Source organism: Mesoplodon bidens, assembly GCF_964165515.1.
Source record: "Mesoplodon bidens genome assembly, chromosome: 20".
Classification (NCBI taxonomy): domain Eukaryota; kingdom Metazoa; phylum Chordata; class Mammalia; order Artiodactyla; family Ziphiidae; genus Mesoplodon; species Mesoplodon bidens.
Genome location: NC_138181.1, coordinates 23,902,620 through 24,012,424, shown reverse-complemented (window position 1 = coordinate 24,012,424; position 109,805 = coordinate 23,902,620). Strand labels below are relative to the sequence as shown.

General features: G+C 36.1%; 1 protein-coding gene across 3 annotated transcripts; it reads right to left on the bottom strand.

The window, feature by feature from the left end:
- Window positions 1–5,763: 5,763 nt before the first annotated feature.
- Window positions 5,764–99,293, bottom strand: MICU3 (mitochondrial calcium uptake family member 3). 3 transcript variants are annotated; one of them, XM_081220779.1, is made up of 15 exons: window positions 98,880–99,293; window positions 63,861–64,014; window positions 57,763–57,794; window positions 53,142–53,220; window positions 49,333–49,380; window positions 46,040–46,122; window positions 43,020–43,091; window positions 39,806–39,844; window positions 30,603–30,698; window positions 24,467–24,567; window positions 23,799–23,970; window positions 13,242–13,350; window positions 11,053–11,210; window positions 9,831–9,899; window positions 5,764–8,088 (listed from the first exon to the last, which is right to left on the bottom strand). In XM_081220779.1, exons 1-14 carry the CDS (start codon window positions 99,276–99,278, stop codon window positions 9,831–9,833), a joined length of 1,611 nt encoding a protein of 536 aa, XP_081076905.1. In that variant the 5' UTR covers window positions 99,279–99,293; the 3' UTR covers window positions 5,764–8,088. The 3 variants fall into 3 exon arrangements, with proteins under 3 accessions (XP_081076905.1, XP_081076906.1, XP_081076904.1); XM_081220778.1 differs by lacking the exon at window positions 5,764–8,088 and adding an exon at window positions 10,615–10,681 and having other exon boundaries at window positions 9,839–9,899; window positions 98,880–99,281; XM_081220780.1 differs by lacking the exons at window positions 57,763–57,794; window positions 98,880–99,293 and having other exon boundaries at window positions 63,861–63,992.
- Window positions 99,294–109,805: the final 10,512 nt, after the last annotated feature.

Below are 109,805 nucleotides of genomic sequence, written 5' to 3'. Positions count from 1 at the left end.
AGCAATGGAGGAAATGGCAAATAAGATCATATTCAAATACATAAAAATTTATGTATGTATATATACTAGTCAATTCTCCGTTATTCTAATGATTCTTTATATTACACTTCCCTGTTTAAATCATGTGTTACTTTGTCTTCTGACCGGATCCCAACTAATACAACTGGTAATTCTCATTGCCTTGACATGTGTTTTGTCTGATATTAACATAACCATGGCAGTTTCTTATTGTTAGTGTTTGCATTGTATTATTTTATCTATCACTTTACATGTAGCCTATCCATGTCTTTATATCTAAAGTACATCTTTTCTAGGTAGCAAATGATCTTCATAAAATAATTGAGCTATTAATTGGAATATTTAATGAACTTACATTTAATGTAATTATTAACTGGTTGAATTTATACAATTATTTTGCTATTTTTAAATTTATCATCCTAGTTTTGTTTCCCCCTTTCCTGCCTTACTTTGGGTCAGTATCTTTTTATTACTGCATTTTAATTCATCTATGTTTCCATGGGTTAAAATATGCATTGATTGAATGAATATTATGTCATTGCACTATACTGTAAGACTCTTAGAACAGGATACTTCCATTTATCCCTGTCCTTTATGATATTATTGAACATTTTAATGATAAACTCCACACTATATTGCTTTTTGCTTTAACCAGTTGATTACTTTTTTATATGTTTAAGATAAAAAATTTTATATTTGCTAGAAATTTACCATTTATGGCAAACTTCATTATTTTGAATAGATCAAAATTTCTGGCTGGTTTCATTTCCCAAGAGCCTGAAGAATTTATCTTTTCTCATAGTATGGGTCTGCTGGTTTCAGGCTGTCTGATATTTATCTAAAGTTGTCTTTATTTTGCTGTTATTTTTAAAGGGATATTTTGCTGAATATCGTATTCTAGGTTGCATTTCCTTGTTTTCTTTCCATACTTTAAAGATGTTACACCACTATCTTCTGCTCTCCATTGTTACTGATGAGAAGCCAGCAGTTATTCGTATCACTAACGCTGTGTGTAATGTATCTTTTGTCTCTGGATCCTTTCAAGATTAAAAAGAATTTTTTTGGCTTTTCAGCAATTTGGCTAGGATATGACCAGGTGTAGGTTTCTTTATTAGGGTTTGCTGAACTTCCTGAAACTATAGTTTATGTATTTCTTCAAATTTGGAAAAATTTTGGCCATTATCTCTTTGAATATTTTTGTGCTCCCCACCCCACCCTTCTCCTTCTCCTTTAGGATCTGTAATTACACTTATGGTTGACTGCTTTGTGTGGTCACTGATGCACTGTTTTTTGTTTTGTCTTTCCCCCCCTCAGTAACTTTCCCTCTTTGTGCATCAGTTTGGATAGTCTGTATTTCTCTGCCTTCAAGTTTACTGATCCTTTCTTACTGTCTCCCATCTTCTATTAAGTCCACACAATGAATTTTTATTTTAAATATTATATTTTCCAATCCTGGAATTTCCATTTGGTTATTTTTTATAGTTTTAATTTTTCTGTATATAATTTCCATTTCTTCTCTCATTATGTCCATCTTTTCCTTTAAACTTCTCAACATATTTATAAGAGCTTTTAAAGTTGGTATCTACTAAGTCAAACATTTGTTTCCATGGGTTGCTTTTTCCCCTGGTTAAGGGTCACATTTTCTTGCTTAGCATATATAAAACATGTCTGCTTTATAGTGGTTGTTGTGGATATTACGTTTCAGAAATAGGATTTTTGTTGTTTTCCTTTAAAGAGTACTGAATTTTGTTTTGGCAGGTAGTCACTATACTGGTAGATCCGCTTGTTCCAACTGAGGATTAATTTTAGGTTTTATTAGGGTCTAGAGTCACCCTTACTCCAGAGTAGTCTTATTCCTAAGGCATGTCTTTAATTCTTGGGTTGTTCAGTGAGGCCTTTACGCTCTGGCTGATTTGAACTCCGATGTCTCCCAGCCCCGTGTGACCTTAAGTGGCTGTTTTCTCATCTCATTTCTTCCATCTTCTGTTTTCTGTTTGGGCTTCACTTCCCTCTGCTGAAAGTGCTTACAGGCAGCAAGCCAGAGTGAATGTAGAGGTCACCACATGAGTGTCCTTTCTCTCAAGGACAAAAGCCTTGAAGTGTCTGTTGTGCAATGTTGTAGTTTATGATGGAACAATACCAGTTAGTCACGACTGGACTCAAAACTCTTGATTGAGGTTTTGATTTCAGCAATTAAATTTTCTTAGAAATTCTGCCTCATAAGTGTATCTGTGTAACTCCTATTGTTTAAAAAAAACTCGTAATTTCATAGTTTGTTTCATACATAGCTCTTAGGCATTCTGTCTTCGGTTCCAACAACTGCATTCTTTGGGGTCTAAATTTATTAGTTGATTCTCACTAATAGTGGCAGGCCTTATCTGGATTTGGTAGTCTTTGTTTAAGAAGTCAAGCTTGATTGCAATCAGGCATCTCTCTCTTTTTGTACATATGTGTCTCAGGATGCTTCAGGACCTCCTTCAGGATTTTAGCTTAGAGGAAGGGGTCTCAGATTCAGGCTCTCCACCTCGTTGTTGTTTCAAGGCTGAATATACTCAGATATGGTCAGTACAGAATTCTGACCTCAGGGAAATCCTATCCCTGCACAAAGCCTGCAGGCTCCCTGTCATTCTAGTTTCAAGCTCCTGTGAACTTTGTTGCTCTGGCCTGAGGTCCTCACCTATGTTCCTGATTATTTCCAGCAAGTCCAATTCAGGCTCCAAGCTACCTTAGTCTACCTGGTTATTTGGGGCTCGGCTCTTGGATTTTAAAAATTTCATTTTTACTTTTTTTTTGAAGGGAGAAATCCCTGGGAACCTGAAATGCTTCAGTGTATGCGTGATTGTGCAGGGGCGGGGGGTGTCTAGCTATTGTGGAGGAGAAGTTAACCTCTAAGTTTCTAAAACCTCAAGTATCAGGGAGCAAAAACACATGTATTAACATTATAATCAGAAAAATAACGAAAAAGGACAACAGGTATCTGTATCTGAATTACTAATGTACAATTCATGTGGTAATTAATCACTATGAGAAATTGAGTTATTAGTATAATCTATTCATCATTTTTGTGTTGCTTAATTTATTTCTCAAGTTCAAATACTAGTTAAAGGATACTTTCCATAGACTGAATCTTTGTAAATTTTAGAAAATTATATTTAAGTTGACAAATGAAGGCTGACATTTGGCCATGCTTTAATAGGCTGAACACCAAGCAAATCCTATTCCTTTATTTGTTCATTTTGCAGTAAGTCTTGACATCACCTTCTCCTCTTTCTTAAATTTGCTTACTTAGCAGGGCACAATGCAGTTTTGATGTGCAATCTGATTTCAAAAGAATCTTTGAGACAGCTAATCTTCTGTACACTCACTGTAATTAAATGTTACAGCACAAATGGTACATAAGATACTCACCTTCTTGAGAACCTCTGAGCACCAAAGAGCAATGAAATAAAAAAGTATAGATTTTCAGAGTGGTTTTTGTAGATTTTTCAGCTTGAACTTTTAACTCTTATAGCACCTAGAGCTTACAAGGAATAAAGCATTATATACCATAGATTACAAATATCTTTATTAGTTGTCTTTCTTTCTGTCCTAAACTCTCATTTTATCACAGTTTAAAATCTGCTAGAAGACAAATCTGCTTACCTTCAAGCTACTTGCTTCATCCTTGAAAATACGCAATAGAAAATGCCATACTTAATTAGGCTAATAATCAAGTCCAGTTCTTGGTCTCTTTGGTAAATGTCACCAAAATATGTCTTGTAGGAGAGTATGTCTGCTATCTTTAACTTTAAAATCCAATAACTGATATTCACTGACGTTCCTTTTTCAATTAATCTCTTCCTCATCTCTACCACCCAAGCTTAAACATGTGGTAGTTCCGTAAGTTCACAATCACCATTATACATTTATTTTTCTTAAAACTATCTCTATCTGCCTCAAGAAGAAGTAAGCTAACTGGATTTGGTGAATAATCCATCCAGCACATGCCTTCATGATTTACTCCCACTTTTCCCAGACTGAGGTCCTAAGTTTTAAAAATGTGCTTTTCTTGAAAAAGTAAACAAAGACATGGTAAAAATACTCAAACAGCTCAATAACAGCTCATTAAATATATGAACTTATGGCCCCCTTTATTAAATATACCCATGGCTCCATCTTCAAAGGGCCTCTGAACAAAACAGCAGCTAGGCTGTGGACTACCAGGCAGGAGAAATCTGACCAAAGAGAAAAAGACCTAGCAATACTGATAGTCAAAGCCCCTCATATGAAATTGCCCAGCCAGAAGGGCAATGAGTGGAAGCCATTGGCCAAAAGCTCACTCCATGCACACAGAGCTTCTAGTTTGTTTTAAAATATGAACATATAACAAAAGATTACCAGATATTTGAGAAAAACCTCTAATATGAGACACCTAAAACACAAACAGAAAAATGGGATGAGGCAATGAAGGGAGAAGAAAACTTCAAAGAAACTGAAATTAAATAATCAGAGACAATTAAAAGCTGCTGAATATACAAAACAAGAACAGGAGACAATAAAAAGGTAAATTCAGAGAAAAAAAATTTTCTTCCTATATATACATACCTATGATACAGGTTAATTTACAAATTAGGTACAGTAACTAATAATAAAATAGAACACTTGTAACAACATACTGTAATAATAGTTATGTGAATGTGGTCTCTCTCTCAAAATATCTTCTTGTATAAATCAAATGCCTTTTCTATCTTAACGGAGCATTTACTACACTCTGTGGCTGTAACTTTTGCAGTTTGAGGTGTGACAGTATAACTAGCATGAATTTCTTTTTCTTTCTTCACAATTTCAGAAATAGAAGATTCGTTCTTACCGTAGGTATTAGCAACCTCAGCATACTGTTTTCTTTTCCTTATTAAGTTGAAAACTTTTATCTTCTCACTTAAAGGAAGCACTTTACAGCTTCTCTTTAATACATCCAAATTACCAGCATCACTACTATTGCACTTTGGGTCCATTATTAAGTAAAATAAGGGTCACTTGAATGTAAACACTGTGATACCATGACAGTCCATCTGATAACCAAGACGGCTACTAAGTGACTACCGGATGGGATACACTGGGCAAAGGGATGATTCACAACCCAGGAAGGACACAGTGGGATTTCATCATGTTACTCAGAATGGTGAGCAATTTAAAACTTATGGATTTTTTATTTCTGGAATTTTCCATTTAATATTTTTGGACCCAGGTTGACCACGAGTAACTGAAACCACGGAAAGTGAAGCCATGGATAAAGGGGGACTACTGAAATGTATTTTGAAAATTGGTAAATTTCTAGGAGTTTTCTTAGTAAGATGATACCTACAAAATACCAACATTAGTGAAACGGGCTGCTGTAGTGTTGGTTTAATTATTTTAAACCATTTAAACAGTTAGTCTGTAAAGGAAAATTGATATTCCATTCACATGTAAACTTTCTGAAAGTTTTCCAGTACCAATGATAATATTTTATCAATATAATGTATGAATTCCTATTATACACTTTGAGAGGCTTTATGGCTCTATGATGTATTTACTTACAGAAGTGTTGATGAGATTAATTTCTTGGCATGTATTGCTATAGCAAAGGGCACAAAATCAATGGAGGTTTGGTAATCAACAAAGATTTTCAAAGTTTAAACGTGACATTTTTCAGAAAGACGTTAGTCCACAGATATACAGAAAAGCAAAGTACTAAATTTCTTGATTCAAGAGCAAGTATATTTATTTTATGATAACATAAGAATGTAAGACAGGTCACTTTACAGTTATATTTTATAATAAGAACAATAAACTGGAACTTAAATGAAATTCATAATAAGAAATGATTCTGAGAATTACCATAAACCTTTCATCATAAAGTTTTCTGTAAAGAGTATGATACTAAAATTTCATGTATAGCTTCATCTTTCCAAGGAGTAGTTTGTAGAAGGAAATACTGAGAATAGCATACATGTATTTAGTACATTACTATTTTCAAAGCACTTAAAAATTTTAAAATTGATGTAAACAACAGTCCACTGAGATATTTTTACCTCCCATTTTATAGATGATAAAGTTCAAGAGTGATAATATGTGGAGAATCACCATAATTTACTACTCTTTTCATTTTAATTGATCAGAATATTTTATTTATTTGCATGTTAATATTATGCTGCAGTCTTATAAGCAGATGAGTATCCATTCACTTTGATAAGCAATAAAGAATAAAGGTTGCATATGTAGTATTCCTTGGGAGAATGGCAGAATTATAAAGAATCTTAATGAGCTAATTCAGTTTTTAATATCTATTTATAGGACTGTTCTAAATAGCAATTTTTCCATATATGCAAGATAATTTAGTTTATAATCAAAGATAAAAGTAAGTTACATTTTTTCCATTATTTTAGATAGCAAATAATATTGAGAACATTCAGTGTAAGGTAAAATAGAGCTGGGGCACGTTAAGTGAGAAGGTAGATATTTTCATTTAGTTAATCAACTGAATCAACCTGCAAAGCAGGTGAAATTATACTATACGAAATCCTAAAACTGATGAATCACATATTTCTATATCAATGTAATAAATAATATCAGATAAAGAATGTAAAAAGTCTAAAAATGCATTGTCAATGCTAACAACATATTCTTGGAAATAACATTACTTTTATAAATAGGCTGATACAGAACTATCAATTTCACATTTAATAACTTAACCAAAACAAAGTCAGTATTTCCTATTTTCATATGTAAAAGCAAGATAACAGTTGGAGTGTGTGCAATTTATATTTAGTACATCTTAGAAGATAAATGAACCTATCTTCCACATACAGTATAATTTAAATTCATTTTTCTATTTTTGCATAGTAACTTTTTATAAACTACATTTTTTTAATTGAACAGATTTCCATTAAATCCTATCAAGTTATTTTCTCGAGGAGAAAATCTAATTTTGCTGTTTTTCAATAGAAAGTTTATCTTTTCTCTTTTAAGACATTTTGAAATAATGAATTATATTTAAAGTATTCATGATTACTGGCTGTTTGGCATTACTTTTACATGTGGTCCTTTCGCAAGAAACAAATATTAACTTCTACCTAATATATACTTCAGTCTGCTAAACCATTTTATATTAATCTTTTATAATACTCATTTTGACATTACAGACACATATAACAATATGTGATAAGTTACAGAGCCTCAAGATATTATTTTTACTACTGTTATTAACATGTACCATCTGCTATCAGGAGCTGCACCGTGTTTAAAACAATAATGACAATAACAGTGACTACTGCTATGAAAACTACCATTGTTTCTACCATTAATGTATGACTTTTTTTGAGAAAAAAAATCTACATTATAAATTACTGTGCACATAAAATAATATCAGACATTCTGTTGACTTTGGTAAATTAACAAAAACTTAAAAAAAACTTTATATGATTCAAACAATATATGTTAATTAAACAATTTTAAAAGTTAAAAGTACAGTGTAAACCATCATATTGTATAGTAGCTTAATTTCTATTTGTGTTTCAAAATTGTTTCAATGTAATTAAAAGCCTGGAGATCTATTAACAATTCTAAGGGCCCTAAGATAAATCTCAAGGAATATTCATTTTTTGATAATAAGTTCAGTCTAAAACCAAAAATATGTTGCTGTTCATTTTTAAGTGATCTAGATTCCAGGAGTCATACATTATTTTGAAATGAGACAAATTTCTAATAAAATTTTTTAAAAATTAAAATACATTCTTACATAGTCACTGGAAGAATCCGAAGGGAATGAAAAAGTGCAGAGAGTTCAGTAAATCAAGGCAAAAGCTCAACATGATAACACGTAACATTAGTAATTAGTAAGAAGATGCATGATAACATGTAACATTAGTAATTAGTAAGAAGATGCATCTTATATTCAAAAATTCAGTTAAAGAAAAAATTATAATTAGCATTTCACCTTTTCCTTCATTTACACAAGTTCTGATCTCAGACCTGCTTCCTCCCTCTGAAGTTTTTGCTTCTTGCACTTTCAAGTAGATAATAATCCTTTAAACTTTGCTTTAGAAGTACCTAATTAAAAAAATATATGTAATACATAAAAGTAACATTTTTTAGGATGAAATTCGGAGGTAACAGCATTAATCATTATAATAATGACAGGAAACAGTAAGGTACATGATAAAAACACGCAACAGAAAGTATAAGAATCAAAAACTTAATTATTAACTGTTTCCTTTAATTTAAAAGTTCAGTGTTTTGTTTAGTAACTTGTCTAATCCTCAGTCTTACAAAGTTCTAGAATCTAAGTAGTCATTTTTATCTATGGTTCTATATACTACTACACAGAATCAATAATGTCAATGTGACACTATTACAGGCTGGTTGGAAACACTATCTATATGAACATATAAATGGTATAGTCCTACTATTTTTTTAAATGTTTAGTTTAACTTCTTATAATAAAGGCAATATAAAGTTCCTCAAAATAGAGATTAGGAAGACCTGACTTTTTCTGTTAGCTCAATCACAACAGTTACCACCTTAGATAAGTAAATAAGCCTACTTACCACTAAACATTTTAGACCAGCAACTCCCTAAATGGGTTCCATAAAATATTAGGCTTCAAAGCTACTTTGCAAAATACCAAATACTGCTGTTTTCTTTTAGAGAGACAAATCAATAGTGGCATATTAAGATCTGTAAGTCCTAAGGAACCTATTTAACCATATCTATTATGATATTTCTCATACTTATTTCTAAACAGCTTTTGGTCTTTTAACTAATATACATTGACATCCTATGCATATGTACCACTTTGGTAATGCCACTATAGACAAATATAAATGTTTTAATCTTGAGAAAAATATCAAAAAAAATAGGTATTTGCAAGCATGTAAATGAATGAAAGCTTCACTGCAGAGACCTAATCAGAACCCACAACCAACCAAAATTTTATAGCTATAGTTGACTTTTAAAAGAAAGAAGAAAAACAAAAGAAGAAAAAAGGAAAAACAAATCTCTCATTTTGGAGGTCAGCAACAAGTCTGAGATACTTCTTTGGGTTGATACAAACTGAACAAATCTCCCGTATCTTCCTCAACTATTTCATTCCATGGTGATGGTGCAGTAAATAATAACTAAGATGGTTTTGTCATCACACAGAATGAGGCTCAAATTGCTCAAATCCTGGTTTGCAACTTACTAGCAAGTTATCTTGGGTAAATGACTCACCAAGTCTCTATTTTCTCTGCTGTTAAATGGGATATCTATCTGTAAGGATTAAATGAGATACTACATGTAGAAGAACACCTAGTATAGTGCCAGGCACCCAAAATAACTCTAAAAAAATTTAGTTGCTATTATTGTAGCAGATGTTTGGAATCATGATCCTAAAAAATAGTTACAAATATCCCTTAGATGCTAGTGATCCTAGATTATAAAAATGCAATCTGGATTCATTATATTGTATCTGCTCAGATACAAAACTACAGGTTAAACAGAAAATTTTTCAATCACAACATTCATGAGAATTTCAGTCAGATGAGTATTTATTCCAGTTCATTTTTAGATCACAACTTAATAGTGGCAAACTAATGCTTTGTTATAATAACTATTCTTAAACTGAATTATATGGTCTAAAATGAAATCATTAAAAGACTAATTCTTAACTTGAATTAGTGACCTAAACATTAAAAATAAATTATAATTCTATTTCTTTCAGCTATTACCTAAATGTTGTAAGAGAAAAATAAATTATGACCCTTCTTTTACTGTTACTGAACAAATTTAGACAAACCGAGGTGCTAACATACTTATCTGCTATGAAGTTCCTTCTTCAGACAGGATTTGAAAGTGGGATACTTCTGAACTGTTTTATAACCCTGTGGAACAGAGGATTAAAAGTGTGCAAATGTAAATAAAATGTTATGGGGTCACAGATATTCAATAAATAAGGCAAAAATAAAAATACATAAAATCTAAGAGAGAAATACAGTGTCAGGGGTTTATAGCATAGTTTTATATTGGGGTGGCCAAAAAGTTTGTTTGTGTTTTTCGTAACATCTTACAAGAAAAACATGAACGAACTTTTAGGCCAACCCAATATTTTAGTTTGATCTTGCTATTCTAAAATATTTGAGGAAAAAAATGATTTTCAACGCATGCCCTTTTAGGCATTTGTGCCATCACCGCAAATGTTAATAACTAACCACTAGGTGGCAGTTAAGTACATGGTATCTTTACCAAGACAGTTGGGATTTTAAGAATCCATTAAAAATCTTTAAAAACATTGTCTCAGATGAATCTTGATTTTTTTGTACATATATATATTTTTTCTTTTTAAATGTATAATGCTCAGGGGTACTGTTACCAAAGAGGGAAGATTGAATATTCTAGCTGTTAATCATAATTTTTTTTTCTTTTTCCATTTGTGGCACATCCAAATACATTAAATGTGTAAACATTTATTGATTTATGCTACATTTCATTTTTTAGAACACATTTTTGAGAAAAATCACTGAAATTTCTTGTAATTATTTTGCAGTATAAGATGTTAAAAAGAAAGAACAGTTCAACAGACAAAAAAACATTTTTTACCTCATTTTCCATATAAAAAGTACTGAATATGCAGTGACTTAAGAACCTCACGTTGCCTAGTGGAAATCTGCATCATATAAAATGAGAAATAGTGATATTTCTTTGTATACTAGCAAGTCTTAAACAGCCAGTGTGCAGACTGAATCAAAATATTTGGCAACATTTCCCCCCCACAAACTGGGATGAAGACATTAAACTAACTGAATATGAAAATAAGTTATTAAAATTCACACTGATTTTATATTTTAAAAAGCATCACCATTTATCCCTTCAAATTGTTTTTGAAAATAAGTAGGGCCTTGTGTTTTTTCTTTTCAAATATAACATTTCCTGTTTATATCCTTAAAAACTTATATAAATTATTTCTGAAACTTAGATGGACTTTTTTCTTTCAGTTTTTAAAAAGGATAGCAATAGGCTTGAAATTTATAGGTTTACCCGGAATCCTCTATGGAGTCTGTCTTTCATAATTCCAATGAATTCTTTATAGCTTAATTGATCATCTTTGTCAACATCAAAAATCTTAAAGACTGTGTTCACTAAATGTGGTGAAAATCTGAGGCCAGTGGCTACATAGACGGCACGTTTAAATTCATCTAGATAAATGACACAGAAAAGGAGTAAACCATTAACATTATTTTTATAATATGTGTTAATTACTAGCAAGGTTATAAAAGAAGATTTTTTTTCTAAACATGGGTCATGGTCTTATGTAACATATCACTTCTCATTAATCATGCCATCTTTTAGGGAACATAAAATTTTTTGCGGTTTTAATTAAAAGGGCCTACTATCAACCACAGATACTTTAGAGGTTATTAAGGCGAATAAGTTCTCATGAAACTTACAGTTCAGATGGGAGATGACACACCTGCCCAAATAATCAATACACAGGACCACACAAAAAGCAGCAACAAAGTGCTATGAGAATTTGGAAATGAGTGGTTGCTTGTGGGGTAGCGTGGAGTAGGGAAAGGAGAGAGAAGACAGCGATTAGGGAAGGCTGCTGCTTTGTATCTAAATTCAGCCCTGAAGGATAAAGGATTTCACCTTGTAGAGATGAGAGGAAATGGCAGATGATGACATGAAAGAACAAAGGTGGGGTGGGGCACAGGAGCACAAGACATGTTCAGAAAATGAGCAGCCTGGACACCCAGGAGCTGGGGAAGCTCTGCACGGGGACTTTGAGGTGAGGAACCTGTACGATCTTCAACAGGCAATTGGGGAACTGAAGAGTTTTCCATAGCAGGTGTGTCAGGGTTAATCTGTTTTAGGAAGATTATTCTGTGAGTTGTCCAGGAAACATCAGAGAGGAGAGTGGATAATGGCAGGAATACCACTGCGGTGGCTACAGCAATAGCTCTTTTTAAGAGGTGATAACCTGAATTAAGGTACTAGAAGTGGCAACAGAAAAAAAAAAAAAAAAAGAGACAGATCTATTCCTAGCACCTGCAAGAGTGATTTTTTTCATTTCGTTTCATTCAGTTCCACAAAGTAAAAGAGCAACTTTCCATTCTGAACCAGCTAAGCAGATACTGACTTTTTTTCTTTTTAAGGTTGATTGGTAGGTTTACCGTGGCAGTAAAACATTGGCCTGCTAAGACATTGGCCTGCTAAGGCAGGACTCCCAAAGGTTTTGGTTTTAAAACACTAAAATGTGTTAAGAAGATGCCTTATTTGAATATCTAGACCAGTCAAAGGGTGAAATATGAAAAATTTTCAGTTTTTAGGTTTCTTTTCCTCAACGAGTAAGTGAATGAAGCTATGTGAGGGATTCACTATCTGTGTTTTGGGGAAAGAGAATTATTAGCACTTAGAGGCTCCGGTTTGCCTTCTCCCTAGAATTTGGTAATAAAATAACAAGACTGTCCTCTGAGATTGAACTGGGGGATTAGCACTTATTAGATTATGGCAGACACGGGTAAAATCACCATAAAGACATAACCAGAAAGTCCTCATATGGCAAGAATATTTAAAAACAATATGGCCATGAGGGAAGAGAAGGTGGGCATAGCCACAGAATCCTGGGAAAAGGACTTGACTTGTTAGTCTACCTACAGGGAAAGAATGAGCTGGTCCTGAGGACAACAGCATTCAGAATTCTATGGCAGTTGTATTTTTTGGTAAATCAAGCAAAATTGACTGTCATTTTCATATATCATTCTTAAAACTTGGCTAATGTAAGTCCATAGCTAAGAGGTGGCTCTGTTGACAAAATTCAGGTTTCTGAGCCAGCAGAGAGTGTGGGTAAAATCAGTAATACAAAAAATAATATGAATATCACCCTGTGATGATGTTTGCGGCATGGCCAGCTAGCTCTTCTATAGGGAGACACATATCCCTCAAGGTTACCAAGCAGCCATGAGGTTTCTTCCTCTTTAAACCTTTACAAACGTCATTAGCTTTTCCCATAATATGCAGTGAAGGGCAATCATAAATTTAATACAAAAATGTAGCATGTTTTCCTAAACTTAGCTTAGGGGAAACAAATTTCCTGTTGAAGTATACACCAAACTTTCAGGCAAATTGATGACTAATATGATATATCTAGTTAATTTGTTGTCAAAGTCACTAGAAACAATGTAGGAATATGGTTTGCTTTTAGTTTTTGAAAGTTTGTTACTTACCTTGCCCTATAGAGCGACTTGCAAAATTATACATATTCAAGGCTATTGCAAAGTCTTCTAGGTTGTTCAAAAACTGGAAAAATGACCTGAATTCATCAAATGTAATGCCCTATATTGGGAAAATATAGGTAAATATATTTAGCATTGTCAAATTGATTTAAATAAATATCTATACTTACTAGAAATAAGTAGATTGAGCATCAGCGATATATCTTGTAAGTATATATTTCCAGGGTACCTTCTGAAACCTTCTTTCTCCAAATGAAATGTAAAATTCACTCAAATTTTTTCCACTGGGTAATGTTGCTATTATTAGCAATGACAGGTGAAAATATTTTTAAAACACTGTCATATCAGCACGAAGTTAAAGAAAAATGCTACAATAAACATAAATCTAAAAGTTTCCATTTTGAAAATTCTTACTTCAGGCCTGAATTTTTTTTTTTTTTGCGGTATGCGGGCCTCTCACTGTTGTGGCCTCTCCCGTTGCGGAGCACAGGCTCCGGATGCGCAGGCTCAGCGGCCATGGCTCACGGGCCCAGCCGCTCCGCGTCATATGGGATCCTCCCGGACCGGGGCACGAACCCGTATCCCCTGCATCGGCAGGCGGACTCTCAACCACTGCGCCACCAGGGAGGCCCAGGCCTGAATTTTTTAAACTTTAAAAGTAAGTATGATCATTAAGAAAAAAGAAGAAAAAAAAACCCCTCTAAAAACAGTTTCTCCTGTACATGTATTTCTCCTTAAATATATTTCAGCATTAGGTCATTCATGTCTTTATAATGACAATGCAAAATAAATATGTCTAATAAGCCAACAGTCATGTATTTTTACTTGTTCCTGCCACGGTAAGGCTGCCAGAACAACAGGAGGAAGTACAATGACTGTAGCCGAGCTCTGGGAGGCCCAACACAGGGCTTGGGGTAGGATCATGGAAAGGACTCTGGAATTTCATTTACATAAATTGAAATTATTGCCACTGCTATAACTTCAATTAAACAGGAAAGTTACTTGAAATAAGCACAATGTATCTCTGATAATACGAATTTGGATACAAAGGGCTGCATTTACTTGATGTGTTCTCCTCAGCAAGATGAACAAAATTGAGAGACAAAGTAAACAGAGAACAAGCAGAGGGCTGAGAGCTTAGGCTTCACAAATTCTGACCTTACTACTGGGGGTAGCAGGGGAAGGGAAGCTAACAAGGTGGCACTGGAAAGCTGGGCAAAGAACCAGAGAGTTTATTTTCATTTAAGCCAACTACTGATTAAGTGATTTATTATTAAAATAATATTATCAATTTGTTATTGAAATAATAATACCAAATTTTAATATACATTAGTTCCACTTCAATTATAACCCCTCTTTACTTTCAAGGAGAATCATCACTGTCATTTCTCTTCACTTTTTCTTTTTCTCTTTCCTTACATTCATTTATGGCCATTCCAACTCTGGATTCTGCTTTGTGATCTGATCCCCCCTGCCATGTTTTCCTGACAGGACTGTTTGACTCAATTAGGGAGACTGAGCCAGAAGGGGTTTGTCTTGATGTGAAGAGCTTGTTGCCAGGGAAACTGGCCACTGCTCTGGTTCTGTATCAGTTTGTGCTGGATCAGCTGTCCCAGCAACAATCTCTGTGTCAGGGTGACAGGTTAATGCTGGTAAAAGTGAAAAACAAGAGGATGGGGTATTTTAAAACAAAGTGTAAACAAAAATGTCAATACTTTTAGGGAGCTTAAAATTAAAAGCAAATCAAAGAATGACAGAATACAGTGTTCTCCATCTGAACCTTTGGATTTTTCAAAATGGGGATCTCATGTTTGGAAAGACAGGGCAAATTCAAAACCATACAATAATTGTTTTGTACAGATTAAACTCTTTGTGTTTGTAAATATGGAATTGTAAATTGAAAAACAGGGCATTCATTTTGATGGCGATTATTTAAAGCAATCCATTCTTAACAGAAGTGAGGGACAGACAGTCTGGGGAAGTGGCAGAGAGACAGGGGTATGGCCATTTCTTCTCCCTCCCCATTCTTATTCCCAGAATCACTTCTGTAATGAACCACTGGGACTTGAATGGAGTGTGTCCTAATCGTTAGAAGTAGAGTAAAAAGAAGTAGCTTACATTTTAACAAAAATAAAGTGATGATAATATCTGAAGCCTTTAAAGTATCAAAACTACATATATACTGAGAGTCCAGAAATAACCCCAGATATCTGTGGTCAACTGATTTTCAGTAAGGGTGCCTTGTTCTCAAATTGTCATGATATGTGATTTGACCTGTCTGGTGATTCCCTGAAGGACCAGCACAGAGGCTGACTTTTGTTTCACCCTTTTCCCCTTGCACTAGAATGGCTTTACTGGTGACAGTGACATCTATTAAAACACTTAAAGACATACACACTCTATGCCAGCCTGGAGCAAGGGACGACAGAGGAGACAAGTGGCAGACAGAATCCAAAAGCCTGGGAAGGAGAAGGCTGAAGAGAATGGTTACTGGGAGAATAGGGGCTCACAGGGCTATTGCATATACTTGGGAAATTGGATATGCCCAGGAACTGACACATGCTTTAACAGACCTGAGAGGACCCTAGGTTACCACCTCTGGCAGATATGTGAGCTCTGTGAAAGCAGGAGGTGAAGGTAAATAAAGGGGCTTAGGTAGCCTGGCTTAGTGTTGAAGGAATGCTCCAGCTCACAGCTTAACTGCAAAGACTGGGACAGTACTATATTTTTTTCTTCTTGGCTTCAGGCATTTAAGGAAATCTCTGTCAGTTCTCTGGCTAACCCCTAAGATAAAGGAACAGAGTCTTAAGTGACTGCACACGACAAGGAATACAGTCTTTTCTGTTTGTTTAGTGACTTATCCAAGCTATTTTGCAAATGGACAACTGTAGGGGAGAATGTGATTTCCAGAGTTACCATATAATATTCAAAATGACTAGTTTTTAGCAAAAAAATACAGTGCATACAAAGAATCAGGAAAATATGGCCCATTCACAGGAAGAAAAAAAAAAAAAGAAACAACAGAAGCCATCCCTAAAGAAGCCAAGACATTGGACCAAAGAAAAAATGATTTTAAATTAATTGTTGTAAATATGCTTAAAGAGCTAAAGGAAACCATGGACAAAGAACTAAAGGGAATCAGGAAAACCATGTATGAACAAAATGAGAATATCAATAAAGAGACAGAAAGTGTAAAAGGAACCAAATAAAAATTCTGGAGCTTAAAAGTACAATAGCTGAAATGAAAGCTGACTAGAGAAGTTCAACAATAGATTTGGGCAGACAGAAGAAAGAATCTATGAAATTAAAGAGAGGACAATTGAAATTATTCAGTCTGAGGCACAGAAAGAAACAAGAATGAAGAAAAGTGAACAGAGCCTAAGGGACCTGGGGACACTATCAAGTTCATATATACATTATGGGACTTCCAGAAGGAAAAGAGAGAAAGGAGTTGAAAGAATATTTAAAGAAATAATGGTTGAAAACACCAAATTTGAGGAAAGACGGGAGTCTACACATCTGAAAAGCTCAATGAAGTCCAAGTACGACAAACTCAAAAATGCCCACACCAAGACACATATTCAAAGTGTCAAAAGCCAAAGCCAAAGATACTTGAAAGCAGCAGAGGAGAAGCAGCTCTTCACATAGAAGGGATCCCCAATAAGATTAGCAGCTGATTTCTCATCAGAACTCACAGAGGCAAGAAGTAAGTGGGATACTTCAAGTGCTGAAAGAAAAAACCTGTCAACCAAGAATTTTGTATGTGGCAAAAGTATCCTTCAAAAATGAAGAAATTAAGACATTCTCAGATAAACAAAAGCTAAGGGAATTCATTACTAGCAGACCTGTCCTACAAGAAATGCTAAAGGGAGCCCCTCAGGCTGAAAAGACAAGAAACTAGATAGCAACTCAAAGCTATATAAAGAAATAAAGAATTCTGGTTAAGGTAAAGGTAAAGGTGATTACATAGATAACACTTCATACTCACTAGGATGGCTATAATTTATATATATAGCAATTCCACTCTAGGTATATACCCAAAAGAACTGAAAACTGGTATTCAAACAAAAAAATACATGTACACACATATTCATAGCAGCATTATTCACAATACCCAAAGGGTGGGAAAAGCTCACATGGCTATGGGCAGATGACTGGATAAACAAATAGTGGTATATACTTGCAATGGAACATTATTCAGCCATAACAAGGAATGAAGTACTGACAGATGCTACAATGTGGATGAACCTCAAAAACATTATGAAAGAAGGCAAACATGAAAAGTCACATATTGCCTGATTCTTTTTATATGAAATAGCCAGAACGGTTAAATCCACTGAGAGAAAAAGCAGACTGATGGTTACCAGAGGCTGGGGGGAAACACTTAATAGGTACAGGGTTTACTTCTGGTGTAATGAAAATGTTTTGGAAATAGACAGAGATAGTGGTTGTACAACATGTGTATATACTAAATGACACTGAATTGTTCAGCTTAAAATGGTTAATTTTATGTTACATGATTTTTACCTCGATAAAATTTGAAAAAATCAAAAGACTAGAATGAGGAAAAGATAAACTTGAAAAAGCCAAAAAAATCATCAAGACAAATTATCATCCAAATTAAAACGACCATTTAGAAAACATGTGCTTAAGAGGACCTCAGGAATATAAACTATGTTTATTCTCAACACAAAATTCATACTCATATCATAAATTAAGTGTGCTATTTAGATCAGTAACTGATCTAAATAGCAAATACATAACAACTTTTAGAAATATATAAACAACTTTGAAAGATTGAGGGAAGTGTACCATTGTGAAAAAAGCAGAAAATTCTAACTCTGAAATTTACTGGCTGAATGAATATATATATATTCATTAGAAATATATAAACAACTCTGAAAGATTGAGGGAAGTGTACCATTGTGTATATATAAACAACTTTGAAAGATTGAGGGAAGTATACCATTGTGAAAAAAGCAGAAAATTCAAACTCTGAAATTTACTGGCTGAATGACCTAATAAGGTAAGTCTCTTAAATCTTTCTGAACATCAGTGTCCTCAAAGCTTAATAATGATAATTTTATTACTTTCTTGTTAATATTTACATTACGTGGTTATGATGAGAAGCCCTCTTCCCTTCCCTTCTACAGTCTCTATCTACATTCTCTCCTAGATAAGTTCACCTGGTCCCATGGTATTTAACATTTTTTAAGTCATTTATCTTATATGGCAATATATTCACCTGTTCAAAATTCAAAAGGCACAAAAGAATATACAACACAAAATCTCCCTTTCTCCCACCCTTGTCACCTAGCTATGTAGTTCCTTTCCTTGGAGGAACCAATGTTTTTAGTTCTGTGGGTCCTTCTAGAATTAGCATAGGCTATCTTTTTAAACAAATGGTAGTATACTATATACAATGTTCTAAGTTGTGTTCTTTTTCATTTACTGCATCTTGGAGATCATTCTATATTAGTACATAAAGAACTTTCTTAGTCTTTTTCCATCTGCACCTTTTCCCATTCTATAGTTACATCATAATTTATTTAACCAGCAACTTACTGCAAGAGGTAGTTTCTGGTATTTAACCAGTATGTTACTGAAAGAGGCAGGTAGTTTCCAATCTTTTGCTACAATGCTATAATAAATAACTTTGTATATATCTACCATTTCATATGAGTGAATATATATGTAGATAAAAGTCACAGAAACAGAAAAGCTTTAAGTTCCACATCTTTAAATATTATCTATCAATTCATTTGACAGGGGTTCTAGGTGCTGCGGATATATGAGTGAATAAAAAAGATAAAGACACCAGCCTTCCTGGAGTTTATGTTCTAGTTAGGGGAGACAGACAACAAATAATAAAAATAAGTAAATATCAATACGATTATTTATCCAGATAAACAATGAAAAATAAAAAGTAAATTATATGGTATGTTAGAAGACGATAAAGCTATGGAAATAAAAACAGATTAAGGGAAGAAGGAATAGGGAATGCCAAGGGAAAGGGTTATAATTTATCCACTAGATTATTACTTACATAGTAAGTTACATATTATTTATATAATAGGTGAGTCTTCATATATTAGGTTGGAAGGGTAGGCCTCACTGAGAAATAACATAGTGAGCGACATACACAGCATATCTAAGAGAAGAGCATTCTGGGCAGAGAAAAGAACACACACAAAACCCCTGAGACAGCAGACTGCCTGGTATTTGAGAAACAGTAAAGTAGCCAGTGTGGCTGGAGCAGAGCGAGGGAGAACGGCAGGAAGTGAGGTCCGAGGTAATGAGGGAGCAGCCTGTGCAGGCCTTGGAGGCCACTGTAAGGAGAAAAATGGGGAGTTACTATAAGATCTGAATCATGGCACAAAGCACTTCCTTAAATGATGAATGGGGAGCGGATGGCAGGGAGGCAAAGCTGGAGGCAGAGAGGTGACTTAGGAGGCAACTGACCTGGGTGGTAGCACTGCAGGTGGCAAGGAGTGATCAAATTCTGACAGAAGCAGTGTCAGGAGGATCTGTGATGGATTGTACGTAGAATGAGAGGGAGAAGTCCAAAAATTTTGGCTAGAACGACTAGGAAGAATGGAGTTTCCATTAATTCAAGCAGGGAAGATGGCACATGGAGCAAGATTTTGGGGGGATGCTCAGGAGTTTAGTTTTGCAACTATTAAGCCTGAGATGCCTATTGGATACTATTGGAGATGCTGAGTAGGCAGTATGAAGTAAAAGACTGAAATTCAGGGGAGAAGTTTAAACTGGAGACACAATTTGGAAGTCTATACACCAAAAGTAGTCCTGATTGCACCCGTGAATGCTAGGGTCACATATCCAACTGCCTGCAGAATTTCTTCAAGTGGATACCTCATAGGAATCTCAAATTTAACTTGTCCAAAATAAAACCATTAATTCTTTCCTAATCCCAAGCTTGTAGTCCTGCTTAGCTCAGTAAACGGCAGCACTGTTTCACCATGTGGTTCAGGCCAAAACCTAGGAGTTCTTCATGATTCTTGTTCCATCATACTGCAGTCTAATCCAGCAACATGTTCTATCAGCTCTACTTTTCAAATGATCCAATATCTGACCACTCTTCCCTAGTTTCACCCTGGTCCAAACCATGCTCATCTCTTACCTATACTCCTATTAGAACAACATCCTAACTTGCTTTCTTCTTTCAAACCTGGGCCAACTGAAGTCTATTCTGTACACACCAGCCACGATGATCTTTTGAGATGTGAATCAGGTCATATCTGGCTCATGAGTTAGATCAGATTTGAGTGTCACAGTAGACAGCAAATACTCACTGAATAAATACTTGTTGAATGAACAAACAAGACACCTATGTTCTAAAACAAGATTGGCAAACTTTTTCTATAAAGGGTCAGAGAATAAATATTTTTATTTTTGCAGGTTATATGGTGCGTGTTGTAACTACTCAACTCTACTGTTATAGCACAAAAGGAGCCAGAGACAATCCATTAAGAGAATGAGCGTGGCTATGTTCCAATAAAACTTCATTTACAAAAATAGGAAGTAGGTAGTTTACTTACCACTGCTTTAAAGTTTAAATACTACAGTAGCTTACCATCACTCTTAGAATCACTATTAGAATAAAATCTAAACTCCTTATTTTGGCCTACACGGTGCTCTGAGACCTGACCCCTATCTATCTCTCCTCCATCTCCTACTATTTCCCCTTCACTGACTTTACCCTTTTGGCAATTTCTCAGATAAAGGAAGATTTTTCTGTCCCCAGGCCCTTAGTATTTGCTGTTTCCTCCGCCTGGAATGTTCTTCATCCAGATCTTGGCACAGGTCATTCCTCACAGCCTTTCCTCAAAAGCTACCTGATTGTCTATCTTCTTTTCTAGTCCTCTTCATAATATTTATCATTATCTGAAAAGATATCATTTACTATTTTTCCTTTACTTGTTTATTGTATCTCTCCACTAAGATGTGTTTCCATGAGAGAAGGATTTTGCTTATCTTGTCACTTTATCCATGGTGGCTACAATAAGGCCTAGTAAACAGCAGATGTTTAATATCTGTTAGATAAATGAATGGAAATGAAAGTATTTTAGAAATGTAAAGTGCTATTTAAGTACTACTACTTGTTATTCTTTTGAGAGAAGAGGGTGGCAGGTGAAAAGATGGTAAATACCGAAGTAGGGTGTGTTAGGAATATCACTGGCTTAAGAGTCTTGGGTTTGAATCCTTGGGCAACTATCTTAAGTACCTGAGAGCCTTAGCTTCCTCTTTTCTAAAAGAAATTTATCGGCTTCCCTGGTGGCGCAGTGGTTGAGAGTCCGCCTGCCGATGCAGGGGACACGGGTTCGTGCCCCGGTCTGGGAAGATCCCACATGCCGCGGAGCGGCTAGGCCCGTGAGCCATGGCCGCTGAGCCTGCGCGTCCGGAGCCTGTGCTCCGCAACGGGAGAGGCCACAACAGTGAGAGGCCCGCGTACCGCAAAAAAAAAAAGAAATTTATCAGTATCTGGAAGGTTGTTCTAATGATTGATGAGATAATGCAAAAAAAAAAAATCAGTGAGAATCAATGCTGGTTCACTTGCCATATTTTCCTTTTCTTACTGTAATGATTTGTTACATTTAAGATACCTCTATCAATTAGAAGTTTTCAGAAGCTGAATTTAACTTAAAAGAAAATTTTTTATTTTTTGGCTGTGCCACACGTCTTGCATGACCTTAGTTCCCTGACCAGGGATCGAACTCGGGCCACGGCTTGCATGACCTTAGTTCCCTGACCAGGGATCGAACTCGGGCCATGGCAGTGAAAGCACATAGTCCTAACCACTGGCCTGGCAGGGAATTCCCCTCCCCCAAACTTTTTATTTTGAAATAATTTTAAATGTAAAAAATCGGTGCAAAAACAGTACAAAGAGTTCCCTAAACACTTCACCCTGGAATTGATTTTTTTGAATTTCAGATTTTTATAAGTTTCCAGTGGATAAAAGAAAAAAAAGCATATTCTTCAAGGCCCTAAATAATACACTCGTAGCTTGACAAAATAGTACAATTTCTGATATTTATTTTTAGGGAAGTGTCTATGAATTGGAAAAAATTTACTTCAACATGTAAAACAGATAAAAGACCCCTAAGTGATTACATAAACTAAGTCAAATGCATCAAGTCCTTTTCTTCTCATTCCGTAGGGGACCTGCAGAATTGTTAGCACCGTCACAGTGTATCCACTTTAAACGAAGTCAAACTGTTTGCAAGTTTTTCTTGGATAGATTAACTTGATCCTTCTACAAACACAAATAGAAGGCAATATACCCAAAACATCCCATGCTTGAAGGGGTACTTGTAACACCAGTTCTATTTGGTTGCAGTGATGCACTCAAATACCACTAGATAATGCAACTGCTCAGAATTGCTGACAAAACATTTGCTACTAAACAAATAGACAATCAGTTGTCCCAGGTTCTTAACCATTCATGCCATCCAAACTCTTTGAAAAACCTCACTTCAACTACCGATAAGATCACTCACTTGTCAATAGCCGTCTTCTAATGACCTTTTATTAAGGGTATTATAGAAATGAATAAAGTGTGACTGAAATGATGTCACTATAAACTGTTTTATATGAGGTGATGTTTACATAGTAGTCAAAGCTTATAGCTCAGCAGAATTCTCTTGAAAAGTGATATCCATAATGTGAATAAAACAACTGTTAATAACCTTAAAGGTTTTCAGCATGTCTAAGAAAAATATGGATATCTACCCAGAATTTTATTTTTTTATTTTTTTTATTTTTTTTATTTTTTATTTATTTATTTTTTTTTGCGGTACGCGGGCCTCTCACTGTTGTGGCCTCTCCCGTTGCAGAGCACAGGCTCCGGACGCGCAGGCTCAGCGGTCATGGCTCACGGGCCCAGCTGCTCTGCGGCATGTGGGATCTTCCCAGACCGGGGCACGAACCCGTGTCCCCTGCATCGGCAGGCGGACTCTCAACCACTGCGCCACCAGGGAAGCCCCTATTTTTTTATTTTTTAAAAAAATTATTATTTATTTATTTTTGGCTGTGTTGGGTCTTTGTTGCTGTGCATGGGCTTTCTCTAATTGTGGAGAGTGGGGGCTACTCTTCGTTGTGGTGCGCGGGGTCTTCTCACCGCGGTGGTTTCTCTTGTTGTGGAGCACGGGCTCTAGGCACGCAGGCTTCAGTAGTTGTGGCTCATGGGCTCTAGAGCACAGGCTCAGTAGTTGTGGCACATGGGCTCAGTTGCTACGCAGCATGTGGAATCCTCCCAGACCAGGGCTTGAACCCGTGTCCCCTGCATTGGCAGGCGGATTCTTAACCACTGTGCCACCAGGGAAGTCCCAACCCAGAATTTTAAATTAATTCATTTTAAAGTTTAGCCAGAGTGCTTAAGACACAGAGGAAAGAAGGATGGAATATATCCAAAGAATCTATTAATCCACAGAGGAGCAAAAGAACTAACAGAAGCACAATATATTTTACAGACCTATACAATTACAAGATAATAATATATGTAACAAAATAAAAATGGGGGTTAGATACCTTTTCTTCAGGTATACTATAACGCACATTTTCCAAAAATACTGATGTATTTTCCACATTTGTGTATCGTAAAAGAATATGAGCAAAATCTTCTTCACTGATAGTATTCATCCCATTAGAGTAGGAAAGGAATTCTATTTCTAGAACTTCTGTTTGGAGGTTATCCATGAATCTATGACAAAAATACATAAACAATAAGATAAATGAAGAGTGATGGTAACAGATGGTACTTAGCCTCTCAGGACTTTGGCTTCTTCATCTGTAAAATGGGCATAACAAGAATATCTTGCAGGGTAGTGATGAGACTTAAAGGAGTTAATGTGCCCTGCCTTGTGTTTACTGCAGCAAACACTATATACATGCCTATTATTATTATTACTGCAGCTTACCGAGACTGAGGAATTGGTAATATTCCTTCTTCTGAATATATAGGAAATAATCAATCCAGATAGCTGGATATTTTTCATCATTCAGTGACTTCCTGTTACATTTATCAATAGAACTACCGGAACACAAGCACTGACGGGAGTGGATATTTGTTACAGAGTATCTTTAGTTAAGATGAAAGCAGCAAAGAGGTGAGTGTCACTGCACTAAATGATTCCTAAAGACCTTCCTGACTTTAGCATGTTAACATTTTTCAATACAAATATAAAAATTAAGCTCACCTATAAAAATCTTCAAAGTTGAGCTCAGCTTTTCCTTTCTTTCCAAAAAAGTGTACAAGAAGGGTAGTATCTGTTACTAAGTTTGTAATGTCATCAGCACGCTTTAAAAAAAAATCACAATTTAAAGGTTAGCTGCAATAAAACAAAACAGAATAGAGATATCCAATATCCCCCAAATAACACAAATACATTAACATTAGAATGAAAAGCAGAAGGATGTATTAATACATGCCATTATAGTTAAAAAGAAGTTCAAAATTTGAAAATAGAAATACATATGAAATTGATGTTTATCTTCAAAAAACTTAAAGTTATGATTATATTAAGAAGTCTTCAACCTCAAATTGTGCATATAGGGTATCTATAGTTTAAATGATCTAAAATAGTTAAAATCCTTTAGTGATCATCAAATATTTTATTTTTATTTACTTTGGATTTTCCTAATCAACCTGAAAAATTCATGCATTTAGGATGTCCAAAAGAGGTAAATTCCTCAGATTATTGAACATATAGGGCTGACAAAAGAATGGCTTCAAGCTTCACAAGATAGTTTCCTTGAACCATGATTCTTCCCTATTGTATTCTTATCCATGATACTTTAAATAGAAGATACTGTATTTTGAAACAGAAACTACAGTAATATTACCTTGGAATTTATATCATCTATAATTTTTTCCAAAGAAAAGTCTTACATTATTCTTTGAATGGATAAGAAATTAATTCCAGAGGATTTTCCCTTCCCCATTCAACTTGATAAACAAGTTCCAACAAATGTATTCTTAAAATAGCTTAATTATAGTCCTTATAAAATTTAATGGCCTGAGAAAATCTTCCCTCTTTAATGTAGCTTTATAGGTTTCCTTTTGCTTCCCTCCTTCCCATCCCATTCCCTTTCCTTCCCTCTTTCTCTTTCCTTCCTTCTTCACTTGGCCATTAACTCATACCTATCTTATAAACTCAGTTACAAAAATAATAAAATTCAAGTGATTATAACCTCTCCCCATGTATTATCCTGGGAAATGTAAGAAAAAGTAAGAGGTTAAATAATAAGTATCATTTTCTATATTTAAAAAATAGCTGCAAATGTCCATCTAAAGGTACATATTTGAAACTATTACTTCTTGACCAGAATCATGATACCACTCCATAGAAAACATAAGAAATAGAAAATATATACTTCTCTTCAAAGCATCAGTCGTCTTCCATGTTCCCTGATATAGTCTCATCTTACCCATGTTCCAAACACTAAATCTGGTAATCTTTTGATTCCTGATAGCCCCCTTCCCAATCTTTCATGAAGATAGCCATTTTTATCCTCCATAACATTTGTTGGGTCTTTATTTCCCTTCTCCCTAGACCAAATATTATTCTTCTCTTGTAACGACTAGAATGGAGTTATAGAAGACTACATCTTCTGATAGGCTTTTTCCCCTCCAACATGCCCTATTTTAATCCATGAAACTATTTTTCTAAAGTGATCTTTCTGCTACATGGATTACTCATGTCTCTGTTAAAGACTCTTTAAATCATGTAGGGTATCTTCTACTTTAAATTATCTAAAATTGTTGAGATTCTTTAGTAATCACCTATGTAGTCTATATTTGTAATTTAGTTTGGATTTTTCTAAATAATCTCTAGAATGTAACCTCCTAATAATTGATTTGGACGATCTGTACTACTTCTTATTTGAGTTTGCTGACAAGTTCCAAGTATTCTCAGGAGCTGGAATAACCGAGAAGTTCCCTGTAATATAACCAACACCTTTGACCTGATAGTGGTTTGATCTGATCACTTGGGGAAAAACGACACAGCCAGGAAGCCAGGTGTCACGTACTGTCTTTTAAATATACCTTCTTGAACAAGCTTATTATGAGTGTTGAGGAATATTAGTGGTGCCAGTCTTTCAAGGCCCCCTATGTGACAAATTAGTGTAATTTTTGAGTAGTGCTCAAAAGGCACTACTATTATACTTTCACCAGTAGCTTTAAATTGAGAAGGTAGACTGATGTAATGGAAGGAGGACAGGATTTAAAATCAGAAGACCTGAGTTCACTGACTTCTTTGATTGTCAGCTCCCTTATCTGTAAAATGGGAAAAACCCTATCTACAATAACCATTTTCAGGATAAGGTTAGAATATGAATGTAAATGAAAATATATACATGTTCTTATTGGTAGTCATAAGATGCTTTGGACAAAAGCATTAAGACCTTTGTGGGGGGAGAAGGTAGCTTGTTAATTATAGACATTCTTTTGTGATCGTGTATAATCAAACCTAATCAGTTTATTATCCAAGGAACAGCTTAATTTAGTAGGGGGAGGAAATATTTGAGAAGGCATGCCTAAATGGACCATGATAGTGGAGGCTCAAGCCAATCAGAGGTCAGCATGAAGAACTGGGGTGTCCATCTGGAAGCTACAGTGATGGAATGTGGAAGAGGGGCAAAGGGACTAAGAAGAGGAGCAGGGATAAGGTTTGAGAACAAGTTGCTACTTCACAAATGAGCAGTAGCGAGGTGAGCAAATAGGATGATGGACTCAAGAGTGAGATTTCTGGTTTGAATTGTGACTTTTTTCCTCATTAGTTAGGTGACCTTGGGGAAGTTAATCTCACTGAGGATACAGTTATCCTCAGGAACAACCACAGCACTTACCCTAAAGGGCTGTTGTGAGGATTAGATAACTCATGTTAGTCAGCACTATGACTGGCATGTTGTAAATGTTCAATAAGTGTTAGCTATTATTATCTATTTCTGACAAATCAGTATATTCCAAGGAGTTGAAAAGGGACAAGACAGAAAATAATGTTGGAGCTTAATGCAAAAAAATATTTTTACATGGTATACTCTTACTTCTTTTGTGTTATTGAAACTATACATATATGTTATATAGATCTAAAAAAAATGCCTTAAAATGAGAGGATACAGGAACACCAAAAGTTAGAGAACCCTGATAACATAACTATGGAGTGTTTTCCTCCAGTGTTGTCATGTTCCTTACCTCGAGACATAATACACTGAAATGAGGTGGCTTTGTTTTACTCAGGTTTTAAATAATGACCTCATTCGGCCAGTTTTTCTCATGCCCATTGAGCAGAGCAAATCTTCATTTACAGTCTTTCATCATCGAAATCTTATTAGACTTAGGTTGCTCTTATCCAGATAATCCAGACCCACAGAGGCATAATCAACAGTTTGACATTAGAGAGAAAAATTAGAAAATGGAAATGGTGAAAACCTGTTCCCCCCATTCAGTGAAACAGAGTACTGCGGGGAGTCATTGAAAACTATACCAGTGTCCTGGGTATCCTAACAGTGTTATATAACTTAAATCACAGGAGAGTTGAGACAAAAATAGAGACTTTATCCCTTTGATTCTTGTGCTCATTGTTAAAATAAAATGAATTCAGGTGTTTTCATTAACAAAGCGAGAAAAAGCCACAGAACCCCATGAGAGGCCATTGTCTAACTTTGTTTTGATTAAAAATTATTTTAAATGATTTCATCAAAAATGGAATAAACAATTTAAAAAACGTGCATAAAAATATATCAAGCTATTAAAGAGTTTTAAGAAATTCTTTCAATATATTTTTATTGATTACTATATGATAATAATCTTATCAAGCTCTACTCATGGGCTGGAGGAAATCGTCAAACTCTTGATGTGTTAGGACGGTTTTAAATAACCTACTGAAACTTATTAAGGGTTAGTAAAGTTTAAAGCAGATAAGAAAAAAATTTAAATTGCATCTGTAAAGCTCAAAACAGTTTTTGTAATTCTGGTACTCACAGACTGTATTCAATAGCTGCATGATAGACATATTGTACTATGAATTTATTATCTATTATTTTGGTTAGAAAGTGGTATCAGCTGTGGTATTCAAATGTTCATTATAACATGGTTTTACTACCACTGAAAAAAAATTTATGGTTAGAAATAGCTCTGGAATAAGAATATGAGAGGCTAATGTCAAATTTACCTACATTATGTAAAGAGAACTGCTTTATCTCAATATTTACATTTTAAATATAAGAGAAACAAAGAAAGACAAATAGATTTCTAAGCTTTCTTTCTGAACTAATTCGAATCCTGAAGTACTGACAGTATAAACAATTCAATGTTTCACTGGCATCAGTAGTAACCTATAAGGAATTATAATGAGTTGTAATTTAGCTACAGCTAATTCTCAATTATCTTCTCCAATGTGGGAGGGCAGTAACAGAGATGATCCCCCAATAATTATTTTACTTGGAAACACAATATAAGTTTTGTTTTCTTTTCTTCTTTTTCTTCGTACTCCTCTATCAAATTTATTTTCACGATGTTTGAGTCAATTCATTAATTGATTTAGCAGCTTATGATTATAGTGTGGATTGATTACAGGTAATGGTTTGCTAGTGAACTGGCTCTCTGGGAAAATAAAAAAAGCCTGATTTGTAGGGTTTGCCAATGTCTACGGTAGTAACACGCCTATCATGGTCAGTCTGAAGGTACCAACGGAATGGCATGGAATGCTGAGTTGGGAAGAGATGTGCAGAACTAGCTCGGGGAAGCTGTAAAATCCAGCTCCAGCACACATCAGACGGAGCAATAAACATCTTCAGAAGATCTTACGCAAATCTTATATAAGATCTTTGAGTATATGTAAGAGCTGCCTGGTCTTCTGATATTACCAAGATTTAAATTAAATTTCACGTATAATAAGCAGGTTGTGCCTAACTGTGAGAACTTCTAGCAGAGTTAAATGGGACTGAAGATCAGGTGGAGGCTGAGAGGTGGACAGCCTATGGTGGGAAGAGACAGCCGGACACGACTGCTAATTTGAAGCCGGGCACAGCAGGCTTGCAGGGACTCCAAGGACTAGTGGCCCCCATTGCGCTTACTTTTAGGCACTGACTACTATATGCCTACATAAATGGTCACAGAATTAAGCACTTCTAAAATATGTGTAAATGGACTATCTACTAGCACTTTATGCCTAAAAATAGCTAAAATTTAAAAGGTAATTTTTAAAGATTAATAATTGCTGGTCATAATTACATCATATTTATATATCACAGACAGACTATATATAGGGCAGAATGCTTTATTTGTTTTAGGACTTTAAAGTTGTGCACAAGTGACAAAATTAACATTTACAAGTGTTTGCCCTGCTCTGGAGGTGTCCACTGAATAACACTGTATATGTGGGTAACAGAATTCATTCCAGTTTACTTCTCTAGATATTTTTAAGTATAACTTTTAAAAGTCAAACTTTAGAAAAAGAAACGAGAAGCCAACTTTCAAGAGAAAAAGATAATGAAAAAATACAGCTCTTGGTATTTACGGAAAAGTCCTTTGTGGTAAGCCAGACAGCCATCTCTAATAAAGTTCTTAAAAATTCTTAATAGGGAACATAGAAAAGTATTTAATCTACAAGACACAGCCCGTCTTTTAAAATGACAAATCCCTATTAACAGTGCCATAATGAGAGTGGGGTGGTGGGAACAGTCCACCTGAGTGCAGCAAAAAGGTATGTGTCTCTATGGAATTCGAAAACAATAAAGAATGATATAATGGTCAGTCTACTTTTAATTTTCCACACACTGGCAATCCTAACCAACGTCAAGGTAAAATGTCCTCTCTTCCCTGACTGACTGCTGTTAGCACACCTCCCCCATGCCCACCCTTGGTAAGCCACTTGCTATTAATGTTAGGAAATTTGATTGTAAATCTACCATAACTCTAAAGCATTAGCTATCTTTTAACAAGTTAGAAGTTTCAGCATTTCATGTAACATTGCAAATTATAAGGTTAAAAGATTCAGTGAAACTATAAAATAGTATTTTCAAATTTCCTGAAAGTGACCTTTAAGTGAAAAAGAATAGTATTTCCTTTTAATTAAGTTGGAAAGTCATGTTTTCTACAAGAAGCAAGTGGATTTACCATGGACTATTACAGGTGACCTTGCCGCCCCTGCCAGCACAGTTGACATATTCAAATATACAGATTTATATATAGGAATTATTGCTTTACTGGAGAAAAAGAGAAAATATAAAATATATTTTTGGTTTCATCGCTGTGACTCGAAAATGAAATGAGGACTAGATTAACAAAATGGCAAATAGTACAAGGACCTGGTTGAGGTTTAATTATACCTCTGCGAGGTCTGAAAAGAGTGCTTGGCTTGTATTACGTCTCAGTGTATCCCAATAGCTTCTGGAGACAAGTTCCTCAGCATCTGTTTTAAGTACCTGTAGAAGTTTTAAGAAGCACAACTGAAATCTAAAGAATAGGCAGAAACAATGATAATTTATACAGTTTAAATCTCTTCTAGCCAACCTTGAAAAGAAAACACATTAGCTTACCTTTTTTGTTTTCTGCTGCACACAGCAGTATCATATTACATCACTGGTAAACCCAGGGCATTTTCAAAGGTGTAATGGTATATAACCACTATTTCTAAGTACAATGTGGCTTTGTCAATAAGAATCACATTCTTCACCCCTGCCCCATGCCCTTCTAATGAAACATACATAACTTCTAAGAAAGTGTGAAATAAAAATTTTATTCACATCTTGTGTGAAGTAAATTCATTTGGAGAAGATTTTGGTAATTTTATAGCAACCTATAAAAATTAAGCTTAATTTAAAAATGAATCATTGTTCGTTAGCATATATTATGTTAGTGCATCAAAGAATCAAAATGACCATATCCATACTTTAGAGAAACTAAATTTAAATTAATTGAAAACTTGTCCAAAAAAATATGCAAGTTTAAGGCAAACCACTCAAAGCTGATCAGGGATTTGGTGTCTATTGTAAATAGATCAGGAACTTTCTGATCTATTCCAAGGACAGAGCAATAGCTTCTACCTCGGTACAGGCCAGGCCAAAGCAGGCGATATCAGAATTAAGACGTGTCGTCTAATCTTTACAGGAAATGTAGAACTACAAGCTTAACTTGGGTCTCTATAAACAAAAATAATTAAATGTGGTTTCTTTCAGGATTTACCAGGGAAGATTTCACAGATTCTCAGGCTTGGTCTTCTTTGGGTTATTGTGAGAAGAAAATGCTGCACGATGAATTTAGGAGTGAGTGGCTGGTGATGAGAGAATTCTTATTTGTGTGTGCGTGTTAGTTTTCAAAAGTCCAGTGCCACTAATAAAATGATAAGCATCTGGGAATTATTTCAAAGATCTGTGTTTTAATTCATTATTATGAACTAGAAAACACTGCCTACTGCCCATATTTTAATAAACTCTTAATAAAATGTTAATAATAAAGTAGTATTAAGCAGGAATCACTTATATAACATAGATGTATTTATTACCATAAGTGTAAATGTGGCAATGTGGCAGAGAATCTACTCGTCACCCCCTTTAGTAACTAAATAAGCTGTAACCAAGTAAAATTAACTGAGTGTAGCACTAACACAGTTCATTTTCTTTTACACAGATATAGCAGAACCTCAATAAATGGTAACTAGATTAAATACTCTGTGAAGTTATCTAAATATTTTGAATGTGGATATATTTTTAAACTGTAACGTAGAAAGGCAGTATATAGTTAAGAAAAGGACTGTTAAACCAATCTAACTAGAAAATAAGGCTCACTACACTATTTTTAGGAGGGTAAGAGGAATCACTCGCTTGGTGAAGCCAGGCCTCTCCCCTACTTCCAACCCCTGGTCACCCTCACCCCTACCCCGCCCACACAGACTCTTATGACATTATTCATACTTACAACATATGAAGGGATAAAACTGGTTTGACAAACTATATTGACACGGACCTCTATAGGAAAAAATGTATGTTCTGAGCATAGAAAAGGGAGGGAGGGAGGGAGGAAGGAAAAGAGCAAGAGAGGGAGGAAGGAGGGAGCCATAGTGTGAAAAGTTCATGTACTGGAATCCTAACCCCCGAGGTGATGGTATTAGGAGGTGGGGCCTTTGGGAGGTGATTAGGTCATGAGGGCAGAGCCTTCAGGGATGGGATTAGTGCTCTTAGAAAAGGAGTCTGAGAGAGCTCCCTTGCCCCCTTCCACCATGTGAGGACACAGTGGGAAGGTGCCACCTATGAACCAGGAAGCAGGCCCTCATCAGCTGCCACAGTGAATCTGCTGGTTTGGTGATCTTGGACTTCCCAGCTCTCAGAACTATGAAAAATGATTATTCGTTATAAGCCACCCATTTTAAGGTATTTTTGTTATAGCAGCTCAAACAAAGACAGAAGGAAAGAAGGAAGGAAGTAAAATAAGGGAGAAAGGGAAGATAGAAGGAAGGAAGAAAAAGGAAGTTAGGGGAAAAAAGACCGATTTAGAGATGGGGCTCTATCACTGTGGTAAGCAGAACAGAGGCTCCCTGAAGTGGTCCATGTCCAGACAGGTAAGTACCCTATATAAAGTAAGGGTCTGAGAAAGGTTACACTCAGAGGTTAGGCAAACTAGGAAAAAAATCCCAAAATAGTAGCCCATAGAATCAGGCGGTAAACTGTCTTTGCTGTTAGTGATATTGAAAAACACAGAAAAATATAAACAAAAGAAAACTACATCTTTATAATCTGTCCCACTATGACAAGTGTGGACTGAGAAACCATAACCCGAAAATTGTAATTTAAAGTTACATGGGACTGCAGGTACCTGCAATGTATCACAGAAACAAACACACATACACAAGTCTTCCCAGGAAAAACACACCCTTAACCCAGCCCTTACAGAATCCACACAGATGCATTCCAACAAATACATGCTCATAATAGGAAATTACTAAATGCAAAAGAACGTAAGCCACCATAAGTAGGAACCAGCAGGAACAACAAACAATAGAACCAGAGCTGCAGCCTCCAGATATTGAAATTATTAGATATGGAATACAAAATAAGTTTAATAAGTTTCATATATGAAGTTGTATTTGACAGTACTTTTTAGGAAAAAGGGACTACCAAAAATTATTAGGCTGATTAGAAAAAAAAACCAAATAAAACTTCCAGAAATGAAAAATGAACTTCTGAAATTTAATATATTATATATAGCTAGAGAGAAAATCAGTGAACTTGAAGATAATATTAATAAACTATACAGAATGCAGTGTGAAAAGATTAAAAATATGGCAAATTAAAGAGGAGTTAAGAGACATTACAACATGAATATCTATCAAAGCTCTAGAAAGTAATATTAGAGAAAATGGGAAAGAGGCAATATTCAGAGACATATTGGCAGTGGGTATTCAAGAAATGATGAAAGCAAACAATCCTCATATTTAAGAAGCCCAATAAATTTCATGATAGATAAAAGCAAAAAGAGAGATAGACTGTAATAAAACTAGAATACCAAAGGCAAACAGAATCTTAAAAGCACCCAGAAAGAAAACAGATTGCCTACAAAAGAATAATAATTAGACCCAGAGTTCACTTTTCATTTTCATCAATAGAAGCCGGAAGACTGGGATGATACCACAATTTGCTGAGAATAAGTGTCAACCCATAATAATATATATAGTAAAATTCTTTCAAAATAACAGCATGTATACATATATCGAATCATTGTATTATACACCTAAAACTAATATAATGTTATATGCCAATTCTATCTCAATTAAAACAAACAAATGAATCCACAGAAACAGAAGAGGCTGGTAGTTGCCAGAGGCAGGTGGGAATGGTGGTGGTAGGGAAAGGGGTGAAGGCGGTAAAAAGGTGTGAACTACCAGTTATAAGATAGGTAAGTCTTGGAGATGTAATGTAAAGCATGGTGACTACAGTTAATAATACTGTGCTGTATGCTAGGAGTTGCTAAGAAAATAGGTCTTAAAGTTTTCATCACAAGAAAAAAAAATTGTAACTATGTGAGGGGATGGTATCAACTCAACTTATTGTGGTATTTTGTGGTAAGTACATATATCAAATTATGTTGTACACCATAAGCTGATACCATGTTATATGTCAATTATATCTCAATAAACTGGAAAAAAATAAAGGGAAAAAAAGAGATTTCCAGAGAGAGGGTTTTTTAAAAAATTTATTAGAAGATCATCACTTGAGGATATACTTTGTGAGTATAAGATTATGAGATTTAGGAAGGGGTGAGATTAAAGAGGGAAATACTGAGTAAAGAATAGCAAATATGTAAGTAATTCAAAACAAACATGAATGATACATATTTTAGAAGTCTAACTTGTGGGATTAAAAAAAGACAAGGGCAAACATTGTTCAATTTTAAGTACCCATGCCAGGAGAGGAAAGAACGGTATTAAAGAACTTTTAAACTCTATTTTTGAGAAAAAGAATAAAGATATGGCCTAATCTAAGACTTTATTATTTTAAGTATTCTTATTAAAATTTCAAAAATAACTACACAAAGAAAAGAAATATAGTGAACGTCTTCTAAACTCAAAATAAACCCAGGTAATGCCAGGGTTACCTCTTTTACCAGGTAACCCAGGTAAAAGAAAGTAAGAAAAGAGGAAAAAAAACAGTATATAGAATGGCTAAAATAAATCCAAATAAGTTAGTAATCACAGTAATGTAAATTGACTGAATTTTCCAATTAAAAAGCATCTATTATCAATCCAGATAAAAAGGATCCGATAAAATACACAAAATATACTTTTAAAAAAGACACATCCAAACTATAAGGAAAATGAGAGGTTGTAAATGATAAACCAGGCTTCTAGTAATGACAGACTAGAAAAAACACTGCCAATCTTCTCATTGAGAATAACTGAAAAATACTGGACAAAATATAATATAGATGTATCTTAAAGCATCTTAAAGACATTATTTGCCTTTTGTACTGTGTTGACTGGTACCAAAGCAATGGTGGGTAAAATTGCTGAAGCCTTAGTACAATGACAACACCAAAGACCAAAGTCATTACATTCTTCAGAAGTTGTCACATTCCTCAGTCATATACTCATATTTAAAAAAAAAGTTTCACTTAAGAATGTACTTGCTGAAGAATAAAACTCCTAATTGTTTTAATTTAATCTTTGAGCACACATCTTTTTAACATTTGGTGTGAAGGGAATCATGCATAAAGCACTTCTGTCTAATGAAGTACTGTGGTTGCCTTGAGAAAAAACATCTCTGCGGTGGTTTGTGCTGCAAGGTAGACTAGCCACTTTTTTCATGAACCATCATTTTTACTTGAAAGAACAACGGATACACAAACTATGGTTATTTAGACTTTGGTATGTGGCAGGCATCTTTTTGGAAGATGAACCAAGTGAGCCTGTTGCTTCAAGGGAAACAATTGATAGTATTTGTTGCCAAAACAATATACTGCAACAGATTGAAGACAGAAGCATCTGTGAGAAACCAGCGGTCTTCTACGAAGTCAGACATGAAAGAGATTTGCAAAGAATGTAAAATACCACTTTCCTCACAATATTTTTGACATTATTTTTCATAAAAAATGTTTATGGTAATGAGAGTTTTAAAAATTATTTTCAAATGTATTAATATTTATAAGTTTCTCAGTTTTAGTTTTTATATGGCAAAAATAGATGAATATAACAACATAAACAAAAGCTCTTTTGGATTCTCAATAATCTTCAACAATGTAAAGGGGTCCTGAGGCCAAAACATTTGAGCATTGCTGCTTATAGCAATAAAAGTGAATGAACTAGGACCAGATACAATAACGCAGATGAAGCTGCCAATCATGATGTTGAGTCAAAGAAGCAACACATAGAAAAACTCATTTAATATGATCCCATTTATATGAAGATCAAAAACGAGCAAAACTAAACTATATTGTTTAGGATACATAAGTAGGTCATAAAACCTCAAAGCAAAGCAAAGAAGTAATTGACATAAAAAGTCTTGATTGTGGTTATCTTTTGAAGGAGAAGAAGGGATTATGACTGGAGACATATGAAGGGGCTTCTTGGGGTACGGCAAAGGCAATGTTTTATTTCTTGATCTATATTATATAGTAAACTTTTATTGTTTTTTGTTTTGTTTTATATTTACGTTCTATCAGCAGTATATTTCTGAACTAAAATACATATTTAAAAAATCAGCAAGGGGCTTCCCTGGTGGCGCAGTGGTTGGGAGTCCACCTGCCAGTGCAGGGGACACAGGTTCGAGCCCTGGTCTGGGAGGATCCCACATGCTGTGGAGCAACTAAGCCCGTGTGCCACAACTACTGAGCCTGCGCTCTGGAGCCCGTGAGCCACAGCTGCTGAGCCCACTTGCCACAACTACTGAAGGCTGCGCACCAAGGGCTTGTGCTCTGCAACAGGAGAAGCCACCGCAATGGGAAGCCCATGCACTGCAACGAGGAGCGGTCCCCACTCGCTGCAACTAGAGAAAGCCCAGGCACAGCAACGAAGACCCAACGCAGACAAAAACAAAAACAAAAACAAAACAAAACAAAACAAATCAGGGAAAGCTTCATTATCACTAGAGGTAAAAACAGACAATAAAAAATACAAAATGGAAAATAACATGTTAATAAAAATAAACGTATATTTATTTTGACAATAAAATAGATTTTTAACACAAACACATTTCTAGAGATCTAGGGATAGTATATAATCAAAGATTTAACTTGCTAAGATGATTTAAGTAATCTATATTCTTATACAGGCAATAAGAAGGCTCTGAAATATATAAAATAAACAAAACCAGAATTATAAGTAGAAATTAACAAGTCTATCATTGTAATGTGTAATTTAACACACTATTTGACAGAACAGCAGAAAAAAACATTAGTAATGATAGAGATTTAAAACACATAATTAATATGTTTGGTTATATATATATTACAACCCTGTACCCGAAATCTAAGAATACACATTCTTTTCAAACACAGATCATTTATGAACATTGACATTGTTTTAGTCCATAAAACAAGTTCAACCCATGTCAAAAAATTATATAAAAATTGCCACATTTTTTGATTATAAAGAAATTTGGTTAATAAAGATAATCTTTAAAAAATTTGTAAAATATAAGGTATGTCAAAGTCAAATATACTTGACTTTTGCATTATTTATTCTTTTGAATGTTTTATATTTCTTTTCATTACTGTAGTAAGATAATCAAGAGCTGACTATATGAGAAATATGAAAAGAATCAGGGTTGTTTGGAAGAGAAAAGGCTGTAAGGTAACTATCTTCCAGGATACAAAAAAGTATGTTCAATCTTACACTGTAGCAAGGAATAATTTGACAGAATACAGGCAGAACCTACGGTAAGGATGATTAACTTTTGGAACAGGTTACTACAGAGGCCACAGAATCTCTGTCTCTATAGTAAAATCCAGAGGCCCTGCCTTTCCTGAAGGAACTTCTTCCTAAAGATAGAATCTTAGGTTATATTCAGCTCCACGAACTACACTCAGATTAGATCCTTTATCGCTCCAGTTGATCTACAATCTGGAAACTAGCAGAAAATTGCCAGTTAATTCATAACGTTATACTAATATATTTGTGAAAACATACATCAACGATATTTCATATAAATGTTCAGGCTGTCTGAATTTTTTTTTAATTTTAAATAAATCTTCCTAGTTTGCTTGCATTTTTTTGAAAATAATCATTCCTTTCTGAGCAAAAATTTTCCTATTATACGAAAAAAAGTCAGTTTATATAGCCAACTAAACTAAGGGAGTTGAAACATCATGTAATACATTTAAGACTGGGGATAAAAAAAATGACATCGAGTTATATCACTTTAAAATATGTATTTTATATTCTTAGATGAAAAACAAAGATGTCTTCAGTAAAATAAAATATATATATATATATATTATCACAACAAAACGTAAATTACAAGCATAATATAAACGAAATATGTAATTTAAATCTGGTTCTCAGTATTATTCTCTTAATGTCTAAGTGACTACAATTTGCATATGTAGCTTAAACTAGAGCTATATTAGTACCTATTTCCTTTTAACAATATTACTCTGAAATGTATTTTTTTAAAAACCATTTGTCACCTGTATGAAATTTATGAGTTTAAAAGAAAAATATAAATTGCCACAGTTGGAAAAATGGTTCATGCAATGACATATTAGATTAGAAAAATAAATTAAAAAGTCACAATTATTATTAACATTTATTAAGTTTCACAGGGCAAATGGCATTAGAATCTATGAGATTTTCATCTTACACATGCTTATATATTTTTGAAATAATTAACAGAAGAAACTTTAAAAATTTTTAAGAAAATGGTAGACTTTATTTCATGGAAAACAGTAGTGAATTTTGCAGAAAAAATTTAAAGTATCTCGTAAGGGATCAAAACAATTAGTCAGTCATAAGGTTCCCATGGACTTGGCTTGTTTTCCAACCCATTCTAGGTCCATTTCTTGTGACTTAGACAAGATATCTTAGGTTTACCTCATGCTGAATCAGCCTTCGGTGTATACTTAAATCTAGAACAGATTAGTTTTTATAGTTTGGAATTTTTATTAAATATACAATACAGGAGGCAACACACCTAGAGTTTACACTATAACTGGAACACTTTCAGCAGGACAATTCTGAGTCAGTCACCCTGAATTCAAGAGCTTCTCTCAGGTGGAATTTGTATAATTTGAGGGATCCTTCTAAGTGACTAAGGATCCTTGGGGAAATCAAATGGACTGTGCATGTTTACATTCAAAAGGGGCTATGGCCTACTCTTAGTTGTGTAGTAGCTGGGCTAACCAACAAGCTCTGACTTTCCAGGAGAAAGGAAAGAAGGAAAGCGTAGTGTAAGAAGAGTACAGTTGGAAGATCACTTGCAGCAACTCCCAACTTTTTCAGGAAAAGATGAGTCTGAAGATCATAATTCTTTTTGAGAAGTAACATGTGATAGAGTGATATATCAAACATATCAAGTGTCGTCTTATACCAGACTTTTGTATAGACCATAGGCAGAAGGCAGGCATCAAAGGTTTTAGAAAAAAATTTGGGAGAAATATGGAAAACTAAGAAAAGTTTATCCATTAATATCTTCTGTATTAGAATTAAGAAAAGACTGTATATCAGATGGACAGATCCAGTTCTTAAAATACCTGTGTCCTGCAAGAGCATAGCCTGAGAATCTGCTCCATAAATTGTATTTAACTCTTCAAATACCACTGAAAAATATAAAATTTCAATTATTCTACCAGAGTTTTTGGTTGTTTCACTCACCTTTCCCTTATTTTAATCTAAAGCTAAAGATATATAATTGCTCTGTTAGTTTTAGTCTTCTCATAAATCTAGGAAGGAAATAAAAATTTTTGGCCTGGTTGCACATTATTACATTCGATAAATTCCTAAACATGCTCAATAATAGATCTGGCTTTATACAGAAAAATAGCATTGTCAAGTAAAACAGGTGAGGACTATTTACATAAAGAACATTTAAAGTATTGTACATACACTATTAGTAGGAGAATGGTATCCATAAAGTTGAAGACGCTGACATAGAGCACAAAGGGCCAAATGAAGTGTCACATTTCAGAATGAACCCAAGTACAGCAAAAGAAAAAAAGAAAAAGATGACAAAATAATCAATTAGGAAGGGCAAATCATTATGCTACATTCTATACAGAGCATAAACACAGTACAAGTGGGATAAATGTTAAAGATGAGTAGCAAAGTTTTTTAAATCTCATATAATTAAACATTAAATGAACTTGTGCTCATTTCAACCACTTTCATTTTAACTTTTTGATAGAACTACTGCTTTGAGTAAAACATGTTCCTCCAAAGTATGCAGTTTTATTGAGACATGCTTCAGTGATTCCATGTGGGATAAGGGGGAAATCCAGATGCAGCAGCATGGTGGTGGGAATGGTATGAGACCTACAGTGGCATCTTGTTCTCCTCCTGTTTAGTGCCATGACCTCAGGCAAGTTAACAAACCTCTCTAAGATGGTTTTCTCATCTGTAAAAAGGTATGATACTTACCTCAGAGAAGTATAATGAGGACTAAATGAGAGTAACGTTTATAATGGATGCAGTACAGAGCTTAGCACGTGATAAGTGTCCCAAGAAATTTTATGCTCATTCCCCTCTTTCTTTCTGAAGCATAGTTAATTTTGGTTTGTAAATATTTTACAATTTAGTCTTGCTCAAGTCTTGATTTGGGTATGTAATATTCAGTTTAAAGTAGCTGTATCATTCTACTTATTAAAAGAGAATTTCGTGTTTCACAATTAGATAATCTTTTTGAGTATTTATTATATTTCATACGCTGTTAAGTGGCTACATGTTTTAGCTCATTTAACCCCCATAACAATCACATGTGCTTATTACTCCTATTCTCGTACAAATGAAGAAACTGTGGCACAGAGAAATTTAAGGACCTGGTTCAAGGTCCCCCAGGTAATGAATGGCAGAGCTAACAGTCAAACCCTGAAAACCAGGCTCCTGAGCCTGTGCCACACTGTCTCCCTAATGTAATCTATGTATTTTCACTATAAGCTAAATTTCAATTGCTTCAAAACTCAAAAATCTCATCAGTTCAGTTATGCATTATTTAAAATGTGACAACTATTAACAATAAGTTACCACTAATGATTGTTAGTGTTAAACACAGTAACAAATATTTGGAGAGAGCTATATTGTCCTAGAGTGTCGTTTAGTTCAGAGGTTGTACTAAAGATTATTTCTGAATTGTTTTAAGAAATAGTTCTGAGAGATAAATTCTGTAAATGAGATTTCAGGAGCCACTAATTGTAAGTTATGTAAGATAAACACCTCTGAGGTACCCATGTAGATCAGTGCCTTTAGCAAGTATTCCTTTACACATAAATAAGTTATATACTACTTATGTTATTTTTATCTGTTCTTTAAATGAAGTCACCCTCCCCATATATTTGCTACAGAATGCTTCATTGATCTACGTATATTCATGTAAACTAATACAATTTACGGTATGCTGATATAAGTTAGATTTCATAATTCAGATAGACTTTCCCTAAGTAATCCAACTTAATGAAGTTTTACTATATCACTATTATTTGCATTAAATCATCAGCATTAAATTTACTTTACCTGGGCTGCAGTGACGCTTTTGTGCTGACACTGTAGCTTTTCCCAATGTGGGTTGTCTGCTATTATTATTCCCTTTCCTCTCTCCCTTTGTTACTCGACTTAGGTATTTTAGTAAATGTTAATGATTAGAATGGGATTGTAACTTTACTGGAAGATCCATTAAGTCCTTTCTGGAATTAGTATAAATAAACAGTTAAATTTGTACCCATTGAAGTACTATCTACTTTATCACTGACGTTTACCAAAAGATTCATTAACATAATTCAACCTCCTTAATGATATTTTATTAACAACTTGCCTATCCAGTCAATTGGGGGTAATCCATCAAAATTAAAATAACTGTTTACTCTTTTAGTATATTCTCTATAGACAGTGTCTTCTATTGATATAAGTGTCTTCCATAATTAAGTCTACTGGGGGTGATTCAACAAATACTGATAAATGTATCATAGTCAAATATCCTAAGAAATAATATGTATTCATAATCCTGATCATCTGCTTTTATTAGTATAAATACATACTTCATAAATCTACTGGGACTGAATGTGACACCCATCTGCTACAGATAACCCATGTTTTAAAAAAACCTAATACATATCCTTATAACAATGAGAATAATAAAAAATGTTGCAGTTCTTTGAACTTAATTATTTGAATTCCAGATAGACCAATTAAACTATTTCACAGGGCCATGAATTTGCAAATTAAGCAATTATCATTTACATGCCAACAAAATTCACCATGTTTCTGCTATCTAAGTACCAGAGGAAGAAATACGCTACGGTGGGTAAAAAGGCAAGTTTTGGAGCTGGCCAGCCACGGGTTCAAATCTTGGTTTTGCCATTTAATAGCTATGGAATTTTGGACAAGATACTTAACCTTTCCAACTGTCAGTTTTCTCATCTATAATTACAGATAATAAGGGAACTGCTGGGTAGAGTAAATGAGAAAACGCATGCAAAGCACCTAGTATAGTGTCTGATACTAAGGTCTCAGTATCTGCGTGTTATTTTTATTATGTGAACCTGGGTTGTTGTCAGGCTGAAATACTTGGGACAAGCAAAAAAGAAAACTAGTAGGAAAATGGAGGGAAATGTTGCTTAACTATACCTTCAGAATAAGATGAAAATATTACTCTTACCAGAAGAAGAATCTATAATATATATTTCTATGAATGCAAAAACACATATTATTTCCTTGTTTTTGCTTCAACATTCATATTGTTATAGCACCACTAAATTTACTCACAGGTATAATTAAATCTTTGCAATTCACCTTTAAATTTTTACATGCATAATGATCTGTATTAATCTATTATATGAGATACCCTTCAAATCTCATGGATAACAACAATACAGATGAAAATGATTTAATGAATGTGATTATGGATACAGATGTTTAATATCAATACTTGATATAAATATTGATATCAAAGCATATAAATACTGAAGCAATTTTTCTACATAAGAACTTTAGAAAGTTTTCAAGAAAGGGACAGGTCCAAAGTTACAGGCTTTAATTATTGTTTCTCAACATGAATAAAATAATTCTTGCCTAGAAAACCCCCCCTGAAACTACTATAAATTATTCTTACCAGCATTGCACGCTTTTCTTCATCTCCTTTAGTTTCTCTCTTTTCATTTTTTTTCCTGAATATTTCTTGAAGCTGAAAAAAAAACAATCAAAAATCAAATATCCAACAAGAGTTTCTGGGTACCTACCTAACATCCTCTGCTAGGTATATTCTAAAAAGAAAGAAAATAGTTAGCTTCATATACCAAGATCATTAAGACTAGTATAAATATATTTTCTGATATCAATGTTTTTCCTGAGAAAAAGGCAACCCAGTACCAAGGGATCTATTAGATAGTTTTACTTTATCTCTAAGACAAAGATGTGGAGCCTGTGGCATATACATAAAAAGAGATGAAGCCTACTGAGGGATAAAGGACATTGAACCAGAACTCAGGGGTCTGGGCTTGAGCCCATCTTCTGTCATACACTAATTTTATAATGGGGGACAGGTCATTCAACTCTCGCTGGGCTCCAATTTGCTCATATATGAAATGCAGATGGGCTAGACGACCTCTAAGGTCTCTTTCAGGTAACTGAGCATTGTGGTAGGAGCATGGGCTCTCCATGTATAAGCCCTTGAGCAACTTAGTCTAATTATTTAAGGCTTGTTTTCCATATCAGGAACATGAAGATAATCTCTTACAGAATCTCCTAGGGCAGCATTTTTTTCCAGCTTTACTGAGGTATAATCGATAGGTCTTATAAAACTAATGTTGTACAGAGTAAATATTATAAGTAATTACTTAGCACATTGCCTGTCACACAGTAACTTCTCAATAAATGTTAGCTACCATTATACAAGGCATTATTTCCTCTTTAAAATCCTATTTTACAAATGGAAGCCTAATCCTATCTCTATGTCAGTTTTCTGACAAGGTCATTCATTGCTCTTGTCTGTGTAATTTGAACAGCTGTCTCAACTCTTTACTTCATTTTGTATGGCTATGGTTGAAAGTCAAAATGTGTTACCTCCCAAGATATGAAATAACAATTAAAATATACAGTACAAAATGTAAATGATTTTATTAACACATAAATTTATTTCCACACTTTTTCTTAGTGAAAAGAGTTTTTTATTTTTTGCAAGGTATTAATAATCACTTCATAAACAGGCAGGAGGACTGCAGATTTTAGACCTCTACATAGAACTCTGCCCAACTCCACCTCTACTTCCAAACTCTTTGCTGTTTACAAACAAACAACAAACAAAAAACTATTAGCACACAGCCACTGCAGAGTAGACCACCACTTTAAAGCAAGGGCAACTTTTTTAAGAGTGCACAGTGGAAATAAATAGAAACTCTGCATGAATGTTTTTACCTCCCATCTCCACAAACAGACAAGATTCCGAAAGACAGGCAACTTCCAATGAACCGAGTTCCAAAAGTTAATCTTTAAGACAGTGGGGTGGAACCTGGCACTGCTGTCATAGAAAGTTTGTTGAAAATTATTTAGATTACTAGGCCCATTGTGAAAGTCCTAAAATACAGTTGTACACGATCATGACAGAACTATCGTAAACTAAGCCTGTCCGTTTTAGGGTGTTACGTGCATCTCCCGATCTACTGCAATGAAACTGAAACCTCTCGCCTCCCCAGTATCCTGAAAAGCCCTGCAGTTAGGGACCCTTTGTGGTTCCAGCTCCAGTGACTTGCTCAGGCACTGTACTCAGGCAAGGGCCACATGGGTATTAGATTAAGCCTTTTGACAGATCGCAATAATTAGTTAGCTTGCTTCCTTTTTAATGGCTAATTAGCTTTTGATGAGGATTTCTCTCTCTTCTCTTTCCTACCATGGAAAAGAATGACTGCATAGTTTCTCTTCTATGTGCCAGCCTCTGAAGAAAATACTAAGCTATTTAAGAGGTTTTCCAAGGGATTTTTATTGGCTTGTTACAGAGGAAAAATAGAAAATTAAATGGCTATTTATGTTATTTTTCCCTTCTCTTTTCACCAGGAGAGTAGAGGTAAATATTGAGTTAAACACAAATGCTAAGGGTAGAGGTTATTACTGGAAGGAGTAAACTAATGTTAATCTCTGTTTTGGAGAAAAACAGAACAGGCATTTGGTCACAGAAGCAGATAAAGGACACAGGGGTAAAAAGCAATGGAAAAATTCTGGAAGGAGGGGGTGGTAAGATGAGAGAGCAGCTGATGATGCTGCCAGACCAGCACCAACACGGGACCAGTCGGCTGAGAAAGGCTGAAGGACAAATACCAAGAACACTCTTACCCTCCACTGGAGATCAGCCCCTGGTCAAAGACAGGAGAAGGGAGTAGGAAATTGGGCTAAGACTGGAATACAAGGCAGCAATGAGTGGAAGAGAAAAGGAAAAAGAAAAATCATAAATCCTTTAATGAGAAGGAAGGGAAGTTCCTGTGGCAAAGAGCTGTCTGTGATTGGGTGGCTGATATGATAGAGACTGAGCATGCATAACACCTCAGGATTGCTTGTCACCCACCCAGTGGAAAACATTTGACACATTTCAAAATTCCAGAAGATGTGTAAACAACTATAAGCATCTTTATACACTGAATATAATTTATCTTTTTATAGTGTAAAAATCGTTCAAAATAGGGACTTCCCTGGTGGTCCAGTGGTAAAGAATCCGCCTTGCAAGGCAGGCGATGTGGGTTCGATCCCTGGTGGAGGAACTAAGATCCCACATGCCGCAGGGCAACTAAGCCCACACACCACAACTACTGAGCTCGGAGGCCTCAACTAGAGAGCCCGCGTGCCACAAACTACAGAGCCCACATGCTCTGGAGCCCGTGACACAATTAGCGAAGAGAAAACCCACACGCCACAACTAGAGAGAAGCCCGTGCGCCACAATGAAATATGCTGCGTGAAGTAACAAAGACCCAATACAGCCAAAAAAAAAATCATTCAAAATAAAGTACATGAGTATATACTTTATTAAAGTGAAAGCATAAAATTTTCACTTTTTTCTACAACAGTATTCTAAATAATGCAAAACATAAAAATATAAGTAAGCAATATTTAATTATTGATAAAATGTAGCTTGTAATATACATACCACCAAAAACTCCTTTTTATCCACCATCTCATTGCCATCGGTGTCAAACATGTTGAAAGCTATTCTAAAACCTGCATGTGGCTCTGCCAGAAAAGAACAGGAAAAGTATTTGTGAAATGAAAAAATGTTTTTAAAGTAAAAAAATCCACATTAGTTGTAAACAATTATTCACATTCTATACAGAAATACTTTCTTTAACCAAGAAATTAAAAGCAACATGTTATTATTTAGTTAAATATAATAAAAGCTACATGTAAGTATATGTATTTCTGCTTCATAAATTAGCACACTTAGTAACACAATTGATAATACACTTTAAGTCTACTTGTGTGATACCTGTTGCATAGCACTGACAGTAAAATTTGACTACCTTCCTTCCAAAGATAAATATTTCTTTCTTATCCAAAGTCTGTCAGTATATCAGCTCATCACATTTGAAGTATTTATAATATGTCAGCTACTTAGAGCAGAAGGAAAAATAAGAATATGACACAATGGATCAGTCTAAAATCTTGGGAAAATTATAATGGAAATAACCTGTGAAAAAATGTCAAGCATGAGAGATTACATATTTGGGTTTGAACTTCTAGAGGCTTCAAATACAGAAATATAAAATAAAGAGAGCTTGAATAATTAATTCTCCCCAAAATACAAGGAACAACTCCTTTTCTGAGAAAATCAGACTTTCACACATTACGAACTGCCTTAATTGTGTGAACCCTATAATGAGATTCAATCCTTCTTCTCTTTTCACTTCTAAAGCATAAAGAAGAAAACTTGGACAGAAGAAAACTTGAACGTATCCTTCAAAGAGGAGCTCAGTGTACATGCCTTTTTCAAAACATTTGACCTCTTTTAAGATGACTGGCAAAAAGTTTAAAAAGGACCTCTCACAGATACACTTGCCACCACCTGTTGTGAAACCGTGAACCCGGCAAAAGCAAAGCACACAGCCCTACTTTCTTAACCGGTAATAGCTGTCTCTGAAAATAATGGAAATGAAAGCCAGTCTTTTATGGCAGTTCACTTTTTTGCATGTATTTTAGGAATCTAGACTTATTTTCATTATCATTCGCTTGAGAAAGAAATAAAAAGTTACACCACCTCTGATAACCAAGATTTAAGCTTTAAAAATATCTGAAGACACATAGAAAGAAGTCCTCACCAGCATTACTTGGAAGGGAATATTAAGTTAAAGTAATAAAAAGTAAAGGGGAGAAAACTATGGACAGGTAACATAGATTATCTAGCCCACTTCCTGCCAGCCCTCTTTTCACATTTTTCTTGGTTCTAATCTAAACGACACCCATAACTTTTCAATTCAAACTCTTAGTAGTTTCTAAGATGGGTCCTGAACTCCAAATGAAGATTCACAGCGTCCAAAGATCCTACCCTTTCTGTAGTAAGCAAAAACCACTATCTGTATTTTTTTCCAACATGCTTAAACCAACCCTGTTCCAGCTCAACAAGTGGCTTTCCTCACCAGTTTTGTTTTACTCGGACCCATCACTCTGCTGGTCCAGGTACTTATAACTTCTAATTTTGCATCTAAAGTTGTTCTGCTAACAAGATAACTTTAAAACAAGTCTCTGAGACACTCCTTGGCACCCACTCCTCTAATTTCCACAGTGGCATTCATCACTGACTGGACTGGAATCATCAGAATGGCTTTCCACTCTGGGACAACCTCAGGCTGTCCTATAACTAACTGCACAATACTTGCTTTTCTTCAGCACCAACATTTTAAATGACTTTGAGCCAGGAGGAAAAAAGCAAGAAAAATATACACAATTTTTGAAATACATATGTGTGCGAGCACACACACACACACACCCCAAATTTCCTGCAACAGAACTCCAACATAACAGCATCCATTACTAAATTCAGAAATAACACAGTGGCTGTGAAATTTCTAATTACAGAAGTATAGGAATTTTAAGATTGGTTTCTAATGACACAATTTTATTGATGTTCTTGTTTCCACACATCTCCATAAATCCCCACAATTGGAAATTCCACTAGCCACATTCTTTTATTCACTCCTTTTTTCATTCATTTGCCAATTACTTTCTGAGAGGCTACCATGTGAAAAGATAAAATCTTTGCCATCTTGGACCTTGCATTCAACTGTGGGGAGAGACAAAAACATGTAAACCAGTAAACAAACACTTTCGAATAGTTTAAGTACTATGAAGAAAATAAAACAATGTAAAGGGGTAAAAGGGGAGAGATGGAAGAGGGAGCTATTTTAGGGAGGATGGTCAAGTAAGGCTTCTCTAAGTCTTCATATTTCAAAGGAAACCTGAATGATTTTTACTATCCTGAGGATCTTTAGTAAAAGCACTGATGGTAGAGGGAGCAGAAAGTACGAATTCCTGAGGTGAGAATTCAGGGAATAAAAAGGTCAGGTGGCTGGAGCACTGTGAACTATAGCATATAAGTTCCTCCATTAAATGCAACGAAATTTAACTGAACACCTTAGTAAACCCTTCATATACTTCATAAGAATTGCTGTATATGAGAGGAAGATAATAATAAAGCTGTTGTAGGATGTATGATGGGTCTTCTTATAGACTTACTAGTTAAAGGACCCATTCTTTCACACTAGTCTTGCAGAAAATGTGATTTGAATGAATGAGTGTAGCAGGAAATTTACAAATCACTACACATCCTGACCTTTAGGCTCCCATGTAGATCCAACCACAAGGATTGATATAGGATATTAAATGTATAATTTATGAGCATTTTATTACTACACCGTAAGCCATAATAATATTTATGGTTTTGACACTTGATAGTGCTATACTTAGCATTTTCCACTGGCATTTAGACATGAATTTTGCAAAACAGCATGGATAGACCTAAACTGATTTTCAATAGTAAGAGAATATAAGGATTTATTGGGACTTCCCTGGTGGTGCAGTGGTTAAGAATCTGCCTGCCAATGCAGGGGTCACAGGTTCGAGCCCTGGTCTGCGATGATCCCACATGCCACGGAGCAACTAAGACCGTGCACCACAACTACTGAGCCTGCGCTCTAGAGCTCGTGAGCCACCACTACTGAAGCCCATGTGCCTAGAGCCCGTGCTCCACAACGAGAGAAGCCACCGCAATAAGCCCGCACACTGCAACAAAGAGTAGCCCCTGCTCACCACAACTAGAGAAAGCCCACGTGCAGCAACGAAGACCCAATGCAGCAAAAAATTAATTAATTTAAAAAAAAGATTTATTTCCCAAGATTATGCTTGAGAAAGAAAACTGTACCCAGAAACAGATTTAATGAGTAAACTTACTTGTTAAAATACATAAAAGAAAAAGATATTCTGTGTAAGAAATCACACCTAGAAGAAAAATAGTATTAGTTATGCTATATATAAAATATTACTTTCTCTTCATATTTATCAAGTAAAATATTATTCTTATAATAGCAGTAATATTTATAAAGAACTTAGAGTTTTAAAGAAGATGCTAAATATTGTTTTAAACGAGACTAAACTATTACTACAAAATCAGGGTGAAAGAAACAATAAATAAATTTTACATTGTTTCATATGCCTCTGTAGAAACCCATACAAAAATCACATTAATGCTTCCAGATATACTGGCATAAAAGCAAAATTATCAATAATGTTTACATATAGCTATAAATTTTAAATGTGTCGCTAGCTTTCAAGGTATGAATCTAACATAAAATAAAAACGTTGGAAATGGTTAACACTGTAAAGTGCTTAATAATTTCTTAGTAACCCTTGAATAAAACATTTATTCTTGCTTAGAGATTTGACTTCTTATTGCATTCAAAAAACACAACTCTATAGTTATTACTTTTCTGCTTTCAAGTTATCACTCATTATTCTTGATAAGCTTCATGCTTCTATTAAATGTAATCTAAGAAGTTTCCATGTTTACAGAAAGCTTACACTTTCTGTATATTGCATCCTGAGTTCTCTGTAATCTCATAAACTTTAAAAGGAGTTTGTTTGGACTACATAAAAACATACATTCTGTTACTCGAATTCTTGCTTTTGGATTATAACACCCAAAACTAGAATTAATGGCTTAATTGTTTTTCCAAGTGTATCCTGAGAAAATGAAAATCAGAAATAAGACAATAACACTTATCCAGATACCAGACAGTCCTCACGTTTGGTAAAAGCGTATAAAAATCCTTAAGATAATCAGATCGTGAACTTTAAAACTCCACTTTACCTGATGTTCTTTGAGGCTACCCCCTTTGTTACAGAACAAAGGAAGAGGAGTCACTGTCAGGCAGTTTGTCAGAAGATGTGAAGGGACCGAGCTAGGAGGCCCTGAAAGCATTCCCGTCTTTTGTTTATACTAGAATATTGTGACCTATAGACATAGTTCTGGTTGATTGCCATGAATGTTATGGGAGAAAGATTCTGGAATGGTCAACGTATATAAAGATACAATACCTAGATTCCATAGGGATCCCTCAAAAAAAAAAAAAAAAGATCTGGAAATGGGCTCTGTATCTCCATAACCCCGTCTCACTGACTGTTGTTCTGACTTGGTGGAATGCACAAGAGGTGCTGGTTAGTATAAAGAAGTTTAATATCTGCTCTACATCTTTTACTTGATAATCAACTCAAGATTCCCCTCACTGAAGGATTACAAAACAGTGAGAGTCCTGATGATGATTATCACGGTAGGCACTTGTCTGAAGTACTAAGTGGTTTTTGAGGTGGTATAATCCACAGGGAAGAAAAACAAAGTGAGAAACTCATGATATAATTTAATAAAAATGGTCATGGACATATATACACGACCAAATGTAAAATAGATAGCTAGTGGGAAGCAGCCGCATAGCACAGGGAGATCAGCTTGGTGCTCTGTGACCACCTAGAGGGGTGGGGTAGGGAGGCTGGGAGGGAGGGAGACACAAGAGGGAGGGGATATGGGGATATATGTATATGTATAGCTGATTTACTTTGTTATAAAGCAGAAACTAACACACCATTGTAAAGCAATTATACTCCAGTAAAGATGTAAAAAAAAAAAAAAGGTCAGGGAGAAGGGAAAATATTACTAAGCATGAACTGTAGATTCATAATGTTTTTAATTACAAAAATGGAAAACCATTAGATTAACCTTTCAATTTATTTTAAGGCCACCCAGGGTCAAAAATAAAATAATAATAAATGCTAAGCATATAGTAATGTTTCGATCCTTAGAAAAAGAGGCTAAGAAAGATGACAACTAGGTTTCTCTTGAAAATTCAATTTTAAAAAATTCTAAGGGAAGTTCCTTAAAAGCATTACACTGTTTAGTTCCTATATCATGATACATTACAGTTAGCTATTATAACTAAGTCTATGTAATTCATGTTTTCATAAATGCTGTATACCAATTAAATTTTTGTAAAACTGCCTAACATTTTCTTGCTGGGTTATATTTTAAGCAGACAAAATTCATTTGTAAATTAGTTTTCAATAGTTCTAAAAACTTCGCTTTACAGTTCCTCTTCCACCTAATCTCTTTATAAAAAAGCAAGATTCTCTGTAATTCTCTACTTTACCTAACCCTATGGTTCTAAAACTTCTTGGGTACACGGATTACCTTGATAATCCCATCACTATGACATAGATCTGCACTGTTCTACAGTGTAGCCATTGGCCACAAGGGGCTATTTAAATTTAAAATAATTAAAAGTAGATGAAATTAAAAATTCAGTTCCTCAGATACAGTGGCCCCATTTCAGGTAATTAATAGCCACATTTGGCTTGTGGCTACCATATGGACATCCCCATCACTGCAGATAGTTCTACTGGGTAGTACTGAATAGATCATCTCCCCCCGAAAAAAAATATGCAAATATGCATACAATTTATGTAGGATTAGGACCTGCCTAAACCTATGGCTTCCAAATTTAACCCTCCTCCTAACTAAAAAGAATTTCCTTCTTCCATGCATTTATCTTTCTTGGATTATATTTGATCCAATTGCATTTTCCCATGAGAGGTATTAAAGAAATATTTTTTACATTCACCAATTTCCCTCATTATTCCGAGCTTTGAATTTTCGAATTTTCCTGATCCTATCATTCCACCCTAAGATTTGAATGGCAATCTTTAAGACAACTTCCAGAAAAACATTTCTAAGAACTTTAAAGACACCATGGCCCAGATTTCACAAAGATTTAAAAACCCTAGTTATGAAAAGCCTACAGTTAAAGACAAGGTGTCTCCCCCTTCCAGAGTCCATGAGAACCAGGTGGAAGCAATCTGAATTTCTAATTCTACTTAGGCAAAAATATATGGATTATAGCTAATCTTTTATCTTCACATTAAAGTAAATATATTATTTTCAAACCAATATTGGTTGAAATTGATGAAAAAAGGTAAGTTTAGATAATTGCTTTATATTGTTATTTTGTATACTCGTATTTGAATATGAAAAAATATATTTCTAAGAAACATTCCTTTTTAAGATTAAAGAGAGTTTATTAATTAGTTTCTGCTATAAACATTTATAAAAAGTACAATGTAAAAGAAAATTGCAATAAAAGCTATATAATTTGATTGCAAGGATATGTATGAATTAACGAGTTAATGTATATATAGATATGGGTAATATGGTAAGTTGAAATAGGTGGATTTTGCAGTGAGTGTCGTTTTTAAAAGAAACATGTTCAAATCGTGCAACCAAAAGATATATCCAATACGCTTTTCATATTGATTAAATTTAAGAAAATCTGCAATTCCCTGGAAGTAAAAGGAAAGAAGAAAAATAGACATTTGGAAATCAGTATTTTTGAAAAATGCTTTCTGTGGGTAAATATAACATATACTTCTCAATATGGTTAAAAAGGTTTTTTTTTTAACTATAAAAGTTCACTTTGTTGTGAAAAGTATGGAAGATATGAATAGTGTATACAAAAAGTAACAAAAAAAACACCCTTAATCCCACTGCCAAGAAACAATCATTATTAATATTTTGGTGTTTTTCTTTTCCATTTTTTTTCCATGTACATAGACACATATGTAATTATAAAGTTATTTAAGCATGAGGAAAATATGTATAAAGAGTATAAACAATATAGTATCAATAGTAAAGTACGTAAATACTATAGTTAACTTACCTCTTTCTTTAAGATTTCGAAATAGCTTTGATGATCCTTTCCAAACTGGTGGTGTTTCTGATAGCATTTGATTTAATTCCTATGACATAAGGTATCATAATGCTGATTAACTGGTAAACCACTTACTTATAAAACAGACCAAAATATTTAAATGCCTACGCAAAAAAATTCTCTGCTTAGAAGACGTGAGACACGACTGTATTTATACTATTTTATCTGTGGTTCATTCAACCATAAAACCCAATATTTGCCCACAGTCCAAATGTAAAAATAAGTGATAAAGATGCTACATTAAATTCAATTAGAGCTACCAAAAATTTGCAATAAACTTAATAACTGGAGAAATACATATATATATATGATAATCTAATTAAGATAAAACAGTGAATTTAAGTTCTGGAGCCAGTTAGAAAAGGATGGTTCCGTGGAAGCCACAGGAAAAGGTGGACTTCCTAATACAGGTCACATATGATCACTGGGCTTCACATACTGTTTTCTGTAGCCCTCTTGGATTTAGGGGATTTTGTGGTAGATGAAGTAACTGGGCAACAGATTATGCTGGGAAAGAATGAAGAGTATTTTAATAGTGACTCAAAGAATGATGACATCAGATGAAGTGGGATGACAGGGTGTTGAGTTATTGTGTCCACTGCTGCAATTTTTTTTTCTAATTTTAACTTAAATATTCAGTAAAGAATACACACTTCAATTGCTGGTTAGCCAGCTTTTTTTTTTTTTTTAATCAAGCTGAGGGGGGACTATTTTGGAAAATTTAAACATTTGATTCATTGCTCAGATACTAGAACGATTTTGTATTTATTACACACACTGTGTTAAAAATAAGTGAAAATTATAATTAGGTTAACTGTGAAAAAATTATTAAAGGATTTGGTGAGATAACTTGAAATAATTTGAAATTAAAAAATTAGTCTGCTAAGTAACATACTGAAAAAACAATGGAAATGACTTCTTTTCCAGCTCTGACTCTTGCTGCTCAAAATCTGGTTCCCCAATGGCCCGGGTGTCATCACTGGGGAGCTTGTGAGAAATGCAGAATCTCAGATCCCATCCCCGGCCTCCTGAACCAGAATCAGTTTTTAACAGGATCTCCAGGTGATTTTTATGCACATTCAAGTTTGAGAAGCACTTTAGACAAATCCTTCCTGATGCAGTTGTACCTAAAAAAGTTCTGTGACATTTATAAACCATCTTTTTCATTACAGAGCTGGGTTAGCTGGCAAATAAGGAATCTCTGGGATGCCAAAGGCAGGAGAGGTATTTTTAGGGGATTTATAGACACCCTGAAGCCTATCTGTGAATCCTTGCTCTCATTTCCTTCATAGTGTTATTTCTGCACTGCAGGTAATAGATGCCACCTGGTGCTCAGTAGTGTCTGACTAGGGTAGCAATTCACATATGACTAATAATGAGAAGCTAGGATATTTAATGTTTAAACAACAGTAAACTCATAAACATTTTTGTTAGAGCAGGAGATTAAAAAATATTAATATTTTGAGTACATTTTATATACTTTTATACTGTCTCTATTTTAACTGTTCCCATGTACTCAACTCATTTCTTCTACTTAAACTCAGCTAAAATTTAAGACCAAAAAAATCATACCTACCTTTTACTGAGTGTCCCCTACATGCTTGGCAATGGGCTAATACATATCTCATTTAATTCTAAAAAAATAATCCTCATTATGCATATTTTGCTGTGTCTTAAAGAAGGTAAGTAACTCACCCGGGATTACACAACTAGTAAATGACTGTCCAGATAGATCCTTACTGACTCTAAGCAGTTTATTTTTGTAATAATTTAGTTCCTTATCTGGTCTAGATCATCCAGTTGACACACTAATCTTGTTTTGTGTCAACTTCAGGGACTTTTTTTCCTTAATTTAATTTTTATTTTATATTGACATATAGTTGATATACAATATTATGTTAGTTGCAGGTGTACAGCAAAGTGAGTCAGTTATACATATACATATGTCCATTCTTTTTCAGATTCTTTTCCCATATAGGTTATAACAGAGTATTGAGTAGAGTTCACTGCAGTGGAGGCTAGGGACTTTTAAGTTTTATTAAAAACTGTATTTCCACTCAGGCGGGAATCTCACTCCACTCTCCCAGTGCCTACCTTAGTCTCTTATAGGTAGTAGTGTTGTATGATAAAGAATTTGATTGGCCTTTGTCCCTGGTTCCTGGGAGGAAGACTATATCCTTGCATCACACCAAAGTTTATGCTGAGGAGATGACTCAGGATGGGGGGCTGACCTTCCAAAACAACCCCGTGATTCAAGGGCTGAGGCTTTGAGCTAGCTCGACCTCTGGGGAGGGGAGAGGAAAGGGACTGGAGATTGAATTCAACCGTGTGGCCAATGATTCGATCAATCACACCTATGCAATGAAACCCCCAATAAAAACTCTGGACACCAAACTCAGTGGAGTTTTCAGGTTGGTGAACACATGGGTGTGCCAGGAGGGTGACATACCCTGATCCCTCAGGGAGAGGGCACAGAAGCTGTGTTTGGAACCCTCCTATACCTTACTGTATGTGTCTCTCCATTTGGCTGGCCTTGATTTGTTCCCTTATAATGATAAACTATAATTCTACGTGTAGAACGTTCCTGAGTTCTATGAGTCAGTCTAACAAATTATCAAACTTGAGGGGAGTTGTGGGAACTCTCTGAATTTGTAGCCAGTTGGTCAGCAGTGTGGGTGGTCCGGGACCCCTTGAGTTGCAGCTGGCATCTGAAATGAGGGCCACCTTTTTGGGAAATGGGTCCTTAAATCTGTGGTCTGATGCTAACTCTGGGTGATGAGTGTCAGAACTGTATTGCAGTATTGCAAGTAGGGACTGAATAAATATTTGCTGGATTGAATTCATTTACCTAGAATTATAGATGCCTTTTAAAGGCTTTATACAATTTTTCTGAGGACAATTTTTATAATTATATACGTAATATATACGTTATAGGAAAATTAGTAAGTGCAGAAAATAAAACCGGATTGTAATCCAGGGGCAAACCACAATTAAAATTTTTATTTAATCTCCTTTTAATCTAATTCTCTATCTAGGCATATTTATACAGTATTTTTGTCATTCTTGTTGCAAATATTAAATCATTTTCTGCATACTGTTTTGTAAATTACTCTTTGCATTAGTATGTCATGAGCATATTTTCCTGCCAAAATATTCTTCATTTTCATTTTAGTGGCTACACAGCAGTTGTCTATATCAGCAGTTCTGAAATGTAACTCTTTATACTCTTAAAAATTGTTTACCCGAAAGAGATATTGCTTATGTAGGTTATATCTATCAATATGTAATGCATGTGGAAATCGAAATGATACATTTTTAGAACACAAAAACACACAAGCACATATTCTATTAGTTCTCGGAGTGATGATGTCATCACTCATCATGCAGCCTCTGGAAAACTCCACTGTATATTTGTGAGAGAATGACAGTAACAGAACAAGTATCTTCTCAGTATTATTATAAAAATAGTCTTGACTTCATGGACCCTCAAAAAGGTCTTTGCACGTTAAGAAAGACCAGTTTATATTATTTTGCAATTTGCTGTTTTACTCAAACTCATGTTTTTTAGGTCTATTCATGTTGATACACATCTCTCTTGTGTACTTATTCATCTTAGCTCTATATTACTGTATTGTCCTTCATATGCCTATTTCATTCCTTTATTAATTCCTCTACTGATTGACATTTATATTGTTTCTAATTTTTTTTAGGACTCCTGGTATAAGCATACGAGTGTTTCTCTTGTAAATATATCTAGAAGTAGAATTTTTGATATGCATTAGATAGTGCCAAATTTCTCTCAAAAGAGACTATACCAATTTACATTCTCACCTGATTCCTCCTCCTTCTTGTCCTTGCTAATTACTGGTATTGTTAGATTTCTAGAACCTGACCATCTGATGGGTGTGAACTAGCATCAGATCATTGGTTTAATTTGCATATCCCTGATTACTAGTGAGGTTGAGCTCCTTTACATATATTTATTGGCCCTTCTGGCTATGTCCACCCATTATTTTCTTATTATCTTTTTTATATTGATTTACAGGAGTTCTATATGACTACAAGACACTTAGCCTTTTCTGTTAATAATGGGTTGGCCAAAAAGTTCGTTCTGGTTTTTCATATCTTAAGAAAACCTGAACGAACTTTTTAGCCAACCCAATATGTTGCAAGCATGTTCTCCCATCTGTCATACATCTTTTAACATTGTTGACACTGTCTTTTGGTGTGCCACAATTTTTAATATTTAATTTAGCAAAATTTGCCAATAATCTCCTTTGAGTTCAGCTTTATATAGCTTATATATATGTACATATCACATTTATATATGTATACATCACATAAATATATATATATATAAAACAGTGTGCGGGACTTCCCTGGTTGTCCAGTGGCTAAGGCTCCATGCTCCCAATGCAGGGGCCCCGGGTTTGATCCCTCGTCAGGGAACTTGATCCCGCATGCCACAACTAAGACCCGGTGCAGCCAAATAAATAAATAAATATTTTAAAAATAAATAAATAAAATAAAATAGTGTGCATGCATACATATACCAAGAGCTTTAACCTACCTGCTTGGAAAGTGACTTCCATGTTTTAGCAACTATAATAAACATAAAAAATTAGATAATACTTCATGTAATATATATCAAAATTCAGTAACCATCTACAATCATAACTCATAACACTGACTTTTATATCTAAAAGGCAAAGTTTTTTTAATCTCAAGATTTAGACCTATGTATGTCATGCATTATGTATTTGTTTCATGTACTATAAACTACTTAAATAATATCAGTGGAATAGAAAACACATTTTCCATAATCATTATCTTACTTTGGGGATTTCTGGATTTATAAAGTAAGTTAACTTACTCCATGTTAAACATCCTATGGGCTTAAAACACAAACAATGATATTCATTAAACACTGATGTTAGAATATAAAATATTAACAGAGAAATTATAATTTTAAGGTGTCACCCATGATCTCTGCTGTATTAGTATCTCTGATTTACTTCAAAGGTCAGGTCTCTCTAGAGTGAAGGGTAAGGATGGGGCAAAGAGAAAAAAAGATCAAGGAGAGAACAGGTAATGTGATAGAGAGACTCTTGGCCTGTTTTCCATTCTTCTCCCCTAAGAATATCATAGTTGAATAAAATACCTGAGATCACTTTCTTTTTCTGATTTCTCCTCACATCCCTGAAGATCTCAAACACTATAAATCTCATAATATTAAAATAAATACATAGTCAACATTGCTGTTTCCTTGCTCAGATTTGAGCACTGTGAATATCTAATGCTTGTCCAAGAATTATCTCCAGGTTTGTATGTGATTAAGTCCTATAATACAGCTGCATTAGGAACTAGTAAATATCAACTATTTCAGCTACATTACAATAATGACAACCAATCATTTTTCTACATGGCAATGTGGCCATTTCTATATAGTTAACCATAGCTAAAGTAAACAATATATCAAACTCAAGATTATAAGATAGGCATGTTTTACTTAACTTTCTCTTTTTTAAGCGATGTAATAAGTCATTTTAAGATCAAAAGGGAAAAACTATGTTCTAAAATTTGGCAAACTGATTTTTATGAAGAGAGTTTTCTTCTCTATGTAGCAACAACATCCTTTCTTTACCCAAGACAGTTTATATGCAAACACGTAATCAAGATTAAAATCACAGGTCTATACGGTAGAATTCAGCATTTAACCTTAATTACAATACTTTACACATTCATTTCATAGACATCCTCCTTTACACAATGAATACAACAATGTAAATAATATTTAGTATTCTGTTGCTTTTGAAATATAGCAGTAAGAAAAGAAGAAAAATAAATGGTACAAAAGTACATGCATATGCTCTTATGCAATGTTCAGAAGCTATTTATCAAAAGAGGAAGTTAGACACTCTTGAGTTTTGTAGGGTTTATGAGATTTCCAGGGTAAATTATTCACAAAAGACATTCATTCTGCCGGATATGTCACCATGTTCAGTATTATTGGCTTTTTTTTTTTAATAAACTAAAGAGCCATTAAGATTTTTCTTCAAAGGATTTTCTGATTTTCTAAATTCCTTATTTCACATGAAGTTACTGCATATATAAATATAAGGTGAAGAGGGACTTCATTCTTTTGGATATATTTTATTTCTTAAGCTATAGGTTGATGTTTTCATTATATTTTTAATATTTTTATGTATGTCTGAAATTTTTTAACTTAAAATTAAATTAAAATTAAATAATACTTGAAGCTATATGAAAATAATTACTTATTTTAGTTCTAGATGAATAGTTTACCTCTTAGGTTCTGTTTAAGTGGGTAAAACAAGAAATTTTCTTGATTTCAAACACAAAGTTACAATCAATAATCAGATATATCTCAATTGACATTTATTTGAACTATAATTATTAAGCAAATGTTTACATAGCATACCATTTTCCTGTTGATGTTGCCATAAAATTATATTAAAGATTTTAAAAAATAATGGTTATGAATTCAAGTGATAATGATTATGATGACAATGACAGCTAGCAATGTTTATTAAGCGCTTATTGCATGTCAGGTATTACACTAAACATAACTGATATCATTCAATATCCTTAAAAAACCTCATAAGGCTGCTATTTTTACTTTTATAAATGAAGAAACAAAAGATTAAATAACTTACTCAGGTTCTCGAAGCTCATAAATGAATGCCAAGGTCTAAACACAAGTCAAATTTCAATATGCTATTTTGATATGTATATGATTTAATATTCAGTCTATGAAGCATATTTTCTTTTTTGAGGTAAATATTTCTTTTTAAAACCCTACAGTTTTAAAAAAGTTTTTACAAATATCTTGATCTTTAGTTGCCACTCTTAATTATGTCTTAAAAGTGTTGGTTAGAAATTAACTGATACTAATTTGTGGTTGTTAAATATCCTGTGTTTATACTGGAAACCAGTTTTTTCCCTGCAAGTGATAGTTTTGGAATATCTATCAAAAGAATCACAGCTAAAATTATTTCCAAAAAGCAAAAATCCAACAGTAGGCTTCCACTGAATACATTATGAAGATAAAAATAAAGAAAATAATGAATTAAAAAATTTCAAACTATGAAATTTTAAATCAGTAAGCATTACTTAAAGGATAACTTCTCAAATATGTTTGACAACAGTTACAGAATTTGATGCAAAAGTACCATTTGATATTGTAAAAGATATATTAATAGTTTTATCAAATCTATACTAAAAATAAATATAAAAATCCACACTGTACAAAAACAATTAAACAAAATGTATGGAACACGTATATACCTATTTATGTATAAGGGTCTTTTCTATGTACAAAGTCCCTACACTCAGGAAACGTACAATATTATAGGAGGACAAAAAATACAGAAACAACCAATTCCAAGGCAGAATATGGTTATCTGGCACACGGTAAGTACTCAATAAATATGTCTTGAAGGAAGGGGGAGGGAGGGGGGGAGGGAACAGGAACCAAAAAAGCATAGAGAGATACAGTTCTTACCACAGACTTCAAATTCTCCAAAAAAAGAGCCCTACTTAAACTCTAGCCTTTGGAATCGCTACTGTCACCTTTATTCTCATACTATGCCACCTCCCTAGGCAATCTCATCCATACACATTGCATTAATTACCAATCATGTACAGATGAATCCCAAACACATACCTCTTCCCAGTCCTCCCCCGGATCTCCAATGGAAATAATCCAAGGCATCAAAAATTAATTCATTAAAAGCTAATGTGTGAAGTAGCCAATTTGTCAAATTACCGAAGACTGAATTTTTTGAACTTTTATACATTTTTCTTTCACCTCACAGTTACCTTTTTTGTTGTTGAGAATGCTTAAGATCTGTTCTCTTAGCAAGTTTCAATTATACAATGCTGTACAATATTATCAACTACAGTCACCATGCTATCCATTAGACCTTGAGGATTTATTTTAAGTTTGGTTTTGCCATAACGCTATCTCTGAAGAAGAGATGGCTATAATTGTTCTAACCTAACTTAAGGCATTCATTTGACAGTGTCAAGCAGATTATCAAACAACTAATTATTTGGTACGTTGATTTTCAGTGAGTTGAAATCAATGATCGTGAGCTAAATCCTACTGCCTCCTTGATATCTCCTCTTTTACAAATCTGAGACATTTAACTACATCATGTCCAAAACTGAAGTTGTGATTTTTCCCTTTAACGCCAGTCCCTACTGCCATCCATCCAGTTAAGCCAACCAGAAATCCTTAGTACTCACTACCCCATCATTACCACTGCCACCACTGTTAGAAGCTTCTGATGCTTGGACAAGAGCCTCCTCTCTGATCTGCTCATGGCCACTCTGGACCTCTGTAATCTGTCTCCACCCTGAGATCTTTCAAAACACAATATAATCATGGCAGGCATCTGCTGAAAACAAGACAACAGGCCCAAAATGGAGTTGCCTATGCTAAGCCCCATGTCACCCAACTGAGACTTAATTACAGTGTCAGTTCTCTCCCATATGGACTCTTAAACCAGTCACCAGGAATCACCTGATCATCAGCGGCAGTTAGGTCATCTGTCTGACAGACCCCTACCATCTCCTGAAGGCAAGTGACCTCACAATAACCAACCTGCTTTTTTTTGCCTAATATAACTTACTTGTTCCTGCTTCCTTCTGCCTATAAAAGGCCTTTCATTTTGTACAGCTCCTCAGAGCTCCTTTCTATTTGCTAGATTGGATGCTGCTCAATTCATGAATTGTTGAATAAAGCCAATAAGTTCTTTAATATTTACTTAGTTGGATTTGGTTTTTTAATACACCAAATTCTCCCGCAGCTTAAACCACTACCACAGTTTTCCATTACTTTTAGGATAAAAACAAAAATGTTTAATATCAGCTTACAGACTCTGAATGATTTGGCCCTACCCATATTCCACATACCATATTCCTCCTTGCTCTTTGCACTTACAGCCACCCAGATCTTTTTTCCACTCCTCAAATGTATCACACTCCTTCTTGTCATGGCACCTCAGCACACGCTGTTTCTTCTGCTGAAATTCTCCACTCCTGATTTCCCATTTACCTAGCTAGCTCTTATGATTTCATATTTCATGGTGATATTTATTTCCCCAAGGAAGATTTCTCTGAGCTACCTGACTAGGTCACTTCTCAAAAATACACTCTCATAGAATCAAGAAACTTTCTTTCATGGCACTGAGTTATAATTTGTTGTTTATATGTAAATTTTGTTGATCAGTGTTGGCCTCCTCCACCAGACTGCAAGCACCATGAGGGTGGAGAACATTTACCTTTCGTTCCCCGCACACTGTATCTCCAGTGCCTAGTGCAGTGCCTGGCGTTTGATAGTTGTCCTTGACTACATGTCATTTAATATTCTGTGAGATGAAATGGAAGGGTGCATAAAAGCACTTCTGCTGCCTTCCAAAGTACTATGGTTGTCTGGAGAAAAAGTACTCTGTGATTATTTATTTGAGTTGTGAACTGAACTAGTTCCTTTTTTTCATGGAACCCACTTTTTACTTGAAAGAATAACTGACAGACAAATTATGGTTATTTAGACCTGGGTATTTGGCAGACATTTTTGTACAAATGAACAAAGTTGCTTCTTGCTTAAAGAAAACTGACAGTATTTGTTGTTAATGAAAACATTTGAGATTTCAAGTAAAAGTCAGAATATTGGAAAACTTGTATACACCACGAATTTGACAGCTTTCCAATAAGTAAAAACTTTTCTGATGAGATTATGACAATATTAGTGAATGTGATTTTTAAAAAATATTGTATAATGAGATATGCCAACATTTGGAAGATCTGCATAATTTAATAAACCAACATTTTCCAGTTGATGTTGCAAGATTATATAAGGGAAAAAGATCCATTCAAAGTGCAATGTAGGCCAATGTATTTTAATAAAACAGATAACAAAAAAGTTTCAAAGTTCACATTGCAACTAAACTTTAAGAAACTACCATTAGCCAAGTATTGATACAGTACCAAAGAAGAATATCTACAATTATCTAAAAGGCTACTGAAATACTCTTCCCTTTTCCTACTTCTATATTTGTGAGGCAGATTTTGTTCAGATACTTCCTGAAAAACAATACATTGCAACAAATAGAACACAAAAGCAGATATGAGACTCCAGATGGCTTCTATTAAGTCAGCCATTAAAGTAACTTTTCAAGAAGGTACATAATGCCCCCAAATTTGAGAACCACTGCTCTAACACATGGAAAGGTGAAAAACAATTAACTTATATTTACACTGCAGGAGCCATGACATATGCAGAAGAGATATGGGAAGAATTTTTGTCCAGGTCGAACTGGAGCCAGCCCTCTGAGTTATTCTGTTTAGACTGGCTATAAGAACTGACTTGGCAGAGTAAGAACCTATTATAAAGAGTAAGGTAGTGTTTAGTTGGATGTACTGAGAAAGAGGAAACAATAGAAATTTCTGAAAACAGAAAAGATACCAGTAGGAGTTGATAAGAAGTATTAGTCTGGTAACATTGTAGAGCATAGTATCTTTTGAAACACCACATTGCTTGCTTAGTTGTTCTGAAAACTTATACTGCTCCACATTTTTACAAACTAGAGACAAGAGAAAAATCTTATGAAATTATTGAGATAACTGAAGGAATATACTTACATTTGGGCTCGTCTGTTGTAACAGCCAAAATGAAATCATATGGAGTCATGAATAACTGTCCTTCACATTCTACAGAAGCAAACAAACGAAATCGCCTTTCCCGAGACGTTGCATAGAGGTCTAGGTCTTCAATGTCTGTTCTGCCAGCAGCAACCTAAAGTAAAAAAAGCAAGTAAGTCTGGACTGTGTGAAGTAACACCTCCTTTTAGAAGATAAATGTTTTCAATTATGTTGATAGTGAATTAACAGAATAAATGAAAAAGTGTGAAAATACTGTCTTCTGGAGGACTTAATCATATTATAAATAATTACCCACATGAATAAAATGAACTAATGTTCAAAAGATCCTACAATGAATATCATTAAGGTTCTGAAGACTTTACACTGGCACTTTGAAGGACCTGTGATTTATTTCTTCAGTTTCAGTCTCAGAGAACATTAAATTTCTGGCCTAGTCGTTTCTTCAGAAGGAACACCAACACTTGCTGAATGCCTACTATGTACTCTCTATATAGGCTTATTTATTTAATCTGAACTCTTTTCATTGTAGTCTATTAATTTTCTAAAAGAAGAAAGGGAAAGCGTGATAGGCTGTTCATGGTGACCACTAAGGAAACCACTTAGCGGTAGAGCTTAGATTTGAACTGAAGTTGCTAAGTCTAGATCACTACAGTAGAGTTACCACCAATGTTCACTCTGAATTCTACCTAAGGTTAAGAGAAGCAGAATCAAGAGTGTGTGTATATGGGGGGACGGGGATCTCCTTTTGCCTTACTTAAAGATCTTTCCTTGTAGATAAATAATTTCTCACTATTATTTATTTTCTCTCTGAACTATAATAAATTTTTTAATAAAATGGTTTTTTCCTGATTCCAAAAGCAATGCATAGTTACTATATATAATTTAGAAGATAGAATTTAAATTTTTATAGACATAACTGTTTTTGTTTACTTTTTTGGCAAAAAATGGGGGTTATACTATGCTGTTCAGTAATCTGATCCTTTTTACTTATTAACGCATTTTTGACCAGAGACATATTATGGCTACAAAATCCTCCAGTCAATAATGTGTTAATATATCATGTGTCATTTTTCCATGTCACTAGTCTAGTAGACCATTTTTATTAACTATATAATATTTAATAGTAAATGTTTGTAGCCTAACACAATTAATGAATTCTAACTGGTTGACTATTTAGGTAATTCATAGTACTTTACTATTTTTTTTTTTTTTTTTGCGGTAGGCGGGCCTCTCACTGTTATGGCCTCTCCCGTTGTGGAGCACAGGCTCCAGACGCGCAGGCTCAGTGGCCATGGCTCACGGGCCCAGCCACTCTGCGGCATGTGGGATCTTCCCAGACCGGGGCACGAACCCATGTCCCCTGCATCAGCAGGCGGACTCTCAACCACTGTGCCACCAGGGAAGCCCCATAGTACTTTACTATTATAAAACAATGTTATAACGACCAGCCTTGAAAATATTTAAATATATCTACAAATAGTTCCTTGGGGTAAACTCCTAGGAGTAAACTTGATAGGTCAAACAAAATCATCTCATACATATTATCAAACTGCCTCCAGGGAGTTTATAGCAATCTACATGACTAGCAACAATATAAAAATTATATTTTCACCCATTTCATAAAAAATTATTTTATATCAGAAAAAAATTCTTATTTAGGATGACAAGCTTAATCTCTATATTGTCTCTTCTATGTCTACTAAGTCACTATGCAAATTACATACAAACTGTCAAAATTATTTAAACATCTAATATTTTGAGAAGTTGTATCAAACAAACCATAAGAACTTTCAGTAAGGAAACTACATTTTGTATTCTAAGTTACACCTTACTAAATGAAAAGCCAGGCAAATGAGTAATCTTTTTCCACTGTTCTGAAGACTAAGACTTTTCAAAACATTACAGAAGTAGTCAAATAAAAAATTAAAAAGAAAAAATTTAATGCCATTTTTTAGTGGCATGTATAAATAGGGAGAATCTACAATCTCAGCCTTTAAGGAATATACAGTCTATATGGAGGGACAAAATACTATTTGGAGAGACAAAAGGTACAAACATGGAAAAGAGAATAAGTCAAGTTAGAGTAAATAGAAGAAAAGCACAATAGATTCAGGTTAATATGAAGCTTCAGGAAGAAGAAAATATGAATTTTAATGTCAGGAAGAGATATGAGCATTCTAGGTTTACATGGCATATTTGAAGTCTTCCTGGAACAGAACATTTGCATTCATGTAAAAGGGTAGGTTAATTGATAACAATTTCTGAAGGCAAGACTAAAGCACCAGGATTTAATCTGACAGAAAGCAAATGGCTTTAGGAGATTCTTAAGTGGAACAATGACACAAAGAAAATGGTGCTTTAGAAAGATAAAGCAACCTGGTACCAGACATAAGCTAGCTCAGCAGTATATTAAGAGCAGTACTCAGGTAATCCATTTGTACTGGGAAGTTATTTTGGCTCTACCATGGGTAAGGAGACACTCAATCACTCAGTGTCAATAATAAGCGATAATCTCCCTGAATACTCCTCCCTGAATATTCCTCAGGGATCAATCTACCATCTTAAGTCCGCTTCTGCACATATATCCCAGCAGTTTCTTCTTCCTCTTTGGGCAGGGAAACCAATACTGTCTGTGACCACAGTTTACTCTCCTGCTTTCTTCTTGCTAAGCCATTTCCTTGGACCTAGGTGGCCCCAATCAACCATGACTCATCTCCACTGAATTTCCTGGAGGACCACTGAGTGGGGAGCACTCACTGTTTCTGCACCACAATCTGAAGTCATGCTTCAATCTAACATCCGGAACCACGATTTTTGCCTATTTCCTATGACCTAATATGGACTTGATCTGTGACTTCCGCCCTTACCTGGTGCTGCCATTACTGCTCATGAGGTGCCTGTGTTTTCTCATCAAACTTTCCTTCCTTAAGCCCAGTCCCAGCACGCCAAAGCTGCCTGACCGCTGCAGCTGGGAATCTGATCCACCTGTGAGCTGATGCCGACAACTCCTCTTTCTCCTTAATGTCTACTAACAATCAATTAATGAAGCCTGTTGTTCTCCCTCTAATTTCTCACATCCACCCACTGTTACCACCTTTGTTTAAGCACTCACTACTTCCCTAAAATTTTACAGTAATGGACTATGGTTTTTGCCTCTAATCCATCCTATACTAAGAGAAAGAAAGAAAAAAAAAGGCAGAACTGTGGAACAATTTGTATTCTTTAAACACCCAAGGAACGGTATCAGAAGAAATCTGAGTTCAAGGCTGTCATTAAAACTCCACTGTACGTATGAGTTCTACCTCTTGTTGCCTTAGCAAAAGTACCCATCATTTTTGATAATGGCACTAGGTGCCTACTGGTATATTTATCACCTTAAAAGAAGGTGTGGGGAGGAGTTTGGGAATGGTTTGTGCCCCAGACAAAAAAATATATATCCTAAAAGGGAAGAATATGATTTACATATAAAAGTGATAACCAAAGCCTTGGTGCTTAAATAGGCTTCCTGCTACTGCAGTTGTGTTGCTTACTCCATTGCCTCTGATCAATTTAGTGTAATAAATCACATAGTGTAATAATACAACCGGGCACTGCTCAAATGAACCATGGACTTGCAGAAAGTAAAAAACAATTTTCTCATGAGATCACAGTAAACCGGCCTGATCGTAGAACAGTCTACTTATCATCAGCTGGGAGGGCTGAGCTCATCTGGCTGAAGGATGGGATGGGATAGCGAGTAGAACAGGAAATCAACACTTGGGTTTTTTTTTTTTAATTAATTAATTTTAATTTTTGTCTGCATTGGGTCTTCGTTGCTGCGCTCAGGCTTTCTCTAGTTGAGGTGAGCACACAGGCTTAGTTGCTCCGCAGCATGCGGGATCCTCCTGGACCAGGAATCGAACCTGTGTTCCCTGCATTAGTAGGTGGACTCCCAACCACTGTGCCACCATGGAAGTCCCTGGGTTGGTTTTTACACTTTCTGTTCTCTTACACTGACTGATTTGCCTGTTCATACTCAAATGTCATACTGCTTTAATTGCTATAGCTTTTGATTATGTTTCTGACATCATGTAAAGCAAGACTCCATCTTACTGTCAATCTTTTAAAAATATTTGTACTGATTGATATGCAATTTTTTCTTCTAAGTGAACTGTGAAATTAAGATCTCAAATTCTGTTTTAAAAACCCACTGAGGGACTTCCCTGCAGACTCCACAATTCCAATGCAGGGGGCATGGTCAGGGAACTAAGATTCCACATGCCATGCAGCGTGGCTCCCCAAAAAAAAACAACAAAAAAAACCTCACTGATATTTTGTTTGGGAGGACATTGAATTTTAGTGTAATTTAGGATGACTTGATTTTTCCCAACTAGGAACACGGATGTCTATTTATTCAGGTCTTCAACTACATCTTTCAGTAAAGTTTTACAGTTTTTAAAAATTTTTGGTAGATTTACTCATACATTTCATAGTTTCTCTGTAATTGTGAATGGAACCTTTTATTGCTATTACATTTTCAATTGGTTATTTCTGATGAATTGGAAAGCTACTGACTAGTTTGCTTTGTATCCAACTAACCTTACTAAATTCCTTCATTAATCTTAATAACTTTTTTCTTGGATTTTCTAGGTATATAATCATAAGTTCTTTCAAAATAGTAACAGTTGTAACTTTTACTTTTTAATATTTAAACCTCATCTTCATTGTCTTAATTACTAAATGTTTAAGTTTCTAAAAATGATGTTGAATAATATCAGGAATATTAAGCATTCTTGTCTTGTTCCATAGTTTGCTTTTAGAGAATGCTTTTAATGAACTGCCATTAAATGCAATGTTTACTATTGGTTTTGATAATTATCTTCCACCTTAAATCAGGAATGGGTGTTTACCTAGTCTCCTTTCATCACTGAAAATAAATGAGTTTAGAATTAGAATGGTCTTTAGAGATCATTTGGTCCTCTTGTTTTTTTACCTTTCTACCAGAATAAAAACATAAATGTGGTCCCCTACCAAAAATTAAAATGTGTTGGGCAAGTAGAAGCATAAACAGAAATCCCCAAACAAAAACTCAAAAGGAATTGGACAAAACTCTATACTATTTACATTATCTTTTAACTATTTTTGGTTTCCAAGATGAATATTTAATATCAACTACTGAGCTAATGTGAATTCAGCAGACACTTTGTGTGTGCCTACTACATACATATGAATTAATTATAAAATAATTAGTCAATTGGAAGATAACTTTATCTAAAACTATTTTATTATGTCTAACTACTTTCAAACCTTTCAGGTGTCTACATGCCTCTTTCTCTGCAGTTTATGAACAGACTATTTTCTTAATGAATGCTCTAATGGCACAGATGAAGAATTGTTTTTTTTTTTTTTTTTTTTTTTTACTGTGGTAGAGTTCTAACCAAGTTAAACTTTACAGTGTTTCGGACGTTGACAAGGAGCAGCAGTCCATGAAGGTCAGCTGAGGACACCTGACCTGACCTACTAGAATCTCTGAGAAAACAGACAGCTTTAGGCCAGTAGACCACCAAAGGTCAGAAGGAACTCAGACCTTTAAAAGATTCAGCTTTGCTTTTGAACTTTCCAAAGTTTAAAAAATCTAAACCTTCTGAAGTTATTTTAACATCACTACTATGAACACTCAGAAACAAGAACCAATAAATGTAGAAAATGATACTCAAACTGGTTTTCTAATCCTCTTGGCAATGACAACGATCTTGTATCATGTTAATGTTCTGAGCCTTTCAAAAAACAAATACAACCATTTCCCTCGAGCATACTGGCCTCAATCTATGGGTATAATCCTTATATTACAAGGAGCAGGTTAATTACACCTGTATTCACTGGCCAATCTACTTTAATACCTTTTTTGCTCATCTAAATCCAGTATATCTTGGGAATTCCCTTAGGACTCTGCCCTTCCACTGCAGGGGGCCTGGGGGCCCGGGTTCAATCCCTGGTCAGGGAACTAAGATCCCGCATGCTGTGCAGCAAGGCATGCATGCATGAATAAATAAATAAATAAATAAATAAATAAATAAATAAAATCTCCAATATATCTTTTAAAAGTTAACTTCTAAAACCTAAAATTAACCTAAACATCTTTTATAATATGTACTGTTTCAGTAAATTATACTTTTTACATCATAAATTGCCAATACAGTTAAAAGTCATCAGTAAGTATAATGTACCTAAGGCGAGTGGGAAAATTAACCAGAAAGCAAAAAACCTGAATTATATCCATTTAGTTGTTAAGACATTAATTGCTAAAATGTAAATCTTTATTATAAATCCAATATTATGTACCTAAAAAATAAGCCTTTCAAAAGTGGTAAAGTATAACCAGACCATTTGTGAACCATGGGAAAGAGACTGACAGGTGTTATACAAGTCATGTTCATTTAAGAAAAATTCTTAATATCTATAGGTTGACAGTCAAATTAAAAAACAAATATTTGGGAAGCTGAGGAAGTGACAGCCTTTAAATCGTTAATAAATAGTAAAGAGAAAACTGTAGGCTTATAACAGCTAGAAGAAATACCCTCTAAGAAGCTGGAGGGCAGTAGAAGTACAGATGGAGCTGAAGACCAGCTAGTTTAGCTTCTAAGAAGTAATCTCTCCAAAGTAAACACAACACAGTTTCCACGTTCCATTTTTTTCCTGAAGATGCCTCTTTAAAATGGCCTACTTTATAAGGTGAAATCCTTTTTCTGCATGTACTCTTGCCTTCTTTCTTTGTTTTTTGTTTAGTTTTTGTTATTATCAGCAGACCCATTGAGAAACCTCTTAAATGCCGGAAGACTGAAACGTAATTTTTGTCAGGCAATAAGTAGAACATCAAACGATGGAGTTTATTAATTATCAATTTTAAAATTTTGCTCTAATTAAAACTTCTTAAGAGATTGAATTCGGGACTTCCCTGGTGGCGCAGTAGTTAAGAATCCACCTGCCAATGCAGGGGACACGGGTTCGAGCCCTGGTCTGGGAAGATCCCACATGCCGCAGAGCAACTAAGCCCGTGGGCCACAACTACTGAGCCTGCGCTCTAGAGCCCGCGAGCCACAAGTACTGAAGCCCACATGCCACAACTACTGAAGCCCATGTGCCTAGAGCCCGTGCTCCACAACAAGAGAAGCCACCGCAATGAGAAGCCTGTGCACTGCAGTGAAGAGCAGCCCCCGCTCACCGCAACTAGAGAAAGCCCATGCACAGCAACGAAGACCCAACGCAGCCAAAAAAAAAAAAAACAAAAAAGACATTGTTAAAAAAAAGAGAGATTGAATTCAATTAATATTATTTGTACCTTGAATTCAAGTTTTCCCTGTTTTTTGTAAGAACCAGAGTCTTTATTGTGAGAACTCTACTGAAATAGTGTCCTTGACTCCCTCTTCCTCTCACCATCTGAGGTTGAAGATACTTAAGGACTATTTGTGGTTGCTTCACATCAGTCTCTGGAACCAATCCTGTCTCAAATTGGAGGTGTCCAAAGATTTTAAGGCCAGAGATTTGGGTGGTGGTGTCTGTCTTGTTCTGGGACCAGGAACTGAGCTCCTGATTTGATTCCTATCATCAGAATCCATCCTTTATTTCCCAGTTCCAGTACCTGATTTCCTACCTGTGCCTGAGACCTTCTCCTGATCCTTTAGTAGCTCCCCTGGAACTACAGCGCGTGCTAAGCTCCCCACTCCAGTGCTTGGTATTAAGCTGCTACTTACTAGGTCTCCCTGATGCCTCATTCTAGACTCTCTCTGCTATAGAGATCCACTAGTTATCAACAAATTCAGTGGTTGCCTACTGCTAGAACTTCATGAAACCAACTAAGCTAATCCTAACCAAAGTCTAGTCATAGCCTGTTGATAAAAACAAGAATGAGTCAAACTTCACACTATGCCTGGAATGAGTTCCGGGAACTGTACTGGTCTCTGAGCAATGGCCAGCTCCAGGAATATTTTAGATCAACTTCCGTTTCCTGCTCAGCTTTTCAGTTTCTCTGGAGGTGAGCCCTGATACCTTTGCAGCTACTGCCAAGGAGATGAATCTTTGCTCCATATCAAATGGTCAATGTGATTCTTCTAGTCAGACTCTTAGGAAAGCGACCTGCAAGAAAACTTGTGCTGCCACACCCTCTCTACTATATAAGATGCTGCTCCAAATCAATCCTACTTAATCACATCCCTTGCATTAACGTGTCTTAGACTTTGACAATACACCTTCCCTGAGAGTTAACCCTGTACCTTGGATAAATCCTAGCTATTTCCTTTATATATCCTACTATTGTATCGCTTGTACTCTTTCCTCCCCATTCATACTGTGTTGCAATTACCTGTCTACATATGATTAACGTAGTGCCTGGCATAGCTAAGAGGCTTGGTAAATGTTTATTACGTGAATGAATGAATGCTTATGGATGAAAAGATAATTGGGATCACAGCAAGATCCTTTTTGACCCACCTCCTAGAGAAATGGAAATAAAGACAAAAATAAACACATGGGACCTAATGAAACTTAAAAGCTTTTGCACAGCAAAGGAAACCATAAACAAGACCAAAAGACAACCCTCAGAATGGGAGAAAATATTTGCAAATGAAGCAACTGACAAAGGATTAATCTCCAAAATTTATAAGCAGCTCATGCAGCTCAATAACAAAAAAACAAACAACCCAATCCAAAAATGGGCAGAAGACCTAAATAGACATTTCTCCACAGAAGATATACAGACTGCCAACAAACACATGAAAGGATGCTCAACATCTTTACTCATTAGAGAAATGCAAATCAAAACTACAATGAGATATCATCTCACACCAGTCAGAATGGCCATCATCAAAAAATCTAGAAACAATAAATGCTGGAGAGGGTGTGGAAAAAAGGGAACACTCTTGCACTGCTGGTGGGAATGTGAATTGGTACAGCCGCTATGGAGAACGGTATGGAGGTTCCTTAAAAAACTACAAATAGAACTACCATATGACCCAGCAATCCCACTACTGGGCATATACCCTGAGAAAACCATAATTCAAAAAGAGACATGTACCAAAATGTTCATAGCAGCCCTATTTACAATAGCCCGGAGATGGAAGCAACCTAACTGTCCATCATCGGATGAATGATAAAGAAGATGTGGCACATATATACAATGGAATATTACTCAGCCATAAAAAGAAATGAAATTGAGCTATTTGTAATGAGGTGGATAGACCTAGAGTCTGTCATACAGAGTGAAGTAAGTCAGAAAGAGAAAGACAAATACTGTATGCTAACACATATATATGGAATTTAAGAAAAAAAAATGTCATGAAGAACATAGGGGTAAGACAGGAATAAAGACACAGACCTACTAGAGAATGGACTTGAGGATATGGGGAGGGGGAAGGGTAAGCTGTGACAAAGTGAAAGAGCGGCATGGACATATATACACTACCAAACGTAAGGTAGATAGCTAGTGGGAAGCAGCTGCATAGCACAGGGAGATCAGCTCGGTGCTTTGTGACCGCCTGGAGGGGTGGGATAGGGAGGGTGGGAGGGAGACGCAAAAGGGAGGGGATATGTAAACATATGTATATGTATAACTGATTAAATTTGTTATAAAGCAAAAAATTAAAAAAAATTGAAAAAAAATAAAAATAAAAAAAATAAAAATAAAAAAAAGATAATTGGGAACCGGATAATAAATAGCCAAAGGGATACTGAGTGTGGGTCAGGTGGCAGTGAAGGACAACCAGAAGAGAGGCTTCTGATTCCAAGCTGGGAATCTAGACTGAGATAATAAAAGAGAACCTAAAGCTTTAGTGAGAAAGGAACCACATTATAACTTAGGTGTATCCATCTTTTCGAAGTTGTTCAAACATACCATCTTCATAACTAATGTTGGTAATTGTTTAAGTTATCTATTGTAATAAGAAGCCTTATGGAATTTATTTTTAATTTTGACTGTTTTTTATTTTAATAGAGTAAAAATTCCAGTAAAATGAATCTCTTCTTAAGTGCAGATTCAGGCAAAAGTATTAATAACTTCTGGCTTAAGTCTTGAAACTTGGAGCACTCAATTCTCAGACACTCCTGCCAAGTGACTGCAACATATAAAAACTGGGTAATTCAATTTTTTCTTTTTTTTCATATTTAGATTTTAAAACAGGGTTCCACGTACTCAACTTTTTAAAGTAATTACTGATACTAGGTATATATTACTTCTGTTGCCTTCTTTCAGTTATACATTACCAATTTTCTCCTACAATAAAGAATCATTTTTGCTTCTATGATATCTTTCCAAAAAGGAGAGTAAAATTCACAAATTCTAGCTTCTGACTACAGGAATAACAACAACAAAAATGGACAGTATAGGGCTTCCCTGGTGGTGCAGTGGCTGAAAGTCTGCCTGCTGACACAGGGGACACGGGTTCGTGCCCTGGTCCAGGAGGATCCCACGTGCCATGGAGTGGCTAGGCCCGTGAGCCATGGCCGCTGAGCCTGCATGTCCAGAGCCTGTGCTCCGCAATGGGAGAGGCCACAACAGTGAGAGGCCCGCATATCGCAAAAAAAGAAAAAAAAAAAAAAACTCCAGAAAGTGGGCATAGAGGGAACATACCTCAACATAATAAGGCCTATATATGACAAACCCACAGCTAACATTATACTCAATGGTGAAAAGCTGAAAGCATTTCCTCTAAGATCAGGAACAACACAAGGATGCCCACTCTTGCAACTTTTATTCAACATGGTTTTAGAAGTCCTAGCCACAGCAATCAATGAAGAAAAAGAAATAAAAGGAATCCAGATTAGAAAGGAAGAAGTAAAACTGTCACTGTTTGCGGATGACATGATACTATACATAGAAAATCCTAAAGACACCAGCAGAAAACTACCAGAGCTCATCAATGAATTTGGAAAAGTTGCAGGATACAAAATTAATATACAGAAATCTGTTGCATTTCTATACACTAATAATGAAGTATCAGAAACAGAAATTAAGGAAACAATCCCATTTACCATCACATCAAAAAGAATAAAACACCTAGCAATAAACATACCTAAGGAGGCAAAAGACTTCTACTCTGAAAACTATAAGACTCTGATGAAAGAAACTGAAGACAACACAAACAGATGGAAAGATATACTGTGTTCTTGGACTGGAAGAATCAATATTGTTAAAATGACTATACTACCCAAGGCAATCTACACATTCAATGCAATCCCTATCAAAATACCAATGGCATTTTTCAAAGAATTAGAACAAATAATATTAAAATTTGTATGGAAACACAAAAGAACCTGAACAGCCAAAACAACCTTGAGAAAAAAGAACAGAGCTGGAGAATTCATGCTTCCTGACATCAGACTATACTATAAAGCTACAGTATTCAAAACAGTATGGTACTGGCACAAAAACAGACACACAGATCAATGGAACAGGACGGAGAGCCCAGAAATAAACCCACACACTTATGGTCAGTTAATCTACAACAAAGGAGGCAAGAATATACAGTGGAGAACAGACAGTCTCTTTAATAATTGGTACTGGGGAAACTGGACAGCTACCATAAAAGAATCAAATTAAAATATTCTCTAACACCATATACAAAAATAAACTCAAAATGGATTAAAGACCTAAATGTAAGAGTGGATACTATAAAACTCCTAGAGGAAAACATAGGCAGAACACTCTGACATAAATTGCAGCAATATTTTTTTGGGTCCCTCTCCTAAAGTAAAGGAAGTAAAAGCAAAAATAAACAAATGGGACCTAATTAAACTTAAAGGCTTTTGCACAGCAAAGGAAACCACTGACAAAATGAAAAGACCACCTACTGAATGGGAGAAAATATTTGTAAATGATATGACCAAAGGGATTAATATCCAACATATATAAATAGCTCATACAACTCAACATCAAAAGATCAGACAACCCAAATAAAAAATGGGCAGAAGAATTGAATAGACAGTTTTCCAAAGAGGAAATGCAGATGGTCACAGGCACATGAAAAAATGCTCAACATTGCTAAGCATCAGGGAAATGCAAATCAAAACCACAATGATATCATCTCACACCTGTCACAATGGCTATCATCAAAAAGAAAACATATAATAAATGTTGGCAAGAATGTAGAAAAAAGGGAATCCTCATACACTGTTGGTAGGAATGTAAATTGGTGCAGCCACGGTGGAAAAGAGTATGAAAGTTTCTTAAAAAAACAAAAAATAGAATTACCATATGACCCAGCAATTCCACTCTCGGGTATATACAAAAAAAAAAAAAAAAAAAACCCCAAAACCAAAAATACTAACTTGAAAGGATACATGCACCCCAATGCTCATAGCAGCATTATTTACAATTGCCAAGATACGGAAGCAACCTAAGTGTCCATTGACAGAGGAATGGATAAAGAAGATGTGGTATACACACACACACACACACACAATGGAATACTAGTCAACCATAAAAAAGTATGAAGTTTTGCCATTTGCAGCAACATGGATGGACGTGGAGGGCATTATACTAAGTGAAATAAGTCAGACAAAGATAAATACTATAAGATATCACTTACATGTGGAATCCAAAAAATACAACAAACTGGTGAATATAAAAAAGAAGCAGTCTCACAGATGTAGACAACAAACTAGTGGTTACCAGTAGGGAGAGGGAGGGCAGGGGCAACATAGAGGTCGGGGAGTGGGAGGTACAAACTATTGGTTGTAAGACAGGCTATGAGGATGTATTATACAGCACGGGGAATAGAGCCAGTATTTTGCAATAACTGTAAATGGAGTGTAACCATTAAAAATTGTATAAAAAATAAAAAATTTTTTTTTCAAAATTGACTTCATTTTACAGCTTCTAGGAAATTGCATTTTACACTTTTTAGGAAATTATTTTATGGGAATTGCTTAACATTCTTTTCAAGTTTGCTAAAAATGTTTAGGGAATCTTCCTTCTAGTTCTAGAAAATGCTATCTTCTGTTTTACTGAGAAATTGCAAAACATTCTACATTCTAGATCTTTAATCTCAGTTTTGTTACTTACAAAAATGGAACATATACATGTGTATATACATGGAAATAAAATTTTCAAACACACCTGTAAAATAACATTCATAATTTAGTCATAAAAATAAGTAATGATCATTTTCAGGTAATTGTGGATCCTCTAAGTCATGCTGCCATAAGATAAGCGGCTTAAGAAATGGTAGAAATGATAAAACTTACATTTTTTAATTACCACATCTTCTGCCCCAAAATAAAAAATATTGTCTCAATGCAATTATTTTCTCCGGAATTTCCAAACTCAGACCTTTGCAAGTAGTATTTAGATGTTATTTCTTAAGGTAGTGAAACTAGGGCCTTCAGGCAACAGTCTATATCATTATCCTTCCCATGAATAACAGAAAGCAAAGGTTCACTGCCAAGGCACGGTCTCATGTTACTTCAGGTTAGCAATTCGAAAATTTACTTTGTGGTAAGGTCTGGTTTTCCCAGGGAGGCAAGATTAAATGCCAGATAAAGGATTCACTACTTGACAATTAGAGAAACTGATGCCTACAAGCTGATAATACCCTAAAGAGGTAACTTGAAACAATTTTATCAATTAGCTAAACACCATATAATGCATTACCTTTGAGCAGCTGAGAAACAGAGACAGGAGACTCAAGAATGGAAGAAGGAAAAATAAAACCATTTGTATTAAGCAAAATTATTTTGATAATTAGTAGTTTGATCCTTAGTAGTTTATTAAAAATTTTTTTAATTAAATCAATACTAATTTTTTAAAGTAAAGAATGATTAAAACATGTATTTAATTTCATGTAGGAGGTTGAATATTTGGTATTAGGCCCTACCTGATACTGGCAACTGTACCAACATTTTTATAAAACATTAAAGAGCAAATGACATTTGAATTTAGATCTTTATATTTTCTGAGCAAGAGTCATATGAGATGTGCATGAAATTCTATTCACATCTGTTTTTATTCTAGCTAAAAAGATGTTCATGGAAGTATTACACTTGGCTTTCTCATATGGCTTCAGGCTTATTTAAAAGCTTCTAAGAAGATAAAAGGGGTAACATTTTCTTTGCTTTTTGGGTGGTCAAAAGGTTAAACGTCAAATTCTCAGTGTGGGAAAATCCCAAAGTCCTCTAGGTGAAATGTTTTGATGCTTAGTAAATGTGTCTATGTGGAAATACACACAGCTGAAGACCAGTCTATAAGCACTCCCCTGGCTGCAATCAAATTGGAAAATAAAAAAAGTAACTGACCACTTGTCTCCACTTGTATTGTTATGTTGGCTTACATTATAGGGTTCTTTACAAGTTTACAAAGTACTTTCACATGTATCATCTCATTGATAGGATGGTAAGTGAAAGTATCTCTAAGGAGGCAGTACTCACAGTGGTTTAATGTGTATATCTCACCTCTTCTGCCTATTCAAGGGCTCTGCTCCTGCAGTAACCTCCCTTGCCCTTCCTACCTCACTGCTTTCCCCTCTTCCGCTGAGTCCTTCCCTTCAGCGCATGCACATTTCTCTCGTCCTGGAAAGCTTCTGCTCCCACTTCTCCACTGAGCCACCATCCCCCTCCCCACCACTTCTCTCCAGCTCTTCACAGCAGGGCTACTGAAAAGCTGCCAGCATTTCCTGTCTCTGGTTTCCTCTGCTTCAGCAGGTCTCCCCTCTGCCACTCCACTAACGCTGCTTGTCAAGGTCACTGATGACCTCCCTGTTGCTAAATCCAGAGGTCAATTCTCAGTTTTCATCTTACAAAGTCTGACCCAGTTGATAACTCTCTTTTCCTTGAAATAATTTTTAGTAATGTCCAGGTCCACCCGGTCCTCATTTTACTCCTATTCCCCTGGCAGTTCCTTTCTGGTACTTCTGTTGGTACTGCTCTAGGGCCAGTCCTAGGGCCAGTCCTTGGACGTCCTCTCTTTTTGAATCTATAATTACTCCCTTTATCATCTCATCTAGCCTTTACATACTATAAATATACTGACAAATCCAAAATTTCTATCTCCAGCCTTCTGCAATAATATAAATTGCATGAAGGCAGGAATTTTTGTTTAAGTGGTACACTTCTGTTTCCCCGGTGCCTAGAAGAGTTTCTGGCTTGTAGTAAGCTCTCAAATATTTGCTAAATAAATTAATGAGTGAATGTGGATGTAAAACTTATTGTAACTGTTAATGATTCCCTTAAAAATTAAAACATAATACTGAAAAAAATCAATAATTATCTGGTACTAACAGTGTAGCTGACCTCAGAAACTGTGGGGTGGGGAAGGCGATACAGTAAAACATGTTCAAGGATGCATCTTTTTTGGAATGGTAAATTTTCTGATACTGATTTATGTCCTCAAGTTTCAGATGTATATATTAAAAAATATATATTTTGTTAAAGTTACATGTAACCACTTGAAGATCAGAAATAGGATGTATAACTTTCAAACCACTAGAGGAAGAGAAATGATAAAGAAAAAAGGACCAATCTAATGTCAGGTGATAAAGGGAAAGAGATAACTCACACACATAATATAGCAAAAATGAATGCATACAAGTCCATAATTACAATAAATATGATTGGGTTAGACTCCTTCATTAAAAATGAGCATGTCTCATATTGTGTTTTTTAAAAAGCTATGAATGTTCCTTATCAGAGTCAAACATTACCCAGAATGTTTGAAAATACATGGAATTAAGAACCAAAAGCATAAATGGGACAAAGAAAAATTCACCAAGAAGATATTACACACACAAACAAAATACCTTAAAATAACAGAATGAAAAAACTGTTAAAAGAATGCAATTTAACTCACAATCATGGCTGAGATATCAACACTTCTCTACTAGAAATGGATAGGTCAAGTGGAAAAACTAAGTAAGAAAAAGTATCTGAGTAACAAAACAAAAAAGGTGCTTATTAACCTTGATTTTAATAAACAGAGAATATATAAACTGACCATTTATTAGTCATCACTAAAACATAAATAAGATTTAAATGTTAAAGTTATAATACAGGTATAATGAAATATTCATATAGTAGAGTATTATTCAGGGGTGAACATAAATTAACTAGAAGTCATGTGTCAAAATGGATACATTTCCTTTTTTTTTTAATTTAAAAAAATATGGAATGCTTCACGAATTTGCGTGTCATCCTTGTGTAGGGACCATGCTAATCTTCTCTGTATCGTTCCAATTTTAGTATATGTGCTGCTGAAGCGAGCACCAAAATGGATAAATTTCTTAAACATTATCTTAAAAATATAAATTATAAAAAGATAGGTACTGTTTATGTAAAGTTTTTTTAATTTCAAAATAAGTGTATATTATTCAGAGATGCATCCATTTGTAATAAAACTATGAAAACTTACATGGTAATGATAAAAATCAAACTTGGAACAGTGGTTACCTCTTTGAGGAAGAGAGGATTATGATGGGGGAAGGTATATATGTTGATAGTTTATTTTTTAAGCTGGTAGTACATACATAGCTATGCATTATAGTATTACTGTCTATTGTCTTTTTAAAAGTTGGATATGTTCCATTTTAAGAAACAAACTCATTCAAGGCTTATTCCCTGCTGCATATGGAAAAATGCTAAAATTTAATAGCAAAAGACTGACAGAAAAAAGGCCACTTTGGAAAATTTAAGATACACCATTAAGTAAACAATTATTGGATTAAAAAAGAAATAAAAACTGGGATTACAAGCCTTTTGAAAATAAATGACACTTAGGAACTTACAAATAGCCACCTGTATAATTTGGTCAAAGCCATTACTGACACAGGAAAATTCATATCCTTACATGTATTTACTAAAGAACAATTAAGAATTTAAAATAAATGAACTATGTATTCAACTCAAGAAGCGAAAAAAGTGGATAAGATAAATTTGACGGAAACAGAAGGGAACAGAAAATAAAGATAAAAGCAGAAATAAATAACAACCCCCCCAATAAAACAGTAAACACAAAAAAGTGGTATTTGAAAAGACAATAACATAGACAAACCTCTATCAAGTCTGATTTTAAAAAAGAACTGAAAATGAAAGAGGCAACATTAAACATAAATTATGGCATATCCATAGTTTCGAAGAGCATCCAAATATAAGACCAGAATAAAGAGACCTATAATAAATATATTAATATCTCAGATAAATATCAGTTTAAAAGGCAAGAACAATATGTACAGTATGGTCACATTTCTGTTAAAAAGGAAATGATATATGTGTTTAAGTTTACAGGCCTGTAAAATATATTTTAAAAAGGACTGAGGTGAGAAAAACATTTGTGACCTATAAAGTAGGAACAGGATTTAATATTTTGACATATCCTAGAAATCAGTCAATAAAAAAATAAAAGTTGGCAAAGGATATTAATGGGCAATTCCTAGGAAACTATAAACAAACAAAAAATTCTCTACCTCACTAGTAACCATAAAAATGGAAATTATAATAATCATGATAAATCATTTTTCACACTCAAATTGGGAAAACAATTAAACTTAACAATATTAAGTGAAGGGGAACATTGGAAGCCCATTTCTTATTGCTGGTAAAAGTATATCTTAGTGTAACCATTTTGAAGAACAACTTGACAGTGCCTATTAAAATATAATAGCTATGGACCCAGCAATTTAACCTTTGCATCTACAAAGAACCCTGGATATTCACTGCAGCACTGCTTCTAACAGTGAAAAAAACAGAAACAATCAAAATTCCCATCAGCAGGACAATGGTTAAATAAATTATGGCACATCAGTGGAGTAGTCTGTGGCCATTAAAAAGTTCATTCTTCAAAGAAACATACACACATATATGTGTACATATCGATACATACACATATATATATACACATATATACACATATATGCAAAGACAGAAAAAGTTGTGGAATGGTGTATTATTTTTTTAAAAAGCAAACAGAACATACATTAACTCAATTTTACAAAAGAGTTATTAGCTTAGTCTAGAGGCTAGAGAGGACTCTGTCAAGACCACACAGACAGCAAATGAGTCTGGGACCAGAACTCAGGTGTTAGGACACCCAACCCAGTGTTCTTCCATGTTACACAACTTGGTACACTGAAATGAAAGTGTGTGGATTTTACAATCCTTCAGGCCTAGGTTCAAATGCCAGCTTCAACACTTCCTAATTAGGGAAACTTGGGAAAAAGAGATTTCTGAACTTTAGCATTTTCACTGTAAAATGGACAAATAAATACTAACTCCATGAACTGTAAACATTAAATGAAAACTAAATGAGCACACTTCCTTCTCCCCTGGTCAATAGAATCAGTTTATGAAGAGTATCCTCTCTATTAATCAGCAGGGTCCAGAAATAGTCGTTGGCACCTCAGCTCCACACACAGAATGTGGCAGCTCAGTACCTCTGTGTCACTATAAGTTGGGAGTTCTCTAAATATGTCCATGGTGACAAAACTATTCCAGTTGCCTGGCCTTTCCTTGTGGCTCTCATCTGCCTCACACACTACTCCCTTTCTCTCAATCTTCCTGGCTCAGCTCCAAACACCTAGATTATACAATAGGTGGTATTCTACTTATTTCTTGAGAGTGATGGCTGACCCGTAATGACAAAACCTCTAGCTATGCACTGAGCCACTGTCTCCTAGGCCTGGTTACATAATCACTCCAAAATAGTTTTTCTAGATTACAACTGAAAGAAACAAACACAACATACCATTAATAGTTTGGACTGTTTTTCCCTAAATGAATCACCGTGAACTTACCTGCTGCTAAAACAAAGTATCATAGACTGGATGGCTTAAGTGACAGAATTTATTTTGTCACTGTTCTGGAAACTAGATGTTCAAGATCAAGGTGCCAGCACGGTCATGGTGCGAGCTGTCTTTCTGGCTTGTAGATTGCCATGTTCTTTCTATGTCCCCACACGGCCTTTCCTCAGTGTGTGGGCACAGAAAGAAAGAGAGGGCAAGCTGTCTGGCGTCTCTTCTTGTAAGGACACTAATCCTATCAGATCAGGATCCCACTCTTATGACCTCATTTAACCTTAATTACTTCCTTGGAGGCCCAATTTCCTAATACAGCCACTCTGGGGGTTAGGGCTCCAGCATATGAGTTTTGGGGAGACACAAAACATTCATTCCAGAACACCAGCCACAGAGCAACCCATCTGCCCTTTTTCTCTACTCACTTATATAGGCCTTAAAAATGTTCTTGTAGGTCATCCCCGTCAAGTTGGCAATTTACTCTCTGGAAGAACTTGAATATTTGGAGATTTAACTATGTCCCCTCTCTTTTGGATCATTTATAAACAACCAAACAAAAAACATTAAATAAGATCAGTGTCAGTCTCCTTGACCTACTTATGCCCCAGTGGGGGGGTTTACTGCTTGCTAGTCCCAACTTGAGATTCCCCACCCGCCAACTAGCCTTGGCCTGCTGCATCCCAGCTTGGGGGCGGGCTGGGGGCAGTGTCTCCTGCAGGCCAGCTCCGGTCCATGGTTCCCTGTCTGCCAGCATTGGTCCAACTGCACCCCAGCAGGAGGCTTCCAGGTTGCCAGTCCCAGCTTCTGGTTCTCTATCCGCCAGCCTCAGCCCAGCAACTTGGAAGAGCTCTAGTGGTGAACACACCTCTTCCAACGAGGCCTGAATCCCAACCTAGGGAGGCCGCTGCCTTCCAACTTTGTTCCTTCCTTGGATACTCTCTCTCAGCCCTAGGGTATTCCTTTTAATTCTGATTCCTTCTTAGTAGCTAATCCCCTGTAAATAGTTAATAATTCTTTATATTAAACCTTAACTGCTTCTGTTTCTGACTGGCCCCTGACTGATACAGGAGAGCCTGAAGATGAGTGTCATGGGGCGTCCCAGTGCTGCCTCGGGAACAAGCAGAAGAGAGGCACGCCAGAGCCAGTGACAGAAGCCTCCTCTGCCTGCAGTGTCCCTGTCACAATCTCCTGGCAAAGAAGAAGTGTTTGCAATTTCCAGCAGCAGCATCACAAGCAGGGCAAGGAAAGGTAGATCTGGAGCTGAGGCAATAATCTGACAAGTGTAACTCTGCTGCTATGCATACACAAAGTCCCTATTTAGCCACAAATTAAAAAAAAAAAATAGCTAACACCTACAAGAACTTCCTACGTGCCTGGCCATTTTAAGCCCTCTTAATAATCCTATAATGTAGGTACTATTACTATCCCTACTTTACAAATGAGGAAAATGAAGCATGTAAAATTATTTAGCTTTGGCAAGGTTCCTCAGCGAAAGAGCGGAGATTCCAATCTAGGTATTCTGACTCTGCAGACCACACTCTTAACCATAACTCTGCTAACAACTGTTTCTATTGCTAAGATTGCTAAGTTTGAAAAAATGAAGAGAAACTCTATGGAAAGCCAATGTTCTTCAATACTGCTATTAAAAAAGACAGCATACTTAGTAAGTTTTAAATCTCTGAAAAAGACTAGAAACAAATATTTCCAAATGGTAACAATGATTAATTCTGAGTAGTATATATGATTCTCTGTATCTTTTAATTTTGGCAAAAATAACTCTAAAAAGAGAGTACAATAGAAGCACTAACAAAAGGTATAAAATGTTTAAAGTAATGAATCAATTTTTCACTTGTAGAAATTAATATTGAAAAGGATAAACGAGTTTTAAAAATCACGGAATATTACTGAGTTTTGGCACTTTATTCCCATCACACTGGCATTAAATTTTCTGGAACAACTTACATGTCACTTGAACTTAACAGAAATGAAAGCCGAAAAGGCATTATCTGGGACAAAGTTTATAAAACTAATGTCTTAATTTATAAAATAGATTTAAAAACTAAGTTTGGAGAGGATTAAGGGATGTGAACAAAATTAAAGCAACTACTAATAATAACTCAATAAAGTATTAGAAAGAGTAAAGTGATTTTGAGATTAAAAAACTATATAGCTGAAATAGACCTTACAGATTCAAATCAGTCATCCCTACTTATGACATTTCATAGAAGAATGATGTCCCTGCAAGGAGAAATGACTTAGTGATCATTATAGAAACAGACAGTGGCAGAGTCCTAAAACTCAACCCCTGTACACACCATATCTCATTTGAGAAATATTTTTAAAGGCATAATTAATATGTAGTCTTTAAATTAGCTGTAAAGGTTCTTTTTTTTTTTTTTTTTTGCGGTACACGGGCCTCTCACTGTTGTGGCCTCTCCCGTTGCGGAGCACAGGCTCCGGACGCGCAGGCTCGGCGGCCATGGCTCACGGGCCCAGCCGCTCCGCGGCATGTGGGATCCTCCCGGACCGGGGCACGAACCCGTGTCCCCTGCATCGGCAGGCGGCTTCCCAACCACTGCGCCACCAGGGAAGCCCAAGGTTCTTTTTTTAAAATTTATTTTTAACTTATTTTATTTCTGGCTGATTTGGTTCTTCATTGCTGCATGTGAGCTTTTTCTCTAGTTGCAGCGAGCAGGGGCTACTCTTTGTTGTGGTGTGCAGACTTCTCATTGTGATGGCGATGGCTTCTCTTGTTGCGGAGCACGGGCTCTAGGCACGTGGGCTCAGTAGTTCTGGCTCGTGGGCTCTAGAGCTCAGGCTCAGTAGTTGCAGTGCACGGGCTTAGTTGCTCCGCGACATGTGGGATCTTCCCGGACCAGGGCTCAAACCTGTGTCCCCTGCATTGGCAGGCAGATTCTTAACCACTGCGCCACCAGGGAAGCCCCAGCTGTAAAGTTTTTATACTTGGAAAGTACTGTTTGGAGATTCAGTTTCATCATCTAAGAGAAAGTCTGAAATAGTCCCATCCAGAAAGTTACCCAAGAAAGAAGAGAAAAATGCTCATGTCGAGGAAATAGAGTAACTTCTTCACTGGCCCTAAATACAGAACTGTGCAGTGTTTATTTGCAGGAACCATAGCAGGCTCATAAATGTCCAGCAGATTACAAAGTACACACCTGGAAAATGGCTCTAGATCAGGTCCAAAGAGGCAGTGACTGTTGAGATTAAGGCCAGTGAATTTCCCCTACCAAAAGGGAACTGTAAGGCTTGAGGTAGGAAGCAGATTCACCTTCAGGTTCATCAAGGCAGTTAAGATTTATTTTTGCAGACAGATTACTGAGGACTACACAAGGACAGTATAAAATCTATGCATATAATGTTGTTATGTGTGATATACATACTTCTGATTAAAATTCTTGTTTAAACTTGGGAATTATCAGTTCTTATAATGAAAATTGAAAAGCTAAGGGTATGCTGATTGAAGTAGTTGGTGGCAGAGAAATATATTATATTAATGCAGTAATTAATCTTCCTAGGCATACAGGAAGTCTAAATGTCTACATGAAAGAGAACCACATGGAGGAGTCTTCCGAACAACCAATCACCCACCCAGAATTATTACATAAATATAAGATTTTATCGGGTTGATCCACTGAAATGTGAAGGTTCATTTGTCAATACAAACTAGTCTACTCTAATAACATCATATTTGAATATGATTCTGTATATTAAGTTGATCGTGAGTCTTGGAGACAATGTGAATGCCTTCACAAGAAGTAAGCAGGAAATGAAAGTATGTAATTAGATAACTTCATCTGATATTTCTTTCTGGAGAAGAGTACATTGCAGGGAAAAAATAATGCCCCAGGACTGTGATATATCCAAAAAATTAAGGAGAAGTTATTCAAGGATTTTTCCTGGCCAAGGGTAGAATGTTTCCTTTTTAAATTATCTTCCTTCATCTGTAGAACTTGGTCCTAAACATAATCCCAAGAGTTCAACATACTTGTGGAACTGAATGAATCTGATCTCTTGTCTTTTATCAGTCACTATTTTTGTCACTGGTAATGATGAAGACTGTGCTTTTCTCTGCCACCAACTTCACTTTGACACTAATATTTGGCAAATATTTAAATTCTGAATCACTGATACTGATGGAGGCAGATATGCTCTGGTTATATCACATACTACCTTGCCAGTGGCAACTTGTAGGCATTCCTACTCACTTATTAAAGAGGACTTTGAAACATAACTCATGGTTTTCCTCGTCACCCCAAATCACGTCAGAGAGAACTTAGACATTCAAGCAAATGGCCCATCTAGTTAACTTAGCCTCAAAGCTCTCTGACTTCCCAATTTCAAAATTCAAGGACAAAATTCTATAAACACCCTACATCATCACCCAGAACTGCTCCATCTCTGGGACTACTGGGTACTGCTAGAGAAAAAAAATCACAGATCCAATACCCATTTATGATCTCCAAACTCTTTTCTCTAGTCTCACAGCAGGATTCATTTTTCCTATGGAACTAGAAGTGAGGGTGAGATGAAAGCAAATTTAGTTGTGAGGAAGTAATAAATTGAGCAAATTTACTTCTGATAGATCATTTCCTCTGTAAAGAATGGAAGGCACTTGCCTGAGCCTGGGCAAAAGTGGGACGTGCTGCAGGTCGAGATAGACGCATCGTTTCTGAATAGCTGTTGTGGGATGGGAAATGGAGTATCAGGAACATGTAAAAGAACTGTTATCTATGTCTCCTTGTACACCTTTCAGTTTGTCAAGGGTTTACACCTAGATAGAATTTCTGAGTTACAGGCATGTGAATCTTCAACTTAACACATAATGGCAAAGATCTGTACCCCTACTAGCAGAGCATGAGAATTTTTATTGCTCCACATCAATGTCCACAGTTATTGTCACTATTTTTAATCTTATCAATCTAATTAAGAAACAATGTTTCACTGTAGTTATATTTCCCTATTGTTAGTGATGCTGAGCATCTTTTCATGTGTTTACTGGTCTTTTGAATATCTTTTTCTTGAACTGCCTCTTCAAACCCTTCGTCCATTTTTCTATTGTGTTGTTGTTTTTCTTACTAATTTGTAGATCGTCACTATATATTCTGGATGCTTATTCCTTGTGAGTGCTATGTATTCTAAGTATCTTCTTCCATTCCAAGACTTCTTTGTATTTTAGTAGATATTTTTGTTTTAATGAAGTGAAAGGTAGCAGTATTTTCCATTGTGCTTTTTGCCTTGTTTTGAAAATCCTCCTCCTCCTAGGATCAAAATTTTATTTTCACATATATTCTTCTAAATATCATAAAGTTTTACTTATCACATTTAGGACTCTATTCCACCTGGATTATTATGGCACGGGGTAGGCATCTAATTTTATTTCTGTTTCCCACATAGAACACTTAAACTCCAATCAAGCCCTATTTTCTTGCAGATCACTGTTGTCCACTATTTGAGACCCACCTTGGTTTAACTCCTTTCAAAATGATAATAATTATCGTCATAATAGGTAGTCAATGTTTAAGACTTACCCCATTTTTACCAATTTCTTTATTCACCATTACTTCTTGAATTTCACCTTTTTTTCATGTTCATTTCTTCCTAATATTCACTCTTTAATAGGTCCTTCAATGATGATCAGAGACTGGTAAACTCTCTCAGTTTTAAGAAATGATTTTATCCTCATTCCTAAACAATAATGTACCTAGGTAAAAAAATCTAAGTTGGCAATTATTTTCTCTTAGCTCTTTGAAGACATTGTCTACTATCTTCTAGCTTCCATCCGTTGTCACAGATTAGTCTTCAACAGTCCAACTGCCATTCCTTTGTAGGAAACTGGCCCTGTTTTCCCTTTATCTTTGATCTTACAGTTTCACTATAATGTGACTAATATAGATTTATTTTTATTTATCTTGCTCAGGACTGTTTATGCTTCCTGAACCTTAGGATTAATGTTTTTGTTCCTTTCTGAGAACTGTTCAGGTATATTCTCTTAGAATACTGCCTCTCATTCTCTCTTTTCTCCTAGTCTGTAACCCCTAATTGATGAATTTTAGACCCTTTCAGTCGATTATGCACGTCTCTTAGACACTCCTTAGTATTTGCCATTTCTTTAAAATTGTGTTACATTCTGTGTAGTTCCATATCTTCCAGATTACTAACTGCCTCTTTCAGTTACATTTTATATGCTGCCTAATCTATCCAACCTCAAAGACTATATTTTACATTTCTAGAAGTTCTATTTGATTCTTTATTATAATCTACCTACTCTTTTTCATACTGATTTTTCATTATGTCTTTAATCATTTTGAAAATACTTAATTTATAGACTCAACCAAATTATCCTATTATTAAATTGTCAGGAGTCTAATCACTCAGTTTGCTGACTCTCTTTCATAGAACTTAATATACTTTGTACTTTGGATTATGAGCTTATCCTCTTGGAGACCTTCTCTGTAGGAATTACATGTGGCCAGTGTTCAGGGCATTTCCCTCCAAAGAAGTTTTGCGTTTCTTTCTGCCAGCTGCAACAGCTTTTTCTCTGCATGGGTAATAGAAGTTCTAACTCTAAACCCATTTGAGGGAGTGTGGGACCATTTTTATACATTCTCAGGAGAGTCCTTTTTTTTTTTTTTTGCGGTATGCAGGCCTCTCACTGTTGTGGCCTCTCCCACTGCGGAGCACAGGCTCCGGACGTGCAGGCTCAGCGGCCATGGCTCACGGGCCCAGCCGCTCCGCGGCATGTGGGATCCTCCCGGACCGGGGCACGAACCCGTGTCCCCTGCATCGGCAGGCCGACTCTCAACCACTGTGCCACCAGGGAAGCCCAGGAGAGTCCTTTTTTCCACTTAGAGCCCATGCAGACATCGTCAGGCCTCCCTGTCATCAACTTGTACTGGCGGACCAGGGATGGTTTTCTTCTAGTCCATTCTGTTGATAAGGGCTCTGGCTTTAGGGAGCTGGTGCCTCAGTTCCAACTTCCCAAGGTCTTGTCCCCACATAGGCATTAAAATCCACATCCCTAGAATTCCATGAATAATGACTCATTGCTTCCCACTTAAGCCACAGGTCACACTGTTCTAGTTATTAGTTTCCTCTTTATTCCTGCAGCGGGCAATTTCCTTTAATTTCTTAAAAGCATGGTATGGCATGTAAAAAGATGTTTCAAATATTTTTAGGACAGATTATGCAGCATGCTGTATGGATAAAACCAGAAGTCTAAACCATTTATTTTATTAAATGAGCATCCCATAATTTATTTACGAGCATTTTCATTTCACTTAAAAGCCATGCTCCCAACACAATATACTTCACAACTAACAAAGACCGACAGATACCTATTGCTCATTCTCTAGTTTTTCCTTAGAAAGAGAACTCTGATGTTTAGCTAGGCCCAACAGCACACAGAATAAGGTCACATTCTTCAAGCTTTGTTGCAGTTAGATAGGGCCGCTTGACTAAGTTTGGGCCAGTAAATGTAAATAAAAGTGTTTTTTGAGACTTCCTGAAAAGCCAGCTTAAAGGTTGCTGACTCAGCTATATAGGGCACAGGTGAGTAAAGGCAAAGTCATCATTTTGACTTATTTCTCCTGACCCCAAGCCAACTGCTCCTCATTGCACTTTGCTTTTACTTATTTCAGCCTGTGTTATTTCCATAATCACTTTCATCCCTGAGTTTAAAGCTGCTGTAGAGGGCAATCATAAGCAGCAATGGGCAGAGATCACTGTAGAGGGAGGACATGAGGGAAAGGCAAGGGAGGAAGATCTGTATTTTCCCACGCAGAAGCTAAACACTATGTGAAGATCAGATTGCTTTGGACTAGGATGTGGTGCTGTGAGTGAATCAGTAGTTACACCACAGCGTCTCCACCAATTTTTCTAAGTTAGGTAACTGACCCATCTGTTCCCCAGTACCTTGTTCTTCCAAAGGAATTAAACTTCCCAGGGAGCCACTGTACTCGCCTACAATTAAGAAAGCACAGCGGCAGACACTGGAATTATATAGTACATTTAAGAATGCCACTTTCGAATCGGAGTAAAGTCCTGAATAAAACTTATCACCAAAATATGGAGAAGACATGTTTCTAGAACTTCTCTATCAGCCTTTAATCAAACAATGCACGCCTACAACCTAACTTCTGCCCTTATAAATCTGACACTTTGATAATCCCACTCTGGTTCACTTTTCCGTATCCTCCCAGTTTTCACTATTCTACTGAAGATCAATGTTCAGCCTGATCTATGGCTTTAGCCATGTTCCAAATTCTGTTAGATGCGGGGTGTCGGTAGAAGACCAAAGACACCAAGTGCTATTCTCCTAGAATTTGCCAGCAAGTGGCAGGAACCTTGAGAAGTTTGCCTCCTTGCCTACAGTTGTATGAAAAATTTTAAATAACTACTATAATGATTCAGGATAAGTTTTAGATTTAATTATTTGGTGATGTATAGGTGTAATATTTTTGATAACTAAATATTTAGTTCACAGTAGCACTTCTGTACTTTTGAGTAACAAAGTTTAGAATATTAGATCAAAGTATGAAATACAGGCTTTTAACGTTGCTCCCCAAATAGGATGGCTTGGCTTTGATTAAGTCTGTGTTATAAAAGACTTGAATCAACACTCCTACCTGATCTTTTACGGTGAGCAGGTAATCACCGGGGCTAGCAGGTCAGAGGAGAGCATGACCGGCATATGTGATAGCACAGCTGCACAGTACTAGACCAAAGGGTTACAAAGACTGTATTATTTACTAGGAGGACATAAACTCCTGATGTGACACATTTATTTGGATAGCAAGCAGTCTGGAGGAAGCCACATGACAACAAAGATCGAATGCAGAAAGGAGGTAAAGTCTGAGTCACACTGATCTCCTGTCACCATAAACCCTAGTCCAAAAGCTTTCTATTACTGTCCTTAGGACTCCATCATTGAACATGATGACAGTAATGTCTCAAAACCTTTCTTAATCTCCTGGGGACAAGAGTGAATGTGCTTGTATGTATATGGAGAATTACAAACCACATTCCACCTTAGATCAGTAAGAATAAAGTTAAAGTGGTTGGAAGAAGTTTAGATGATCCTATCTGAATAGAACCAATTTCAACAGGTTGGAGCTAGCTTAAATTGGACCTAACCTATAACAGCCTTTCTGACCCGATGTGAGGCTGGTTAGGGAGTGTTCACTCTGAATTGCTGCAAGCAATTTGAACAATCCATTATATTCCTTCCAGGGAAATGGAAAATCCAAATCTCTCACCTAGTCGATACTTAGAGTGTCAACTGAATAGATATCATCCTTATCAGAAAGCAGGAAAAAAAATGGAATTATTTGAAATTCCTTTATATACACTTTCTGTATTCTAAATTCCAGAGATGGAGTATTAAAATTGTTAAAAGGCAAACTAGTGAATGGGAAAAAAAAAAAAAAACAGATGGAGTCTACTTTTCCAATTTGGAAAAATAATTCTGTAATGAGCAAACACTATGCCAGTCAATTAAATGATACGGCACTAAAGTTCCATATTTTGCTTAGCTTATATAATCTAGTAATACATCAAAGGATAAAGGAGTAAAGGGTTACTTAAAGAGGAAGATGAAGAAAACAATATGTCTAGAAAATCCTACTTAGTATACAAATGACTAGGTGTTCTCTCTTTTTTTTTTTTTTTTTTTTTTTGCGGTACGCAGGTCTCTCACCGCTGTGGCCTCTTCCGTTGCGGAGCACAGGCTCCGGACGCACAGGCTCAGCGGCCATGGCTCACGGGCCCGGGCGCTCCATGGCATGTGGGATCTTCCCGGACCGGGGCACGAACCCGTGTCCCCCGCATCGGCAGGAGGGCTCTCAACCACTGCGCCACCAGGGAAGCCCTAGGTGTTTTCTTTAATGTGTTTTAAAACACATTTTTCTCCAACATGGGTGTGTTTACACTACACAGAATAAAGTTACTCAAATTCTCAGTGTTTGGCACATACTTACAGGAAATCAGAATTAGTACTAGTGAGAATTAGTACTGTCCAGTTTAAACTTGCCCATCAAGTTTAAACAGAAAGAATAAAATTTGGAGTGTACTATAAGTTAGGTGCATTTCCTATGTAAGTTAAATATTACATCATGGGTAAAATAGTACTAGTTAAATCATATTACTAACAGTTATACATCTCAAAAAAAGAGATAACATAAACAAGAATTAGAACAGCAAAAGTTGTGACCAGGTAAAAATATTCATCGAAAAACTTCTACATTTCATGAGCAAGTTAAAATCTCATTTTATCATTTAAAGACTCACATTTAAACTTGCAAATACTAAACGTGAGCAAGTTAAAAGGTTTCATGGTTTTCTAGTTTTTTTTAGTGTCTATGTCAATCCTCCACTCTCTCCCAAATCTCTGTCATGGTGACTCCACAAATTTCTACTACCTTGCTCCCAGAAGATGACATCATCTTCTGTTTCACAGAGAAAATAAAAGCCATCAGGCACGAACTCCTTCGACTGCTTCCCACTAAACATGTATGCTCTCTGCTTCCTCCCAGCCCTTCCTCCTGTCACACCGGAAATGGCATCTCCTATTATCCAAGATTAAACTCTTCCCTGTGCTTTAACTTTCAGCTCCCATCTCCACCTTGGTCCTTGGCAAATCAATTATCCTCTATTTCCTTTGGGTTTAGTGTTCCTCTTCTTTCCACCAGCAATTAGATTATATTCAAGGGTCTTTCATTAAGAAGAAAATCAATTCTACAATAGTAGTCCTTTGAGCTCTGCCCTCTTTTTCTCTTCATGGCCAAATTCTTGAAAGGGTTGTCAACACTTGCTTCACCTTGTCCACCTCAGCTTTTCTTTACCTTTACTCTCAACTTAGCCAACTATAATGTGATTTTCACCTTCAAGATCTCACCAAGATCACCCATGACCTCCCTGTTGCTAAAACCGTTGAACACTTCCCATTTCTCGTCTTAGCTGACCTCCTCTCTTAGCGTTCACTCTAACTGAATACCTCTTATTTGAAGTGCAGTCTTTTGTTGGCTTCCACAACTCTCCTGGCTTTCTTTATTCTGTCTGGATCTCAGCTTTTTGCAGAGTTCCATTTCTCTGTCAGTCTTTTAAAACGCTGAAGCTCACCACGGCTCTCTCCTTAAGTGCTTTTCTCTTGTTCTACATATTCTGAACAATATCATCCATTCTTATAACTTTTAACACTTGATGATTCCCAAATCTGTATGTATAATAGATTTCTCTCCTGAGCTTCTGACCTATGTATCCAGCTGGAAGCTTCCCTTCAGCTGTCCAAAGATACCTTGATCCACTGTGCAAGTTAAAAACTCATCATCCATGTCCACTACACCTAACCTGTTTGTTTGTTTGTTTCCTGAAGACCTGGTCTCAGAGAATTACTGCACAACCCACCCAAGTCACCCAAGACAAAAACCTGAATATCATCCTAGACTCTTCCACCTCTCTCATCCCTAAAATCCAATCAACTACCAATCCCGTTGATCCTACCTCCAGAAGCTCTCTCCAATCCAGCAACTTCCAAGTGCTTCACTGCCATTTTCCTAGTAAAGCCATAACTATCTCTTGTCTAAAGAAATATTATTGTTAAAAACTGCTTGATGTGGGAATTCCCTGGTGGTTCGGTGGTTAGGACTCCGTGCTCTCACTGCCGAGGGCCTGGGTTCAATCCCTGGTCGGGGAACTAAGATCCCACAAGCCGCATGGCGTGGCAAAAACAAACAAACAAGCAAACTGCTTGACATGTATTTTTTAAATTAAAGAATATGGAGAACCATACTCTCTAACATTCTCACCTAAGAGGCAACAACATCTTACCTGGCTACACTGTGACAAATAAATCTACCAGATTCTACCAGGAAACCAAAAGAGGGGATCACCTAATTTAGCTTCCTATACAACAAGGTTATTCTACACAGAATTAACCTGTCTCCAATTTCACAACTGTGTGACTCCCCTCATAAGACTCTTCTACATTTACACATCTGGCAAATTCTTCAATATTCTGGGAAAGAATGAGCATTACCTCAAGTCTCAAAACGTGCTGCCTTAAAAAGAGGTTAGAAAAGGTATACAGTGAAAGAAACAATGCATAATTATTAGCAATTATTATAGAAATATACAAAAGAGATAAAAAGTATTGCTCTCTTTTCCACTTGAGAGTAAGACTAAACTGATTAAAGCTTCTTAAGATGATCAAACCATAAAACAGATCATGCGTTACATACAATAGGTAAAATACTGGATTAAAGTATGTTAATCAATCTAGTAGATTTTTAAATTTTTGAACCTGAACCAGAAAGGCAGTTCTAGAACCCAAATTTTTTCTCTAATAAAAATAATGCTTTAAGGTTAAAACTGTAGGGTTCTTAACAGAATCTTGTCAACATCTCTCTATCACATTAATAAAGTTCAAGGCCACATTTACTGAAAATATTTTGGCAAGCCAAACTTGCACAATTAAAATAAATACAATGTCACGTGATATGGTCTCCTGAGGCATGGAATTTTGACCTTGACTGATGTCTTCCCATTTCTAATGCTATAAATAACTACTTTAGCCGAACAAAATATGAAACTGTTAACTCTCACAGAATGTGGTTGTATCTTTTCAATGTGTATATCCCATGTAAATATGTAGCACGGGCTTATTCATCTGACAAGTATTTATTGTGTGCCTACCAGGGCTAGGCTCCATAGCAGGCAATGAAGACATAAAGGTGATCAAGACAAACAAAATGCCACTCCCTAAAAGACTAAGAAGAGAAGACAATTAACAAATAATTGCACAAAGTCATCATCTGGGGCTACAGGATAAACAGGGGTATTTTAACAAACCTATAGAGTCAGGGAAGGCCTTCTGGAGGAAGTTCAGAGGCAATGTCTTTAAAACAAAAATCTTCAAGGCTGTGGTAACAGAACTGCATGTCTGTAGGTTCCTGCTGTTCATTCCCACCAGTTATACTATTCTCACAACACGTACAGGTTAATTTATATGCTAGGTTTATGTTCAGTATAAAATGCAGCTTAAAAGAGGCTGTATAAATCAAAGGTTCTTAGCTATAGTTTGAAACATCAAAAGGAATCACTTCTACCACTTCAGGGAAATCAAATAAGCATAATAAATGAGGAGGCAACACAGGTTTAAAATATTTCTGACAAATGGCAGATTGACCTCATGAGTTTCTTTGAACCCCTTCCTCCCCTAACCACATTAAAATCCCAGTAAATGAATCTTTCAAAAGGTGTAAACATACGAGAACTAAAAAAGAAAAAAGGAGAGGAGACTAAAACACTCAAGAGAATTCATCAAATTTTTATAAAATTGAAGAGCTGGAGGAGTGATAATTGACCTAGGGGAGCAGACACACTACCTGGGTACTGTGGAGGAGGAGACCAAGTGGAAGTTAGCTGATTTTCAGGACAGACCTCAAAAAAGATAAGACCCAGGGAACACAAGTTACTGTGGAGGGAGAGTAAGTGGTGGGGATGAAAAGAGAGGATTAGAGAACAATATGTAAGTCCATCACTGGACACTCCCCCAGCGTACATGCTCTCACACATATGTGCACTTGTGCCTGAACCCAGAAGATTACTGTTCCTCCCATCTCACCTATTCTTTGAAGAAGTGCAATGACACCAGAGAAAAAGACTTATACAATACTGACATTTGGATGCCACTCTAATGAAAGCCCAGGTTAGCAAATGAAAAATCATGCCCGTGTATGAAGAGCTTCTGAGTGGCTCTCAAATACAGATAGATAACAACCACAGATAAGTGAGGAAACCTCCAAAATGAAAGTGAGAGCTTAGAAAATCAAACAGGAATTAAAAAAAAAAAAAAAAACCTGGAAGAAACCACACAATACATGGGGTAGAAGACAATTTTTAAAAACCCTATAATTAACACCCTTATAATAAAAAGAGAAATTTAGCAGCCATAAAACAAAATACAATGAACACATGAACATCAGAGAACACAAAAACAGTTCTTTGAATTAAAAAATTAGAATAGCTGAAATAAAATACTTAATAGGAAGGGTGGAAGATAAAGTCAAGGATATCTCTGATAAAAACAAACAAAAAGATTAAAAAGTTAGAATTTAAGAAAGATTAAAAATTGAATTAAATTAGGATATGTCAGGAGGTGTAACTTCAGACTAATAGAGATTCCAAAAAAAAGAAAATAGAGAAGAAACTGTCCAAGAAATAATACAAGAAAAGTATAGAGAACTTTCAGACGTGAATTTCCATATTGAAAGGACCCTCGAGTATAAGGCACAATAAATAAAAAAATGCCCACACCAAAGCTCCTTATTGTGAAGTTTTCAAACACCAGGGATAAAAAGAAGATTATAAAAGTTTTCAGTGGGGGGAAAGGTAAAATACAAAAAGGAATAATGATCAGGATATACTACTGGAGACTTGGCAAGGGTAAGACATGATTTCAGTATTATTTGACTTTTAAAACAATGTACAGCAATTCTTATAAACACCATGCAATAATAATGTAATTAAATAAATAGACAATAAATAGGTAAACAAATGAATAAAATAAAAATAAAACCAATTTACTGAATGCTCACTACCTGCTAGGGGTGCCATTCAAACTCCTTTAAATATATTAACTCATTTAACTCTCATAACTCTATGAGGAAGACACTATTAACCTCATTTACAGATGAGGAAACAGGCATTGAGAGATTAAGTAATGATACATCTAGGAAATGGTAGAGCCAGAGTCCTAGCTTTCTGAGCGTGGTCTTTCAAAAACTGAATGATACTGTCTCTCAACTTCAAAAGTAAAATGAATTTTAAAAAAGAAGGAAAGAAAATACCATGTGAACGTTCACTACCATCCTAATCTGTTCCCAGATAACTATGGTTGATTAAAAGTTCTGACTTGGTCAATCAGGACACAAGCTTAATGTGTGTGTGTGTGTGTGTGTGTGTGTGTGTGTGTGTGTGTGTGTGTGTGTGTGTGTGTGTGTGTGTGTGTGTGTGTGTGTGTGTGTGTGTGTGTGTGTGTGTGTGTGTGTGTTTGGGGGATGAAGGTTGAGGGTATTTGCTAGTATTTTAAGTATTCATTGTATAAAAATACTTTATGCTATGTATGTGTGATTTGCTGCTAGAAGGTCGATAAAATAGATTCCCTGCCCTAAATACAACAACAATCTCCAAAAGAACTGATGCACTTACATCAGATCACCATTGCGTATTTGGTCAAAGAATAAAGGGTATATAAATCTCATTAAAGTTAGAAACAGAATAGCTGCCTCTTTTGCAAAGTACTGTCATCTAAGCCCCTCACACTCTTCTTGTCTTGCAAGAAAAATTTCCCTAGATGATTTCCTAGTCATACATGACTATTAAATATACTGATAAGACAAAAACTTCAGGCCCCTTCACTCACTCTTGCCTTACACTCACCTTTACCTTATATTATCAACTACATAATGACACTTGAACATTGTCATCTGAAGTTCTTCTGCAGGAGTTAGCTCCATTCAGTTCCCTACTTTCCATCGTCTCACTGTCCCTACTTAATATCTGGCTTTAGTGGGGGGAAAAATTAGAGAAATATACTTTTTGAATAATTTTTTTTCTTTTCCAATCTGGTGACATCTTCATTCATTCTTTCTGACCTATGATAGGCAGGCTACACAGTCTTGGCACTTCCTTTCTTGGGACTAACAAACTTCCATACAATAATGTCGAGGCTTCTGGGACCTCAGACCCTCCTTCGGTGCCCTCCTACTGCACTGGACCTCCTCCATCATTTGTTGTTACATGGCCCTGCCTGGGAGTCCTTTCTCTCACATATGCGGCCCTCCACTTTCTCCCTGTCATGCCTTTGACTTCTTCTGTGTCGCTTTTTGGTTTTATTTTGTCGTGGGTTTGGGTTTTGGTAGATAGGTGATGACTGCAGCAACCTTTAAGATCCTGATGTGATGCATCAAGACGTGATGCATCATGTACGTCTTCCGAACACCTGGGTGAACAGACCCGGGGCTGCCTGGCCTATTAGATTTCTGTCTCGCTCACAGGACGTCCCGATCTGTAGCCGCAGAGTCACACTGCGACAACCCCCAACGTCCGGTCTCACGCGTGCCCTGCACGGCTGTCACACCGTCCCCCCCCAGCGCTCAGGTGTAACACCTGGCGGTCCTAACCCCGAGAGTCACCTGCGGGCCGGCCGGGCGCGCGCAGGTGCTCACGCACATACCGTCTCCTTGGCAGCGGCGACCGGGATGGGAAGCAGCCCCCGGCCGCGGGGCGGTTCCTCCGGCTCTGCGGCCGCGCTCTTGGAGGGGAGCCAGGGGGCGGGCGCCCGCGCGGAGTCGGCCCTGGGGTCCCCATACAGCTGGTAGCACACCAGGCCGACCAGACCCCCGCCGGCCGCGGCCGCGATGCTCAGCTCCCCCCAGCGCCGCCGCCGCCTCCAAGCCGCCTCAGCCACAGCCCCCTCCTCCTCCTCCCGGCAGAAGGGCCGGCCGGGAGGGCCCGGGGCTATGCCCGCAGGCCGCCCGCACGGCCCAGGGAAGGGATGGGGAGGCGAGGGCGAAGGCGAGGGCGGAGGCGGGAGCCGAGGCGGCGGCCGCAGAAGTCTCCGCAGCGCAGCCATAGCGGGAGCTGCCCGCACAGGAGATAGGAGGGGGCGGACGAAGCGGTGGAGCGGGGCCCGAAACCTCGCGAGAAGTTGGTGCGCTGAGGTTCGCTGCTGTCCGAGAGCGACCCCTACGATTGCGCGGCCTGGGGTCCCCTCCGGGCGGCCTTCAGCTGCGGAACCGGGGGTCTCTGGCTGGGGAGAGCCTGGGGAGGAGGGGGCGCAACCAGCTGCCCCTCGGCCCCGCGTTCCCAGCCCAACTCCGCGGTCATAAATAACTGCGCCTCCCCCGGGCGACACCTGACTGCGCGAGAACACAACACCGCAGGCGACAGCCAGGTCGGCGGAGCTGAGCCGAGCCCTCGGGGGCGGGGGTGTCGGGCGCCCCTCCGCTAACGTGACCCTTCGCCTCTGCTTTGCTGGGTGGGTCTCGAATCATCGGTAATGCCCCTCTAAGAAAGTCACATCCCCTAACGGTATCCTGATCTTCTGATACGAGGTCGGGAATAATTTGGAACGGTATCTTCAGGTGTACAACAAAAATGAGATATAAAAATTTGGCTCGAGTCATAAATATAGCAAATTAAGTAAAAGGATTTTTTTTGACTACATGACAGCTTCTGGTCTTTTGATGGGGGAAGGCTAATGCTGTTTTTTAGTTACTGTTAATATGTTTAAAAAACTTTACCATACCAGCGGCGTGACTTAATTCAATAAAACAGAACTGTCTTACTTTTGGGGGAAGTTGTTGATATAAATAATCGGTACGTGTATTGTGCCATCTTTTATTTTTGTTATTCCTATACTTGTTTGTTTGCTACACTTTATGAGAAAGTGTTTATGATATTCTTATCAGTTTCCTGCCCCTGAACCCAGTTTTGGTAACTTAGTTACCTAGCTTTGGTCTTTATATTCTGGAATGTTTCCAGGAGCCCTTAAAATATTCTGGGTCTAGGGATGTGCACAACTAAATTTATTAGTCTCAAATGGGCTGCGGTCACAAGGGGATTAGATCCTGGCAAGTCTTATGAAAACTGAGGGCTTTCAGAGGCAAACAAAATGAGATTTTCTGGCCCAGGTCCTGCTATTGCCACTCCTCACTAACCCCTTGCCTATAAGTAATCTATCAGATACACCTCAGTTACATCTTGTTTTAATATAGGCTAATGGAATTTTCCTTTCTTAAAGCCACTAAAAGTGATAAACAGAAAAAGCCTCTATAACATGAACAAAATGTGTCTATTTTAGGATGCCATCTCTGTATTTCTTTTACTTTCAGCCTGTTGGTTTCATATAACCAGTGCCTCAAGGAAGACTCAGTGGTGGCTCCTTGTTTCATCACCAAGATTCCTTCAATTTCTGTCTTCTCTGAATTCTGGAAAATTCCCACAGAAGCATTTATTCTCTGGATCTACAACACAGTTCTTCTTCTGGCACTGTTTACTTAGAGCTGAATACAATTTCAGGATTTTCTCATAAATTTCTGACATGGCATAATAGCAGAATTCTTGGACAGACTGATGAATTTTTATTAGCTGCATATTAAAAGCTGAGTAGCTTAAAAAGAATTAGGGAGGTAATACAATAAGGTATTACAATTAAAGAAAATGACAGAAATTATCCATCTAAGATGATTTCACATATCTATCTATATAATTTCTCTCCAGTTTAAAAAAAAATTTAATGTAGCTCCTGCAAGCCATTTCTTTGGCTAGAAACCAAGTTCTGCCATGAGAGGTGCTGGGTTTAGGTTCGCCAAGTACTCAGAAAGCTTTGGATAAAAGGTCTCTCAACATGCAGAAGTTATTCTAACTTTCCTCAGTACCTCTCTTCTAAAAGCTAAATTTCCTTAAGAATGGTTATTAGTTTCTTCTCACTTCTGATGCTCTGTAACTATAGCTACATGAAAATAACTCTATTCCTTTATTACCTGTATATTTTGAGTTTAATTTTCAGAGGGAAAAATTATTTTTTTAAAAAAACGTGATATTAGGAATTTGGAAAATTTTTTGAAATTACAGGTAATAATGTTAGATCAATATAGATTTAGCCTAATTTCTTTCATCTTTTATTTCAATTCTACTATTAATAATATCCAAAAAATGTCCCTAATATACAGGGAGAGCCTGCACCTTCAAAAAAAATTTGACTTATGTTCACTATGGTCTAAGTAAAAAGAAGTGCTCTAAAGCATTTAAAAATATTTACAACAGCAGGAATTAAGCCAGACAGTTTTTCAGGAAAGCATCAGTGGAGTGATCAAGTAGAAGGCAAATCTGGACTCTTGATTTTGCTACATCTTAACTGCATAACCTATAATGCTTTGGAGGCCACAGTTTCCTACAAAATAGTGGAATTGAATAGATGATCACCCTCTGAACCCATGATCCTAATTAACCAAAATGCTCCAAGCATATTAGTAAAGCGAATATAGATACTTCCTTCATAGCATTTTTCACGTCATTTCCCTTCTCAAAACACATAATTGCCCTACAATTGCTTTATTCTTTCCAATTAAAATTCCACCCCATGACCTAATTATTTTAACCTTTTAATACTTTTAAAATTGCAAATAAATGAGTGACTTTTAAATTTTGAAAATGTGAAATTTAAGTGTAATATGTGTCATGCCTAGGCACAAATTTCCTGTTTAACAAATTTTCTATTAAAAAAAGTCCTGCTTATCTAGTTGTACTCACTCTGAGCACCAGAATCTTGACTAGTTGGAAAAGGAGAAATTATCTCTGAGGCCCTACATCAGGGCACATGAGCCTCCCCACCCGCAGGTCTACTCAATTCTAACAGAGGGAGGCTACCAGCCAAAGAGTAAGGCTGAAGCAAGCCACTTCTCTCTTGGGAAAGTTGTCCCCATCTTCAGTGCTGTTTTCCTTGGGGGACAATTGGCAAAATCTAAAGAGAAAGTGATGGGAAAGGTGTGTTCTGGGGGGTTGCAGCCTTTTCTTGGACTTTTGTCTTCAGAGTGCCAGCCACTAGGAGTCTGGAACTTTATTCCCCAGCATCCAGAGCCATGGAAACCAATTTATCGTAGGAGCTAAGAAAACAGATCGTTTTCTATTTTGACTAGCTCCCACTCCCAACGACAAGTTGACAATGGTTTGCACTCTGCCCTCTTCCCTTAGTCAAAGCAAATTCTTCTAAGCTTCATGAAGCCAGATCATCTATTTGGCTCAAATGCTGGCACATAGTAGGACTTCAACAAATGCTTATTAAATGAAGAAAGGAATTTATTATTGTAATGAGGGGGAGAGGCAAGATGGGAATGTGAATCAGGAGACAAGGAAATAAAGTAACTCATCTGATACTAAAGAAGTTGATAAAATAAGCAACACATCCTAAAAGGCAATTAATGCAAATGGAAGGGCAAAATGAGCAAGCAAGACGTTGGCAAGAAAAAGTTGCGGTCACGGACAAGGGCTGATTCAGAAACAAATTTTGTGATTTTGTGATTTGAAGCCATTCTCTTACATAGTAATAAGAGGCATAATCCTGCTACATTTAGAGCCTTAAAACAATACACTGCCATCTGGTTCTTTTTGTGCTCTGACAAATTCCAGCATGCTCCATGTACAAAGTTCAGTGATTTGACCTTGATACCTTCCATTCATTCTTACATATCTCACTGGTGACACCACCAGGCTGCCAGTTCATTCTTACATATCTCACTGGTGACACCACCAAGCTGCCATACACATTTAACTATCTAACTTCAAGACCAGTGATAATCTTGCTCTGACCATTATATCCAATCTGATTTCTATAATTTCTGATTTTATATAATTTCCAGGGTCTTTGCTGACAGTATCTCACTGTTCAATTCTTGTTATTGCCCTTACCCTCCATTTGGTAGCCAGGACCTCTTTTCCTATGTATTTGGGAAACAAGGAACAGCAAAACCACCTGCCTGAAACATGTGAGCCCTTTCTCAATTGTCATATTCTGTTTCCATGCCTGATAGCGATTAAAGTTTCCATGCCCATCAGAAGCTGTCTTCTGGGAAGAATAGCCTCAGAGTAATAATATATTGATCATCTATTATGCAAGCATGATATTTGGGTGACAAAACAATGTCATCTTTATAAAACTGTTTGCAGTCACTACTAGAGTTTAGCATATGCATGCCCTATGACCCATCAATTTCAATCCTAGGTGAAATACTCAACAGAAATGAATACTTATGTACACCAAAAGACATATAGAGAAATATTTTTAACTGGCTAGAAACTATTCATAAGTTCATCAATAGTGCCCTGGATTTTTTTTAAATTGTGTTATATTCACACAATTGAATGCTATATAGCAATGAAAATTACTGAAATGCAACTACATGCAATCATGTGGATCAAAGAAGGCAGACACAAAAGAATTGTATTATTCTATTTATAATGTTCAAAAACTATATATATATATGTATATATATACATACATGTGATGTCAAAAATCATAATAGTGGTTTCTTTGGGTAGAGGGTAGTGACTAGAAGTGGCAAAAGAGGGTTCTAGAGTTCTGTTCATGTTCTGTTTCTTGATATGGGTGCTGGTTAAACAAGTGTATTCACTCTGGAAATTCCTGGAGCCATCCATTTACAATTTGTATATTTTTTAATGCATGTCATACTTCAATTAAAAGTTTATATAAAATAAAAAATAGATTTTCTTCCTAATGTTCTTATATGATGTGTTATTTACTGTAGTGTTATAACTTGCTCAGTTCTGAACTATGTGACTTAAAAGGAATGTATAGAGCTTGTAAAGAGTTAAGAGCAAAAATTAATTGAAGAGTTGGAAACTAACAGAAAAGGTAGATAATGTTGATATAGCCTAAAGAGATTTAATGAGGGAGCATCTTAAAAAGTCTTCTAGTACCTGAAAATCCTTAAGAAGCTGCTCATTAGCTATTTTCCTTATTTAGTAAGGAAAGACCAAAAGGAACTTGGTATTTTAAGCAGCAACCTAGTGTTTCATCTTCTTTGACTTGTAGCACTTTCTCCTGTGAAATGTCCATATGGACAGACCCAGTAGGTATCTGGTGGTAAGACCTAGTGCAACCAGTATATACCCTTGTCTCTGGCTCTAACCCCAGACTGTCAGGTGTTGGATGGGAAATTGCTTTAAGGGCAGGTAATCAAACAGAAGGGCAGCCTTCAGAACAGATGGAAAGCTCAGCACCAAGAGGGAACCATTAGAGAAATCAAGCATAGCATAAGGTAAGTCCATGTACATATGTGCAGAAATTTAGTGGGATGGCAAACCAGTCTCATTTCTTGCCAACTCCAACTGATTGGCGTGTGTTACCCAGAACACTGCACTGAGCAAAATTTTCAGACAAGGTCCAGAATTCCCAGTAAACAACAGCAGAGTGTCTCTAGTTGAAAACAGGAGGGGATCCAGATCCTGTCCACTTAAAGCCACTCTTTAAACACCCACAGCCAGGCCTGAAGCATCTCTGTAGAATCTTAGGGCTTAAAAATCACGAAAATGTACACATCTTTAATTTTTTCTGATGAGGAAAAGAATTTAAAAATTTCATCTGGGTCACACAATCTGGGCTTCAGCCTCGATATTCTGCCCTGTATCTACGTAGTTTCTATATTGCAATCAGACACTAAGAATTTAAAAGTTTTTCTTGAAACGCATTAATATGCAAGGAGTAGAATAGAATTGCATTAGCTCAAATAAAAGAGTTATTTTATGGATAAAAGCCATATCAAATCCAGGAACAGTGGTACTATGAGATCTAAGAAACTATGGTAACCAGGTTAGATCTAGAGACCCACATAGTAAGAGTTCAAGGACATTCATTCTAACATACTGGTGTGAACATGACTTGGCTGCTAATCCCACCAGTCTCTATGAGTCTTAGGTCAGAACCTAAAGATAGAGTGTTGGCTTGGTCTACCCTACAGATGTTTTCTGTCTTTGTTAGTTTCTTACTCTAAGGCCAATCAGCTGTGCCTGGGATGAAAGGGGTGGAGTCATATGGAGGAACAGTTTCTGGGAAATACGAAGAATAGCTTCTCTTAGAAGGCTCGGTGGGCAGGCACCAGTGGTGTGCTGGTAAATGTTTAACAGCTGGTTCTGGGGTAGGAGACAGGGGAGTCCTTATTTGTAGTGTTTACAGATTTCCATGGTGTATATACTCCCACCACAGCTGATGTCAAGCTACCAACATGACATACTGACTGCAGAGTTGTGAAAAGATTCACAGTAGCACATCATTATATAAAATTTGCATGATACACATACAAAAGAGGTAACAGGAATAGTAAAAAAATTGGGGGAGTGATAAGTTTTTAGTACTTATTACCTTTGATTTTAATATAATTTATCTAATTGTAAATTTATGTAACTTAATTTTTAAAATGTCTCTTACAACTTGGCTCACTAAATGCCTGAAAATTTAACAATCAGCTCTACTGAGCTTGAGCAAGCAGGCTGCACCACACGACTACTTAAAGATTACCATATTCATTAGAGAGTTTGGGAGCTCTTGAAGACCACTGTTTGATTCCAGAAGGAAACAGAATAAGAAGGACATAAAACTAAGCCAAAAAAGATCAGGACCTGCCTTTAGCCACAAATGGCAAAATGAATTTACCCATCCTTTAGTCAAGAAGAGGGTTAACAACCTTCCCTCTCTTCTTGGGGTCGTTAATTATTTTCAGTCAACCTGCATAGAGATGATACTATGGAAATTTTTTATTCTTTTTTTTCTCACTTTCTATTTTATATTGGAGTGTAGTTGATTAAAAATGTTGTGATAGTTTCAGGTGTACAGCAAAGTGATTCAGTTATACATATACATGTATCTATTCTTTTTCAAATTCTTTTCCCATTTAGGTTGTTATATATTATTGAGCAGAGTTTCCCTGTGCTATACAGTTGGTCCTTGTTGATTATCCTTTTTTTTTTTTTTTTTTTTTTGCGGTACGCGGGCCTCTCACTGTTGTGGCCTCTCCCGTTGCGGAACACAGGCTCCGGACGCGCAGGCTCAACGGCCATGGCTCACGGGCCCAGCCGCTCCGCGGCATGTGGGATCTTCCCAGCCCGGGGCACGAACCCGTGTCCCCTGCATCGCCAGGCAGACTCTCAACCACTGCGCCACCAGGGAAGCCCTTGATTATCCATTTTAAATACAGCAGTGTGTACATGTGAATCCCAAACTCCCTAACTATCCCTTCCCCCTACCCTTCTCCCTTTATTTTTATTCTTTCCAATTAATTATATTTGTTTTTCCAAAGACTTGGAATTAAGGAATCATCTCAGGTCTAGATGGGTGCAACTGACTAACCAGGACCAGGTGGAGACTATTCTAGAGCTGAGCCTGCAGCTACCTAGTTAAAAAGTGTTGCATTAAAAACTGACACCCAATCGAGACCAACTTCATTTGATATTGCCAGGTGATTAGGTCTTGCTTTATGCTAATATTAATTTTTAGGTTTGATTAAAATGTTATTTAAAACATAGCAATATAATACATCTAAACAATACTTGAATTTATTACATTTAAAATTCAGGGGTTTTGTTCACAGGAAGATGTTCATTTTAAGCCAAAGTAATAATCAAGTGGTTTTGGTTACTATGCAATATCTTTTTATGTTAGAATAAATTGGTTTGCCTCAAACACTAGAGACTGATCTAAAAGCAAAAAGTCTGAAAATAGGGGTGTTCATAAGTTTCTTGGCAACTGAAGCATATCAAAACTCTTGTGCTTTGAAAATGTTTGCCATTTTTTCAGGATCATGTCAAATCTTATGTTCAGGAACCTGTAAACCTCAGACCACCACATCAAGGGAAGTAAAGTGAACCTTTCACTTGATGACAAGACTTTATAGAATACCACTAAACGAGTTTCTCTAACATCGTCATGCAGGTGCCGGGGGCTCCTTGAACAAATTATTCAAGAATAAGGAGGTCTGTTCCTTCATCCTTCCAGTGTTATACAAGGAAACCATGTTTGATTAGAATTTTATTGCGTGTAGCATTTGTTTCGGGGCATATGCTTTGATCAAAATCTATGTAATGGAGGCTTGTGTTCTATGATATCCAGAATTAATCATTGTACTCTTGGCTATGGTTAAATATAATAATTACACTGACTTACTTATTAAACACCTATGTGCCTGTGAAGAGTTCATCCCTAAAATGAATTTTAAATAAAGAGGAACATCAAACAGTGATGAAACCCATATATGAAACTCAAGGTCATTATCCAAACTATGTGCTTTCTCAGACTGATAATGAATCAAATAAAGGAGGAAGAGCTAAAAGTTGAACTAACAGAGTAATTCATCATCTTAAGTCTCTTAAAAGTGGAAACAAATGAGAAATAGATTTCAGGACATGGGATAAATATTCCTTTTTTAAAAATTTCCATTCTATAGATTAAAATTAAATTTCCTTCTAATCTTTCTCTGATAATTATGTATGACTGCTATAACATCCAACTGGTAGAGGCCACCAGGCAGTTAGAGATGTGAAACCAGAGAGAGGTCTTAAAGTTGGTAATACCACTCTGCAGCTTTGTACTGAAATTTAGTTCAATTTTAAATGTGATATTAGTAAAAAATAAGATACTTTGAAAGACAGTTTATGTATACTATAAATGGATTATGTTAGAGTCAAAAATTATAAATTATGTAGCATTTATATAACAATGGGAGCTTGCAGATACATCTAGAGAAATACTGTGCTGTGTTTGAGAACTTCAGAAGTTGGAACCTCATGTACATAAAATATCTTTATCTACATATTTGTTTTGCTAAAATATCAGTATTTGAGCCTCATAATTAGAACTGTCCTTATCTTCTTCAAATCTCTAGCTTTAAGGGATGAAGAATTTAAGTAATTTGAAGAAATAGGTTTGTGAAAATCAGTCTATAAAGCAAAGTTACTGAAGTCTATTTTCCAATTAAATTTTGCCTTGATATTTGAATAGAGAATCATAAAAATGTCAGGTTGAATGGAGCCATGGAGATAATCTAATCCAAGACCTGTATTTTAGGGGAGGAAACTTACCAGGAGGAATGTCCTAGTCTGAATTCTGTCTGCTTCCCCTCCCTAACAGGACTCTGCTTAGATACAAATTTTCCTAAATGTTTCTTCTGTTCCAAGGATGGTTTAATCTACCCTGCTACCTGCTTTCGACAAAATACCTTGAACTTCCTCATCTTAGCACCACCATTATCACGTTCTCCTCTACTTGTTTGTATCAGCCAATTAGACAGTAAGTGGCAGAAAGATGTAGATGGTGTTTTGCCATTTAACAAACACAGACAGTACTTGTTATATAGTAAGAACTGATGCATTTTTTGAATGAAAGGCAAATATTTGTTTTTCTAAAATTACCTAGAATTCATGCAAATTTAACATGAATAGAAATTCTTTGGGATACTAAAGATATGAATTAAATTGTTCAAAATTCAGAAACCCAAGTCAAGAAACTACTAGTTTAAAATGATTGCCCTGAAAAATACATTTCAATTTTAACAGCTCATTAGAGATACTTACAATTTATTATATTGATAACTTTGAGGAACTCATAGTGGGTCTGTGTTTACTGAAGTCAATCATAAAAGACTGCTGTCTGAACCTTTCACCTCTTATTTTAAAAAATCTACATAAAGTTTATTTACTGTTGCAATTGTGTCTTTTTGGTTGTATATTCTGGAACATGCAGGGGTTTTTTTTGTTTTTTTTTTTTTTGCTGTACGCGGGCCTACTCACTGTTGTGGCCTCTCCCATTGCGGAGCACAAGCGCAGGCTCAGCGGCCATGGCTCACGGGCCCAGCCGCTCTGCGGCATGAGGGATCTTCCCGGACCGGGGCACGAACCCGTGTCCCCTGCATCGCCAGGCAGACCCTCAACCACTGCGCCACCAGGGAAGCACTGGTACATGCAGTTTTATGGGTGATGCAATTCTCAGAGAAGACCTGTTCTTTGTATTGGCTTTGTGTGACAGCAAACTACTCCGAATCCAGTTCCTTTCTGTTGCATTCACTTGACTCAGCTCCTTGTCCTTGAACTCATGTCACAATTTCATTGCCAGCTAGAAACTTATAGCCTTGTTTGCAGGAAGAGCTTCAGTCAAATATATTCAGCGTCAGTACTTTCGTGGTGTCCTGACAGCCCCACAGTATCTACTGAGCTGCATTTTATTCCCCATCAAGATCACTCACATTTTCTGTCATACAGAGTGAAGTAAGTCAGAAAGAGAAAGACAAATACCGTATGCCAACACATATATATGGAATTTAAGAAAAAAAATGTCATGAAGAACCTAGGGGTAAAACAGGAATAAAGACACAGACCTACTAGAGAATGGACTTGAGGATATGGGGAGGGGGACGGGTAAGCTGTGACAAAGCGAGAGAGAGGCATGGACATATATACGGTACCAAACGTAAGGTAGATAGATAGTGGGAAGCAGCCGCATAGCACAGGGAGATCAACTCGGTGCTTTGTGACTGCCTGGAGGGGTGGGATAGGGAGGGTGGGAGGGAGGGAGACGCAAGAGGGAAGGGATATG

Excerpts from the sequence above, each read along its gene's own strand:
- MICU3 (XM_081220779.1), bottom strand. The coding sequence starts at position 99,278 with ATGGCTGCGCTGCGGAGACTTCTGCGGCCGCCGCCTCGGCTCCCGCCT. Across the intron at positions 46,123-49,332 it reads TCTTTTATGTATTTTAACAA|AGCCACATGCAGGTTTTAGA; the intron begins GTAAGTTTACTC and ends CTTTTCTGGCAG. Across the intron at positions 39,845-43,019 it reads AAGAAAAGCGTGCAATGCTG|CGTCTTCAACTTTATGGATA; the intron begins GTAAGAATAATT and ends GCTCTATGTCAG.